Source organism: Mobula hypostoma, chromosome 4, assembly GCF_963921235.1.
Source record: "Mobula hypostoma chromosome 4, sMobHyp1.1, whole genome shotgun sequence".
Lineage (NCBI taxonomy): Eukaryota > Metazoa > Chordata > Chondrichthyes > Myliobatiformes > Myliobatidae > Mobula > Mobula hypostoma.
In genome coordinates, this window is record NC_086100.1 from 40,521,387 (window position 1) to 40,665,565 (window position 144,179).

At 39.4% G+C, this 144,179-nt stretch overlaps 1 protein-coding gene across 5 annotated transcripts; it reads left to right on the forward strand.

Annotated features, from left to right (window-relative positions):
- The first annotated feature begins 20,535 nt into the window (after positions 1-20,535).
- On the forward strand, positions 20,536-117,124 carry eif4g1a (eukaryotic translation initiation factor 4 gamma, 1a). 5 transcript variants are annotated; one of them, XM_063045684.1, is made up of 35 exons: positions 20,536-20,698; positions 20,837-20,893; positions 37,773-37,826; positions 41,478-41,578; positions 42,512-42,625; positions 42,715-42,804; positions 47,459-47,641; positions 48,783-48,876; positions 58,875-58,990; positions 64,746-64,838; positions 65,946-66,027; positions 66,884-67,648; positions 70,691-70,782; positions 73,544-73,736; positions 77,240-77,373; positions 84,035-84,148; positions 85,989-86,162; positions 87,347-87,544; positions 91,048-91,194; positions 101,319-101,555; positions 101,666-101,770; positions 102,281-102,443; positions 102,996-103,099; positions 103,199-103,304; positions 104,613-104,715; positions 105,628-105,956; positions 106,624-106,742; positions 108,222-108,394; positions 108,798-108,923; positions 109,928-110,009; positions 110,100-110,198; positions 113,433-113,576; positions 113,891-113,972; positions 114,071-114,214; positions 115,281-117,124. In XM_063045684.1, exons 5-35 carry the CDS (start codon positions 42,554-42,556, stop codon positions 115,460-115,462), a joined length of 4,845 nt encoding a protein of 1,614 aa, XP_062901754.1. In that variant the 5' UTR covers positions 20,536-20,698; positions 20,837-20,893; positions 37,773-37,826; positions 41,478-41,578; positions 42,512-42,553; the 3' UTR covers positions 115,463-117,124. The 5 variants fall into 5 exon arrangements, with proteins under 5 accessions (XP_062901754.1, XP_062901758.1, XP_062901757.1 ...); XM_063045685.1 differs by lacking the exon at positions 20,536-20,698 and adding an exon at positions 20,725-20,743; XM_063045688.1 differs by lacking the exon at positions 41,478-41,578.
- The last annotated feature ends 27,055 nt before the right edge of the window (positions 117,125-144,179 follow it).

Genomic DNA, 144,179 nt, shown 5'->3' on the forward strand with positions numbered 1-144,179 from the left:
CACATATTTTCCTCATATGAACATATAAAATCATTGCAACACACCAATATCGCTGAATCAGTGGGAGTCCTGGGCTTGTTTCCCTGCAACAAGACATCGAGGGGTGATGGGAGACAGCGATACTCGAAGGGGGTTCCTTATGTCCAGTCTATTCCACAATATAGTTTTCGTTGCATTCATTGCAGAAAACTCTGCTTCGCAGAAATATGTTGGAAATGGAAGCAAGGTTTTCAGTGCTTTCGTGGCTGTCTCAGGATATTCAGCCTTGACTTTGATCCAGAATGCTGGCAGAGATGTTATGTCAAACATACTTTTCAGCCCGCCGTCATTTGCAAGCTCGAGGAGTTGATCTTTTTCCCACGCTGACGTGGATGATTCACCGGGGACATTCACAAATGGGTCACGGACCCATTCCTTTGCACGTCTTGGGTCACTGATGACCTCGCGTGCGTTAAGATTCAACAGTGCGTGACAGGGAATGAGGAAAGGTGCAGCTGACTCATATTGTTTCATATCACCAAATCACATTGTTTTCTTGTGGCCCGGTGGTTGGGGACCACTCTTAGCACAAAGAGAGACCAATCAGGATGCTCGCTCTCCCTCTCCCTCTCAAAAAAATTGATTTCCGGGATACTGTATATAATTTCCGGGCGTCAGGGAGCCACTATCAATATGCTGGAGTCTCCTGGAACTTCCAGGAGAGGTGGGATGTCTGTTATAGACCATAAGAAAGTTTTTTTCTGGTCTATCTTTCCTTCTACATATAAGTAAACTTAAAATGTATTAACATGTTATTTCTTTCAATATGGAATGCTCTTTTGTCCAAAGTGATTTCAGTGACGTCCAACCTAACAAATTATTGCATTAGCCAGGTAATTCATGTGAAATATTTTGATGTATTCCTGGGAGAGATAAACTGTAAGCCTCAATGTAAATATATGCCGTAAAATGTAAAGTCGGTTATATATTGCATTTTATTACATATTTATTGTCATATAACTTTAAGAAATCCATTTATGTTCAGAGAAAATTTACAAGGATGTTGCCAGTACTTGAGGACCTGAGTTATAGGGAAAGATTGAATGGGTTTGGACTTTATACACTAGAGCATAGGAGAATGAGAGATTTGATAGATGTATGACCTTCCCCCTCGGAAGTTTTCATGTTTTATTGTTTTACAGCATTGAATCACAGTGAATGTAATTCTGTTCTTTTTTGACACTGATCAACAGAAAGACTCTTTCATACCAAAGCGAAAACAAATCTCTATAAAGTGATCAAAATTAATTACAAATATAAGACACAAAATAATTGATGGCATAAGTATTCATGCTCTTTAATATGACACAGTAAATCATCACTGGTGCAGCCAATTGGTTTTAGAAGCCACATAATTAGTTAAATAGAGATCACCTGTGTGCAGTCCGGGTGTTTCAATTGATTGTAGTAAAAATACACCTGTATCTGGAAGGTCCAACTGCTGGGCTGGCTGGTGCTTGATCAGGCTGGCTGTGGGGTGTTGTGGGGGACATTCTGTGGGAATATTGTCTGACGGCCTGTATAGGTCTGGAACGATATTCGTACATGGTCCCTTGCAAACTCTGATAGGATGGCAGGGATGGAGACTGATGGCGACAGCAATAGCACGGAGTGTGAGTGGGAAGAGGTGGGGAGAGGGACTAAGTACAGGAAGGTGATGGGTTGGAAGAGAAAGAGAGGAGATGGGTCTAGTGTAGGTGGATCGGAAAGTGAGGGAAGAGAAGTTGAGAAGGACCTGAGGACAAAATTGCTAAATGTAGTGGTAAGATTTGAGGGGGAAGGGGGAGTAAAGAAAATTGATCTGCTTAAGCTAACAAAAATCATTAGAGGACAAGTAGGGGAAGTGAGCCATGGGAGAATTTTAGGAGATGGAAACCTGCTGATAGGATGTAAAACTGAAGAGCAGATGGAGAAGGTAATGAAGGTGACTATTGTTGGGAGAGTCAAAGTGTCCAGGGTTGTAAGAGTTGGAGCACAAAGGGTCAATGGTTGCAAGGGGGTGATATCCGGGGTTCCCCTCAGTGTTAATATGAAGGAGCTAGTGGAGAACTTGAGGGTGAGGAATAGTTCAGTGAAGAGTGTGAAAAGAATGACAAGGGGAGCAGAGAAAAGGGAGACTGAAACTGTTCTGGTAGAATTTGAGGATAAGGTGCCTCCAAAGGAGTTATATTTTGGATTTCTAAGATACAGTGTAAGAGAATATATACCAAAGCCTATGAGGTGTTTCAATTGCCAGGGGTTTGGACATGTGGCCAAAGTGTGCAGAGGAAAGAGAAGATGTGCAAGGTGTGGTGGGGAATATGAATACGGAAAATGTGAAGAGGGAGTGAGACCAAAGTGCTGTAATTGTGGAGGTAACCATAGTGTAGCGTACTGGAGATGTGAAGTGTTGAAAAAAGAGGTGGAGGTGCAGCAGATAAGGGTGAAGGAAAAAGTCTCATATGCTAAGGCAGTCAAGTTGGGAGGACAGAAGAAACTGAATGAGGGAGGGTGTAGCAAAGAGCAAGCGGCAGCTAAAGAAAGGCAAGATAAGAAGAATGCATGGATAGGGAAGAAGAAATTTATAGCAGGAGTGGTAAATGCAACTCATATCAAATCTAAAACTGAAAGGATTCAGATTATTGTGAAAGCTGCAGAGCACCACTTGGATATGATAGGATTAAAATGGGAAGAAGTAAACGATGAACTCAGGGTACAGTCAAGTCAAGAAACAGTATGTGTGGGTTGATATTACTAATAATGCTACTTCTTCAATGGAATGCAAGAAGCCTGATTGCTAACGGACAAGATTTGGAGCAGTTTATAGCAGGTAGGAGAGAAAAGCCAGATATTGTGTGTATCCAGGAGACCTGGTTAAAACCTAATTTAGATTTTGTTTTATATGGTTATGAGGCAGTAAGGCGAGACGGGGGAGTGGGGGGGGAAGGAGGAGGATGTGCAACTTATGTAAAGCAAGGTATTCCTTATAGAATACTAGGTATACGAAGTGAACAAGTGTATGTGGTAGTAAAAGCATGGGCTGAAAGGAAAGAGTTGGTGATTGTGAATTATTATAATCCATGCAAAAGATTAGAGTTAAACAAGCTTGAGGAGATAGAAGGGCAGAATAGTAGTAATGTTGTTAAGTGTGGTGATTTTAATGGACATAATGTATTATGGGGGAGTGACAGAACAGACATCAATGGCAAGTAATAGAGGAGTTGCTAGATGAGAAGTATTTAGTGTGCCTAAATGATGGCAGTAGTACTAGAATTGATGTTAATACAGGTAAAAAATCTGAGCTTGATCTTACATTAGTATCAAACTCCATTGCATCAGTGTGTGATTGGTTAGTGTACCAAGAAGGAACTGTAGGGAGTGATCATTACCCAGTCTGGTGCAAGATAAATATTTCTGCTTCATTGGTCACAGAGAATACAGGCGGGAAATGGATCCTTGAGAAAGCCAATTGGGAGAAATTTCTGGAAAAAAGTGATAGATATCTAAGTCAGGTCAGTGATGGAATGGACATAGAAACACTTGACAGCATATTAAAACAAGGTATAATATCAGCTGCATTAGAATCCATTCCTAAAAGTAAAGGAAGAATAAAGAAGAGAATAATACCATGGTGGGATGATAATTGTAAGGAAACAGTGAGAAATAGAAATAAGGCATTTAAACTAGTTAAAAGAACTCATAACTTCCAGCATATGATTCAGTACAAACAAGCTCAGGCAGTAGTAAGGAGGACAATAAGACGTGCTAAAAGGACACACTGGAGAAAGTATTGTGATTCAATCGGAAACACAACTCAAGCAGGAGAGGTGTGGGGGATGATGAAAAGGATGGGAGGGGACAGGAGAGAGTGGAGGTACCCAGTTCTGGTTGATGGAAATGTGACTGCAGTAACAAATAAGGAAAGGGTAGAGTTGTTGGCAAACACTTTTGTTATGGTAGATAGTTCCGATAATTTGTCTGAGAAGGGAAGAAGAGGTAGAGAGAGAACAAAAGCTGAAGATATGGAGGCTTTATGTAGGAAAACTAACCTTGACGGTATGCAAGATGTCCCTTTCAGCATGGGAGAATTAAGAAAGGCACTAGATAAAACAGAAAAGACTGCGCCAGGTAAAGATGAAATATGTTATACTATGATAAAACACTTGAATGAAGGAAGTCTGGAGAAACTACTGCTTCTGTATAACAAGGTCTGGGATGAAGGGAGAATACCAGGGAGCTGGAAAGAGGCAATAATTATTCCAATAAGGAAACCTGGGAAAGATGCCAGCAGGCCAGAAAACTACAGGCCAATTGCCTTGACGTCATATGTATGTAAACTTATGGAACATATGATAAATGAGAGGTTAGTGTACTTCTTGGAAAGTAGAGGTATGGTGGCTATGTATCAAAGCGGGTTCAGGAAAGGAAGGAATACTATGGATCCAGTGTTGTGTCCAGAGAATGAAATAAGAAAAGCTCAAGTAAATAAAGAGACAGTGGTTGCAGTTTTTTTTTGATGTTGAGAAAGCTTATGATATGTTATGAAAAGAGGGGCTCCTAATCAAGCTACATTTAATGGGAATCGGGGGGGGGGGGCAATGCTCAATTGGGTTAAGGACTTCCTAAACAGGAGAACTATTTAGGTGAAGATAGGATCAGAGCTATCAAGCCAGTATGTTGTAGAAAACGGGATGTCTCAGGGGAGTGGAGTGAGTCCAACTTCATTCTCCATTTTGATAAGTGATATATTCGTAAATATTCCAATGGAAGTGGGGAGGTCATTGTTTGCAGATGACAGGGCTTTGTGGAAAAGAGGGAGAAATATTGAACATATAGTTATGAAAATGCAAGATGGAATTAATCAAGTTGAAGAGTGGGGGACAAAGTGGGGTGTTAAATTTTCAGTGGAGAAAACAAAAGCCATGTTCTTTACAAGGAAAAAGTTCAGGGGACTTAATTTGAATCTGTATGGAAGTAACCTGGAGAGAGTTGAAAGTTTTCGATTTTTGGGCGTGCACTTTGACTTGAGATTAACATGGAGAGAACATGTTAGATACGTAGTTAGTAAATGTAAAAATGTGATAAATGTCCTGATGAAGGGTCTCGGCCTGAAACGTCAGCTGTACCTCTTCCTAGAGATGCTGCCTGGCCTGCTGCGTTCACCAGCAACTTTGATGTGTGTTGCTTAAATGTCATGAGGTGTCTTGCTGGATTGGAATGGGGTGCTGATTTTGCATCACTGAAGTATGTCTATGTAGCATTAATAAGATCAAGATTAGACTATGGAGGTATTGTATACGGGTCAGCAGCAAAACCTGTGCTGGCAGAACTGGATATCATGCAAGCTCGGGCTCTAAGGTTTTGCTTGGGAGCAGTTAGAACTTTTCCAGTGTGTGCACTCCAAGTTGAAGCAAATGAAATGCCATTGGGGCTGTGGCGTAAACAGCTGGAGGCCAATTACTGGATTAATTTAAGGGGGCATGGTGATAGTCATCCTACAAAAAGGGTGTTGCAGACATGCTGGGAGAAGGAGAGGGCACAAAAAGGAAGTTTTGGCTGGACAGGACAGCAAACAGCAAAAAATATGGGTGTATACGATAAAGAGTTTTGTCCAAGTGTGGTGTGGCCTGTCAGACCTTTCTGGGTATTAGAAAATCCCTCTGTAGATTTGGAATTGCTTGAGATTAAGCACAGTAATAAGACGGCTGATATACTCAGTGAATATCATAGTTATAGGGAATGTAAGTATAAAGGCATACAGATTTTTATGGATGGATCAAAGGATCCAGAAACAGGTGCAACACGGTCTGCAATTGTTGTACCAAGTTATCAAGTGGAAATTAGCAAGAGAACACCTGATTGCTTGAGTGTATATGCAGTTGAAATGTTTGCCATATTGTTAGCACTGGAATGGAGTGAGCAGGTTGATTGTAATAATATTGTGATATGTAGCGATTCTGTATCGGCCCTTGCAAGCATGAAGGTGGGTACAGCTAGAGGTCACCAGGATCTGCTTTACGAAATCCTGTTTGCAAATTCAAGGCTGGCTAGACAAGGCAAAAATATCGCATTCATGTGGGTTCCAGCACATTCGGGTATTATGGGAAATGAGACTGCAGATAAGCTGGCAAAAGCAGCAGTCAAAAAAGGATCTATAGAGGTCAACAGTAGACTATCAAAATCAGAGCGGAAGAGCATAGTGTGGAGAAGGATAAATCAACAGTGGCAGCAGCATTTGGATAGAGCAATAAAAGGAAGACATTTACATTCAATTCAGAACAGAGTAGATATGGGAAGAAGTAGGGGAGTAAAGCGGAAGGAGCAAGTAATTATAAGTAGACTTAGAATTGGGCACAGCAACCTTAATGGTACTCTGGCCATCATAAATAAGCATCCAACAGGTTCTTGCAATCTGTGTCAGAAGACTGAAACAGTAGAGCATATCCTTATTTCATGCAGGAAATTTGCACAGGAAAGGCAACAAATGTTACAACAATTATGCAAAATAGGACTGGTAGAGAACAGTGTTAAAGGTTTATTGGAATGTGGGGAGAGTGATCAGGAGAGGAAGTGGTTGTTTAGTTTTTTAAGGGCGACGGGACTGGAAAGACGGCTTTAAAGTGAATGGTCAGTGGGGGACAATAAATCCTGAAGATGGCAGGAATGCAACAGTGTGGATGCCAACTGCCGTAAAAACTCGAGGAAGAAGAAGATCATTCAACTGCTGGTGGGTTAGTGTCCTGACAAAAACTTCACCATGAAGACAAAAGAACACTCCAAGCAACTCTGTGAAAGGGTTATTGAAAAGCACAAGTCGGGAGATGGATACAAAAACATTTCCAAGTCAGTGAATATCCCTTGGAGTACAGATAAGACAATCATCAAAAAAAGAAAAGAATATGGCCTAGCTAGAAATCTGCCGAGACCAGGCTGTCTTCAAAATCTGAGTGACCGTGCAAGAAGGGGGCTAGTGAGGGAGACCACCAAGAGACCTATGACAACTCTAGAGGAGTTACAAGCTTTGGTGGCCGAGATGGGAGAGACTAAGCATACAATAACTGTTGCCTGGGTGCTTCACCAGTCGCAGCTTTATGGGAGAGTGGCAAAGAGAAAGCCACTGTTAAAACAAATCTCACATGAAATCTTGGCTAGAGCTTGCCAGAAGAGAGACTCTGAAGTCAGCTGGAAGATGGTTCTATGGTCTTAATAAACCAAAGTTGAGCTTTTTGGCCATCTGATTAAATGCTATATTTGGCATAAACCAAGCACCACTCATCATCAAAAACACACTATCCCTACTGCGAAGTATGGTGCTGGCTGCATCATGCTGTGGGGATGCTTCACTGCAGCAGATTCTGCAAGATAGAGAGTAAAATGAATGCAGCAAATACAGAGGAATCCTGGAGGAAAACCTCATGCAGTCTGCAAGAGAATTGTGACCTGGGAGAAGAACAGCTTTCCAGCAAGACAATGACCCCAAGCATAAAGCCAAAGCTACTCAGGAATGGCTTAAAAACAACAAAGTTGATGTTTTGGACTGGACAAGTCAGAGTCAAGACCTCGATCCAATTGAGAATTTGTGGCTGGACTTGAAAAGGGCTGTTCACTCACGATCCCAATGCAATCTGACTGAGCTTAAGCAGTTTTGTAAAGGAGAATGGGGGAAAATTGCAGTGTCCAGATATGTAAAGCTAATAGAGACCTATCCACATAGACTCAAGGCTGTAATTGCTGCCAAAGGTGCATCTACCAAATACTTTGAAGGGGGATATGCTGACTTCAGCAGCATATTTTTCTCCACCAGAGATTTTGTTCCATTAAATTCAATATTACTGTCATTAATCTTCATTAGCACTGATTGGGAATGAATGTTTAGGTAAAAGTCTCTTCATTCATTAACTTCAACCATATAGAGCGGTACTGGAGTTTACTTATTTGGAGTTAAAAGCAGGTAGTTGAGCTTTTGCCAATATAGATACTTCCTGTTGAAAATCCAAATATTACCAGATTTTTTAGATTCAGAATGGATTTTTTTAGAATAGATGCTCAGCTGGTTAAATTCCTGTTAAATTCCTAATTTTGAGTCAAAACCTACTGAGTATCACATCTTTCAAAGCTGAACACCGAAAATTACAGAATCAGAATGAGAATCAGGTTTATTATTGTTGGCATAAGTCAGTGAAATTTGTTTCTTTAGTGGCAGCAGTACAAAACAATACATGATAATGTAGAAATGGTTTGTAGAAAAATAAGTAAATCAATGACAGTAAGTATATATATTAAATAGTTAAATTAATAATAGTGCAAAAACAGAAACAATATAAAAAAGTGAGGTAGTGCTCATGTGTCCCAATGTCCATTTAGGAATCAGAATGCATAGGGGAAGAAGCTGTTCCTGAATTGCTGAGTGTGTGTCTTTGGGCTTCTGTACCTCCTTCCCGATGGTAACAATGAGAAGAGGGCATGTCCTGGGTGATGGGGGTTCTTAATAATGGGCACTGCCTTTCTGAGGCACCACTCGTTGAAGATGTCTTGGATACAGCATAGAAACAAGCCCTTTAGCCCAACATATTTGCACTGACCACGTTGCCAAATTAAACTCATTCCGTCTGCCTACACAGGATTCATTTCCCTCTGTTCCCTGCCTGTTTAAATATCTCTTGAGGTTTGATATCATTCCTGCTTCCTCTGACAGCACATTCCAGGCACCTACTACTCTCTGTCCAAAAGCAGAGAAAATGTTTAGCAGTGGAATGAAAAATTAGATTGTACTAATATTATTCAAGCTATGGTACATTCCATGACATATACTGGGGAAGAATTTGAATTACCTACACCATTTGACAAGCTCCCTCCTGAGTCTGATTAAGATGGTGACTTGGTTGGATCCAACACTGGTTTAGCCATAGATGACAGAGGGAAATGGTGGTGGTGTGTATGTATACAGACTTAGATAAAAATATGGATGATCTCATCAGAACATTTTTAGATGACACAAAAATTGGCAGAGTGGGGATAATGAGGAATGTTGTCAAAGGATTCAGCAGGGCATAGACCAATTCAAGTTATGGGCAGAAAAATGGCAGACCAAGTTTAATCTGGACAAATTGCACTTTTGGAGGTCAAATGGAAGAGGAAAGTACACAGTAAATGGCAGGACGCTTAGGAACGTTGAGGTACAGAGGAATTTTGGGGTGCAAGTTCATAGATTTACTGAAAGTGGCAACACAAGAAAGAAAGCATGAGATATATTTGCCTTCATCAGTTAGGGTGTGAAGCATCCAAAGTCAGGAAGTTGTGTTGCCGCTGTATAAAACTCTGGTCAGGATACATTTGGAGTATCGCATAGAGCTCTGGCTGCTCATTATAGGAGTGATCTGGAGGCTGCCAGAGAGGTTTGCCAAGATGTCATCTGGATTAGGAAGTACCAGCTATAAGGAGAGGTTGGACAAACTTGAATTGTTTTTTTTTTCCTGGAGTGTTGGAGGCTGAGGGATGATTGGACAGAAATATATAAAATTATGAGGGGTACAGATAGGTTAGACGTTAGAGTCTTTCTGCCTTGGTGAAAGTGTCCAATAATGGAGGACACAGTTGTAAACTGAGAGGGGGAAAGGTTAAAGGAGATTTACAAGGCAAGTTTTTTACACAGAGAGTGCTTGGTGCCTACAAGGTGCTTCCAGGGAAGTGGTGGAAACAAATGTAATAGCAACATTTAAAGGGTATTTAGGCAGGCAGGGAAAGGAGAGATATGGATAACATAGAGGAAGATGGGATTATTTTGGATTGGCATTATGGCTAGCACAGACATGACAACTAAGAGACCCTTTCCTGTGCCATACTTCTCTGTGATTTGTGACACTTCTTTCACAAATTTTATGCAAAATTAAAATAATCCTGTTCCTCACATAATAAAGTGAAATGTTAATGGAGAATGAAGAAATGGAATATTATTCTGCCCGAGACTTCTTGAGCTATTTTGATTATAGAAGACCTCGTTAATGTTTGGAATAGTCAGTTAAAATTATTATTTAAAGGGAAATGGTACTAATGCTGTTACTCAACAATTTATATTTGTTTGCAAAGAAGGAAGTTAGAGAAGAAACTATAGTGATCCAAAATGCCATTGAAAATAAAATTGTGGCAGAAGTACAGAAAGAGAGTCAGGAGTCAACAACAGAAATTGTAGGCCCGTGAGCCTTGAGTTGAGTTGATAATGAATTAGTAGAATGCTTCATAGCACATTAAATGATTAATATATTGTCAAAATATTGGGTAAATAGGACCGACCAATAGGGATTGCTAAATTCTTCTCATACGGACTAACCATGGAGAAATTTTAAGTAACATGAAAGATAAAGTAAACACATACTTTAGATATGCTTTATTTTGATATTGAAATGCATTAGAACTGTACTGATGAAAGGTCATTGATTTGAAATATTCACTCTGTTTCTCTTTGCACAGATGCTGCTGGACCTACTGAATATTTCCACCACTCCGTCTTTATTTTGGATTTCCAGTATCTACAGATTTATTGTATTCATTCATTTGAAATTATCTCATTAAGTCAATGATGACTGAATGTAGAGTTATATGAGTATAAGAAATATCTTAAACATTTGTTTAAGTGGTGTTAAAGAAATACAGGGCTGCAATGAAATGAAGGTGAGATAAGTTGTTTTCCACAGGGATGTATATTTAGTCCACTGTCATTTACAACATCCATAAATAGTGTTAGTTTAGGAATAGTTATTGATGGTGGTAGAACAATCTTATACCAATGATTCTGAAAAGCCCCAAGAGGTCATAGATACTCAATATACAATATATAAGTTGGGGACAGATGAAATTTCATGTCAAGAAGATACACTTACACCTGCATGCAGTAGATCATTTCTGTGTTCAGCAAAAAAAAAATCAACTAATACTTTATTTTAATATCCACTGTATTGAAAACAACTTATTGCATTAGTACTCCACAAAACATCTGATCAATATGATATGTCCAGGTCTCTGAAGTGGCTAGATAGATCCTACAATCAGAGTAAGTCACACGTTTTAAGCAGAGGGAACAGGTTGTGTGAGCTTAAAGCAGTGGGTAAAGGCTCCTCGAGTTTACAAGAGATGTAGAGGTACAGAGTGATAAAGAGTGGGGTTGCTGATTGGGAAGTCGGATCAGATGAATATTTCTACCACTCAGTAGCTAAAGGTAAAAATGAAAGTAAATCTATAGTTAGAGGAAGTAATGTTTAGAGTAAAACATTTTGTAATTAATATCATTTGTTTTAGAAGGTTAAGAATGATTTTCAAAGTCAAAAAGACAAAGTTGAGTTTACAGTCAAATGCATAAGTATACCCATAAGAAATGTACTTGCAACAACATGACTGGCATCATAGGCACATAGATCTTCTACAGGGCCACCACTGAGGGCGTACTGACTGGCTGAATCACTGCCTGGTACGGGAACTGCACCAACTTTGATCTCTGGGCACTGCAGAGTGTGGTACGGACAGCCCAGAGCATGTGTGGATGTGGACTTCCCTCCATAGAGGATATTTGCAGCAGCAGGTGCAGAAAGAAGGCCAAGAAGATAATCATGGACACCAGTCACCCCAACCGGAAACTGTTGCAGCTGCTTCTGTCTGGCGAACGGTACCGCAGCATTAAAGTCAGTACCAACAGGCTATGGGACAGCTTCTTTCTACAAGCCATTAGACCTTTAAATTCACATGTCTGTACATTGCAACAGAGTCATAACACAGAGACTTTTACTCCATGTTGTGGGATGATGCAAGATTTAAATAAATTCAATACGATGGTAAGCAGCATTCACATGAAAAACATAAATTCACCATAAATTATCCCAATTTTTACAAGAAAGAACATGATTAGAATGAAAAAAAGCAGTTTATTTTAGTGCATAATGATCAGAGTAGTCATAGCGTTGTGCTGAGGGTTGTGGCAGTTGGTTCTGGACAGCTCAGCTACACAGTATGCTTCTTTGCAAAATGTGGAAAAGCAAGGAGTGTCACACAGTGTCTCCAGCTGTGGGAATCTGCGTTTGGGAGCTATAGTTGTAGCTGAAGTTACTGTGGCATATTGTGAACCTGACATCTTTCTGGCTAACTCATTTAGAGAGATGGTCATATCTCAGGCAGGGAGGGAATGGCTGACAACCATTCAAGTAATCCAGGGTCACCTTGGCCATCCCTCTCTCAAACAGACAAACCATTTTGGATACTGTCGGGAGATGGCATGACTCTAGGATGCCATGTTGCCTCTCAGTTCTTAGTTCAAGGAAGTCACAAAGCAGCTGTAGGACATTCTGGAAGGGGTCATGGCCATGGTACATAGAGGTACTAACAACACTGGTGAATAAAGGGGAATGACTATAGAGATAAAAGATAAACTGGTAGACAATACCAGGGTAACAATTTTAGATTTCCCACAGGGCAGATGTTGGTAAGAGCAGAAGGATAGATATTCCACAGAGCAGGATTCAGATTCCTGAGTATTGGTACCAGTTTTTGGGAAGATGTAATCTACATAAGTTGGATGGGTTATTCGCTGGAAGGACCTGATCCAATATCATTACAGGGTACAGAAAACCTGAGCTGCTGGAGGAACTTAATGGGTCGGGCAGCATCTGTGGAGGGACATGGATGGTTGTTGCTTTGGGCCAAAACACTTCATTATTACAAGGATGCTTGCTACTGTAGATGGCGAGGGTTAAAAACTCTTAGAGGGAGGAGGGAGAGGAGCGAGAGGAAAAAGAATAAGCGACAAAATGAAAGAGAAGAATAGAAAGTGAATGAGGAAGGCAAGCCTCTGTGTGGCCAGATTCAGCTCCAATTCCATCTGGAAAGCAAGAGGGTGACAGAACCTAGACCAGGAGAGTAAAGAGTTCGGGAGTTGTGGGGTTACCTGAATTGGAAGATTCAATGTTCTTGCCATTGGGTTGTAGACTACACAGGCAGAATATTCTGAGTTTGGCTTCACCCTGGCAGCGGAGAAGGCCGAGGATGGACAGGCCGATGCGGGAAAGGGAAAGGGAATTGAAATGGCACGCCACTCAAGATCTCCTCCTAAGCTGGTTCCATCTGCCCATCATCCATCTCTTATCCAGTTCTACTGTAACTTTCCTCACCAGATTCCGGAATCTGCTACTCTTTGTTCCTTCTCATCACCTGCCAGCCTCTCACTCTACCTTCACCCTCCCCTCCTCCTACCTGGTTCCATCTGCCCTCCGTTCTGTTCCTCGCCTGGTTCCACCTATCACCTTGCAGCTCCTGCCTTACCCTTGCCCTCACCTCTTTTACGCTGGCTTTCTTCCCTCTATATGGTCTGTATTGGTCTGAAATGTCGGTTATTGCTTTGCCTTCTCAGATGCTGCCTGACCACTGAATTCTTCCATCACCTTATTGTTCACTAATAAATTATTTAGTGATTTAAACGTTATTTGATTAAAGCATTAAATAATTTAATTAAACTATTTTTCAAATATCTTACTTTCTCCTGGCTAGGAATCCCTATTGAACCGAACAGGGAGCTTCCCCACTCTAGCAAATCTGACTTATGTGGTATTATTATTGGGTGATTTCCAGCATGACATGAGGAATGATCAAGTGGAGCATCATATGTGGCATCCGTCACTCAGACAATCTGCACACATCTAGCTCTAGGTAGTGGGGACCCGGCTATTTGCTTTGGACTCTAGCTGCAGCCAGCATGATTCAGTAAGTCACTTTCGGGGACGCGGCTGGTGAGCTGGAGTCATTCAAAAAAAAAATGAGGAGCAGGGATCTTGTCAAATTTTGCTGTGAAACATTGAGGCTAATAACAACTTCCTCCATTGTCTCTACCTGCTTGAATCAGTCAATTCAGCACAACGGGATGATTGCATTCCTTACTTTCAGTTCATTAAGATTCAGGTAGTCATCAGCTAAATTTGACAGACACTGCAGAGTCCTAACAAACAGATGTATCGTAAATATGCTTGTTTACTGAAACATCTGTTGAAAGAAACCATTTACATTGGTATTAAATTACAACAGAAGTGTAATATAACAACTTTATTTAAATTGTTCTGGGTTTTTCAGGGATATAACTTTAAGGTTATTTGAGAAAAGTACGGGGGGGGGATGTCAGAGGTAAATATTTTAAACAGAGTAGTGGGTGCGTGGAATGCCCTGCTGTGGGGGTGGTGGAAGAGACCGAAACACTGGGGACATTTAAGAGACTCCTAGATGGGCACATGGATGATAGAAAAATGGAGGGTTATGTTTGAGGAAAGGATTAGATTGATTTTAGAGTAGGTCAGCACACCATCATGGGCCAAAGGGCCTGTACTCAATGTTCAACATTCTACAGTATGTTCTTTTTCAGAGGGAACACTCAATTAGCAATTGCTAATTATTAAAACTGATTTGTTTAGGTGAAAGAAAACCTAAATATCAAAATAAAATTTGGTCGTGCTAACTAATGAAGCAGATTTTATTCTTTTGACTGATAAGCAGCAATGAATGCAATGCATTTACAACGAACCTTACAATGCACCAAGATACTTCAAAATAATATTATGAAACTGAATATGACCAAACTTAAAAAATGCTGTGATATTTATTAATGTTGTTGCTTGCTGACATACTTTCCATTCAAGAATGAAAGACTTGCACTTCTCATGCCTTCTCAAAGTACTTTGCTGTCATTGGAATTGCTGTCAACGGGATCCCACCACTAAGCACATCTTTCCCTCCCCACCCCCCGCTTTCCGCAGGGATCGCTCCCTACGCGACTCCCTTGTCCATTTGTCCCCACTGATCTCCCTCCTGGCACTTATCCTTGTAAGCAGAAAAAGTGCTACACATGCCCTTACACTTCCTCCCTTACCACCATTCAGGGCCCCAAACAGTCCTTCCAGGTGAGGCGAAACTTCACCTGTGAGTCGGCTGGGGTGATATACTGCGTCCAGTGCTCCCGATGTGGCCTTCTATATATTGGCGAGACCCGACGCTGACTGGGAGACCGCTTTGCTGAACACCTGCCCTCTGTCCACCAGAGAAAGCAGGATCTCCCAGTGGCCACACATTTTAATTCCACATCCCATTCCCATTCTGACATGTCTATCAACGGCCTCCTCTACTGTACAGATGAAGCCACACTCAGGTTGGAGGAACAACACCTTATATTCCATCTGGGTAGCCTCCAACCTGATGGCATGAACATCGACTTCTCTAACTTCTGCTAATGCCCCACCTCCCCCTTGTACCCCATCCGTTATTTATTTTTATACACACATTCTTTCTCTCACTCTCCTTTTCCCTCTGTCCCTCTGACTATACCCCTCGCCCATCCTCTGGTTTCTGCCCCCCCTTGTCTTTCTCCCCGGACCTCCTGTCCCATGATCCTCTCATATCCCCTTTGCCAATCACCTGTCCAGCTCTTGGCTCCATCCGTCCCCCTCCTGTCTTCTCCTATCATTTTGGATCTCCCCCTCCCCCTCCCACTTTCAAATCTCTTACTAACTCTTCCTTCAGTTAGTCCTGACGAAGGGTCTGGGCCTGAAACGTCGACTGTACCTCTTCCTAGAGATGCTGCTTGGCCTGCTGCGTTCACCAGCAACTTTGATGTGTGTTGCTTGAATTTCCAGCATCTGCAGTATTCCTGTTGTTTGCTGTCATTGATGTAGTTTTGAAGTGTTGTTTCTCTTGCAAAGCAGCAAAAAGCATCTGAAAACATGCAATTTCTTACAAACAGAAATGATAAAATGTCCAGGTAATCTCCCGTTTTTTAACAATATTTTGATGAGGGTTAAATATTTGGCAGGATAATTCCAACAGCTCATTTATCAAATATTGGAAAGTAAATTTTACCATATTCCTGAAGGAGTAGATGAGGCATTGGTTTGATAATTCAATTGAAAAGCTTTTCAACTATTCTGTCCTGACAAGACAGCCTAGACCTTGACAGGGAATCTCGGCTAAAGCAGCCTCTGCCATTAGAATACCTACTGATCCCAAAGACATTTACATGGCAAAAAAAATAGATGTAGAGCTTTACTTTATTGTGTTGGCATCAGAATATGAAATTACATCACTAAACAAAAAATTTTAGTTGAAAATATTCTACAATTGTTATACAGTAGAGCACACAATAGGCAGCAGTGTGTAATAAGCTGAAAACAATGCATCAGATCACAGCCCTTTGTAAGCTATGGATGGAGAGTAACATCACCTGCGCTGTAACATGCCTTTTCATAGTCATAGTCATAGTCATACTTTATTGATCCCGGGGGAAATTGGTTTTCGTTACAGTTGCACCATAAATAATAAATAGTAATAAAACCATAAATAGTTAAATAGTAATATGTAAATTATGCCAGGAAATAAGTCCAGGACCAGCCTATTGGCTCAGGGTGTCTGACCCACCAAGGGAGGAGTTGTAAAGTTCGATGGCCACAGGCAGGAATGACTTCCTATGACACTCTGTGTTGCATCTCGGTGGAATGAGTCTCTGGCTGAATGTACTTCTGTGCCCAACCAGTACATTATGTAGTGGATGGGAGACCTTGTCCAAGATGGCATGCAACTCAAACAGCATCCTCTTTTCAGACACCACCGTCAGAGAGTCCAGTTCCATCCCCACAACATCACTGGCCTTATGAATGAGTTTGTTGATTCTGTTGGTGTCTGCTACCCTCAGCCTGCTGCCCTAGCACACAACAGCAAACATGATTGCACTGGCCACCACAGACTCGTAGAACATCCTCAGCATCGTCCGGCAGATGTTAAAGGACCTCAGTCTCCTCAGGAAATAGAGATGGCTCTGACCCTTCTTGTAGACAGCCTCAGTGTTCTTTGACCAGTCCAGTTTATTGTCAACTCGTATCCCCATGTATTTGTAATCCTCCACCATGTCCACACTGACCCCTGGATGGAAACAGGCATCACCGGTACCTTAGCTCTCCTCAGGTCTACCACCAGCTCCTTAGTCTTTTTCACATTAAGCTGCAGATAATTCTGCTCACACCATGTGACAAAGTTTCCTACCGTAGCCCTGTACTCAGCCTCATCTCCCTTGCTGATGCATCCAACTATGGCAGAGTCATCAGAAAACTTCTGAAGATGACAAGACTCTGTGCAGTAGTTGAAGTCCGAGGTGTAAATGGTGAAGAGAAAGGGAGACAAGACAGTCCCCTGTGGAGCCCTAGTGCTGCTGATCACTCTGTCGGACACACAGTGTTGCAAGCACACGTACTGTGGTCTGCCAGTCAGGTAATCAAGAATCCATGACACCAGGGAAGCATCCACCTGCATCGCTGTCAGCTTCTCCCCCAGCAGAGCAGGGCGCATGGTGTTGAATGCACTGGAGAAGACAAAAAACATGACCCTCACAGTGCTCGCTGGCTTGTCCAGGTGGGCGTAGACACGGTTCAGCAGGTAGACAATGGCATCCTCAACTCCTAGTCGGGGCTGGTAGGCGAACTGGAGGGGATCTAAGTGTGGCCTGACCATAGGCCGCAGCAGCTCCAGAACAAGTCTCTCCAGGGTCTTCATGACGTGGGAGGTCAATGCCACCGGTCTGTAGTCATTGAGGCCGCTGGGGCGCAGCGTCTTCGGCACAGGGACGAGGCAGGACGTCTTCCACAGCACAGGAACCCTCCGGAGCCTCAGGCTCAGGTTGAATACATGGCGAAGTACTCCATATAGCTGAGGGGCACAGGCTTTTGTTGGAGGGTGGAAGAGTCTCCAGTTCCCTCAATCCTGTGTGTTGGGGGAAGAAAAGGAATAAACTCTTCACTGCCTCCGTAAAGCACAAGGCTGATTATATCCCACTAATGGAGTTTCTCACAACTGATTGACTTGTGGTGATATTCACCATGCTGTGTTTATAAATACTTTCTGCTCCATCCATAATCTTTACCTCAGAATTAAATCAGTACTTGTCATATTAGAGGTGGGTTGTGTTGATTCTAAAGTGTATTTTGAATTTTAGTTACATATTATTTGAACATAAATGTACATAATTTGCAAACCATTAACCATTTAAAATTTAAACTCTGAAGGCAGTTAGGCTGCTTTATGATGTCACGGCAAAGCTATTGACATCAAGTCAGTATATTGTGACATAATTAAAATATCTTCACTTTGGGGGATAAGGAAACTTGTAAATAATGTAAATATGTAAATATTCCCAATTCAGTTAATGAGACCCAAGTCTTGTTAAGAACAAACCATTCCTCTTTTCAGGAAGACCTCTTCAGATCCAAAATACAGACTGTGATGGAAAAGGGTGAGATATCAGGCGCCTAATTAACCTGTACGATTTAGATGGTGCGTTCTGTTGAGTTTCATTGTGAATATCCTTTAGAAGTACGATAAACTGATGCATCAATTGTGGGTTCATGCAATGAAGGTTAAAACACAAATTTCTGTTAAGAACAATTCCTAAAACCAGTGTGTTTTTTTTTCTTGGCAATTTTTACTTGTTCAGAATCAGAACCAGGTTTAATATCACCGACACACAGTATGTGGTGAAAATTGTTAACTTAATGGCAGCAGTACAATGCAATACATGATAATATAGAAAAAAATAAATAAGTAAACCAGTCACATTAAGTATATGTATGTATGTTCAATAGTTAAATTAAAAATAGTGCCAAAACAGAAATAATTTTTAAAAAGTGAGGTAGTATTCATAGGTTCAATGTCCATTTAGGAATCGGATGGCGGAGGGGAAGAAGCTGTCCCTGAATTACTGAAGGTGTATCTTTAGGCTTCTGTACCTGTAACAATAAGAAGAGGGCATGTCCTGGGTGATGGGGGTCCTTAATGATGGACACCGCCTTTCTGAGACACCATTCCTTGAAGATGCCTTGGATACTACAGAGACTAGTAACCACCTTGGAGCTGAATAATTTTACAACACTCTGTAGCTCCTTTTGATCCAGTGTAGTAGCCCCCCTCCCCATACTACAGTACAACTGTAGAAGTTTTCGAGTGTTTTAGCTGACAAATCAAATCACCTCAAACTCCCAAAGAAAAATAGTCGCTGTCTTGCCTTCTCTATAGCTGCATCAATATGTTGCGACCAGGTTAGATCCTCAGAGATCTTGACACCCAATAACTTGAAATTGCTCATTCTCTCCACTTCTGATCGAATGAGGATTGGTTCGTGTTCCTTCATCCCAACCTTTCTGAAGCCCACAATTGGCTCTTTGGTCTTAATAACACTGAGTGCAAGGTTGTTGCTGCGACACCACTTAACTAGCTGGTATATTTTGCTCCTGTATGTCTTATTGAATAAACTGACTGCACGCTGTGAATAGGGATGGTTGCTACTTGGTATAGTAGCTGTATATTGTACAATGATCACGGTCCGTTCAAAGAGATATTAATAATAAATTACTAGATTTTGATATCTTTATACATTGTCACTGCTTGTATGATATTACTTCATGTCCAGTAATGACCATATAGTGACATGCAGGCTTTGCTACAGATTTTACTAAGTTGTCTCAAATATAGAATTGTAAAAGAAAATACATTTGTAAAAGATAATATGCTATCTTCTACATTACTATATAGTACAATGTAATGCAAGTCTACTAAGAAATGTTGTTTTATAGAACATGAGGAAATAGATTCACATCTACAAATAAATCCTTCCATGTCCACGTCCTATTTTCATCTGTATCATTAGGGAAGGTAAATTTTCCTTCCATGGGGAAAGAAAGAGAAATCAAAACATTTCTGATCCGAACAATTCCAAGCAATATAGCTCATAAATAGTACATGACCCCAAAACAATGGAAGAACATGAGGTTCGGACATGTATATGGTATTTTATCTTCATTTAGGTTCTGTGCTTTGGCATACCACAAACCTAATCAAAAGTGGAGATACTAGAAATTGGAAATCAAAGTAGAAAATTGTGGAAACATTCAGGTTGGTCAGCATGTGTGGAAAGAAACACAATTGAACTTTAGGTCTGTGACCCTTTGTTGGAACATTCTGACAAAGCATCTCATTTTTGAAATGTTAACTCTGTTACTCTTTCTACACCTGACCTGCTGAATATTTTCAGTGTTTTCTGTTGACATTTTTGATCAATCTGTTTAACTCAGCTTGTTTGTGAACACTTCCATCTGTGGATTCACAACTTACAGCAGTTAACCTAGGATGGCATTTGGATGAGTTATTTAACTCTGGTGAGTTAATGGAAAAGCAGATGTTCTGTTCTTCATTTTGTTACTCGCTTTGGGACGGTGTCCAGGCGCTGATGCTACTCTCCTGGTGACAGGCCAATGATCTGGAATTTTTGATGTTTCTCTTCTCAGATGTTGCCTGCACTTGATAAGCGTTTTCTTCTGTTTTTTTTTCGCTGCTGTTACATTGCAAAAGTAATTGCTGCTGTCCGATGCAAAACACACACACACACACACACACACAAATCTGGTGCAGGTTTACAGGACTGTTATTGGCAGAGGCTTATTATTGTTTGTAAAGTGCCGAACAGTCGCATTATTGTAACGAGGATAACCATTTGTTGGCAGAAGCAAGCGGCGGCTCCGCTGGCCCAGGCGCTGTCACGTGCCCCTGCCTTCCTTTCCGGAGCGCTAGAAGCGGAAATCCCCGAAAGTAGCCGATCGTCCGGCTTTGCGGACTGAGGAGGAAGGTACGCCATTATTGCCCCGTGTTCCACGATCCGCCTCCATCCTCGGTGTGAATACTTCCATATTGCGCTGCTGTGTCCGCTGCCGGCTGCCCCGCCCTCCGAGCTATGGCCTGACTCTGTTATTTTTATGATTCGCAGGGCAGAAGAAGGGAAAATCAAACGCCTTCAAGCAGAAGAGCAGCGAGTACTTCCCGGGTAAGGACGCCCTGACGTGCTTGTGATTCCCGGAGCGGCGAGCCGTGGCCTGGCGGTGGGAGGCCGCTGCATAGGGATCCTGCTCCCGGATCCTTTTGTACCCGAGCTCGGTCATTCAGCTGCCGGGTTCGGGCGCTGCCTGTTCCCGGTCCTCGACCCTCACGCCGGGAGAAGGTGCCTTTAAACGCCGGCTGGCTTCATGCCTACCGGTAGGGGCCGCGTGTGGCTGCCGGCCTTTCCACGCGAGCCTGCCGAAGCAGCTGGGTGCCGGCCCAGGGCCTGCTTGCACACCCGGGCCGGGCCAGGCCAGACAGGCGTGACTGAGAGCAGGCCGCTTGGGTTGGGGCCCCTTCCCTCCCCTGTTCTAGGGCGGGGGGAAATGGTGATATGGAAGGGGGTGTCTTCGGTTTTCTGAAAATTGCCTGTCGCAGAGTTTATTTGCGGCGATAGGGTCGGACCCACGATTCCAGCAGATAGGTCGGAGGCTTGCGCCGAGGCCCTTGCTACCATATGGGAGTTGGTTACAGTGGAATGTAACTCACACGGTCTGAGGGAGGGGGAGTGCAATAAATTTTTTTTCCCACTTTGACACTAATGGGAAAAACCTTAATGTTTCATCACCCCGATGTTGTCTGTGGGGGAAAAGGGAAAACTACTGTCGGGTGGTATTGTTGTATGAGCCTGAACTGACACGTTAGTGCTGGAAGGGGAAGAAACGCCGGTAAGAACCATGTGCGACTGGTGGTTGGGTCCGAGTATGGCGCAGCTCACTCGGTGAGTCAGTGTCACCTCCCCACAAACACACAGCTGCAGACTCACGCTGCAGAAAACCCGGCACACTCAACTGCTGATATTAAATGAGAGACTCTGACTTCGTCTTTATCTATATATAGAAATGGATGCAGCACCAAATGAAAAGCTAACCATGTGATCATTTTTTGGGGGGGCTTGGTTTTAAAACGGAAGTCTAATAAAGTTTTGACCATCTTTGGGAAATATGTTTAGCGAGCAATGGGGCAAGTAGTGGCAACCTTGAGCAGTGGCGCAATGCTGCATTGCTTGGAACACATTCGAGTAATTTGTTGGTAGAGTTTATATTAAATCCTTGAACATTGTGAACTTGTTTTCTTTTAAACAAAACAGATTTATGGTTCATTTTTCAAGTTATAATGGGGACCTGGGGAGGTAGTGAAGTGAGAAGATGTTGAAACTTCACATTGAAGTAATTATTGTCCATAAATATCATGATAGTAATATACTGCTCTCAAAATTATTTTGCTTAATTACTACTTTGCAGTAGCATCACATTGTGATTTGAAATAATGTGAAGGTAACCACCCCCACCCCTAGTCAGTGACAAATGTCTGGGCTAATTCTGTCTGAATTTGGCTTGACGAATTATAAGTATATTTGGTGTCAATTTGACACTGGCACAACGTTAAATTTACTGGAATATAGTTAAAGTGAGAGTCATAAGAACGAAGTTGATGTTATGGCTGTCAATGTTGAAGGAATACTCACTTCATTTTTCACAAAAGTAATGTTTTTCTTGGTTTGATGCATAATCTTGCATAAGGAAATAATGCCTGTATGTTGGTAGGCCCAAAGTGCAGTTCTTGTATTGTAAAATGGAATGAATGGAAGTGTGGTAAATCACTCTGCATGTGTATAGGAAGCCTGCTACCTTTATCAGCAAGTTCTACATGGGCTTATGGTGCTGTTTCCTGGTTGTGGGTGTGGTTTTGGTGTCATTACAATTTTGGGCCTCTGCACTGCAGTAACAGGCTAAGTAAGGTCTAATGTTTGAGCACCATATGTGAGCAATGATACAGTTTTAGTATATTATTGACATTTTCCTGTGTGTAATCTGCATTGTTTTTGAAGATGATATTAGTAATTTTGAGGATGGTTGTTTTGAAAAGTAGCCTAGGTACTCTGAAATGGTCTCAGTGATGAAACAATGTCTGAAATTTGTAGGGAAATGATTTAATGTGGCCTTATTTTGTCAGAAATAATCTGTGTATTTAAATGATTTAAAGATTACAGTATTAAATACTCTGCAGTGAGGTAAACTCTGAAATGATTGACACCTGCATTTTCTTAATGTGGCAATCTAAAAATACAGATGGGTGACTAAGTATTACTAAATGCGTGCAGTGCTTTATTTAAAAAGGTTAGGTGCATCTGTACAGCTGTTATTGATTACTTTGGTCTGGTACGCAGTGAATTTTTGGAAAGATGGCAAGATTGAAACAAGCCATCTGTAAAACACATCTTGATTTGTTGGCTAGCATTACAGTAGCATAAGTTTTCACACTGGCCAAAGTTTCAACAAATATTTATCTTGATGTTTTACATTTGACACTTCATTTCTTTCATGGGGTTATTAAGAAATGTATTTAATGTCTATAATAAGTAATAGTTGAGTTTCTTTGATTTGCCAGTCAGCTATTTGGGCTAATGTAAAAGGTCTGTCGTTTGCTAACAGGTTATGTGATACAATCATGGTTGGCAAGATGTAGTTAGTGTTTAAAAGTAAACTTTATGAAGTTCTAATATTAGCAGCACGGTTGCTAAGTTTCTTCGTTAAATTTAGTCAAAGTGCCAAAGAACAAGTTTAATTTAGTCTATTACATGTTAATGAATATGAATTGGATGTAACCTACACACCCATGATTAATGTACAAGGTTTAGTTTTTGTCCAATAAACAAGTTCCCTTATTCAGCACTTTTTGAGTTAAAGGTCCAATAATATCTGAAGCTGAGTTGACAGCAAAGAACTAGCATTATGAAATTGATGTTCTCAAACTAAACATTGTTTCTGAACTAAGAATTGTTCTGAACTTTGAGCTAATGCTTTTAAAAGTGGGCTTTTTTAGGCTCTGAGATTTTATAAATGATAAGCAATACAAATCACTGATCTCAAGTCAGTTCATTCCCATATTACAGTATAGACTCTTGTAGAACTAGATATTTATTCTATCTTTGAAACAGTTGGCTAGTTTAGTTCCAAGCCCAGTTTTAATTTCCTCTTAGCTGTACAATGAATACTTTTAGTAAGTGTCCAGCTGCTCTTGAATGTTTTTCTGGAACCTCCTGTTAGCACTTCCTTGATGTTGCATTCTAGATAAATTACCTTTTGAGAACGCAAACATGAGGGTATCTGCAGATGCTGGAATTTCAAGCAACACACATAAAAATTGCTGGTGAATGCAGCAGGCCAGGCAGTATCTATAGGAAGAGGTACAGCTGACGTTTCGGGCCAAAACCCTTTGTTGAGTCCTGATGAAGGGTCTCGGCCCGAAATGTCAACTGTACCTTTTCCTATAGATGCTGCCTGGTCTGCTGCGTTCACCTGCAATTTTTATGTGTGTACCTTTTGAGAAGATTCCTTTAGATTCATTAGATTGCGCAAACCTGTATTAGTGATCTGCTTGAAGAGAAAATGTAACTGGCAAAAAAATCACCCCAATTCTGTGCAACTTTGAATATCTTAATTTCTGGCATCCGGTGACCATTGTAGTGATTAATTGTTTAATCTACTTTAACTTCTCTGTATTGTTGAAGTCTTTCGTGTAGTATTGTCTTAGTGAGTTTTGGTGCTGCCTTCCATAATTGTGACACATGCAACAAAATGGAGTACCCTTAATTATACAAGTACTACAGTTGGGCAACAGTGATTGTACAGCATCCACTGGGTAGTACAAAATTTGTTGAAAAATTGAGGATTTGCATATCTTCAAGCTTGAAAATGAGCTTGACTCTTTCAGTTTTGCTTATTAAAGGTATGAATGTGCTGGTTGCAATTTCAAACTTTTTCAAATGAGAAGTTGCATCTGATTTGAGGTGGATTGTCCTTAAATTTCATGTGGCAGAGAAGTTTTTCTTTTTGCAGCTATTTATTTTCTATATGAATGTGATTTAATTTGGGGTATGGGATGTCGTAAGTTGTACTCCAAATACCTGTTAGTAAACTGCCAACTCTTGCAAATTTTGTTATGGGTCTGTAAAGTGCTCCATCTAGTGGCTATAGTTGAAGCTTGTCTGAAATTTGTTTTAATTCTAATTCTAAAAATGACTACTGAAAGTCATCTTTGAAAAATGGGAAAGTTACTGGCATAATGTGTAGTGAAAGTGCAAATTTACTTTGATATTGAAGTTGCTGAACTTCAATAAAAAATGCTGGCATTCTTCCATTAACATTGTTTAATATACAAGCTCAGACAGTACCATTTAAGTGAGAATATCAGTTCTACTGAGCAGTATTGCTGATCTTTCCTTAATTTGCATCCAAATATGTTAACTTTATCATCTTGATCATTGGATGTGGGGAAATTGTTCCTTTTTACTGTATTTTCCAAAGGACATTTATGACAGTTTTAAGTCTACGCTATCCAAGGTAGTCACATCTGTTGTCACGTGACAGCACAGAAGTGAATTCACACATTAAGTAGTAGGAAGATCACTTTTAAACTCTTGGATTCCCAACTTCTGGCAGACTGTCTTCATATACAAAATATGGGGAAGTAGGGTGTACTTGCAATATGCCAGTGCAATCTGGGAATATTTGGTGCTGATATGAAATTATTCACAGTCTTAAGTAGCATATCGACTGTGATATCTTAGGGCCGGTTTTGTGGTATGTGATGATGATCGTTTTGAGTTTTTGCAGATTTAGATGAGTTACTGTATGAAATTTTAATATAGTGGATTGCTCAATCTCCCACTGTTGGCTGTGGTCTTCTATGTGCAGTAAGCAAGAATACAATTCTGATGGAATTGTTGATAGGAATGAGTACTGAGTGAGTGAGGCAGTTACTCAAGCTGGATAGTGAAGACTATATAGTTACAAATGTACAGTTGTCAGAAAAATTTTGTGAAACCTTTGCAATTACCTGGTTTTCTGCAGTAATTACTCAGAAGTGTGGTCTGATCTTCATCTTAAATCGCAATCTGCAAACACAAACGCAATCTGACTAAGCTAATTAACGCACAGACAATTGTACTCATCAATACTGAAAACGCTGAACAAGAATGATGTTCATGGAAGGACACCACGGAGGAAACAATTGCTTTCTTTTTTAAAAAAAAAATTACTGCATGTCTCAAATTTACAAAAGATCACCTGGATGTTCTACAACACTTCTGGAACAATGTTCTGTGGACAAATGAGACAAAAGTTGAACTTTTAGGCAGAAATGCACATTGCTATATTTGGAGGAAGAAGGGCACTGCAGACCAACACCAAAACCTCATCCCAACTGTGAAACATAGTGGAAGGAGCATCGTGGTTTTGGGCTGCTTTGTTGCCTAAGGGTGATAAAGTTTAAGGGAACGGGGGATTTTCAGATTCCTGTAAACAATGGATTCAGTACTATGTCTGTGACTGCAGCGTGTTTGAATAATGTCTCACAGCTGTCTTCTTTGGAGCAAGATGATTAAAGTTCGCCCAGAGCCACATAGATGTGTCTGGGCTTTTCATACCTTTTGATTTTGACAAAAAGCAGTACCTGATGGAAATTAGAGAGAACATTCCTTTCTTAATTAAAGCATAAACTTAATGGATGTTCTTATCTTTGTAATTAAGTTGTGGCTCCAGCAAACCAGGTAGGACATTGTTTTCTTTAATTAAGGTGGCTGGAGTGTCTAACAAATTGATTGTACTTTTGTATCAAGTCCATTGACTTGACGGGAATAGTTATCAAACTGATTGTTCTCTGTATCAATAGTCCATTGACCTGGCCGGAATGGTTATCAAACTGATTGTTCTTTTGTATCAGTGGCCTTATAACTTCTGACAATTCTGACATTGGGCAGGGAACTTGTACAACCACTGGGGAGATGAGAAAGAGTCTCTCCCTGATGTCGGGTCTAAGTTCACTCGCCGGCTGAGCTTGAAGAAATAAACGGGTGAAAAGATAAGTAACGATCTTTTTGTGCTGTCATTATTTGATCCAGCAAAGCTACGTTTACAAGGGCCTGGGCAGCTTGCAATCATTGAGGGAACAATTAATTCAAAATTTTATCAAGACATTTTACAGGAGAATATTAGGGTAGTGGTCTGTCACCTGAAGCGTAATAGAAGTTGGATAATGTAACAAGACAATGATCTAAAACACAAGAATAAATCAGCAACAGAATGGTTTAAAAAGTAGAAAATTTGAGTTTGGGAACGGCTAAGTCCAGACCTTAACCCAGTTGAGATGCTATGGCATGGCTTGAAGAGTGCTGTTCATGCAAGGTATCCCAGAAATATTGCTGAACTGAAAATTCTTCCTCCCCGTTGTGCAGCAACAGGAGATATATGGTGGAGGTTATTGCTGCTAAAGGAGGTTCTATCAGTTATTAAATACATACTTCTTTCCAGCCTGGATTGTGAATAATTAAACAATGTGTTCAATAAAGACTTGAAAAACGCAATTGTTTGTGTGTTATTAGTTTAGGCAGATTGTGTTTGTCTATTATTGTGACTTGAGTGAAGATCAAACCACATTTTATGAGTAATTAGTGCAGAAAACCAGGTAATTGCAAAGGGTTCACAAACTTTCTCTTGCTGCTGTAGGTTTCGACTGCACGTCATTGCTTCCCTCCCACCCTCTCTATTCTTTACCTGCAGGAGACCATCCTGGCTAACACTGTCTCAACCAAATGCTTCATTCATTAGCTCTATAAACCTTAAGTGTGAGTAAGTGTTTATAAAATCTCTTATAGCCCTGCTGATTTCAATCACATAGCCACATTCATTAGTCTCTTAAGATTGCTGCAACATGCAAAAAGCTAGTGAAGGGTCTTCTAGCCCGAAATGTTGACTGTTTACTCTTTTCCGTGGGTGCATTTTGTGTGAGTTGCTTGGATTTCCAGCATCTGCAGATTTTGTGTTAGTGGTTTTAAAATTGCTTTTAGTTTCTACCTTCGAACTTATTTTTTTTTAATTCATTCGCTGCCAGTAGTAGTACTTCGTTTCATGCAGAAAGAACTTGCTCTTGATCGTACACTGTGTACTGTCCCCTTTGTGGTAAACCATATTCTGTTAATTTGCTGAGAATGACTCGATAGATGGCAAATCATTTCATTGGTAAAGTTGGTAATGCATTCCTGATCTCTTGAATTGGACACTATGTCCACAGCTTGTCACTTGCAAAAGTGAGCATAAGCAATTTCAAAGTAGCAGATTTTACAGTACTTTAAATGTAATCAGCAATAAGAGGTCTTCAAGAAGACATTGGTTAGACATGGCAAATGAGATTTATTGCAAGCAAGTGTAAACTGATGCATTTTAGGAATAAGAATGAAGAGACAGTATGAACTGAGATATGAAGGTCAGGAGATAGAGCATAGAAATTTACAGCGCATTACAGTTGTGCCAACCATTAACCTACTCTAGAAACTGCCTAGAATTTCCTAGTGCATAGCCCTCTATTTTTCTAGGCACCACGTACCTATCTAAGAGGCTCTTAAAACAGTGGTCCCCAACCTCCAGGCTGCGGACCGATACATTGCTGCGAAATATGGAGGGGTGCAGTGGTAGCCAGGACGCACCCAGCACATCTTTAAGAAAAAAGCTGAAATAAACAAGCTAATTAATTAGGTGTTGCCCGGCATGTAAATGTCGGCTGATTGCTTCGCCTCTGATCTGGGCCGACATTTATGTGCCGAGCGGCACCTAATTAATTAGCTTGTTTATTTCAGCTTTTTTCTCAAAGATGTGTTGGGTGCATCTGGCCACCGTTGCATTCTTTGCAGCCTGGAGATTGGGGACCACTGTCTTAAAAGACTATTGTACCCAAATTTGTTTTTGAAGTTGGAGGATCCTTGGCTCCATTAGTAGATGAATGAGTTATGCCAGACCTTTATAAAACAGCAGTCCAGTTTGATATTTAAGTCTGGAATATGTTTTTAAAAAGTTGCTAAGGCTTTGAAAGGTGGAAAGATTGTCTAAAGTAGAATGATTTGACAATGTTTTCTGTTGTGCCTTAAAGTATAGAAGAATGGTTAAAATATGAGGAAAATTGTTAGTTTTTAAAAAGTGAATACAGTATAAATGTGGCATTTCTTGAACTGTTTGTAAAAACTGGAAGTTGATTCAATAATGTTCAACCTCTAGGTTTATATTATTGCATAAGAACCTAAAGAAGATGAATAATAATTGATAGAGGAATAAAATAGAATGAATATGAACTGACCAAGATAAAACAATAAGAGGATGTAAAGGTGGCATTGCAAAAATGAAAACACTAAAAGCATACCAAAATAATATAGCAAAGCGGTAAAAATGATGAGGTTAAAATAATTGATGGCACTAGAAAATAGGTAAAGATCAAGGGGTAACTAATCATCGAGAACTGGTAACTTGCACTTTAGGATTTTAGAAATAAGTGGTACACATTCCTTTATCCGAAATTCTGAAATCCAAAAAGCTCCGAAAACTGAAGTTTTTTTCGCCAACAGCTGACGTCACTCAGCTGTGATGTGGCAGCACTAGCAGAGGCCGCTAAGTCAGTTGTGGCTCAGCACTCGTACTGGTCATACATGCATTTGCTGCTCGCTGATATTTTGTGTTCGCTGTTGACTTTGTGTTTAATTTCACTGTGAAAATGTCAAAAAGAGCTGCAGATACCCCTATGGGTAACAATGAGAAAAAGAGAAGGAAGCATCTATCATTATCAATAATGCAGAAAGTGGAGTTATTGCAGAAACTTGATCGTGGTGTGTCTGTGCGGCGTCTTACTGAAGAAAATAGTGTTGGAACTACCACTGTGTATGATTTAAGTAAACAGACAAGTTACTGAAGTTTTATAGTGATAGTGACATTCTACATTTATTCCAATAAGCCATTTACCATGTGTTTGATTCGGTTCATTTGAAGCTTATATTTTCATGTTTTACTAAATGTTTTTGTTGGAAATAAAATTTCTTCTTGTCATTATTCCCTCAACAATACAGTATAACAATTATTTACATAGCATTTACACTGTATTAGGTATTATAAGTAAACTAGAGATGATTTAAAGTATACAGGAGGATGTGCTTAGGTTTGGTGGGCTGCCGGGTCCTAAAGTCCACTGCACTGAGGCAGGTTAAATAAGGGACTTGAGCATAAGTATTTTTTGGTATTGGGGGGGGGGGGTCTGAAATCCGAAAAATTCTGAATTCCAAAATGCAACTGGCCCCAAGGATTTCAGATAAGGGATTGTGGACCTGTATTTGTCATTACAGAGCACTCTAAGCATTACTGAAAACAAAGCTTAGGGGTCAGTGAGTCATTTTCATGTTGGTAAGGTGCACCTGTCCACGTGTGTGTTGCTGAAACCTCAGTCATTGGAACCTGTGTTAAGGAATTGGATATAAAAACCGAGTCTGCTGCTGATATAACTCTGGTACAGTAATTAAAATTCATACTTGCGTTAAATGAATGGGGCAAAAATTGGTAATAAGTTAACTATTTCAAAAAAAAATGTTCAGTTGGTGTAACATTATCTATTTTTTGGTGTTGAGTCTGTTCTTTGTGACCTTGTGTAAGAAATTACATGCAGCTACAGTAAATTGAGTAGTCAAGTGGAATGCATTCTTTATTGTGAGGTGACAGAGTTCATGAGTGAGATGTTGCTACAACTTGACAGGTTTCTAAGACCATACCCAAGACACAATTTTGATCTCCTTATTTAAGGAGGGTGCATCACTAGTACTTCACTACGTGGATTTGAGCTTGCTAGCATTGAGAAACGAGAGGTGATTTTATGGAAGCTGGTGATCCTGAGACGTGTGAGAACGTTTACCCATAGCAGTGGTTCTGTATGGTTGTACCAGTAAGATCTGGCCCAGAAAGGATTTCTCACCCAGAAACTTTTACTTCCAAAAAATACAAAATTTAGGGTGCATGGATGTTCTGGTCAATTTCATGTTACTTGTTGAACTTTCAAGTGAATTTAAACTCCAATCTGAATTGTTTTTCAGAAACAAGTGACTTGTGTAGTAAGTAAACAGATAATTTAACATTTTCTGATGAATATTCAATCTTGAAAACTAGATATTATGTTCAGAACAATAGAATCAAAACCTAAAATAACTGCAAGTTATTATAACATGTTATATTGTCATTGGCAGATTGGACCAGAATTCTGAAAGCATTGTTAATTGACTGTTGTGGTTTATGAATAAGCATGGTCATTTCAAAGGAGTTGAAAACAATGCTGGAGAAGTAGTAATGGGGGACAACGAAATGGCGGACAAACTAAATAAGTATTTTGCATCAGTCTTCATTGTGGAAGATACTACCGGTATGGTGGATGTTCCAGGTGTCAGGGGACATGAAGTACTGTATGTGACGTTATCGCAACTAGAGAGCAGGTTCTTGGGAAACTGAGAAGTCTGAAGGTACCATATGGTGTACCACCCAGAGTTCTGAAAGAGGTGGCTAAAGAGATCACAGAAGCATTAGTAATGATCTTTCAAGATTGGTCTTTAAAGAATCAGTAGATTCTGGCATGGTTCCAAAGGACTGCAAAATTGCAAAGTCACTCCACTCTTGAAGAAGGGAGGGGCAGAAAAAATAAACTATAGGCCAGTTAGTCTGACAGTGGTTGGGAAGATGTTGATTATTAATGATGAGATCTCATTATTAATGATGGAGGCACTCATAGTCAGCGTGGTTTCCTTAAGGGAATATCTTGCCTGCCAAATCTGTTTGAATTCTTTGAAGAAATAACAAGCAGAATAGATTAAAAAGAACTGGTTGATATTGTGTACTTGGAGTTTCAGAAGGCCTTTGACAAGGTGGCACACATGAGGCTGCGTAACCAGCTATGACCCCATGCTATTATAGGAAAGATTCTAGCATGTATAAAGCAGTGGCTGATTGACAGGAGGCAAAGAGTGGGAATAAAGGGAGCCTTTTCCAGCTGGCTGCTGGTGACTATTGGTGTTCTACAGGGGGTCTGCATTGGGACCGATTCTTTTTACGTTATATGTCAGTGATTTGGATGATGGAGTTAATGGCTTTGTTGCTAAGTTTGCAGAGATGAAGAAAGGTAGTTTTGAAGTAGAGAGGCTACAGAAGGATTTGGATTAGGGGAGTGGGTAAAGAAATGGCAAATGGAATACAGTTGGGAAGTGTGTGGTCATGAACTTTGGTAGAAGAAATGAGACTATTTTCTAAGTGGAGAAAAAATACAAAAGACTGAGGTGCAAAGGAATGTGGGAGTCCTTGTGCAGGATTCTCTAAAAGTTAATTTTTAGGTTGAATCAGTGGTGACGAAGCGAAATGCAATGCTAGCATTCATTTCAAGAGGACTAGAATTTAAAAGCAAGGATGTGATGTTGAGATGCTATAAAGTACTGGTGAGGCCTTACTTGGAGTATTGTGAGCAGGTTTGGGCCCCTTTATCTTAGAACAGATGTGCTGAAACGAGAGAGTTCAAAGGAGGTGCATGAAAATGATTCTAAGGTTGAATGGCTTGTCATATGAAGAGTGTTCGATGGCTCTGAGTCGACATTAAGTGGAGTTCAGAAAAATAGATTACCTCATTGAAAACTATCATATGGTGAGAGGCCTTGATACAGTGGATGTGGAGCGGATGGTTCCTATGTTGGGAGATGTGGAGAGGATGTTTCCTGTGTTGGGAGAGTCTAAGACCAAAGGGGACAGCCTCAGAAATTCGTGACAGGGCAATGAGGAAAGGTGCAGCTGACTCATATCGTTTCATATTGCCAAATCATATCGTTTACTTGTGGCCCGGTAGAACATGCTTTGCTGCCCGGTGGTTGGGGACCACTGTTATAGGCAACATGCTTGGCCCAGCTGATCCGTTTTTGAATTATCTGATGTAAGTCTTGGTTGTATCACTAAGAATTTAAATCTTGTTTATAAATATTATTTATTTAAATGTAATACATGTATATTTAATCAAAAATTTGACTCCAGTGCAGTGTGGGTAAATCCAACATTGCCTATAGTACACTCTTTTGTGCAGGTGCACTTACACGTGGAGTTTCTGAGTATTCATGTGTGGTAAATCTTTTTCATGCAGCCTGGGTGAAATGATTGTATGGAGGCATGTTTCTGACTAATCAGTCAGATGAAAGTATATTTTTTTTTCTAGGAATGACTTATTATCTTGAGTTGCAATCAATGGAGTATCAATGTAGTCACCACCTCAAGATAATTTGCTTTCGCCACTGAAAAGAATTCTGTCCCACAAGCTCCTCTTTGCTTTCCATAGTATAGTTTGTTCGTTTAACTTAATTTCTTAATCTGAGATCTGTTGTGCTCAGTGTCAGGTTCTTACTTGTAGTCTCCCATTCTACTTCAGGATCACTCCGAGGTATTCATCTACACGGTCCCATTTCAGGTAGAAAAGTTCCTGTTTTAATTCAAGAAATCAGTTAATTAATTGTTGCCTTTAGCAGCTTAGCACGCTAATACAGCTTTTAGTAGTAACAAATTAAAAATAAGCTGTAAATGTTGGAGACGGAAAGAAAAAAAAATGCATTAAGTACTTAGAAGGTCGGACAGCATCTGTGGAAAAGGAACCAGTTTCACCAGGCAATTTGCTGCAAATTCTATGCAGTAACAGTTGAACTCCACCCAACTTTAGACTTTTTCAATGGTAAATTATCTTGTCCGGGGAGTAGATTGCATATATGTTTTGTTTTACTTCCCACAAAACTTGGGAACTTTCAATTTGAGAATTTTCTCTCTTGTCACTTCAGCTTAATTTATTTTTGTAAATTGATATTGATATCCTTGTATCTGGGCCCTTGATTGATGATCTTAGGCTAGTGTTTAAGTTAAATGTCCCCATTGCTTTAATTATTTCTAGTTAGATGTTTTGAAGTTGCTGGCCTGTGATAATTTCTGGTTGCTGAACCATTTCGAGCTTCCTTGGGAAATGCTCTTATTAATTATAGATTGGAAAATATTTTACAGTGTAAAAAAAAAGGTGAATTGCCTTTAATTTGTTATTGCCATTGGAAAACATGGAAACAATCTCTTGGGGTACATGGTCATTTGATCACACCTCTCTTGGAGTTATCTATGATATGAATGAGGTAATCTTTTGTAAGTGCAGTGAATCCAAAAAAAATCTCAACATATTTTGGCATATTGCACTATTAGAGAGATTGGAAAACCTGTGGGAAACTTTGATTTTAGTTTTTTAAAATATTTCACTGCATGCACTAGGTTGTATGTTTCAAGTTTAAACTCTGGATTAGAGATAACATTGTATGAGTGCAGCTCTGTTGGAGATTCATTAAGTTGAGGCCCTAAAATAAATTTGTACCTCGCCCGCATAATTTGGAACAAGGAGCTGCGGCTAGCCTTAATCCAACTGAAAACAATGTTAAACAATGTTAATTATTCGTTCATTTATGGGGCCTTGTACTGTAAAATGGTTGGGATCTTGGAGCAAAATGTCAAATGTGTTTTAGAAAAGCAGGTTATTTCCTATGCATGAAGGTTTTGGTGGGTATAAACATCAAATTTATCCCAATAAACGCTTGTGTATCTTAATGATTTGTATTATAAAGTTTTTTTTCTTGTAGATTAGGGAAGGACACCTTGATGTGTAATTTGAAAAGGCCTTTAGGAGGGTGTAGAATGAAAGGGAAACTGAATAACTTAATAATAATCCCAGTTTAATTGGTTATTCATACTGATTTTCTTGAAGTTTGTCTGGGCTTGGGAAACAGATGGAGTTATAAACTAACCTTGGCCTTGTTTTTTGGCATTTCTCAAGTTGTGTAGAGATAAAAGTGAAACATCTTGAGAACTTATTGGAGCTTTTGTGCTGTAGTATATATTTTAAAATCTGGAAAAATAACTGGGATACTGTATGTGATACTGAGTCAAATTGCATCATTGGTGTCAGAGAGACGTATCTCTTGATGTTCCTGCTAGAGTCAGAGGGAATACACAATCAGGTGCTTTGATCTCGAGGCATTGTGACTAGTTGGGTCAGCAAAATTGAACAAAACCAATTAAATATTGTATAGTTGTAATTGATGAATTACTTTGCACACTTGACTGTGCCATCTAAATTCCATGTTTTTAATGTATTTGAAGTGATATGGGGTGGAAGTTACTATTGAAAGTTTCAAATTGTGCAGAAGCTCAACTTGTACAGGACTGTCACATTGCTGTTTTTAAATTAATTAATTTTAGCAAGCTAGTCTCATTTTCCAGTAAATTTAAGAGGTATACTTTTCATTGCAGTGTGCTCTAGGCTAGTTTCTGCCAACTTGTGGAAGGAGGTAAAAAAAACTAATTTGAAATAAGTTTTGATGCAGCAATTTTAGCTCAGAAATCAATCACCAGACCTGTTAGGATGGGGAGGTCTTAGAGATTTAATAACCCCTGGTTACCTTGCAAGATATTTCATTAGTATGTTGAAACAGTGTGAAAACAATATGACATAGGTATATCTTGTAAAATTTGGTAGTGGCAAATAGTTTCTTCAAATTTCCTTTAAAGATTTTAAAAAACAGATTAAAGGGTAAAGAAATTTTGCTTGATGTACTTGCCCAAGTCCAAAGCTTGCTGCCTGGCCTGCTGCATTCACCAGCAACTTTTATGTGTGTTGCTCCAAGCTTGCTGTCCACTTTGCTAAATAACGCAAGCTACTATAAAAATTCAGTTTTTAAAAATCATTTAGAGAATGTGTGTCAAACGCAAGGGCACCTTTATAGCCCATCTGAATTGCCCAAGCAGTTCATGAGCCACTGCAATGCACAAAACAAAGGTTTTCCCCCATTGACCTTAATTACTTTTGATCCAAACAAGTTGGTTGCCAAGCCATTATTTTGAAATATGCTTGAAAGCAAATCCTGAGTTGCATTTAGCTGTTTGGATTAACCAAACACATCCGGAATTCAATGTGGACCATTGGTTATAGTTTTTAAAATTATGTGAATTCAAATTCTTCAGAAACTGTGGGATTCGAATTCCTATTTTCTCAATATTCCCATAGGATTACAGTAATTCCTGAACCTTTGAAATCCAATTGCCCTTGTTTGAATTTTGAGCCATTCAACACATCATTGAACAGAAGGAACCTATTTAGCCCTGTGAGATCTGTTCTAGCAGAGTAATCATATTACTGTCATTATCCATCTTTTTCCTTGCAACCTGAAATTGTTCTTCCCTTGCTGTTTGTTTTATTTTGCCAGTGGTCTACATGATAGATAGTTTATAGTCTCAGATTAATCTACCAGCACATCTTTGTGATGTGGAAGGGAACTGGTGCACCTGATAAAAGCCTACACAATCTCAGCAGGGAATGTATACTTCCAAATGGATAGCACATGAGATCAAGATCAAGATAATGCTCTTGGTCCTGGACTCAGCAGTTTAGACTTTTTAAAAATAAAGTGACATCTTACTGTTGCACTGGCCTCCAGCAATGAAATTGTGATCTCTTCACAGATTTAATTTGTAGACTGAACCACTGAGGCAATGTACTGATATGCCATTGAGGGTTGTGATGCTAGGTGGGTTAAGATGTGTCGAGCAGCCACTTGCTGTTGAACTATGGGGTTTGGGTACAGCCTAGGCAAAACTGGCTGCTTGTTATCAGACCAACCCATGTTGGCCACTTGTTAGATGTTATGGAAGTTGCTGTCTCCTCCTTCTGGAATTTTTCTATGGCAGCAAGCTAGTTGGCCATTGAGTTCCTTCCATAGAGAGAAGTCTCCAGTCTAGGGAAAGCCATGCAGCCCAGAAAGGGAATAGATAGACACCAACTTTCATTACTTTTGATGGAAAGTGATGAGAGAGATTGTAAGATCTACGTAGTCTGCAAATCCATAGAGGAGTTGGTCCTAAGGCCAACAGTTGTGCTAGGCAGGATGCATCCCATCCTAACAATGTACTAATCCTTCATTCCACTGGTCCAGTGGCTATAACAGTTGTAAATCTGATCAACATTAGGTAATCTTCGTGCTGATACTATTCAAGGTTTTAAATAATGTTGAAAGTCATTTTTAGATAAATAGGAGAATAATTGTCGTACAGGCTCATGCTCACATTCAACACTCTCTCACCATTTGTTGGATTGAATAAAGTGCAAGTTGGAAGTAATTGCACTAGTGTCATTTTTGTCGACACCCCTCACAGGTTTTTAATCATGCATTTTCTGAATAGAGACTATGCCAAAGAAAAATAACTTGATGCTTAGTATTGAGTTGGACAACAAGACCCTATTAATTAAATGTAATCTGGCACAGACCTGAGTAGAATAAAGGATAACACTGGCTCAGCGAATGTATTTGCTGTGCTTGGTAGCAATTATGTATGGGTGAGAGAATTCTTAGAATATTAGTTAACATGGTGCATATGATGCAGTTCTGCCTAAAAGTTCCATTTTTTAAAAGTTCATCATATACAGTATTTTATGTGGAGCCTTGCACATTTGTGTCATTGAAGTACTTGTGAAGCACATTTAATATTCCAATGAGCCATAATCGTAATTTTTGATAGGAATAAATATTGACTGCACAGGGAATCAATAGCAAGAAGTGTGACAAAGGTTACGTATTCACATAGAGTTGCTCCAAATTGAGCTCTAATCTATGGACTGGTACTTGGAAACTTGGGACCAGAACTTAATGACTCCCAAGGTGCTACATTTCAGCCATGCACGTGCTGGGATTGTGGATGTCCTTGTGTAATTATACAGAGAATTCAGGCACCTTATAGCAAAAGCCTGTTGTAATGGGAAAAAATTATTACTTTAAAAGTACAAATTCTTGAAAGGGACATTAGCCCTATTATTGGTAATTTTATTATTCACAAATTAATAATGCACATTTACTACTATTCATAGTATATCTGATTCATTCATCTTGAAATGTGAGATTTTTCCTGTTATCATTGGCTTGACAGAATTGATAGAAGACCAGCGTCAAGCACAGTACAGCATCTGGACCTTTCAGCACAGTATGTACAGTTTTATGGTTTTCTGAGGTATTCTTTGAGAAGTTTTGTATCTTTTTGATTCTTGCAAGTCATATTTGTCATGTAAAATGATAGTTGTGTCTAGTGATAAACATGGCAACATATCAGTGGAGATGTTATAATCTGATTCTCTTATTTTTGATCTGTTAAAATATTGCTATAGGTATCTGATCAGAAGCTCTTGGCTTGTTGAAGATGAGAGCTGAGTCATCCACTATTCCCATTGTTTTAGGTTATACTAGAGGTCTAACAAGCCTTTAATTGCAAATGCCGATATTTTAGTTCCGTGGTTTCAGTGTGGACCATATGGCCTCCTAGTGGGCTATGATAGATTCCACAGGGGCCTCAAGTGGGGGGAAAAAAACAAGAAATTGGGGGCCACAGGAGTTTCTGAATCAGCCATGATTTTACTGCTTTAATGAAATACTATTAAAATACGTAAATAAACAGATTAATATGTAATTTAATTAGGACACAATGAAATAAAAGGGAAAATAGTAGCTTGGAGAACAAATTGTCGTTGCTCAGTCTGACATATTTTACCTGCCAGATAGATTTGGAAAAAAAAACTATTTAACAGTTACAAGGATAAAAAAAATTGAAGTCACATCATGCAAAGAAGCTATTACTGCTTTCCTTGGAAAATTCAAACTTCGCAACATTGGATATTGAGAGTTTATGCAATTTCCTGCACTGGCTACACTTAAAAAAGAGTTGCAAGATGATCTGACTGTGTATCTTGATCATTTGAAACAACTGTACACTGATAATGGAATTTTAGTTCAGAGACCTGCTGAAGATGCATATTCCAGATGGATGGTGGATCCATTTGGGGTGAATGTGAATGATGTTCACACCACATTGCAATAATGTCAGATTGAGCTGCAGAATGATATAACAGCTCAAGCAAATTTTCTGGTAACTAGTGAAATTCAAAATGAGTTTCCACAGCTCCGGGAGAAAGTAAATTCGTTTTTAATTGGATTTCCTACCTCCTATCTAGTTGAATGTGGTTTTAGTTAACCTCTTCACCTGCTATCAAAAGCTCATCTTGATGTTGTGAAAACAGGCGATCTTCTCTCTTTTCTTTATCTTTAAGTTGCAACCAGATATTCAAAAACTTGCTAGTTTGCGTCAGTCACAAGGATCTTACTAAATGCACAAAGTAACAATACTAAGCGCTTTTTTTTTGCTGGTTTGAAGAATACTTATATATTCTAAAACATATTAGTACAATATAGTTTATATATAATCTGTTAAAACATAAATATTCAAAATGCTGGAGGAACCCAGCAGGCCAGGCAGCATCTATGGAAAAGAGTATACTTGATGTTTCGGGCCGAGACTCTTCCGCAAGGACTGGAGGAAAAAGAGGTCTTTTTTATCTCCAGTCCTGCTGAAGGATCTTGGCCCAAAATGTTGACTATACTCTTTTCCCATTGATACTGCCTCGCCTATTGGGTTCCTCTCGCATTTTGTGTGTGTTTGGATTTCCAGCATCTGCAGATTTTCTCTTGTTTGTGAAAGCATAAATATTAACTATCGTCTTTGGTGCCCATTATGCCTAATTGGCATGTAGGGCAGCTGGGAAGGTCCTCCACTTCTGTTTGTTCTGGGCTAACTTCTGGATGATACCCCAGGTATAGTTCAGGGTCTTCAGCTCTCCCTCTGCAGTTGGACACTAGATATTCTTGGGTCTTTCTCTTTTCCCGTTTCCTTCTGGTATCCAGTGGAGGGCTATACGTGTGATGTTGTCAGGTCCCTTTCTAAGCACGTGCCCGATCCAGCTCCATCACCTTATGAGGATGGTTTCAATGCTGTCTTGATGGCATTGGGCAAGTAGTTCGGCATTTGAGATGGTGTTTGGTCAGAATATAAGATTCTTAGGTTCTTTGTGTGGAAGACTGGCAACTTAGTGAGGTCGCTTCCTGTCATTCTCCAGCATTCTGATCCGTAGAGGAGGGTAGAAACAACACAACTCTGATACAATTTTAGCTTGGTCTTGATGTCGTACTGTTGGGACCTCCATACATTGCTGAGCATTCCGAAGGCATTTCTGGCCTTGCTTAGACAGTTCTTGATGTCGCTGCCTGCTCCTCCATCGTGTCTGACAGTGCTGCCCAGGTAGGTGAACTCCTCAGTTATAGAAAGCTCTTCTCCATTCACGTGGATTGTTGAGATGAAAGCATAAATATTAACTATATATTAGAATAATTAGTACAGCTTACAAAAAAGTTTTAGCAGCTAATTGAGAATATTGGAAGTTGGGAACCACATAGGTAAATAAAAGTTATAAGTAATCCACAAGCAGGAAAAGATTGAGACCCACTGTTTTAGTTATCACTTGGCAGAAATAATACAACAATATATGCAGCCTAAAGAAGCAAAAGCAAGATGTTAAAGTTTTAATATTAAAGTACTAATCCTTTTATGGAATGTTTTGATTTCCTCATAACTGCACTAGTCTTCCAAAAAACTCCTGTATTTGCAGTTGCAGTACAGAACTGTGCAAAGGTTTTATGCATCACAGCTATATATGTATATATTATATGCCTTAGACTTTTGCACAGTACATTATTTTAGGAAATATTGTATTTAACTGTTATTTACCTCTTATTTTAGGAGTGAATGAATTCCATAATTTAGTTAATAAACTAATTGTCAATAAACTGCAGTTCCACTCTAACAACTAATCAAGGCATAACTTGTCCACATTGTTGAGCAGTGCCCTCTTACAAGAACACAAGATAGGAGCATGAAACTAGGCCCGTCCAGTCTGCCCCACCATTCAATATGATAAAGGCTGATTCCTGTTCTGCAATTTCCTCATTGACCTCAGTTATTAGTCAGAGGCAGTAAAACTAAATGTTGCATGCAGAGAAATGCTGATGAACTGTCTTTCAGTATTATCCTTTGAAGGTAATAAATATTTAAATTTAACGTCCACAGTTTTCAAGAAAATGTATTTGCTCAATGTAAAATCCATGTTCCGGTATATGTAAACACGAGGAAATCTGCAGATGCTGGAAATTCAAGCAACACACACAAAAAAGCTAGGCCTGCTGCGTTCACCAGCATTTTTTGTGTGTGTTCCGGTGTATGTGTCAGTATTATTTATTTTTGATACATTTTAAGTAGGCTTGATGATAGACTTCACTGCGGGTTTAGTTAATTTTAATAATAACTCTTGATTATCCTACTTCGGCATTGTGTAGAAGAAGGGTTTTACATAAGTAAAAGGACCCAGAGCTAGGAGAGAAGAGATTTACAGCAATATTGAGCTGAGTTCGCCATGGATGTTTGTGTTTGCACACTGCTTGTACTGCAGAAAGCCAAAAAATCTTCCATGGATATAGGTTGTCCTCCATGCCTTCCCCGGTGGTATTATTCACAAATGAGCTTTAATGGTGTTTTCAGTTTATTCCTGGATATTACAATTGAGATCATTTCTTTCCTAGCTTAAGGTCCTTGTGCATCATCTAGGAATTTAAAGAGTATTAGTAAGTTACTATATGATAACTGGTTGAAACAGAGTTTGTCTTCGGCATGTATTTTCTATCAGTGGTCACTAGACAGTAATTGAGAACAGGAGTTTTAGCTGATTTCTTTTTTTCTCTCTCTCGACTTCCCTAGTCCAGGAGTCCTGAGGCCATTTGTAGCATTTCATCTACCACCTCAGTTGACGTCAGCTAACTTGAGTACAGATCAGGGATGGGAACTTTTGGTCTGTGTGGGTAAGTTCCACACTGAACAGTGCATTCACTTCCATTTTGAATGGATTAAGGTTAAGGTTTTGGATATTGATTGCTCTAAAATGCTTTTAGTTCCTGGAGTATTGAATAGTAATGATTGTGGGAGTGGGGTGGGTGGTGATAAAAAGTTTAAATTGTGATTTTAGCCTTTGAATCCGATTTGAGTTGAATGACGATATTTCAGTGCACTTAGTTGTCATGTAGCAGTACATACTGGATATTAGTTTTTTCTTTACTTGTTCCTACCCCAACCCTGACTTGCCCTCCTTGTCATTTTACCTTTTTTTGCTCCAGTAGCTCCCTGATTTCTTTTAGTATATGTTAGATTTCTTTGATAGATATTGCTGAAGTTAACGTGGAATGGTTGTCACTTTTGGAATAACTTCCATAAAAATGCCATTAGCTGTTTTAGTAACTATTGTCTATGTCAAGCAAAATTGAGTTTAAGTTTGAAGAGTAATGTTAGACAGCAATGTTATCCAACCCTTTTGAGATGAACAAATTTGTTTTTTTTAAAATAAGATTGTCATCAAATTGAATGTGCTTCATTAGTCTGAAAAATGCCTTTTATTCTCTCTGGTATTAGCTTTGCCTATTGTGTTATTACTTTCATTAATCACAAGTACAAAATGGGATCGTTGTGGGGATTTCTTTAGTGTCAGGTCACTATGAGACATTGATTTCCTGATTGTCTTTGAATTTTTCCCTTTCACTTTGTTCTATGAAAATGAGAGAAATCTGAAACTCAAGCCTTGAATACTATTGAAGAAGTGTATTTTCAGTAATTTTTATCAGCAGGATTTTGAATATTTGTAATTTAAGCTATTTGCTAGAATTAATCAAATTCTTCTGTTCTAAATTAAAACCAACTAGATGGTTATCTATATGACAGTTCTGGTTTGTCATTAACTGCAGATTTCACGACAAATAGGGGGTCCACATGCTGTGCCACATGAAATGAACAAAGGACCCCAACCTATTGGAGGACCTCCATCTGCCCCACATCCCCCCCCTTCTGGAATAGCCCAGGTAATTTAACACTAATATGGTTTTGATTTCTAAATGTGTGATTTTGTTATGCTGTCAACCACTTTAAAAAAACATTTCATTGTTTTTAGACTGCCTATCCCTCTGGCCAGACAACTGCTCCAGTAGTTTTTGCACCACAGCAATCTCCACAAATGAACACTCAACCACAGCCACGCCAGGTAAGAAACTTCTGAATGGAAAGTTAGTAGAACTGTTTATAAACAATTGTACCACCTTTTGAAGTTGATAATTCTGATGTATTATATAATAATTACTACATTTCTGTAGCTGACAATATTTCACCATCTTACTGTACAGGTGTATGTAACATTAACCACATAATACCACAATGTGATATTGTTAGGGCTGAAGTTGTGAATCCCGCCTTTCTAAATTGTGTCGTCAATAAAAGAACATGCTAAGAGGCTTGCATATTATTGGGAGATCTGTACCATTTGAATTACTGCATTAGATTGCTTGTCATCTTACCAGCTTGGTATTTGAAGCGTTGATTAGAAGAGCAATATGAAGTGGTTTGATATTACACTTCCTCAATGGCAAAATTGCATCTTTTCCTTGAAGCACATGGTACAATAACTGGAGGTTATGAATACCAAGACAAGCACCAATGGGCTTTTGAAATTGCTGATTAATATTTTAAAAAGAAGTGTTATGTACTGAAGTGAAATTGTTTTGTTGGAACTACCAAAATTAATTCTGTTACAGCATACTACATCATTATGACACTACTTAGCTGTTTATTGCTTTCCATGTTTGAGAACGGACCTAACTATTAAGTCCATATTAGTTACTTTATCTCCTGAGATTGAATTCTCTACTTGTAACCTTGATAGCTTACATAACAAGGTAGCTTTTATTGCCAATACTCAATACTCAATTTGGCAAAAATGCAGCAATCAGTCTTCCTCCTATTTAGTTTGTTTTAATTCTCTACCTATTTTGAAGGCAATATCTAGTAACGTGAGGAAACGAAGTCCTAATGATTTGGGCATTTTGTGAGGTTCACTTGCAATTTATTCTGTTTAACGTGTTTATTTTTTAAAAAGTGAATTGTGTTAAACTATTAATAGAATGACATCTGATAGATGCGAAAGTATGTTGGTGTGACACAATTCCTGAGCTTATTATCTTGACGATCTTGAACTTTTTCCAAACTTTGATGCAGGGGTTCCCAGTATGGGATCCACAGACCCCTCGGTTAACAAGGTCCAATGCATTTAAAAAAAAAAGTTTGGAATCGTTGCTCGAGAGAACATAGGCCAATTTAAATCTCTGTCCATTGGGAAATCCCATTACCATCCCAGCATTCTTGAACTTTGCACTGCATAGTGTTTCTTGAAGGAACTGACTGCTGTGGAGTTTCAATTTTCCTAAATCCAGTATTTTACTCTTCGAATAAAGGCTGCTATATTGCTTTTGTCTCTAGCAGTTTACTTTGCCAGCAGACCTGGCACCCAGATACTAGATTTAATTTCCATAAAACCTTGTACTTTCCTTGCATATGCATGACCTGGTACCACTTGCTTTCTCACTTGCCCTTTGCGGAACCAGCAACATTACCGTAGCCTCCCTATGTATGTATTATTGCAGATGGCCTTTCATCTTAGCTATGATTGAAGTAGCAGAGGTAAGAGTGTGCTAGCCTGAGAACCTCTGGTTTAGTCAGCTGATCTTATTTTTATTTTCACTAAAGCATTCCTCCTCATTTGCCTGCTCCTGATTTTGCTACTACTAAACTATGAAGATTCATGCAATTGTTTAATCACTTTCTCAGTCTTGTTATTTCAGTGGATTTCTATATTTCATGTTGTCTTTATAGATTCCAGTGTTTCCTCAGAGGCTTTTTTTCCCTCTACTTTCTATCCTTCTTGAAATGAAATGTACTTTTGATACTTTCCAATACATTCAAATTGTTCCACTCTAGGGAAAAGCAGTCTTTTTACCAATTTGCCTTGTTATTTCTTGAACAACCTCTTGTAATGCACGAATGCAACTCATCAGGCCTAGATGATTTGTTCACTGCATTTCATCAGTACATTCTCTTTATTACTACTACTACTACCACCACCACCACCACTACCCCTCCCCCCATTCCATGTTATTGGTCCTTTCGGCTTCCACTACTTCCACACTAGATCGGATAATTTTGAAAACGCTGGTTTCGTGTAAAAACGATGGGCGTCCATACCAGGCATTTTTGAAAATACCTCCGGCCACATTAAAACGAGTATTTGGGCGAATCTCCTCCTACTGGGCACGTGCAAGACGCATCTACAGAAAACAAGCGAAGAGGAAACAGTATACTATTTCTGTTTCTGCGACAGCGTTGCGCTATTTCCATTGGTCAAAAACTAGAGTACCTACAACAACAGTGAAAGAAAGTTTTCAACAATGTTTTTGAGGAATACAAAGAAAACCTCTGCTGGAAAAAGCAGACTGGACCTCTTCGTTTGGACAGACGATGAAGTCGAGCTGCTTCTGTGAGTTACAGACAACTACAAAGTCAGCAAATCCGTAGAGAACGTGGACTGGGAGTCGTGCCAAACCAAATACAACGACATCCTCGACCACTATAAAGAACAGTACCTTGCGGCAGAGCGGTCAGAATCTCTGGGTAAGGACTACCTGCACAAATTGGACGATATTACCAAGACAATTATTGTAACCAAACTTAAGGCTATTTGCCACAAATACTGGCAGGCAGTGAATGTGGGACGAAAAAGTGGACACGGTAGAGTAGTTCTACTGTACTTTGAGTTGTGTGAGCAGATCTGGGGGGGCTCACCAGCCACAATGGCAATTCAAGGTGGCATTGAAACCTGTGATGTGGAGGATAGGATCAATGCACATCACAGCGACCGATGTACAACCTCTTCACCCACGTGAAGCCGTCGCCATTGTTGTTGTTGTTGTGTTGGAGGTTGCGTTCAAGAAAACAATGAAATGCTGCGCTGCCACCACCATCTGTTCCAGCACGTCATGTCAGCATTTTTAAAAAGCTCCGGTTACCCCGTACACACTACACTGCCCAAATGGCGTTTTCAGATTTACACACTGTGGAGAGCGTTTTAGAAAAGCTCAGTTTTTGGGGGAGGAAAACACACTTTCAATGTGGACGGAGGGTCAAAACGAAGAGAAAAAAGCTCTGGTTACGGATTTATCCGGTCTAGTGTGGACATAGCCTTTAAGTTTGTGTTACCCCATGAAGACAGATCAACATATCTAACAGTCAAACTAATTTTTCATCATCATATATATTGTCAGAATCTCTGGACTCTCAAATACAATGGTTATTCTTTTAGGTGCTTGCAGAAATTATTGTTCTTTTACATTTTCTGCCAATATGTTTTCAATTTCTTTTCCTTTATTTTCTCAATGACCATTTGTTAACTTGGTTGCTTCTCCAATTATATATGCATTTTTTCCTAAAATTAGGTTTGAGTAATATTTAAATGATTAATACATAATAAAGCATTATTAGCTTTATTCAGGTCATTAATAAATTCTGACTCTGCAAAAAAAAAAGGCCAAGCTGGAATTATTCCTAGTTTTCAGCAATCTCTTGGAAGTGCTTTCTATGAACTTGCTCTCAAACTTTTGCCAATTTGATCAGACATTCTGTGAAGATAGACTTGAGCAGACAGTAGTTAATACTTTCTTACAATCATACTACAGCTAACATTTAGTTTCTCCTATCTTCCTATGTTGATCCTACTTGCTGTTGAGATGTTTCCTTCCTAGACGTTGCATTTAATTATTCAGATAATTCTGCACCCTTTTCTATTACCTTGAAGCCTGTTTGAAATATCATTTCCCTTGTATGGTCAGGTCTTTATAATGCATTACGCTTGGCTTTTAAGATCAAACTGATTTATTTTGGATTTATTCACCCACCTCACGTGTTACAAATATTTGTATTCAAATAAAATACCATTTCATTTTAACTTTCTTTTTGATTTCAACGTAAGTATTGACTGTTAGATATGCTCTTTTCTTTCTGATTGCACTCTGCATGAATATGCAGTTTTGATGATGCCCAATCCATTTGTTCATTTTAACAAAATTAGGCTAGAATTTCTTCCTAACAGTATCTGCTATTTTCAGAAAAAATTATCTTGTGTCAGGGAAACAGTGCAAAAATAAGTGTATGGAGGACAAATTTTGTATGCAGATTGGGAATATCTGCTTTCATTTGAACTAGTTCAAGAAGAATGAGAAATAGATCTCATCAATTGGTTACATTTGCAAATAAAAATTGTAACTTTTGGTGTAATCACCTAAATGTACTCTTGTTTAGTACTGAGAGAAGGCTCTGTAAAACTTTATATTTATGTAGAACATTGTGTATGGCATTGTAACTGCTAAATGGTTCTATAGTTTTGAATGATGCACATGTATATAACATTGGGTTTGTTGCAGGAAATGGGGTTGAAAGGAACTAAACTCATTTTAATAAACTGTTTCTGCACTTAAATCATGTACTATTTTAATGTAAACTTCCACAGAACAAAATAGTCCATATTTTGTTTTTTGAAGATTTTTATGTTGCCAAGTCTTGTATTCAAATTGTTTCCAAATCCAGTGCAGTTTTTGTACACAAAAGCAGAGATTCTATGTTGTCAAAGTGGCAGAAGTTGGCATAAAGTTTGGAACTTTTACATTGCAGTCTTTTTCTGAAATTGTATGCAAGTGATAACTCAATAGTATAAAATGGATTTTACCTCATTGAAATGCCTATACACCACCTGAATGGAACCGAGCAATTGTACTGTTGGATCTAAAATGCATGCTACTCTTGTTTATTTTCTGTAGCAATACTACCCAAGCAGAGCCCAGCAGCAGAGTAATGCTTCCAGGGTTCAGAGTAGTGCAACGACTCGACCTGTGGCCTCTGCTACTCATGTCTACCAACCTGGCTCTCAGGCTATTATGATGATGACAACGCAACAGATACCTGCATATCAGTCACAAGGACCTTATTATGTTCCAAGCCAGGCAAGAACCTTCTCTAAATGAGGATTTTTTTTTTCAATGTTCTGGTTTAGTTTAGAATACAGCTAATTTTCAAAGCTTTTAATTTGGCTGTCATCTAATTAAGGTTCATAGCCAAAAAGCTTGCAATCCTAGTTGACTACTTTGTTTTTGGAAAACAAAATTTCATTATACATTTGAATTAAGAATGCATTTCTTAATCAGTCTTGTTCAGTGCTAAGGTAAATGTACAAATTAAAGACATTTTACAATTGGCTTCTAGCTTTCCCCAGACAAGTCTTTGTTAATTCCATTAACCAGTATCCTGAACTGAATAAAACTGCTGCAACTGTTCATTATATTTTTATTTTTTCTTTGTCGTCCTAATTCTGAAGTGTTGCAATACAGCTGTTTTTCATGGATCATTGTATTTCTAATTATGCCTGATTTGTCTTTGGACTATTGCATTTTACTACTTTTTCATTATTCATCAGTGGAAATCTTTTCAGTGTTTCTTCTCAAACTAACTCATAATTACAAATGTATCTTGCAAGAATGCCTTCATTTGTTCTTTTGAATCAAGCTATAGTGTCCTTTGTCAACTCACTGAATATGCATTATAATTTTCTATGGTTCTAATGTTCTTTAAGAGGGAGTCCTAATGTATTGCTGACGCTTTAGAAATTACCTAAAGTGAGTCGCACCAAATCAGCATAGCTGTCTTGCTTTTTTTTTCCAAGGCCTGTACTTCAGTTTTCCATACAGTATTTTCAGTAGTAGTTCTTTATCAAAGGCTCTAAGTTATCTTCTACATATTTTAACAGTGTTGGTATGCTTGTATTAATTTCTGGTGTTCACTGCATATCTTCTATTTCTTAGGTATCTACTCATTCCCCAATTCTAATTTCTTAGTTTGCAGTTTTGTATCCACATCAGGATAAGTTGAGTAAGTGTAGAATTTTAAGCCCTAATTGGATTGTCAGGATATTCCACTATATATTTTGTTGAAAGAAGAAAGTGTTTTAAACTCTTTGAAATGAATACAGACAGCTATACTTTTAGCCAAGAATGCCTGTACAAAGGGCTACATTTACCAAGTTAATTCTAGATGGTCAATTTGCAGCTAAAAGTTAATGCTAACATTAACTTTGTTTTTGTTTTCCAGTTTCGTTCTTCATTTGTACAGCCGACTCAGCAGTATCCTGTTCCACCTGGAACTGGATTTTATTCAAATCCAAATCCTGGAGAGTATCCTTATGGTAAGGCATTTGTATTGTCTAGTGGACTCACTTGTATGCTGTTCAGGACATTGCTTGAATTAAGGAAAAAGATGTTGAACCACCAATAACAGATTCCTGTTTGTTAATGTGTCTGTAAGGGAGCCAGCTGATATAACATTATTATCTTTTCATTGTAATATTAATACAAATTGAGCCCTGCTCTAGAAATGTGGTAGTTCTGATGGTCTTGAATCCATAAAATTCACAATGATTTGGCTCTGTCCTTCTCTGTCATATACCTTGATTGCATGTATATCTTTAATATGAAGATCACAATCTGGATGCAAAATAACTAGAGAACAATATATTTGGAACACCATGCATCTAGTCTTATCTTCATTCTCTTGTAACAAAGGCCACTGTTTGTCTTAATTGTTTGCTTTATCTGCATGTTAACTTAGTTGTTTATTCTGACTGTGTTCATCTTCAAGTTGCTTAATTTGTGAAATATTCACTACCTCCAATTTTCACATCTGCCAAGGTCTTGCTGATTGGCTAACCTATGCCACCATGATGCCTCCTGACCACATTGCCATTTGCATTAGCATAATTGGCAAACTATGTTATAGTTTATTCCCTTATTCAAATCATAAGCAGCTAAACCTTGTGGTATTCCACTTGTCATAGATATTGACGCAAAAATTGACTAGTGTATTCCTACTGTCACCTTTTCTCCACTCCCTAATCTACACTTGTGATACCTTCTCAAAGGCCTAACTTCCAAGTACATCAGCTGGACTGTCTTTATCTATTTAACTAGCTACAGTCTTAACACTCCTTTCATCAGTCTATATTGACTGCCTATTCCTTGCTTTAAAAGTTCCCTGTTACCACTTATAAATTTTGTTGTATATTCTATTTTCTAACTGCTATATAATTCCTTGATTGATGCTCCTTAAACCACTAGAGTTACATTTGCAACTTCCCATCTCTAAGAGCCATTCTAGGACAATGGCAGCCAGTACATTTATTGTATTTAAACCCTAAGAATGTAGCCCTTGTGAATATTTTGCCCTACTGTCTCATGTATAAATTTCAATGTTTCCTTGCCTTTTCTGTTGAACTTTCTAAATTTTCCCTCAATAGGAACCTTCAACCAACTTACCATTTGTTTAAAGCTTTATACCGAGCCCTAATCAATCAGTTGGCCATGTCATAGAGAGGTGCAGCACAAAACAAGCCTTTTAGCACCGTGTCCCCACTAGCAAGTACTGTACATTAATCCCATATCGTATCCTCCCCACATCTCAATTCCCCCCTTCAACCTCACTGGATCTAGCATTGGCAGACAGTAGGGGTAATCTACAGTGGCCATTTAACTTGTCAACTAAAATGATATGTGGGAGGAATTCAGAGCACTCGGAAAACATGCAAGTTCCAAGTGAAACTATCAAAATTGGACTGAAGCTGTGGGTTAGTGGCTCTATTAGTTGCATCACACTGCTGTGATTTGTTTGAATGCTGGTCCCAGTCTGATTCAAGTAAGGCCAACACAACAGAAAAAGCTTGCACTTTGCCCCATGTATTCATACCCATTTCTACCACATCAGATACACTTAATTTTCTGATTAATGCTGTAGCTAATTTTTGTTTAGAGGTATAGCACAGTTACAGACCCTTCCAGCTCAATAAGCCCATGCCATCCAGTTCTACATATGTTAACAAATAAAGTAATAACCTGTATGTCTTTGGAATGTGGGAGGAAACAGCAATAGCCAGATGAAACCCATGGAGAGAGCATACAACTCCTTACAGTGAGGGAATTGAATGTGGGTCACTGACATTGTGATAGTGTTAGGTGCTAACTGCTACACTACCATGTTACTGATGATCCTTTGCATAATTGCTCTGTATTTTGCTGTATCATTGGTTCCAACATGATTTAAATCTGAGGCTAGCTAACTTGTGCCAAATTCTGTTGTATGTAATGGTGAACCTACAATGAGTAGTTTCACTCTCTGCAATGTGGAATGATGCTACATGATGCTCTGTTGTTGTTTAATGGGTCCATCCGTGGCATTCTTCAGCATTCTAATTATCTAGCAGCTTTTTAAATGTACTAACACTCAGACTTTTTAGACAGCTAGAATCTAATTAAATCTATTAAGGAGAGGGTAGTAACAAGGTTCATTTCCAAATCACAGGATTAGGTTAATAGATTCTGCTACAGACCAGTAAATGGCATATTTACACTTGATTACTTCAGTGGGGTTATTGTAATACTGATGCAAAAATCAGTTGTGCATTTTGCTTCTAGTAAAACAAATGTTGTTTTCAGATGCCAGGCCTCATGCATGGTTTAGTGTCAGCTAAGTTTAGTGTCATGCAGTTTGTCATAATGGTGCAACTGTTCTGCTAAGGTGAATATATTATACAAGGTATGAAAATTAGGATTGCCATTTGGCCTAATGCCTACAATTTTCAAATAGAAAATTTTGTATTTTAAAAACACACTGCCAATGTGCTAAGGAAAAGAGTGGTTTTCCAGTCTCCTGCACCATGGAATAGAACACAGATTTGTGTTCAATTTCATAACATGGTATGTTCCTTCTAGTTTCTGTCAAGGTTGTAGATGTGCTCACCTAGTAGAGGTAACACGTAAGGGTTTTTAATGTATATCAAATCAACTATGCTGTTTTTTCATAGACAGCACCAATACAATCAGGCCTACCTTCCCTGTAAATTTATGAACGATCAATTTTCATATTCCTCCAGCAATATGAACTTTACCAAAATGTTAAAGTATTAACATAATTGTCTGGTTCTATTTTTATTAAAAGTAGGACTTGCAATTGTAAGTTATCTTTATTTATTTAGAGATACAGTGTGGAATAGGCCCTTCCAGCCCTTTGAGCTGCACCAGCAAGCAGCCCCCGATTGATTATAACCCATCACGGGACAATTTGTAGTGACCATTCAGCCTACTATGCTTTGCACTGTGGGAGGAAACTGGAGGACTCAGAGAAAACACACACATTTCACAGGGTGGACGTGTAGACCTTACAAATGACATTGGAATTGAACACAACTTTGCCCTGATGTTGCACTAACCACCACACTACCGTGGCACCCTTGGATGAACTGGTTTAAATTTATATTTTTTTTTACCAAGTAGGCAGTGCAGTTTAAGTAAGGAGTTTGCTGGGTAATAACTTTTTGGCTCGTTCTGGGTATCTTTTATTATTAAAATTGAACATTTGTTTGGCTTGTAAGAAATACATGGTTTCTTTATATTGTAATTGGTTTGAAAAGATAAAACTCATTTTGTGTACACAACTGATTTTAATTACACACTGCTTATAATTATAGCCTGGAAATATGTTGTCTTTGCTTTGTAAATGGAACGAAGCTATGACACATTGCAGATAGGCTATTAACAATTGCAGCTTGGTTTGAAATGAGTTGCGTATTTGGTTCCTGGTTTGGCTGAACTTCCTTTTATCTCCCTGCTTGGAATTATTGAAGAATGACAGCTAAAGATACAACATTAACATTACTGCCTAGTGAGCAGAACATAAGGAAGAAAACTTCCTATCAAAATGTTCTTTATTGATAAATCTGAATACTTTTTATGAAGTGCTTGCAGCCTGAATTGCAAGAAATGAATATTGTTCTGAGGGACTCTGCAAGTTGGGCAGCATCTGTGGAGGGGAATAATCAGTGGATGTTTTGAGTTGAGGCCCTTCATCAGGCCTAAAGGTGGGGAAGGGGAAGGAGTACAAGCTTAGAAGGTTGTGAAGGCAGGGTTAGGGTTCGGGGGGGGGAAGGTGAAGTGAGAAACTGGGAGGTTTATAGATGAAAAAAAGGAAAGGACTGAAGGAGGATTCTAATGATAGATAGGAGTGGACTATGGCAGAAATTGGAGGAGGAGAGGCAGCAGAGAGAGTTGATAGGCAGGTGAGAAAAGGGGCAAGAGGGGAGCTAGAATGGGGAATGGAAAAAGGGAGAGGAAAAATGACCAGAAATTAAAAAAAATGATGTTCATGTCGTTAGGCTACCCAGATGGAATACAAGGAGTTGCTTTAACCTGAGAGAGAGAGTCCTTATCAAGCAGTAGAAGAGGCCATGGACTGACATATTGGATTGGGAATGAGCAGTAGAATTTAAATGTCTGGCCACTGAAAAATCCTCCTTGTTGCAGACAGAGCAAAGCTGGTCAACAAAGGGGTCCCCTAATATATCGGTGAGACTGACATAGACTGGCAACTACACCAGATAGACCACAATAGACTCGCAGGTTAAGTGTTGCCTCACCTGGAAGGACTGTTTGGGACACGTTGTGGGGTAGGAGGTGAATGGGCAGGTCTGGCACCACTCTCGTTTCCAGAAACAAGTACCAGGTAGAAGATCAGTGAGTTCAGATGAATGGGTGAGGGAATCATTGAGAGAGTGATCTCTGTGGAAAGTGGGGCAGGGGGTTAAGATGTGCTTGGTGGTAGGATCCCGTGGAAGATGACTGAAGTTGAGAAGATGATGTGCTAGATGTGGAGGCTTATGGGGAGGTAGGTAAGGACAAAAATTCTACCAAACATCCAGTCTTACTGTTGCGTGAAGTTGGTAATTGTTTATTTCTAGAAACTATAATTGTATTTCAAAATTCTTCTGGTTTTGATGTCTGGTTCTGGAGGGATGACAAGTGGGAGGAGCCTAATTGGAGTAAAAATATAAAACATTAGTTTGTGTGCAGTGAATGTATTGGAAAGTGCATGTTATTACTTGTGTTATAAATAGCTGTATGCTCATTGTCTTCATTTGTAATGTATCATAATTTGTTGATGAGTAAAGCATTCATAATTATATTGCAATCAATTGCAGTAGTTTGAAATCAGTGAGTTTGTAATTTGCAATAAATTCAATGCTTTTGGACACTTTAAATGTTAGCAGAAACCCTGAATAAAGTGCCCTGAATTTTTGACCCAATGTGCATGGGTTCAAGGAAGGAAATGTTTTTCTGTCTTTTGTATAAATGTCTACTTTATTGAAAATGGATAGATAAATGCAAGCTGTCCAGTGCATGTATATTGAAGAGTTGGCATATCCTAATGTCGAACTAGCAGGAGCTTTTACTGATCTGTTAGATGTTTTTAAATGACTTGAAAAAGGCTTGCGTGTTTAGTTGGAATTTGTTTTAGAAACCTGGTCTGATGCTGTCCTGAATATCTCAGCCACAGTGACTCCTACTTGGGAAAAGTTAACTTTTCTGGTTGCTATCTAGCAGTACTTGTAGAAAAGTTTGGGGCAGTGTATTGGCTTAAGAGTAGTGACCTGAACAAAATCAAATGGTCCTACATGAGAGTATCTTTTCAAAGTGAGAGTGCAAAGTAAATGAAAAGCTTTGATTATTACCCACAGGCAAGCTTTTGGTTTTTTTGCTCTTGTCCTTTTGAGGTGTACTGCAAAACTCAAGATAACTTAATTTCAGATCTATTGTTTTAAAAGCTTTGCAAATGATGCTGGCATAATTCAGCTGAGAAATACTTGTAGTAAAAAGGCAATAAACATCAAAAAGCAGCATTTTGCGACCTTATGACTAGAAGTGGTTGTCAAAATGTTTAAAAGCAAATAGTCAGCTGTAAGAACCCTTGAATTCTGCCATTCGGTAACGTTAAGGCTGATTTTTGTCACCAGTTCATTTTGCTTGTGTGGATTATTTTCTGTTTTCCTTAGTATCCCAAGAAAATCATGTAGTCTTACAACAGAGAAATCCCAACTATTTTGCACAAAGTATTTACTGCTTGTTTTATTCCAAAAGGGTAAACTCAAAAATGGCAACAACCCCATGAAAGCCTCTTTCAGAAAGATAATTTCTATTTCCTCCACGTGTAACTAATTTAAATCTTGCCCTCTCCAAAATTTCTTCCTAGTAATTCCTAGTAATTCTCTGCCTTAATTGCTGTCAAACCAGTTGTGCTGTAGATGAGGTTTTGCCAGTCCCCATATAACGTCGTTGAGACTTGTATACCTGCAGCAGCAAAGGCTACCAAACAATTTACTTTCCTTAACCAGTGGCCACACATTTTAATTCCACATCCCATTCCCATTCTGACATGTCTATCCACGGCCTCCTCTACTGTAAAGATGAAGCCACACTCAGGTTGGAGGAACAACACCTTATATTCCGTCTGGGTAGCCTCCAACCTGATGGCATGAACATTGACTTCTTTAACTTCCGCTAGGCCCCACCTCCCCCTCGTACCCCAGCTGTTACTCATTTTTATGCACATATTCTTTCTCTCACTCTCCTTTTTCTCCCTCTGTCCCTCTGAATATACCTCTTGCCCATCCTCTGGGTCACCCCCCCCCCCCGTCTTTCTCCCTAGGCCTCCTGTCCCATGATCCTCTCGTACCCCCTTTGCCTATCACCTGTCCAGCTCTCGGCTCTATCCCTCCCCCTCCTGTCTTCTCCTATCATTTTGCATCTCCCCCTCCCCCTCCAGCATTCAAATCCCTTACTCACTCTTCCTTCAGTTAGTCCTGACGAAGGGTCTCGGCCTGAAACGTCGACTGCACCTCTTCCTATAGATGCTGCCTGGCCTGCTGCGTTCACCAGCAACTTTGATGTATGTTGCTTGAATTTCCAGCATCTGCAGAATTCCTGTTGTTTACTTTCCTTATTGCTTGCTTTGTGCTTAGTTGCTTTCAGTGCACATGACTCAGCACTCATGGCATTGTATGTTAAATTTAAAATCAGAGTGCGATGTATTCTGGACAACTGCGTAGTTGGAAGTGCAGTGTTGATCCTCAGGCGGAGCTGGTGTATTCCCGTTATTTTCCGTCCTCTAAACAACATTTTAAATGCTTCCCTCCTTTAAAACCCTCTGCTACCATCAGAATAAGCTGTATTTAACAGCTTTTTGTGTGGTATCTTAAGTTTTGAGGATTTACAAAACAACTTAAAAGGCTACAGAAAAAATTTTTTTTTACAATAAATTGGAGTTTGCATCATTACTTTATGAAGTATGATCTCATATATATAATGTCTGTTGGCTGTGTATTTCTCTCAGTGAATTGGAAGTGCATACTACTGCTTTTTAAGTTGGATTGAACAGAATATTTCACATTGTTTACAAAGCTCTCCATATCTTACTATTGTTCGTATATTTCTGCATGTATTGCACATTTAGAATCAGTAGCTAATCCTTAACAAGGACAACCTGAAATAATACAGACTTTATACTATGCCCTTTGTACATTTTTAAATCACAAAACTAAGTGCACTTGCCTTAGCTAATTTGAAGGGTGCATAGATTTTTGGGAGGTGTTAATGCTAAATTGGGTAATTTGCAGTTGGATCTTTTTATTTTGTGGCTGTTCTTGAAGTTGGGAGTCTAAATATACTCTGTGATCCTGTAAAGCCACTAATGTAGTTAGTAATCTGAGTGCAACATCTTTATTTCTTGTTTCAATAACCAAATGCAACTTTAAAGCAGAAAGTGGAATTGCACATTTTCCAGTATGACAGCTTGATCTGTTTTGAAGTATTTAACTTGTGTTTGAATTTTTGGCCAAATGCTTCCTTGTACTTAAATAGACATGTAAACACTACAACATGAAGTATAGAAAAGGAGGAACAGCCAATTTCATTTCCCAAATATTTGCTTTCGGTATCTGTGTTGAGATTGTTTGAAAGTGCCAGTATCGTCTTTTAGTGTAGTATGGCTGAATTGCAGTAAGCTTCAACAGTTGTGAAGGTTTTAAAAGGCCTAGGTTCCCTTTTGTATTTATTTGGAAAGGTAGTTGATGGATTTCCTAGCTGTAAACTTGTTAGATCAGTGTAAGTTATTGGCATTGGTAGTTTTTTTTCAGTGATTGGATTTAATGTTCAGTTTGAAATATTTTGCTTCTACGTTAGTCTAATAGATAAAATGTATGCATTGACATTCAACACGCATGTACAAAGTTGAAAGCAAATTTATTTTTTTATCTTGTAAGATGGATACAAGGTACAATTCACAGTTTAGCTGCAATGGCTACTTGACATTGTGACAAATGAGTGAATAATGTACTTTTACCTAATTTTCTTTGAACATCTGAGTAGTCTCTATTTCTAGATTGAGCTTTTACTTGTGATGCCCCATCAGAAGTTTGTATATACACGATCATATGTTTTTAAGTTATTTTTTCCCACTTTGAAATCCTTGTGCTTGTGTAAGAACTTGGATAGCATTTGCTTTTGAGCAGTAGGAGTACATTTAACATGTTTTACTATGTACCATTACTGCCTTTGTCTTCCATGATTTAAGATGCTAAACTTTTGAATTTTAGGTCTTCACTTGTTTGAAAATAAAATGTTTTTGGTCTTGTGTGTAGTGGTATTTTTTTGAGTTCCTGTGAAATGCCTTTGAAAAATTAATGTCATTGAAGAACTAATACCTATTGAAAAATGGAGATTTGCACACTTCACTATAAGCCTTTGTGCTTAGAAACGTGTCGTTAACAACCGACACAACCCAAGTATCCTCTGGGGGCAGCCCTCAGGAGTTGCCATACATTCTAGTGTGCTTGATTAGGTGTTTTTTCTTGGTGAGTAAGTTCCAGAGTGGGTGAAAACACTTTCTCTTATACATCCCTTCTAACCCTCTTACTCCTTGACTTAAACCTATGCTCCTCCATTTTTGATGACTCTGTTGTGTCGAACAGTTTCACTATCCACCTATTTATGCTTCCCAGAATTTTGCTGCATCCTGTTAGGGCTCCTTGGCCTTCTCCATCGTAATTGAAACATTCCAGTTCTAGCGGTGTTCTGATAAAGATTCAAGATGGCAAAGAACAGCGATATCCATTGAGGTCATGCCTCGGACTTGGGTTCGTAGGGATGGTTGTGGAGACAACTTGTGAAGTTAGGATTCAGGTACAGGAATGAGAAATTAGAAGTTGGGCAGTAAATAGAGTTTGGGTCAGGAGAGGATTGTCAGAGTTCTCAGCAATCCCTGGGAGGTGGATTGTGTCAAAGACTGAAGTCAGCAAATCTGGATTGGAGGCCCAAAAGTTGAAGCTCCTAGGTTGGCATATTCAGAAGCCGGAGGTCCGATGTCTTGAAACCAGAGTTTAGGACTCCGTAGGTGGCCTGTCCTTGAATTGGAGGCCAGTGTGAGTGGGTGGGAAAGGAGCTTGTTTTGTTGTTGTTTGTGCTGTTGCTTGTTTTGTTTTGCTGAACATTGTAGATATGCTATGTTGGTGGCATTTGTGATGGTACTTGAAAGCTGCCCTCATCAGATCCTTAGATTATTTTGGTTGTTACGCAGATAACTTATTTCGTTGTAAGTTTTGATGTATGTGCGACAGATAAAATCTGAATCTGAAATCTCTGTAATCTCCAGTGTATTCATGTCTTGCTTCAGCTACTGGGTATTGTTGCACATTTCTTGCTAGTTTACTGCTTAATAAATCAAAGATACGACAGTGAGTTGTGAAAATTGGAGGAGAAAGCACTCAATTTTTAGGGCTCATGGTGCAACTGGAATTTTAACATTTGACTATGTAAGCTAATAAAGGTGATGGGTTAATGAAGCAATGAATTTGTTCAAAGTGCAAAAGCAATTAATATAATATACTGTGGGAGAAATATAGTCCATCCATCTAACATTTAGTTCCTCAGTTTGAAAAATAGTTTGTATTGTCACTCTTAAAGTACTTTTCAACTGCTGCCACGAAAGCCTTCAACTAATAGGCATTTGTATCTGGATGTCAGATTGTTGAGAAGAGGGACCTTGAGACTACATTTGTAGGTTTGACTATTACAGTATTTGTTTATTCTAATAAATATACTTGAGTTTGGATCCTAAGCAGTTAGTGATTAAAGTTTTATCTTTCTGTATTTTCTTAGGTGAGAGGAGCCAATAATTTCTGTACATTTGTTCCTAGCATTTATTTGGTTTCCTACAAATTTCATTTTAGGATTATTATGAAACATCAGAGCCTGACGTGTAAAAGATGGACTATTTGTCCTTAAAGTTGTTGAAACTTTGTCTCTTCAGGAACCTATTATCCAGCAACACAGGGAGTGCAACCATATTCTGCACCAGTGGCACCTGCCACTGTTATGATAAATCCTGCACAGCCACAAATGCCTCCAAAAAGAGAACGGAAGCAGGTATGTCTTTGATAACTGTCATTCTCTTGGGTTGGTTATTACAACTTCTACGATATTGCATTATTCTCATGAAACTTAAGTTATAGGCAAATTTCATTATCAGTGAAGATTCTTCTACTGAAAATTGACTGCCTTTCATGCTTCTAAATTGGCTGCTGTCATTTTCTATATTTGATGCTGGGATTGATGTGAAAGTCCTTGCTCTAGTGCCCTCTACTTCCTGACAAAAATATAGTTTACGATGCCAATTTTATTTTGGCAGTAGAATTTTTAAAACCCTTCGGACTTGGAAAGCATTTTCAAGCAAACATTAATGTTTATTAACAATATTACCTCAAGGATACTCATTATCTTTAGCATACTCAATGAAAAATGTAAATTATTCAACATGTTAATTTAAAATAAAGTGGGTCATTTAACTATTGTTTTAAGAAGCAATGCAATTCTAGGATTTGTAGCCTGCAGTCTGACACAAGCAATGGGGTTGGATAGAGCAAGCGGTCTGTCTTTGTGTGTTGCATTAGAATGGAAGTTTGGGATTTGCACAGAACCCAAATGCTGATTCTTTATTTTCGCTGAAAGCAGTCTGCCAGCAACATCCCACTTACTTGTTGACTTGGTTGTCCCCTTGCCTGCAATGCTCTCCATGTTGCACCTGAAGTGAAGTAATACCTAGAATAGCAGCAGCAATTATAGTTTGTGAATGAAGACCACTGTATGGTCACCCTCCTACAGGAGGTGCTTGTCCAACAGCGAACTCTGCGTTTAATAAGTGCTTGTAGGGGCCAAGAGATTTTTATCTTGCTGTCATTGAGATTTTTACAGATCTGGCCTAATCTGTACACTGGCTCCTTTTATAGTGCCATCTTGTGTTTTCCACTCCATTCACTAGAACTTTAAAATTGCACTGTTGATTTCGGATCAGCGTTAAGCTCTTCCCCGTGGATCTGCTGTGCCTGGTACATCTGCAGAATTCTCATTTTGTGTTCATGTAGTCATGTTGCCTATCCCCTCCCGTAATTGTTCAGTGTCATGTTCTAACTTATTCCAAAGTAGTTCTTGTGCAAGGGGAATAACCAAACTAATAATTCATTGACTGTTCCAGATGGAAGGGATGAACGACATTAAAGGTATGGAAAAGCATAGAATTGGAGGAACAAGGATCTGAAAGATTTGTAGGATGGGAAGAGGTTACAAGGAAAATGGAGAGGCTAATCTATGGAGGGATGTAGAACTTAAAAGTGCAGTTCGAAAATTATTGCCATTACTCGCAATAAATTTAATAATTTGACACGGTTTAAATAGTTTATTTTGCAAACTTCAAGCAGTCAACTTAAAATAGTAAAGAGCAGTAATTTTTGAGCATTTTTCATGACTGTGGAACTTTGCAAAAGACTTGAGATTGGATTGGTGAGAGCAAGAAAGAAAAATCATTTGAAACATATTTTATAAAAAGAACTAGAAACAATTTTTTGCTGCAGATTAAGATTTACCCATTTTCTTTGAGCCTGGAAGATTAAGAAACATTACAAAAGTGTGATTCCAGTCCTTTGAAAGGATTCTTACATTTTTACCTAGTAAACACCAGTCTGCCTTTTTGCAGTAACTTTGACCTTTGAAGAGAAGGTGGGAAAAATGTAAATTTAATGATTTGTTTGACTGTGAGCTCTGCCTATTTTAGTCAAATGGCAGACAATACACACATTCACGTGGCATTTCTATTCATTTCTATGAATTGTTTAGTTTTGCAAAGCAAAACTTCATTTAATTTGCCCAGCTTGCTCTTAATCAATGTATTTCTTTGAAGAACTGGCAGATAACATAGTTGTAGTTCCTTGTAACACCTGCTTGAACAGATAGGGACTCTGGTTAACGGCTTGATCGAAATCTACCTCATCAGTTGCTCACTTGTTGATCCACTCCTCAGTGTTGTACTGAAGTATCTATTTCAATTTTCCTGTAATGAGTTTTGACCTAGTGATTTGTGATTTTGTTCCCAATTAGTCATCCTCTTGTTTTTCAAGTTAAGTAATGGCATGTGGTTGTTAGATTTGTTGGGGCCAATGAAAGAATCTGGTTTAATATCTCCGGTGTATGTATGTTGTGAAATGTGATGTGCGGCTGCAGTACATTGCAATAGATAACAATAAGTAATAAACTATACTAAGTATTTCTTAAAAAAATTAAATAAGCTGTGCAAAAAGAGAGTTTAAAAAAAATACTAAAGTAGTGTTCATGGGTACATTGTCCATTCAGTAATCTGAGGATGGAGGGCAAGAAGTTGTTTCTGAAATATTGAGTGTATGTCTTCTTGTACCACCTCTGAAGGGAGCAATGAGAAGAGGGCCTGTCTTGGTGTTGGGGCTCCTTAATGATGGCTGCTGCCTTTTTGAGGTATCACCTTTTGAAGGTGTCCTTGATGTTGAGGAGGCTGATGCCCATGATGGTGCTTCCATACCAGATGGTGGTGCAACCATCCTAATGAAATATAGCTGCTGCTTTACCATTGTAATTGCATCAATATGTTGGGTGCTCAGATGTCACACCCAGTAACTTGAAACTGCTGATCCTCTCCATTTCTGATCCCTTGATGAGAATTGTGTGTTTCCTTGACTTCCCCTTCCTGAAGCTTACAACTAGTTCCTTGGTTATACTGCCCTTTGCAAGGTTGTATGCTGCAACACCACTCAACTAGCTGATCTATCTCACTTCTGTATGCTGCCTCATCACTATCTGAAATTCTGCTGACAATAGTTGTAACTCATCTATAAATTTGCCAACGTTTGAACTGTGACTAACCACACAATCGTGAGTATAGAAAGAGTAAGACAGCATGCTTAACCCACTGTTCTACACTTCTACACCTAGCAAGGTCCAGATCCTTAGGCAGGAGTTGATTCTAGCCATGACCAGTACTTCATTACAGTAGATGTGAATGTCACTGGTTGATGGTCATTGAGGCAGCTCACCTTGCTCTTGGGCACTGGTATGACTGTTGTCCTTTTGAAGCAGCTGGAAACCTCTGTACCAGTGAAGATGTCCTTGAACAGTCCCACCAGTTGACTGGCATAAGTTTTCAGAACCCAGTCAGGTACAGCTGGGCCTGACAGCTTACGAGGGTTCACCTTTTTGAAAGATGTTCTAACATCGGTTTCCGAGACAGAGATCACAGGGTCACCAGATGCTGCAGGGATTCGCACAGGTGTTAGTTTATTCTGCCTTTCAAAGCGTGCGTAAGAGGTGTTGAGTTCATCTGGGAGTGAAGCATCGCACCCCTTCATGATAGGTTTTGCTTTGTAGGAAGCAGTGGCCTGCCAGAGCTGATATACATCCTATTCCGACTCCATCTTCAACTGAAAACCCTTAAAATAGTCTTCTGTCAGTTGTATCTGGATTTTTTTTGTATAATTCTGGATCACCGGTCTTGAGTGCCACAGATCTAGCCCCTGGCAGATTACGAATCTTCTGGTTCATCCACAGTTTTTGGTTTGGGTACGTCCAGTATGTTCTTAAAGGCACATTCATCCACACGGGTCTTGAAGTTCATGACAACTGTTGAGTACTCATTCAGACTTGAAGATGAATCCCTGAATGTTACCTAGTCCACTGATTCAAAGCGGTCTGGTAAGAGCTTTTGGGCCTCCCTTGACCATATCTTCTTGGTCCTCACTACTGGTGCTGCAGTCTTTAGTCCCTGTCTACATGCTGGGAGTAGAAATACAGCCAGATGATCGCACTTTCCAAAGTGCGGGTGTGGGATGGCATGATAAGAATGATCATTAGGGTGTGCCGTTTCATGCCTGCTGATTACAGTGCTCAGTTCCTCCATTCACTTCCTGACATTGCCTGAGATGGAATGTACACCACCACCAGGATGATGGGAAGCTCTTGACAGTTAAAATGGAATGATATTTGACTGTGTGTGTGCATTACGATGAGTTAATCATAAAGCAACCTCCACGTCCTCTGCAGTTAAAAATACTGTGCTGTCTTGTGTTTACCGTCGTGAAACCATCGAGCAGCAGTGTTGCGATCAAAATGGGTAGGGGATAGCCACATTTCTATGAACCAAAATTCACAGCAGTCCCTGATGTACCTCTGTTACTGCAACCTTCCTCTGAGGTCTTCACTTTTATTTTTCAGAGACTGTACATTCGCCAGCAGGATAGTTGGGAGTGGAGGTCTAAAGCCTCTGCACTTTAATTGTACTTGCAGACTGGCATGGGGTCCCAGGTTCCGTTTTCTTAAAGAGGAACTACACTAATGACCTGAGTCTGTCATCTGAAGTTCATCAACAGATTTAAAAAAAAAACATTTTAAAATGTTGCTGCCCACTGAAGTACATGGCTGTGATTCTGGATTTCAGCTGTAGTAGTTCTGAGCAGGAATATTTGATAATTCGCATCGGAGCTGCACGTGAACAGTTGCACCTTAATGGTGCCATCTTGCTCAACATGGATCCTGTATTTGGCCCATTTCAAGCAACACACACAAAATGCTGGAGGAACTCAACAGGCCAGGGAGCAGCAATGGAAAAGAGTACAGTCAATGCATTGCCCAAAATATATACTGATCTCTTTTCCATAGATGCTGCCTGGTCTGGTGAGTTCCTCCAGCATTTTGTGTGTGTTTCTTGGATTTCCAGCATCTGCAGATTTTCTCTTGTTTGTGCTTAGCCCATTTCCCATCTTCTTCCATGGACTTCAATTTTTTTTTAAATGCTTTTTATTTGTGGAGCAGGGCACACTACTATTTATGTTTAAGGTGATGAAGATTGTTGGCCTTTGTACCAGAATGCTTAATGTCATGTTGATCTAATCTCTGTTGAACTAAAGAGCGCAGAGTTGATGTTCGGACTTGCTCCCTTGGTTTATTGTTTGTGGGATATCTAGTATTTTGTCCAGTAATCTGCCTTTGTTTCCATTTCTTTTACTCAGTGGATTTTCATTGTGATTGAACATAAAAATAGGCCAGCAACACAGTAAGATAATTTTACCTCTTGCACTATCACATCTCTTAATTTTCTCAAATTGTAAAAGTCTTCTATCCACCTGCCTTGGTTAAACTCAGCAAATGAGCTTCCAGAACTGTTGGGTAGAGAATTCCATAGGCTCACTGCCTTCTGAACAAAGAAGTAGAGTTTTAAATCCATAAATGATTGTGGAAATACAGTGCCTATAAAAAGTATTCTTCTCCACCCTCCCCCCCCCCCCCCACCCACCAACCCTGGACGTTTTTGGTCTTTTAGAACTGTGGAACAGATGGAAACATGGAACACTTAAGTTTTGCCTTATTCTCCTGTGTAAAATAGTTTTTCAGCTTGGACATCTTGAGTTGACTTAAAGGTAGCCACATGAAGTAATATCCATTGAGTTCTTAATATGTGGAAGCATTTACTACAAAATTGCTTTTTTTAAAACTGACTGTCATTTCTTGTACAGTATCTGATGTTTTATTGGCCTTTTGGGTGGAATAAATGAGAATAATTATGTCATAGTTTTCATACTTTGAAAAGTTCACTGTAGAATCTCCTCAATTTTATTTCAATTTGTGATGCAGAGAAGTTAAGTTTTCACTTTTTGCTCCTATTCTTTATTGCCAAAGTTGGTGGTCTTCACTAATGTGAAGCCAACTTTTATAGAGGATAGATCAAGCAAAGTGAAGTGTCAAATTAATAGATTTCTTCCTCGTTGACAACTTTCGTAAGCAGGAAGGTCCCTTGATGCATCTATTTTCTGAATATTTTGCTTATTAGATCCGGATTCGGGATCCAAACCAGGGTGGAAAAGATATCACAGAAGAGATTATGTCCGGAGGAAGATCCGGTTCTACTCCAACACCGCCACAGGTAAGTGATATATGTTGGCTGCTGGATCCTACTGTTGTTCTTGTAGAAACTGGGTTTGGCTCATGTCTTTTACTTTCCTGATATGGCATTGCCTATTTTTAGTTTTATAATTGAAAGAGGCATTAGAAGCATTTTACATAATTAGCAATATTTGTGTACCATTAAGTACACCGTATTAGATCGTATAAGAAATAGACAGACCATGAATCAAATGTTATTTTTGTAAATCTTTACCTTTTGTGTTGCAGTTTTTTTTGTGCATACTGCTGATCATTCTCGAGGCTTGCTTTCTATAGTTTCACTTGATTTTGCTATATTTGCAGAGTTACAGCAGCTTTTCTTAGATTGTCAGTTTGAAATTTAATCTGTCATCTGTCACCCATTCAGACTGTAGATAGAAATATATATATACTTAATGCTTACTGCACTCTTCTAAGATACTCCAAATTAAAAATAGAAAATGCTGGGAATAGTATTCTCAACATTTGTGAAGAAAAATGTTTAACATTTTAGGGCAATGACCTGATCAGGACTGGGAGAGTTAGAAATGAAATGGAGGGCTATGTTGGAGGGAAAGATTAGATTGATCTTGAAGGTTAAAAGGTCAGCACAACATATTGGCCCAAAGGGCCCTTAACTATGCTTGTTGTGCTCTGTTCTATGGAAGGCAGGGAGTGAATATCTTTTTCAAGCATTGGAAAGATCTGGGAATGCTGTATAATATAAACTGTTAAAGTATCCATATGAAATGTGTGAGTATATAGAGTCAGAGATCTTATATAGGGACAGTCTTGGACCCACTGAGATGCTGATTGTCAACCACTCATTAGCATCAGATCCTACATTATCCACTATCCCACCAACACTTCTGCTGTCAAAAGTAATAAAATTTAAAATGGTATTGCTGATGTTTCTAGTAGTTTCTGTTGGGTTGACACTGATTCTTATTTGGGTATTTTTTGTGCTCTATATCTGCTTCCTATCTCCTAAGGAAAGCTATAAACTTTGATTGAAATTTTAAATCGATGACAAGTTATTTCAAGGGAATATAAACAATTGATATTAAGTGAAGTTTATATCAGTCTTCTGTCCTTTCTCACTTACCAGTCTGCAGGAAGTTTAGAAGGAGGTGGTGCTGTACAGGCAAATGGGGAAAGTCCTCATCCGGTAGCAGTCGTCATCCGGCCAGGTGAGTTGAAAAGCTCAGCTGTTCAGTCCAACATTGGAATGAGGTAGCAGTTTGATTATATCGACAAAATGATGGTACATTTTCAGTTTGGGTAGTCATTAACCAAACTGCCAAATGTGTTGAGATTTGGCTCCTAGTATATTCCTGTAATTGATTTTTAAATTCAAGCTTTGGGGAGCTTTTCCGAGTAACTGTATCCAAATAATTTAGTGTCTTATACTGCTGAACTTCAAGTTTCCATTGCTGGGAGCTTGATTAATTTATCTGTACTAAGTTTACTTATTTTATCATTTTGATGCCTGTGCCAATTTTCTTCAGTTATGTAGAGCACAAGTGCACTGCAAGCAACTGCATTTGGGCTAGCCACCACAGGAGTGATAAAATTCAATTAAAAAAAATTCATAGTAAACTGCAAGTTATTTCCTTGCATGGGCGCTGATTGTCTTTTGAATTGCAAAGTTTGTTTAAATTTTGGTAAATGTTTATTTACTGGATTGTGTTAGATGTTCTTCAGTGGCACAAGGTGACTGCTGAACTGTTAAAGTCATAAATTCACATACTCAATGTTATACAATTGGATGCAATCTGCCTTAACTTTTGCACATTGGTTGTTTGTCAGCCTTTGTTTAAAATTCTATTATATTTAACTTCCTTTAAATGCTTGCAAGAAATTAATTTTAAGGTAGTATATGGTAACGAATATGTGCTTCAATAATAAGTTTTACTTTGACTTTACCTAGGGCTTATCTAGACAATATATCATCTTCACCATGATGTCTCTCCTCACAACTCATGATCAGTTTCGAGTTTTATGTGATGTTTCTAATATTAATTGATTTTTTTTTCATTTTCATAGATAAGCCAAAGTCTCCTGTTGTGATATCTAAACCATTAGAAGAGCTGAACCAACTTGAGAAATCTGTTTCGCCTGAAATTGTAGGAGACAAATCTGAAAATAACACTAAACAAACAGACTCTGAAGAAGTGCAAGAAACTCCAATCACAGAGCCGGAGGACACTACAAACATTGCAATATCTTGTGATGTGACAGTAACAGATTCTACGCCACTTGATGGCGGTGATGATGAAATGAACCCTTTGGCAGAACCTCCTACTTTGCCACATGTAGCTAAAGAACTGCAGAAAAGTGAAACAGAGGTACAAGAGCTACAGAAAGAAGAAGTGATTCCAGATGAATCTTGCACGAAAGTCTTGACAGTTGAAAGTAATGGTTTTACGCCAACACAGGAAGTTGAGCCTAATCAAGAATCTGAGCCTTCACTTGAACCCTCACTTGAACCTGTAATGGATTCACCCATTGCACAACCTGAAGAACCAAAATTGACTAATGGCCTAGAGCCTTCAAAAGAGCAAGAATCAGAAGTTTCAGATGCTCAGCAGGAATCTCATATTAGTCCCATTTCTGAGCCTGAAACATCAAAATCTAAAGAGAATGAAGAAGTCTTGGTATGTCCCAAGGAGAAAGAGGAGAAGGAGAAAGAGAAAGAAGAGAAGGAGAAAGAAAAGGAAGAGGAGGAGGAGGACTCTGTAGAAAACCAAACGCAAGATCCCTTGCCATCAGCAGCTGTGTTATCACAGACTAATGACAATTCTATGCAAGGTATTAGTAATAAATATTGAGAGAATTGTATAGCATTACAAGGAAAGTTTAGTGTTAAGTATGTGTTGATGCCTTGCATTCTGAAAGGATTTGCGTGGAAACACGAACTGAAGTTAAATTCTATTGCCTTTAAATTCCTTAACTTCTCTAATGTGACATGGAATGAAAACGAAGCTTTATGTCTTTACATAAGACCATAAAATATAGGAGCAGAGTTAGGACATTTGACCCATCGAGTCTGCTCAGCCATTTCATCATGGCTGATCTATTTTCTCCTCTTAGCCCCAATTTCCTGTCTCTCTCCTCCGTATCCCTTCATACCCTGACTAGTCAAGAGTCTATCAACCTCTGCTGTAAGTATACATAAGGACTGGGCCTCCACAGCTGCCTTTGACAACAAATTCCACTGATTCATCACTCTCTGGCTAAAGAAATTCCTCCTCATCCCTGTTCTAAAAGAGCACCGCTCTATTCTGAGGCTGTGTCCTCTGGTCTTAGACTGTCCCACCATAAGAAACATCCTCTCCACATCCACTCTTATCAATGAGGTCATCCCTCATTCTTCTGAATTCTAGTGAATATAGGCCCAGAGCCATCAAATGCTCTTCATAGGACAAACCATTCAATCCTGGAATTGTTTTCGTGAACTTCCTTTAAACCCTCTACAGTGTCAGCACATAATTTCAAAGAGAAGGACCCAAAATTGCACACAATACTCCCAAGTGAGGTCTTACCAGTGCTTTATAAAGCCTCAACATTACATCCTTCCTTTTAAATTTTAGTCCTCTTGAAATTAATGCTAACATCGCATTTGCCTTCCTCACTACAGACTTTACCTGCAAATTAACCTTTAGGAAATCCTTCACAAGGACTCCCAAGTTCCTTGAGCCTCAACTTTTTCTCACCATTTAGAAAGTAGTCAACCCTTTCATTTCTTCTACCAAAGTGCATGACCATACACTTCCCAACACTATTCCATTTGCCACTTCCTTGCTCATTCTCCTGATGTGTCCTGCAGCCTCTTTACTCCCTCTTATCTTTGCTATCGTCTGGAAACTTTGCAACAAAACCATCAATTCCATCATCCAAATCATTGACATATGATGTAAAAAGAATCTATTGTGACACAGACCCTTGTGGAACACCACTAGTCATCATGTGGTTTGATAGATAATGCTGTCTGCTTGTCCTTCATTGCTGGACATAAGCATTGGTATACTTTCTCCAGGTTTAAAAGTTTTTAAGGAAAACTACAGTTGTGAATATTATTCCTTTGTCATGGATGCAAAGCACATTTTAATTGCATTGAGTTTTGACTGGAGGGGGTGCAGGAGGTCAGAGTCAGTGGAATCAGCGTGAAATAGAGGCAAGGCTTTCAAGTGAAATGATGGCATATTATTCTAATATTGTCAGTCTTGTCCAGAGTGATATGGTAGCGATTATGCTATCAAAGTAATAATAGTGATATTAATGGTAGGTTGATGCAGTTCACCAACATTTCTCAGTGTAGAGTAGATGCAGAGTCTAGGCACTCTTCAAATGATCTACTCTTAACAATAATAATGAATTAACAGAACCTGTTTTGCAGCAGAGAAGGCCAAATGATAAGACCTAATGATAACAACTCAGGCATTTTCTTCCGTCTTAGCCATGAAGGGTCATTTTTATTTACATATCTAATTTGCTTTTTATTTCTATATGTTGCATTTGAATTACAATTCATTTTGGCAGATATTTATGTTGCAATTTCATAATGCTGAAGTTGAGATTAGTCACATTCAGAAAGATAAACCATCTTTTTGGTAAATCTTTTCAAGGTAAATATTAATTTAATTTAGTAAACAGAGTTAAAGCATACAAAGTAGTAACATCAGATGTCAGTTTAGAGGGCTACAGTATTTTCATGAGCTAAATAGCTAATAAAACGAGAATTAATTAAAAGCTAAATTGGCATTTCAAAACAAACAGCAAGAACTTGTACATATAAAAAGGAAGATGCTGGCTAAATTAAATATAGGAAACCTGTTGAGTGGAACTGGGGATTAATAATAAGGAAGCAAAGAATTAATTAAAGCCAGTACTTGGCATCAGTCTTCATGGTTAACATTTAAGCCCAGCAAGTAGTAAATTAGCCGTGTGGTTGAAATATAGAGAAGTATAGGCAGCTTCTGGGTTCCAGGAAGGAGTGCATTCTTTGAAGAAAGCCCAGATCATGATTTTTCATAACATCTTTTTCATTTATGCACGCATCTTGATATGTAAGTTGTACATTTCTTTTTTCACAAATCCTGTGTGAACAGATTTTATCTACTACAGAAATCAGTTCCCAATAATTTGAGAATTCTTTCAGGACAAATTGTTGCTACCAGAATAGCAGTCTTATCAATGTCGCCAGTATTTGTTACTCTAATATGGGATATTGATGATGCTGGGCCTAGAGTACTGTGCACAGTTCCCATAAGAAAAGGTATATTAGTATTGGAGGTAGTCTAATAAGCCAATTTCTGGGACAATAGGTTTGTCATATGGTAAGCAGTTAAAAATGTTACACTTGATTTCCTTGAAGTATGAGCGGTGGGTGATCTTACTGAAACATACAAAATCCTCGGTGTAACAGTAAATGTTGACAAGAGGGGCAATTGAGGAAACAGTAAGAATAGAAGTTATTTAAAACTTGAGTTGCACAGGAATTTATTTTGGAGGGTAGTGTGTCTTTGGAAACTAGATATATTTAAAGAGGGGATTGATACATTCTTGAACAATGAGAGGATTGAAAGCCATGTGTACTGGAACAGAAGAACAGTTGAGGGGGAAGATTATTTTGTATTGTTCTCGTGTACTGAGTTTTTAAACCAGTAGTTCATGATTCAACATTTAATTTTTCCAATGTGGAGTTAGTTCTCAGTTTGCAGTTAAATTTAAGATTATAGTCATGCTGATCCTTAATGGGCTTTACCTTTGCTAATTATTATAGAATGATCGCATTTCTCAACCATCGTTTATGTGTGTTGTCAGTTCACTGAAGACATTTTTCTTTTTCAGCTGCAGCTGTATCGGTGCCAAAGAAGAAGAGGAAAATGAAGGACTTAAACAAGAAAGAGGCAGTTGGAGATCTGCTTGATGCTTTCAAAGAGGTATTTGTGCTTAAACATAATGTACAAGTTAGAAATACTACTTAAATGCAGGATCCAGACTGTCAGTGTCTGTATCATACATCTGCTAAGATGTGCAATCATTAACTCATCACTGATTGTGGAATTACCTAGCTTTTGAACCCTCTGCTAAAAGTATATTATAATGTAGATGTTGCTCAGATCCTTTTGAATTTCAGACCTCTGGCAAGGTTGTTCTTGTTACCTGATGTAAATACTGATACTTGTTTTGAGAGTTGAAAGGGGATGGGATCGAAGGGAAGAGGCTTTAGGAAAAGAGGTCTCAAGGAAGGGGGTATCTGGAGGTGGGAGTCTTAGCAGGGGGTGGCAGAAATGAGTGAAAGAGCATGTGGTTTGTGTCTATGTATCTGGGCAGTGAGCATTTCTGGTCTGTGTTACCTTGGACCTCCTCGGCATTTCCTCACTCCAAACAAATGTGGTAACTGGTGTGCAATGGTCATAAAGTTTGTTAAAGTATAAAGCATATATTTCTTCCATATACAATATATATCTCAAAGTATTGTATATGCTGATGTGTTGTTTTTATGGTAACATGCTGAGAAGTTTAGACACTATTTTCTGCATCAAGACTTAAATTAAATGCCAATCTAGTTGGCCTCCTGAATGACCTATTAATTGTGGTCTTGGCTACCTGGGTAAAGACCATTAAGTGGTGGTCATCTGAATTTGATTGCAGTTATTGTCTCACTTCAGACACTCCGCAGTTTCATGGAATACTGATCCGTCTGAGGTTGACTTTGTGTATCAAGATTGCTGTGAGCAGATGGCTTTGATTCAATAACTGAATAAAAAAACAAAACTAAACCCCTATCCATCCCAAGAGTTTTCAATATATTCTGGCTTAAGAATAATGTGGGACACTGTTTAGTATCTATGATAGTGTCTGCAGATTGAGAATTGAGAATTGAGACTTCCTTGCTGGAGACTTGGAACCACTGATCTGTCAATTTGCTTACTATTGGGGAAAACACTGAAATTTGGAGTTTTAAGGGTGAATCTTGTTGACTGCATAAGGGGGCACCAGTGGATTTTTTTGCATTTGGATTTACAGAAGACTTTCTCTAAGACTTGATGAAAAGGATTGGAGTAGCAAAAGACTGGCTAACAGGAATGAAAGGGCGTGTTTTGGGTTGGCAGAAGTTGATACTTGCAATCCGCAAACTTGGAAATGTATTTCAGGTTCAGTTATGGATTTTTCTGAAGGAAAAATAAAATCCAAGTTTGATTGCACAAAAGTGGGATTGCATAGTCCAGAGGCTTTATGGTATTTTGAACAAGCTGAGACGGCAGGCAAAAGCATGGCAGTTTTTTCCCCTACATTGGCAAAGAAACAATATTGCTGGTACTTAAGGGCTGATACATCAGGAGATGACATTCAAAGGGATCAGTTCATATTACTTTATGCTAATATTCAGAAGCAGCTAGGAAGGCAAATTACGTAGAAACATAGAAAACCTGCAGCACAATACAGGCCTTCGGCCCACAACGCTGTGCCGAACATGTACTTACTTAGAAATTATCTAAGGTTACCCACAGCCCTCTATTTTTCTAAGCTCCATGTACCTATCCAGGAGTCTCTTAAAAGACCCTACCATATCCTCCTCCACCACTGTTCCAGGCAGCCCATTCCACACACTCACCACTCTCTGTGGGGGAGAAAAACTTAACCCGACATCTCCTCTGTACCTACTTTCAAGCACCTTAAAACTGTGCCTTCTTGTGATAGCCATTTCAGCCCTGGGAAAAAGCCTCTGACTATCCGCACGATTAATGCCTCTCATCATCTTATGAGACAGGTTGAGTGAACTCAGCCTTTTCTCCTTGGAGCGACGGAGGATGAGAGGTAACCTGTTAGAGATGTATTAGATGATGAGAGACGTTGATCATGTGGGTAGTCAAGAGGCTGTTTCCCAGGTCTGAAATGGCTGCCACAAGAGGACACAGGTTTAAGGTGCTGGAGAGTAGGTACAGAGATGTCGGGGGTTAAGTTCTTTACACAGAGTGATGAGTGCATGGAATGGGCTGCTGGCAACGGTGGTGGAGGCAGATATGATAGGGTCTTTTAAGAGACTTTTGGATAGTACATGGAGCTTAGAAAAATAGAGGGCTATGGTTAAGCCTAGTAATTTCTAAGGTAGGGACATGTTCAGCACAACTTTGTGGGTCGAATGTCCTGTATTGTGCTGTGTCCTATTCTCAAAAGGCATGCTCCCCAATCCAGGCAACATGCTTGTAAATCTCCTCTGCACCCTTTCTATAGTTTCCACATCCTTCCTGTAGCGAGGTGACCAGAACTGAGCACAGTACTCCAAGTGGGGTCTGACCAGGGTCCTATACAGCTGTAACATTACCTTTCAGCTCTTAAGCTCAATCCACAGTTGATGAAGGCCTGTTGGGTTTTATTACATTAAAATTTGAGTACAAGAACAAAGTCCTTCTATAGTGTATATGGCCTTGCTGAGAACACTTGGTTAGTGTGGACATACTGTATATTAAAAACAGGTTGGTCTTTTAGTCCTTTTAGGACTGAAAATAATTTGCTCAGAGTGATGCATCTTTGGAGTTCTTTATTCCATGGAATAGCAAAGGTTGAGCGTTTTCAGGATTGGGGGAGATGGCATAATGAAATCCAAGTTTGTGTTTAGGATATGCTTCTCAAATACTTAGCAGCCATTTATCTGAAACGCAACTTTCACACTGAAATTCTATTTTTTTTTTGCAGCCTCAATTCAAAGAGCCTGCTGCTGAGTCTGCTGCCCAGCCTGCTGCTGTACCGACTGAAGCGGCTGAACCAATTGCTCCGACTCGTGATGAACCAGAGGAAACCTGGGAGGAGAAGGAGGATAAGCAAGATGTAGAAAATGTCAAGCCAGATGGAATTAAGTTGTCGGATCAAAAATACCAATATAAAGAAGGTGAGTTATTATTTTTAAAAAACATTTAAAACGATGGATCTTGTTGATGGGACTGTATCTTGCTAAATGGAAAATTTCTAACTTGATAAAAGTGTTATTAAAAGCAAAATAGAAATGGGGGCTCAAAGTAATTGGCTATTGTTCTCAATTGACCCCTTTTTTCGCTACTTTTTAGTCCATTGTGTATCCATTGATTTGAGCACAATGAAAACTGCTGGACTCTGCTACTTATTGTTTTGAGCTATCTTGCCTTTTATCAAATTAAGTGGTTGTTTGCCACAAGGTGGAGATAAACTAATATAAATTTGTGTTTAGCTGAACACTAGGCAAAAATATTGCAAGTACTTAAGGTGCTGATCTGTATACTTGTTGTTCTCACCTCCCCCCCCCCCACATTGAAGATCAATGGGCTGAATATTGAGCCAAAACAAAATGCATGGTCGTTTAATTTATTTCCGTATACAACTAAGGATTTGGGAGGTGAGGGTAAACTGAGCGGAAAGTGGTTTTCCCTGTGAAAAGTAGCTATGACATTTATGCAATGAGACTGTTAGCTGTTAGGGCAATTTGCCCTATTCTATTATGCTGCGTATGTGCGAAATATTTAATTATGTTAATGCTTTGTTTATAGCTAAATTTTTATGTGCGGAACAATCTACTCTGAAGTTCTGATTTCAGTTTTGTAGCTTTGTCAACTTTTTCAAGGCAAATTGTTTTGGCTGAGTCAATTTGGGTATAGTACCAGTAAGAATTCTTGGTACTAGGTATGTAACATCTACATTTGGTAACCTCTACATAAAATGCATACTCTTATTGACTACTTTCATGAAAGCCAGAATGCTTTCTCATGAACTCTTGTGAAAAGGAGTGAGACGGTTTATGGTATATCTTGCATTTTGCACTCCTTGGATCAAATGACTGAATCTGCCCGTAATTGTCACTATTGATTCAGTAAATATGGAAAAAAAGACTGAAGAAGCAATATAAAATACTCAAGCCAGGCAACACCTTCGGATGGCAAAAGAATTGATGTTATAAATCAGCCGTCTTTATCAGTTGAGGTTTGAAAGTTTCAAGACGTAGATAAAATTGGCAAGGAAAGTCAAAACAGGTCAGTGGAAGGTAGAATATTGAAAGTATCAAAGTACAAACTTCAGAGTAAATTTATTATAGTGTATGTCACCATATACAACCCTGAAATTCATTATCTTTTGAGCATACTCAATCCATAATAGAATAATAACCATAATGGAATCAGTGAATGACTACACAAACTAGGGCGTTCAACCGGTATACAAAAGACAACAAACTGCAAAGAAAGAAAGAATACTAAAAAATAAATAACCAGTAAATATCAAGAATGTGATTATGAAGAGCCCTTGAAAGTGAGTCCATAGATATGGGAATATTTCAATGATGGGGCAAGTGAAGTTAACCCCCTTTGGTACAAAGGCCTGATAGTTGAGAGATAATTGTTCCTGAACCTGGTGGTGTGAGTCTTCAGGCTCCTGTACCACCTTGATGGCAGCAGTGAGAAGACAGCATGGCCTGGGTGGTGAGGGACTGCATTCCTGTGACAATGCTTCGTATAGATGTGTCAGTGGTGGGGAGGGATTTACTCATAATGGACTGGGCCATACCCGCTACTTTTTGTAGGATTTTCAATTCACAGGCATTGGTGTTTCCATACCAGGGTGTTATGCAGCCAGTCAATACACTTTCCATTATACTTCTATAGAAGTTTGTCAACTTTTGAGATGTCATGCAAATCTTCGCAAACTCATAAAGAAGTAGAGGCATTAACGTGCTTTCTTCGTAATTGCACTTCTGTGCTGGGTGTAGGACATGTCTTCCAAAATAGCACAGAATTTAAAGTTCCTGACCCTCACCACCTCTGATCCAATGAGGACTGGTTCATAGACTTCTGGCTTATCAGTCAAGATATGAAGATAGTTTCAGGATGAAAATATTGATTCTGCAATTGGTGTAAATGAAATAGAAGAATTTTTTCTCCAGAGGATAAAAATACGCATTGACACAATACTATTCCTTTCTCTTTCATGCCTCTTTACAGCCAATGAGGTCTTTAGAAGGTTGTTTGTGTTCCTGGAAATGTAGCAGCCAATTATGCATACAGCTGGCCTCCACAATCATGACCAGATTGTTTATAAATAATATCGTCAAGATAAATGGTGTGATTTTGAAATAGTGCTTGGCGTTCTTTTATACCCATTCAAAGGCAGTAGTTCTGGATATAGGATCTCTTCTGCTGTTGTTAGTGTTGGATAACGCTTAAATGTTGCTGGATCCGTATGTTCCTGATCTGGCTTGAGCAATGCAGTATATGTGATACCAAGGACAGCAAGTAATTGTAATTTTATTTTTGTCACTAATTTCACTTGATCTGTGTTGTATTCTCTGCAGCTCTGACTTGCAAGTCAGAGCCTTTACAGTCAAGCATTTGCATTTTTTTTTAACAGAATCACTGTAGCAACTCCACTTTTCACTTACATTCTCTTTGAATATGCTATTCTTCCCACCTTCTTTACTATTAAAACAAAATTGCTTTGGTCTTTCCCAGCTTTGTGAAGGATCTTTGACCTAAAATTTCAACCCTGGGTGCTGTCAGTCCTGCTGAGTGTTTCCAGTCTATTTGATTTTATTTCAAATTTTCTTCACTCGTTCTTTTGCTTTTCAATAAACTTCAACTTGTCTTCCATACTGGCTAGATTTTTGGTACCAAATTGAGGTTTAGTGAGAACCACTTTGCTTATGGTGTGTCATGTTCTGGTGATTCATCAGTTGTCCTATTCTGGGATTTTCAAATCTGTCAATAAGCATTATTCACTCCAGTGCAATTCTCTTGGTAAATGTTTTTATATTGTTAATATACACATCACTAGACCGATTTATTTTTAGTGCAGAATTCTTTTGGTGCTGTTGTAACTTGAGATGCTATATTGGCTCAACTCCTGAGAATCCAAATATAATATTTTAATATGCTTCAGTTTAATTTTATTTCCCAGTTTTTGACCTTCTAAAGCAATGTATACCATTCATTTATTATAAGTAACTTTTCAGCAAGACACTAAAAATCCCAGAAGCCCATGTAGTAAAAGAGCGAGTATAACACAATTTCAAATCATATCCAGGACCATGACAAGTTATAGTATGAAGTTATCTAATTAGGTTACTGCAGTTGCCAAATTTTTGTACTGTCTGTACTTCATGAAATAACTTAATTTAGTTACTATGGTTCTGATATGTGCTGGAGGTTTTTCTAGGCTTTCCATGTTCTTCAATTTGGCGAAGTTTACAAATGCTTATTGCTTTGTCTTGTGGAGTTAGAACTAAGGGAAGTGGACTAGATCGGTCATTTTGAAAGGGAAGTAGGCTGCTGCATGACTTTTGGGAATGGGGAGGAAGGAATGGAAGATGACTGCAATGTAATTTAATGCTGAAATAGTATTTCCAATTTTAACTATTGTAATTCACCCCATTAGAAAATTGGAAGCCACTTAATCCTGAGGATAAGAAGAAATATGACCGTGAATTTCTCTTGGGTTTCCAGTTCATCTTTGCTAGCATGCAGAAACCTGAAGGTCTGCCAGCAATTAGCGATGTTGTGTTGGATAAGGTATGCAGTTAACTTGATGAGTGTAGTTTCAGTGTTAAGCATTTTTAAATAACAGACTAAATGTAATTTTTCTGTAAATAGCCTTGACTTTGTAAATTTGTTACTCCTCATGCTGCTCTTTAACACTAACTATAATGGCCTATTTAACCCATTTTGGTCTTCGTTTTAGCATCTTGAGCTTAAAACATTTGAGTGAAAGGATGAGCGGGAGTGCAGCACAAAATATGTATGGCTGATGCATAAAAGTTGATTTTTTTTTCTGGTTCTGTGTAAGAATTTCAGTCTTACTCCCTTTTAATCTGCTTTCTTGATGTCATTGATGCTTGATACTCCATCGTCAGAGTTTTTGCATATGTGGTAAATTGAGGGGTTTTCTGTCATCTGGGATGTGATCAAAGGCAGTAATTCCTCCATATTAATGGTATTTAAACTAACCTGGAACACATTTTAATGCTGCATCACAATAAATGCCAATCCATGCCAGTTACCTGGTAACAGTATGAGAAACATCAGATGATTTCTACACTCAGTCAACAATCTCTGGAGGATTATCTCCACTTGATGCAGAGATAATTATAGTTTTTTTAAGAAACATTCTTTCAAACCAAAAAACTGGTAAAAATGGTTGAGAATTGTACTGATGATCAGTTCTGAAAGGAATACTACAACTTCTATTATGATAGGTACAATGACCTTAGATTGTAGTTCTGTGGCACGGTTCTCAAAATCATTCTGGAGCCAACTGCTGCTATTACTTAGTACAGTAAAGCTTGTTTTTTTCCAAAGTTTTGTAATGTTTTAAAAAGAGGTTTTAATTCAGTATATGCTAATTATGTGTTAATGGTACTTGAATCATGTCATTGCCATATGATCTAAACTAATGTGTAGAATAGACCCTTTAAGTTCTTTCATACAACATGAGTGTTTCCAATTATCTATTAGGTTTCTTGTAATTTCACCCCTCTGATCAGATGAGCAATAGTTGTGATGGGATGGCCACTCTATTCAGTTAAAATATCTGCGTCTGCTTTTCTTGAAATGGGTGATTTAGGCAGAAAGCTCGTTAGATGTGCATTGTCATTCTGGGTTTTTATCACTAAAGCTCCTTTGAATCCAGGTCTCCACCTACTCTTTCAGGATTATGCACAGTTTTTATGCAAAGTTTTTCAGCTTTAAGGAAAGGAATTCTGAAGTTGATTAAAACATTGAAGGGATGCTTTGAGTGAGATAGAATTTGCTGAACTCGTTATTTCTCTCCTGGAAAAAGCTGTGGGAGATGGGGACGTTCAGAGCGAGCTTCACCATCAGGGCTGTCTACTATATCTTCCCGTCTCCCATGAATCTCAGCCAGTGGTATGGTGAGGACCCTACACGTTCCCTCTGCCAGACTTCAGCAACAGTAAAACACATTCTGGTGGGCTGCAAGACCAGCCTTACTCAAGGCTGACACACCTGGTGGCACAACCAGGTGCTACGGTGTCTTGCAGCAGTGCTGGAAAGTCGGCGGATGAGCATCAATGCTCTCCCTCCCCCTCCATCCTGCTGGCCGTTTACAGCATTTATCCGGGAGGAAGGTGAGGGTCAAGCCAGACTCGATACATCAAGACCATCACGGGGTGGCTAGGCGGGGCACGTGATTGGAAGATGGTGGCAGACTTAGGCCAGAGGCTCTGCTTCCCAACTGAAATTGTGGAAACCAACCTCAGACCAGACCTTGTGCTATGGTCAGCCTCACTCCATCTCGTTTACATTATGGGAGGATGCAGTGGAGGAGGCCTACGAGCGCAAGGAGCTGAGGTACGCTGAGCTTACAGTGCCCTGGGAGGATGCAGTGGAGGCCTACGAGCGCAAGGAGCTGAGGTACGCTGAGCTTGCTGCTGATGTGCAACAACGTGGCTGGAAAACAAGGGTCTGACCGGTCGCAGTAGGCTGCAGAGGATTTGTAGCCACATCAACATCAAGTCTACTCCGGGAGTTGGGAGTGTGAGGGAAGACACACTGACAAGCAGTCAAAGATCTCTCCAGAGCTGCTAAAAAGGGTAGTCAGTGACTCTGGATGAAGAGAGAGGATTCCATCTGGGCTCCCAAGTGAGTGAGTGGCATCTAGGGGGTGAGACCGGGATGCCGGGATTCACTGCTGAACTTCCCGGAGGTGTCGCGGGCCTATCAGCGAACACTGAGGAAAGAGGGCACCCACTCAATAACCCAGAAGATGCCACCACTCACTTGGCCACCCCACAGAGTCTAGGCAGTATGTCTCAGGAGTGCAAATAAGTGATACTAACATCAAGTCTTGCATAAAATAACTTTTGGGTGATCCAAATCAGAGTGCTATACTAGAGTTAAGACTAAGAATAGTTGACCAGGCTTAGACTTACTTTTTCTCTTGTGGAGAGCATACTACTTAATAGTTGTCATCAGACTTAGTTTGATATGTTTCCAGAAGCCATTAAGTTAAGAGTGGTGGTTTGAATAGTTGGGCAGTGGTGAGCTTGTGATTTAATTTAATTATTGGATCTTGCTATACAGCCAGCTGCTTGATTAAACAATTCTATTTCCACCCACTCCACAGTTTTTCTGAATAATCCATTGCATTACTTTTCAAACATACTTAGCAGTGTATCATAAGTTCCCATGGAATCAGAGTCTGCATTGTTTCTGTGTAGGCAATGCAGAGCATTGCATTTTCCAATGGGATTAGTGTTATAAATGATGACTTGTGTGGGTTAAGTGGGCCAAAGAACCTGCTGCCTTGCTGTGTAACAATAAGCAGACACATCAGACTTCTGCACTTGTCTTGATTTGAATGATATTAGGTAATCAGGCTTTATAGCCTTGTATCTAGCTTTCATTATTTATCAGTTTTTCCATTGTGATTTCATTCTTCATACCCATCATACTTCTGATAGACAGTGATTCTTTATTCACCTCTTCAAAACTCAATTTTTTCCTTCAGTTGCTTGTCCTTCCCCTTTAACACTGCCTTAACTTTTTCTACAAAAGTTCTGACAAAAGTCATTATCTGAAACATTAACTTCCTTCCTCCACAGATGTTGCCTGACCTGTTGCAAATTTTCAGCATTTTAATTTTGAATCTGAAGCTATAACTTGTTCAAGCATATTATGTCCATTGCATGAATTGATATCTTCTCTTCCATTATGCCATGGTAGTCAGTTCAATTCCAGTGTCCGCTGTATGGAGTTTGTACGCCCTCCTCTTGGATTTCTCTGGATGCTCCAGTTTCCTCCCACAGTCCAAAGACTGTGGTTGGTTAGTAGGTTAATTGGTCATCGTAAATTGCCCTGAGATTGGGCTAAGGTTAAATCAGGGGTTGTTGGACGGTGCAACTGAAAGGGCATATTTGCCGCTATATCTCAAGTAAAATAAAAATAAAAAATTAAAGCTCATTTGTCCATCTGCAGAATTCCTCTCATCCACTATTTTCGATACCTGCTTAGCTTTTAAGTAGAATAATTCAGATTTTCCCCATTTCTCAACATAACTAATTCCAGCTTAAGAAACAACTAGCATATCAAAGACCAATTTCTAAAATATCCAGATGGACTGTTGTGCACCATACTTTCATCCTCTGCCATTTTAAGAGTTTGTAAATATGTATCCAGGAAACCTTCTAATCTTGTGTCATCTCTGATATTGTATCATTTAACTATACCATCTAAGTTGTTCGAGCTCATCATAATTGGCTTTACCCAATTACTTTTACATTTGAAATGCTTCCTCCCATTTCACTAAATTATCTGTCCTTATTGTCTTACACTGTCCTGCCTGTGAACTATAGTGTGGCATTAAATAGTAATTTCAAATTTATGCTTCCTGTTTCCAAAATTGTAGAACATTGAATTATTTCTCTGATGTCAGTTCTTTTTTTGCTGACTACTGATTGATCTGGTCTGAATACCAGTGCACACAATTTTGCTTCCTAGAAAATGCCATTCCAAAGATTTTGAAATTTTTATATGTGCAATCTTACCCTAATGAACTATATTTTAATAAGCATTGGCTGCCTTTGACCATATTTTTTTCAAGTGACAATTAATTTTGTCCTTAAGTGTTTTCTAATCGTTTTACAACAAAAATAACAGTCTGCATTTACCAGGTTTATCCCTTCTGTTTTATGATGCAGTGTTTGCATTGTCTTTTATCCTGTAATAGCATTATTTAGTCATAGAACACTACAGCACAGATACAAGCCTTTAGCTCATTTAGTCTATGCCCAACTATTATTCTGCCCCGGACCATAGCCATCCATACCCCTCCCATCCATGGATTTATCCAACCCACATCTATTTCCACTGGCACCTCATTCCACACTCACCACCCTCTGAGTGAAGAAACTCTCCCTCATGTTCTCCTTAAACATTTCACCCTGCACCTTTAACCCATAACCTCTAGTACTCGTCTCACTCAACCTTAGTGGAAAAAGACTACTTGCATTTACCCTATATATACCCGTCATAATGTTGTATACCTCCATCAAATCTCCCCTCCTCTACAAGGAATAAAGTTCTAACCTATTCAACCTTTCAGTTTCCTTGATGGATTGAAGGTCAGTAGCAATTTTTGAGGTCCCCATTCTAGTTTCCAACAACAGCCTGTTTCAAATTGGAACCATGTTGTACTGTACTTTCTAATTTCAGTTCAATTCCAAGTAACTGGAGTCAGATGTGGTCTGCGATGTTTTTAATTGCTATTGTGCTTGTGTTTTGTTCAAGCTACACATTGTAATCTGATACTTATTTTTCTAAATAGTATTTCTTTATCCTATTCCTTTCTTCAACTTCAGCTTTCTTGAAGAAAGTACCTAAGAATCCATCAGTACTTATTGCTTGCTCTCCAAGATTATTTCACTTTTGGACCACTGTCCACAGTTATCAAATTTTTTTTATATTAAAAGGCAGTCTTTGAGAGTATTCTGATTGACAGACTAAATAGTACAGGAATGCATTTTATTACATTTACCTTGTGGAACAAATCATTTGATCTTGCTCTTGTTACTTTTTGTAAATTAATTTTTTATTGGATTCCTTTTTTCAAGGTTAGTTGACGTAATATAACATTTTAGCAAGGAAGGTATTATCAAACAAAATTAAAACAGTACAAATAATATGGTCCTAAACCACTCCAGGTCAGAATGAAAATGAGCAGTAGGCTGGAAAGGATCTTTGTATGTGGAGGTTGAGCTTCTCTCAAAGAATGAGGAATACTCTGCCTGTGGTGAGTAATGCCATTCCTCCATCTTTCCTTCAGCCTCCACATCCAAATAAGATGAGGATCTTTTGCCTTTGTCTAGGTCAATTTGAAATAGAGTATTGAGTTCATCCTGCATTTTTAAAATATAAAAACATTATTAGATTAGATTATGAGGATGCTCAGTTCTTTTTTATTGTCATTTAGTAATGCATGCATTAAGAAATGATATAATGTTCCTCCAGAGTGATATCACAGAAACACAAGACTGAAAAACTGACAAAAACCACATAATTATAACATATAGTTACAACAGAGCAAAGCAATACCATAATTTGATAAAGAAGACCATGGGCACGGTTTAAAAAAAAAGTCTCAAAGTCTCTCGAAAGTTCCATCATCTCACGCAGACGGTAGAAGAAAGAGAAACTCTCTTCCTGCCATGAGCTTCCCAGCGCCGCAAACTTGCCGATGCAGCACCCTGGAAGCACCCGACCATAGCTAACTCCTGAGTCCATCCGGAAACTTCGAGCCTCTGACAAGCCCTCTGACACGGAGCACGGAGCACCATCTTCATAACACTCTTTGAATGAATGAAATTTTTATTTCAGTCAGTACAAACATAACAAAAAACATCATTTTCAACGATGCTTTCATGAGACAAAATTAAATAATAAAAACCTTTAAAACAGACTGAAAGGGTGTAGGCTGAAGCTGCAGCTTATTATGCCTACCCCTCTTACTTATACAATAGCATATTTGGCATCAATCATCACATCAAAACAAAAAATTTCATAATCTTTTAACACAAAATTATAACACTTCAAAATGTAACTGCTCTATTCTCCAATCATTGGTTTATTCCTTGTCTAAAGAAAGCTAAAAGGGTAGCTCGTTCAGGGGCATCCAGCTCATGGTTAGAGACTAGAGATGAGGGCAGATACTTGGATAAGTAGGGATTGAGAGAGGTGTGAAACAAGCCATGTGATTACAGCTGGGGGACAGAGGGTATAGGTATAATCTGGAAGGAGCAAAAGGAGCAGGTAATCATTGAAGGTCGAAAGGAGAGGGGATGTGGTTTCTAAACCCCCCAGCAGCACATATTAGAATATTATTCATGTGAGGTCAAACAAGTGTTGTATGCCATTTTATGTAGCATGTATATAATCACATACCATGACAAATGTATATGAAAATGTTGGTAACAAGTTTTGCTAACAGCCTTCTGTCTTGACATGAAAAATGTTCTCCTTGAATCAAATTTGGGCATCTCCTGTGTAGTAAGTGTAAACTTCTCTTGTCTTTTGGTTTCTTGCGGTCAATGTGTGAAATAGCAAAACTTCTGATGTAAAACACAGGGTTATCTGCAGATGATTGAGCCTGGCTTTGCATGGGTGGCTTAAGCTGATTTCCACTTCGATAGAGTATTTATTTGGTGTTTTGATTATACAGGCAAACAAGACACCACTTCGTCCTCTTGAGCCAAGCCGACTTGCCGTGAACTGTGGACCAGACTTCACTCCATCCTTCGCACAAATAGGACGACAGCCGATTGGAAGAGGACCAGTAAGTTAAGCTTCTGAGACTATGATCAGTCAGTGTTAACATCAGATGTTTGAAGGTGGTAACATCCTGCAAAGGTTGCTAATATTTCAGTATTTAAGCTCAAGCACTTGTGACAAATTTGAAAAATTGCCATTTGGTATAACTAAAGAGAATTCTTCATAGTACTGAATATTTTACGAAACCAAATGGCTTGAAAGTACAGTAGTTAACCATTCAAAGCTTTATGGTGTTCCTATTAATGTCAGAGCTTCACTTTGAGAAGTTTTATGCTTTGAAGCTGATAACCTTTAGTAAAAATGTTACTATTACTAACTCGTGTTTAAATTTTTAAAAAACGATAAAGAGTGGAAGACTTAACCACTGGAAACGGAGATGGGAGTAAGCTGCACAATTCCTCTTATCCATTCAATGAGATCATGGTAAATCCTGAACTTTCATATCCCAATCTGGTCTTTTAAATTTGAATATACGAAGATTGGAATACTCTACAAATCACCTTGAGCATATAAAAATGTCTTCCTACTCCATCATAGTCCTAAAGTGCTGAGCTCTTATTTTTTAAACTCATAAGAAGAGAAAATTATGTTTATTGACAGTCTTAGTATCTTTAGTTTTGATCTAACAAAGTCACCAAAACTTCAGAGTGCATGGATGTAGAGATCTGAATTGTGCTCAGTACACATGCTTTGGTCTTGTCAAATCCCTGCACAATTACAAGAAGACATTGCTACAAGTAGGCCTTTACTGCAAAGGGAGGTTGGATGACATCCTGTTTGCTCTGTACTGTAAAGTTCTGTGTATGTTTTGTCTGTCAAATTTTGTGATTTTTAAGTTCCTTATTGCCCATTTAATATGAATTTGTGTGGTTTGGCAACTGAATTAGACCAACTATTTCTATTTTCTCTTTTTTGAATAGTTAGATTTGATGCTTTCAGATCTTTTCAGGCTAATCGAAAACCTAGGGAATTGTGGACAATCATCATTTGTAGTGACCTTTTGTAATCTTCTGTCAAGAAGCTTGGAAAGCAAATCATCAGCTTGTGGTGATTTGTTTACTTTTAGTTCCCTAAACGATCCCTTTACTAACTAATAATTTTTCTTGATTGTCAGGTATTATATCTTTATTATTATATGTTTATTATATCTTTAAAGCATAAAGATTCAATATAGTACCATATGAAGAATTGTACATAACACTTTTTAGTGAATGGCTACCAACTGTATCTCCAGATTCTCTATTTCTGTGTATTTAGAAGCTTGGTGGATGTAGCTCTGTTTTAGGGTTTCACATCGTTATTGCTTTCATAGAATGGTTATCAGTATCTTGACTGTCCTCCATTACTGGAGTTGAAAACTGAAGCAAGGAGAAATTTCATTTAACTCATCCTCAATAGTGTAACATTTTACACTATTATAAGTTGGAATTTCTTAATATTGTACTGTGAGCTTGAGGTATTTAGTTCTTTCTTGCATCATATCCTCCTGAACCAAGAGGCACTTGATGTAAGTTATTTCCAAAACACAAGGGCAAAATTGCTTATTTGTTCCCTTTCCTCATTTGGGCTGAATGCTGAATAAGCTGAATAAGCACTGTCAAGTACTGTGTGAGGTTAATCATAGTCCAACCTGCTGAGAAACCAAATATATTGGAACGTCTGCTATTTCACTTATTCTAAATTGCTCGTCTAAAATGATGTCTTAATTTTATTTGATCATTTTTTTCTTTAATTTTGTGCAGTTCAGAATTGCCTCTATTTGAATTAAATTAATAGTTCAGTGCGAACACATTGAAGCATTTTCCCTCAAAGACCAGTTGTGTGCATTTTCAATTTTTTTATAGCCTTCAGGTGTGGGCCCACGAAGATCTCAGCCAGGCCAGAGAAAGGAACCTCGTAAAATTATTGCAACTGTATCCCTAAATGATGACATACAACTTAAGAAAGCAGAACATGCTTGGAAACCTTCAGTGAAAAAGCAACCTGATGAGGATGACCCAGAGATGATAAAAACACAGGTAACCACTTCAAAAAATACTGACACCCTACTTCAGAATTTTTAGATTTTGTGTTAGATGTTGATATTCCCTCTGATCCTCAAGTTATTATCTGGTGAACATGAATTTTAATAATTACAAAAATCTTTTTAAAGCAGCCAAATGGCAGGCTTTGACTGTTTGATTACAGGAGATCAGTTGGGAGATGCTCTGAGTTGATCAGCTTTCTAATTCAACTCCCTGATTTTGGGGAGCATGATTATGTTGATTTGCGAAGCGGTGGGTGAATTTTGCTTGTTCTGCTGGTTGGATCTGTGACTGCTGCCAGATAATTGCGGCATTGATATTTTCTCTCATTTTGCCAAGCTGTTCTTACAAAAATAAACTCCATTTGTTTGATTGGATATTTGGCAATATTGTGCCTTTGTTCCATTTTGGTTACTGTAAGGAGTTAGAGGCAGCTCAGGGTCAGAGAATAGGGTGGGCCCTTGAAATATTAATGTGATCCTTACCACATAGGATTGCAATCTTGAAAATGGATTCAGGGTAAAACAGCATGTTGATTTCCAAGTTACTGCCATTAACCTTTGTTTTAAATTGTGTATGTGGCATTGAGGGAATCACATTATATTTTGTAAGCAAGATTTGGCATAGAAGTAGGATGTTCTGAATCTGTCGTTTGACTAATACTGCAGACCTGTAATTGACAGTTAAATGATATTCAAAGCAGGATGTGCTGTATTAAGCTTATGGGTGAAAATACCTATCTTGTGTATGACCTATCTTGTGTATGATGGGGTTTATTTTCTACCATAATTGAAATTCTCCTTGAACTTGCCTTAATGAAAGTAGATCCCTTTCTGATGAGCATTTTATCCCATTGAGTTGCTTTGTGACTTACTCTGGTCGCTTTCTTCCTGAAGTGCTACAAGAGTAGCTAGTGATGAATCACCTACCTCCTAGCCCTATTTCCTCACTTGAGAAACACCTTTTTTGCTAAGGTCCATAACATCAAGTGAAAAGTAAGTCTTCATCCTATTCTGAAGTTTTCCTTGGACTACAAGTTTCTGGCTGAATCACACCCCAGATCATTATTTATAGGTTGATTAATGAACGTAATTATAAAAATTGTATACACAAAAAGCGTGGCATTTATTCCTGTGATTGTTTAGCTAGAGAAGTCTAAAATTGTTTTTGTTGTTTAGGAGCTGTTCCGTAAGGTCCGCAGTATTTTGAATAAACTGACACCGCAGATGTTCCAGCAGTTGATGAAACAAGTTGCAGAATTGACAATTGATAATGAAGAAAGGCTAAAAGGTGTTATTGATCTGGTGTTTGAAAAAGCAATCTCAGAACCAAACTTCTCTGTTGCCTATGCCAACATGTGCCGCTGTCTTACTACTGTAAGTACCCTTTTAATAGTTAGGAATATAAGTGTAACCAGAGGAAATTTGAAAGCACCAATTTAATCTATGTAGTAGCTGAAACCTTTGCTGTGATTAATAAATATTATTCTTCAGCTGCGAAGTATTTACACTTGGGTTTTGGACACATCTTTAATGGATTCAAAAATTTCTTCAGTAGAATTTCAAGCAGTTTGTGTGAATCATTCTAAAAATGCAGAGTGAAGCTGCTTTTATTTATTTTAGATACAGCACATAATAGGCCCTTCTGGCCCACCGAGCCACGCCACCCCATCCAGCAACCCATCGATCTTAACCCTAGCTTAATCACAGGACAATTTGTAATGACCAATTAACCTCCTAACCGGTATGGATTTGGACTGTAGGAGGAAACTAGCGCACCCAGAGGAAAGCCACAGGCACATGGGAAGGAACGTATAAACTTGTTTACAGAGGACATTGGAATTGAGCTTGAAGCTCTAGTACCCCAAGCTGTAATGGCCTCGAGCTAACCATTATACTACCATATAACCATAACAGCACGGAAATAGGCCATCTTGGCCCTTGTAGTCCGTGCCGAACTCTTACTCCCACCTAGTCCCACCGACCTGTACTCAGCTCATAACCCTCCATTCCTTTCCTGTCCATATAGCTGTCCAGTTTAACTTTAAACAACAACATCGAACCTGCCTCAACCACTTCTGCTGGAAGCTCGTTCCACACAGCTACCACTCTCTGAGTAAAGAAGTTCCCCCTCATGTTACCCCTAAACTTTTGTCCTTTAACTCTCAACTCATGTCCTCTTGTTTGAATCTCCCCCACTCTCAATGGAAAAAGCCTATCCAGGTTAACTCTATCTATCCCCCTCATAATTTTAAACACCTCTATCAAGACCCCCCTCAACCTTCTACGTTCCAAAGAATGAAGACCCAACTTGTTCAACCTTTCTCTGTAACTTAGGTGATGAAACCCAGGTAACATTCTAGTAAATCTTCCCTGTACACTCGCTAATTTGTTAACATCTTTCCTATAATTCGGTGACCAAAACTGTATACAGTACTCCGAATTTGGCCTCACCAATGCCTTGTACAATTTCAACATTACATCCGAACTCTTGTACTCAATTCTCTGATTTATAAAGGCCAGCATACCAAAAGCTTTCTTCACCACCCTATCCACATGAGATTCCACCTTCAGGGAACTATGTGCCATTATTCCCAGATCCCTCTGTTCTACTTCATTCTTCAATGCCCTACCATTTACCATGTATGTCCTATTTTGATTAGTCCTACCAAAATGTCGCACCTCACATATATCAGCATTAAACTCCATCTGCCATCTTTCAGCCCACTCTTCTAACTGGCCTAAATCTCTCTGCAAGCTTTGAAAACCTACTTCATTATCCACAATGCCACCTATCTTAGTATCATCTGCATACTTACTCATCCAATTTACCACCCCATCATCCATATCATTAATGTATATGACAAACAACATTGGACCCAGTCAGATCCCTGAGACACACCACTAGTCACTGGCCTCCAATCTGACAAACAGTTATCCACCACCACTCTCTGACGTCTCCCATCCAGCCACTGCTGAATCCATTTTACTACTTCAATATTAATACCTAAGGATTGAACCTTCCTAACCAACCTTCCATGTGGGACCTTGTCAAAGGCCTTACTGAAGTCCATACAGACAACATCCATAGCTTTACCCTCGTCAACTTTCCTAGTAACCTCATGAAAAAATTCAGTAAGATTTGTCAAACATGACCTTCCTCATGTTGACTGTTCCTAATCAGATCCTGTCTATCTAGATAATTATATATATCATCTCTAAGAATACCTTCCATCAATTTACCCACCGCTGACGTCAAACTTACAGGCCGATAATTGCTAGGTTTAGTCTTAGAACCCTTTTTAAACAATGGAACCACGTGAGCAATACGCCAATCCTCCGGCACCATCCTCATTTCTAATGACATTTGAAATATTTCTGTCAGAGCCCTTGCTATTTCCACACTAACTTCCCTCAAGGTGCAAGGGAATATCCTGTCAGGACCCGGAGACTTATCCACCTTTATATTCTTTAAAAGCTCCAGTACTTCCTCTTCTTTAATCATCATAGTTTCCATAACATCCCTACCTGTTTCCCATATCTTACACAATTCAATATCCTTCTCCTTAGTGAATACCGAAGAAAAGAAATTGTTCAGAATGTCCCCCATCTCTTTTGGCTCCGCACATAGCTGTCCACTCTGATTCTCCAAGGGACCAATTTTATCCCTCACTATTGTTTTCCTATTAATATAACGGTAGAAACACTTGGGATTTATTTTCACCGTACTTACCAAAGCAACCTCATACTTTCATTTAGCTTTTCTAATTTCTTTCTTAAGATTCTTTTTACATTCTTTATATTCGTCGAGCACCTCATTTACTCCATGCTGCCTATATTGTAGATAACTCTCTCTTTCCGAACCAAGTTTCCAACAGCCCTTGAAAACCATGGCTCTCTCAAACTTTTAACCTTTCCTTTCAACCTAACAGGAACATAAAGATCCTGCACCCTCAAAATTTCACCTTTAAATGACCTCCATTTTTCTATTATATCCTTCCCATAAAACAAATTGTTCTAATCCACTCCTTCTAAATCCTTTTGCATCTCCTCACATTTAGCCTTTCTCCAATTAAAAATCTCAAATCCTAGGTCCAGTCCTATCCTTCTCCATAATTATATTGAAACTAATGGTGTTGTGATCACTGGACCCGAAGTGCTCCCCAACACGTACCTCCGTCACCTGCCCTACCTCATTCTCTAACAGGAGATCCAACACTGCCCCTTCTCTAGTTGGTACCTTTATGTATTGCTCCAAAAAGCTATCTTGCACACATTTGACAAATCCAAGCCATCCAGCCTTTTCACAGAATGGGCTTCCCAGTCAATGTGTGGGAAAATTAAAATCTCCCACAATCACAACCTTGTGCTTACTACAAATATCTGCTATCTCCTTACAAATTTGCTCCTCCAATTCTTGCTGCCCATTTGGTGGTCTATAATACACCCCCATAAGAGTTACTACACCTTTCCCATTCCTCAATTCCACCCAAATAGCCTCCCTAGACAAGCCCTCTAATCTATCCTGCCAGAGCACCGCTGTAATATTTTCTCTGACAAGCAATGCAACACCTGCCCCTCTTGTCCCTCTGATTCTATCAATTAAATCCAGGAATACCGTGGCACACAAATTTTGATCTGTAGAGCTGTTAATACATTTCCATTTATTGTTATATAACCATTATTGAAGTGCAAAAATAAACCCAATGATAGGTTAATATTTCAGTTCACTGGATGTTGTACTTTATGTAGGGGGTGATTTTTGTCATTTTCCAAAGGCCAGTTGTATTGAATGTGGAGTTTGCAAAGTTAAGAGTATATGGTGTGTAATTTAAAATGTTGCTTACTGGATTTTCTTTTCTAATTTGCACTTTCAACAGTTGAAAGTACCAATCCCTGACAAACCTGGTGCAACTGTAAATTTCCGTAAGTTGCTCTTGAACAGATGTCAGAAGGAGTTTGAAAAAGATAAAGATGATGATGCTGTAATAGACAAAAAACAGAAGGAAATTGATGCTGCAACAACGGTAATAAATTTTAAAAATTCAGATAAATGAATCTTTTTGGTTTGGATTGCGACCCATATTTTAAAAACAGTGCAATAGTAATTCTGTTTGCTTGTGTGGTACTTTGGATGCGTAATATGGTTTTGATCTAGTAGTGCTGTGTTAATAATATGTTCATAGAACAAAGTTAATTGCATAGCCTTGTAATTGTACATTTTATTAATCCCTTCAAAAGCTAAAATATCAATGTTTGCAGATAATAATGATTAATTTGCCCTTGATACTCATCTGGTTCCTAAGTTGCCAACTTTATTTTCATAAATTTCAATTCTCAGTTTTCCTTGTATCTGAATACATTGTCCTACAGGCAGTTTCTGTGATTTGTTACCTGTTCAGTTTTTGCAACTTTGAATTGTATGCATGTGTTCAAGCTTTGGGCAGAAGCAAAATCCTTGTAAAACCATTTGTTCATTCTATTGTGTATCTTGTCAACAACTATCTAGTAGTCTCAATCATTCCTACTTTACCAAGGCTAAAGGAATTCTGTCCCCAATTCCACTGTACAGTTTTTAACAGCTTACTGCATTAAAATGCAAGCTTTTGCTCAAACTTTTTGTTTTACAAATTGCTTGAAATCTGTCTTTGATTACAGATGTTTCTGCCAGGGTCTTTTTGTCAACTGGTTGCAACATTGTCATTTCTGTTCCTGCAGTTACGTACATTATGTCATGTCATCTGTTTTGCCCTTGCTTACTTGCACGTTTACATTCTGCTGTGAATCCACCTGTGCTTCTTCATAGTTTGGATTTCTTCTTTTTTGCTAAGTCTTCATTAGTGCTTTGAAGACTTAAACATGGTTTCCTTGCTTTTATTTCCATGTTTGCTGCTTACCAAATGCAATTTGGAAACAAAAGATTATCTTAACTGCTTTTCTCCATTGGTCTCTACAGCAACATCACATTTGTATTTCATCCTTTGTACATAATGCTCCTCCTTTATTACCCTCTTTCCTAATGACCCAATCACTCACTTGTGGATATGCCCCTTCTCTCACCCCAACCCTGAACATGCAGTCTCATGTCAAGATTAGTGTGTTGTAATGCTGCAATGACAGGATTCCCTTTCCTCTTGATCCCACCTGTTCTCTTTACTTATGGTTGTAGAAATGGCTGTTCCCAGTTGAACATTTTCCTTTGTTACAAAATCACAAGTTTAAAGTGACTTTTTGACAATATATTTCTCCAGCTGCCAGTCTGCTTGATTGTATACTTCTGTGTATATGGCCCCTTCCTTACACTTTTCACTTTGCCCAGTTGTGCTGGTAATAGCATTGTATTGAAATGAGACAAACTTGAGTGGATGTGAAATACAACTGATAAAGCTACTTCATTTGAAATTATTTCTTTTCATTCATTTTCAAGCTTCCAGTTTTTTTTATATAGCTTAGTTGTACTCGCTGAGCTAAGAATAACCAAAATTTCACCATTTATTCAGAAGTATCATGCAAACTCAGTGAATATTATTTGAATAAGTTGAGCATTAGTCTGTTGTTCAAGCATAAAGTAAACAAGATAGTTCTGATGGCTTTGCTTTGCACTAATGAAATAGGATAGCGTAAGCCATATTAAGGATCTGATTCATTTCACCCAAGCTATCTAGTGTGATCAATGATCATGTGACGAATCGGGAACTGTGACACCAACAAGGCTTTTGCATTAGCCATCTGCATTTACGTAGCAACATGCAGTCATATGATATCATGATTCTTGACTGCTGTGTTAAAGCTGAGAGTCACTTCACATTATGGGGGATGCAGTTCAGACAAGAATGCCATCTCAGCAGTCCTCACACTGGTGTATTTTGATAGTAACCTTCAAAATCCAAGAACAGAATGCTGCATTTATTCTACGGTTCTTAATTGTTTTGCATGGACAATATATATAAACTGGAGGAAATATTGTAGTCAATAGGGTATTATGACTGTTAATATTGCTTCTTTGGGTGATTTGGTTTAAGGTGCCACAAAACTTGCAGAGAAATGAACTATACTTTCTAGCAATGATTTGTTTCCTTCTATTTTCAAATTTATTAGGGAATTGACAGCTTCTAATCCCTTTCTTAAAATGTAATTATTTCATGTGAGCTTTGAGGGAACTGGAGGTAGTAGTTGTCACTGATCCTGTTGTTAGCGTTACTACTACTACTTGTAAGATGGTTTCATAGGTAGTGCATGGCTTTTTCTGTCGGTTATAAATAGTGCTGCATTCCTGTCGTTGCATTTTTAATTATAGCTGTCTTCTGGTTATCTTGGAGCTTATCAACTCTAAATATGGTTGAAATGCAGGCTTGATGTCTGAGTTATTAGAGTTTTACTTACACCTTTTACTGTTTGAGAGGTCTTTGACTAGTATCTAGGTAATTTAATTCTTAACACTATTTCAGATGTAACTGAAGTTCATTGTGTCTTTCATTTCTTTGGTTGATGCAAGAAAGTAAAGTATCATTTAACATTGGCGACACTTGATCAAAAATGTTCGCACTTTTTGCTCTGCTGATGAAGATATTTTTTAAACTGAATGGTTTTAAAGAGTGATTTTTACATGTGTTTGTTCACCGTGACATTATCCGCCATTAAGTTCAAATAAAGTATTTACGTGCTTGTGACCTCCAGGTATCCCAGAATAGCCCAGTGAATTGAATACTTGAGGTAAACACAAAATAATCTGCAGATGCTGTTGTCAAAGGAACACTCACAATGCGCTGGAGGAACTCAGCAGGTCAGTCAACATCAGTTGAAAAGATTAGTCGACGTTTCGGGCTGAAACCCTTCGTCAGGCCTGAAGGAAGAACTTTGGGGAGGGTTTGAAGAATGCTGGTAGTTGGGAAAAAAAACAGTAATTTGAAAGACAAAGGGGTGGGGGAGGGGAAGCAGGGAGGTGATTGGCAGGAGAACAATGCGCAGTAGTAGAAGGAGGCGGAACTATGAGGGAGGTGATGTGAAATAGGGATAGAGGAAGGGAGGCGGAGGGAATTACCGGAAGTTGGAGAATTCTATATTCATACCAAGGGGCTGGAGACTACCTAGACGGTATATGATCTCCCGGTAGCCACCCACTTCAACTCTGCTTCCCATTCCCATTCAGGTATGTCCATACATGGCCTCCTCTACTGCCATGATGAGGCTAAACTCGGGTTGGAGGAGCAACACCTCGTATACCGTCTAGGTAGTCTCCAGCCCCTTGGTATGAACATAGAATTCTCCAACTTCCAGTAATTCCCTCCCCCTCCCTTCCTCTATCCCTATTTCACATCACCTCCTTCATAGTTCTGCCTCCTCCTACTACTGCGCATTGTTCTCCTGCCAATCACCTCCCTGCTTCCCCTCCCCCACCCCTTTGTCTTTCAAATTACTGTTTTTTTCAACTACCAGCATTCTTCAAACCCTCCCCAAAGTTCTTCCTTCAGTCCTGATGAAGGGTTTCGGCCCGAAACGTCGACTAATCTTTTCAACTGATGCTGACTGACCTGCTGAGTTCCTCCAGTGCATTGTGAGTGTTCCTCTGAATACTTGAGGTATTGTGAGACATAAAACAGTGGAACAAAGAGCACTCCAGCACAGTACAAGCCCTTCAGCCCAAGTTGTGCAACTTTTTAACTTCAAGATCCATCTAACTCTTCCCTTCCATATAACCACCTATTTTTCTTTCATCTATGTGCATATTTAAGAGTCTCTTAAATGTCACTGCAGAGCACCACTGGTCAGTGACTATCTACTACCAAACTTTATCTTTGAGTAAACCAATTCTAAATCCACACAGCCAAATTTCCCTGGATCCCATACCTCCTGACTTTATAAATGACCCTACCATTTGGAATCTCGTCACATGTGGCTAAGGAGATGGTGCTGGAGGGAGGGCCTCAGATGTTTGGATCATTGGGCGCTCTTCCAGTGAAGGTGGGACCTGTACAGAAGGGATGGTTTGCATCTGAACTGGAGGATAATTAGTATCTTTGTGGGGTTGCAGGGGGCTGGGAACCAGAGCCCCAGAGCAGATAGTGGAGGGCTGTAGGGCCTACATGATGTTGTTAAGCCTACATGCAGTCTGCAATTGAAAGATTAAGCATGGTTCAAAGTTTAAATTCATTTATTACATATGTCACCATCTACAACCTTGAAATTTGAATAGTGGTCTGAGTTAGATGTGTATTTCAATGCAAGGAGTATTTTTAGGAAAGGCATGTGAGCTTTGGGCTACACCCCAGGGTTCTGAAAAAAGTAGCTTTAGATGCTGTGGAGGCATTGGTATTGATCTTTCAGGAATTACTAGGTTCTGGAATGGTTTCAGAGAACTAGAAAATTGCAAATGTCACACCACTCTTTCAAGGGAGGGAGAAGAAAGTAAATTAAAGGTCAGGTAGCCTGACTTCAATAGTTGGGAGCTGTTGGAGTCTTATTATTACGGATCAGATTTCAGGGTACTTGGAGGTGCATGATAAAGTAATCAAAAGTAAACATGGTTTTGTTAAGGAGAAATCTTGTCTGACATCTGTTGGAACTCTGCGAAAATAACAGGCAGGATAGACTAAAGAGTCGGTGGATGTTGTTTTCTGGATTTTCAGAAGGCATTTGACAATATGCTGTACATGAGGCTGCTTAACGAGCCCATGATATTACAGAATACATACCAGCATGGGTAGAGGATGGGCAGGAAGCAAAGAGATGGAATAAAGGTGGCCTATTTTGGTTGACTGCCAGTGACTAGTGCTCTGCAAGGGTCAGTATAAAGACTGCTTCTTATCATGTTCTATGCCAATGATTTGAGATGATGGAATTGTCAACTTCCTGGCTATTTGCAGACAAAATAAAGATGGGTAGAGAGGCAGGTGACATTGAGGAAGCAGAGAGTCTGTAAAGGGACTTGGACAATGGTTAATGAAGTATATGGTCATGCACTTTGATAGAAAGAATAAAGGCAAAGACTATTTTCTAAATGGGGAGAAAATTCAGGAATCAGAGGTGCAGAGGGATTTTGGAGCCCTTGTGCAGGATTACTTGAAAGTTAACTTACAGGTTGAGTCAGTGGTGAGGAAGGCAAATGCAATGTTAGCACTCATTTCAAGAGGATTAGAATATAAGAGCAAGGATGTGATGCTGAGGCTTTATAAGACATTGGTCAGACTGCACTTGGAGTATTGTGAGCAGTTTTGGGCCCCTTATTTCTGAAAATATGTGTGGGCATTGGAGAGGATCCAGAGGGCATTCACAAGATCACAAGACAAAGGAGCAGAAGAAGGCCATTCGGCCCATCGAGTCTGCTCCACAGCTCCCCCATGAGCTAAACTATTCACCCATCTAGTTCCAATTTCCAGCTTTTTCCCTATATCCCTTGATACCCTGACTAATTAGATACCTGTCAATCTCCTTAAACATCCTCAGTTGATCGGGCCTCCACAGTTGTATGTGGCAACGAATTCCACAAATCCACAACTCTCTGGCTAAAAAAATTTCTCCTCATCTCTGTTTTAACTGGGTACTCTCTAATTCTAAGACTATGGCCTCTTGTCCTGGACTCACCCACCAAGGGAAACAACCTTTCCACATCTACTCTGTCCAACCCTTTCAACATTCAAAATGTTTCTATGAGATCCCCTCTCATTCTTCTATACTGTAATGAATACAATCCAAGAGCCGACAAACACTCCTCATATGTTAGCCCCTGCATTCCAGGAATCATCCTCGTAAATCTTCTTTGAACTCTCTCCAACATCAGTACATCTTTTCTAAGATAGGGGGCCCAAAACTGCACACAGTATTCCAAATGAGGTCTCACTAATGCCCCATAGAGCCTCATCAACACCTGCTTACTCTTATACACTATTCCTCTTGAAATGAATGCCAACATAGCATTCGCTTTCTTTACCGCCGATCCAACTTAATGGTTAACCTTCAGGGTATCCTGCACGAGGACCCCCAAGTCCCCTTGCACTTCGATTTTTGAATTTTCTCCCCATCCAAATAATAATCTGCCCAATTGTTTCTTCTTCCGAAATGTACAACCGTACATTTGTCAACGTTGTATCTCATCTGCTATTTCTTTGCCCACTCTCCTAAACTGACTAAGTCTCTCTGCAACCTTGGCGTTTCTTCAACATTTCCTGCTCCTCCACCTATCTTGGTGTCATCCGCAAACTTAGCCCCAAAACCATTTAATCCATAATCCAAATCATCAATATACATTGTAAAAAGAAGTGCCCCCAACACCGACCCCTGTGGAACACCACTAGTAACCGGCAACCAATCAGAATAGGATCCCTTTATTCCCACCCTTTGCTTTCTGCCTATCAGCCAATGCTCCACCCATTTCAATATCTTTCCTATAATTCCATGGGCTCTCATCTTATTTAGCAGCCTCATATGCGGCACCTTATCAAAGGCCTTTTGAAAATCCAAATACACAACATCCACAGCCTCTCCCTTGTCAATCTTATTCGAGATTACCTCAAAAAATTCCAATAAGTTGGTGAGGCAGGATCTTCCCTTCATGAAACCATGCTGGCTTCGGCCTACCTTGTCATGCACCTCGAGGTATTTCATAACCTCGTCCTTGAGGATTGACTCCAATATCTTTCCAACTACCGATGTCAGACTAATAGGTCTGTAATTTTCTTTTTGCTGCCTCCTTCCTTTCTTAAATAGCGGAACTACATTTGCGACCTTCCAGTCCTCCGGAACCATGCCAGAGTCTATTGATTCCTGGAAGATCATTTCCAATGCTTCCACAGTCTCCAAAGCCACCTCCTTCAGAACCCTTGGGTGCACCTCATCCGGACTGGGAGACATATCTATTTTTTAGTCCACTTAGCTTCCCAAGCACTTTCTCTCTAGTAATCTTGACTGTACCTAATTCTATTCCCTGATATCTCTAGCTATCAGGTATATTGTTCATGTCTTCACTGTGAAGACTGATGCAAAATACTCATTCAGTTCCTCCGCCATCTCTTTGTTATCCATTATAATTTCTCCAGCATCATTTTCAATCGGTCCCATATCTACTCTTGCCACTCTTTTACTCTTCATATATTTAAAAAACCGCTTAGTATCCTTTTTTATGTTAATCGCCAACTTCCTTTCATAATTCATCTTTTCTTTCCTAATGACTTCCTGAGTTTCCTTCTGTAAGTTTTTAAAAGTCTTCCAGTCCTCATTTTCCCCACTAATTTTTGCTTCCTTGTATGCCGTTTCTTTTGCTTTTATTTTTGCCCTAACCTCTCTCGTTAGCTACATTTGTGCCATTTTTCCATTCATGATTTTCTTTTTTCTTGGAATATATTTTTCCTGCATTTTCCTTATTTCTTGTAGGAATTTCATCCCATTTTGCTCTGCTGTCCCTCCATTTAGCTTACTTTTACAATCGACTTGGGCCAGTTCCTCTCTCATACCACTGTAATTTCCCCTGTTCCACTGAAATATCGATACACCTGATCGATACACCTGTTCCACTGAAATATCGATACGCCAGCTTCTCCCTGTCAAATTTGAAACTGATCTCAATCATATTATGATCACTACTTCCAAGGGGTTCCTTTACCTCCAGCTCCCTAATCGCCTCAGGTTCATTACACAGCACCCAATCCAAAACAGCCGGTCCCCTGGTGGGCTTCTGGACAAGCTGCTCCAAAAAGCCATCCTGTAGGCATTCTACAAACTCCCTCTCCTGAGATCCATTACCTTCCTGACTTTCCCGATCCACTTTCATATTAAAATCCCCCATAATTATCTTGACATTTTCCTTCTGACACGCTTTTTCTATTTCCAGCTGCAACTTGTAGTCCACATCCCGGCTGCTGTTTGGAGGCTTGTATATAACTGCTATTAGTGTCTTTTTACCCTTGCCATTTCTTGATTCTACCCATAAGGATTCTACCTCTTCTGATCCTATGTCCCTTCTTTCTATTGATTTGATATCGTTACTTACCATCAGGGCCACGCCACCCCCTTTACCTACCTTCCTATCTTTCCTATACACTGTGTATCCTTGGATATTCAGCTCCCAATCACATCCATCATTTAGCCATGACTCGGTGATGGCCACAATGTCATATCTTTTAACCTGCAGCTGTGTAGCAAGGTCATCCACTTTATTTCTAATGCTGCGTGCATTTAAGTACAGTACATTTAGATCAGTATCTGTTGTTGATTTTGCTATATTTCTATTTTGCAGCAAATTATCCTGTATACTCACTGGCCTGTCCTTCTTGCCATCTTTGCTGCACAGTATTTTTGACTTATTTCTATTTTCCTCTTCCTCGACCCTAACACCTTGGTTTCCTTCCCCTTGCCAACTTAGTTTAAACCCTCCCTAACAGCTATATTAAACAATCCCACCAGGACATTAGTACCTTTTGAGTTCAGGTGTAATCCATCTTTTTTGTATAAGTCATACCTTCCCCAAAATAGATCCCAATGATTCAAGAATTTGAAGCCCTGCCTCCTGCACCAGTTACTTAGCCACACATTCATCTGCTTAATTCTGCTATTCTTACCATCATTAGCGCGCAGCTTAGGCAGCAATCCTGATGTTATTACTCTGGAGGTCCGGCTTTTCAATTTTCTTCCTAGCTCCCAGTAATCTTTCTTCAGGACCTTCTCTCTTTTTCTGTCTATGTCATTGGTACCAACATGTACCAAGACTTCCGGCTGCTCGCCCTCTCTCCTCAGAATACTCTGGACTTGATTTAAGACATCCTGTACCTGGGCACCAGGGAGGCAACACACCATCCGGGTATCCTTGTCTGACTCGCAGAATCTCTTGTCCGTCACCCTTACGATGGAATCCCCTATAACTACCGCATTTCTTCTTGCTCTCTTGATTTCAGCACTGGGCAGAATGCCAGAACCTCGTTCACTGTGGTCCTCCTCTGTCAGGTCTGCCTCTTCAACAGTATCCAAAACGATATATCGATTTCTGAGGGGGACTGCCACAGGGGTGCTATCTACTACCTCTCTATAGGTAGTATCTATCACCTCCTCACTTTCCCTAATTAGCCGAAGGTCATCAATTTCCATCTCCAGCTCCTTAACACGGTCCTTCAGGAGCCTCATCTCAGTGCACCCGGTGCAGATGTAATCCTTGGGGAGGCTGGGAGTCTCCCAGGGTCCCCACATCTGGCACTCCAAGCACAACACTAATCCTAGATGCATATCTCTAATGCTGTTGTTTGTACTAAATATCAAAAAACTGTAATTTACTCCATTACTATGAGACTCAACAGTCGCAGGAAGCCTCTTCCCGTCTCCGCCGAAGCCCGTTGAGCCAAAGCCCTTTCACTCAGCACCCTCTCATTCGCGGCCCGCTCCAACGAATGATTCTGAAAATAAAGGGGTTAATGTACGAGGAGTATTTGGCTCTGGGTCTACTCGCTGGTTTCTAAAAAATGAGGGTGGGGGTTCTCATTGAAACCAATCGAATATAGAATGGCCTGGATGGAGTGGGTGTGCAGAGGATGTTTCCTATACTGGAGGAGTCTAGGATCAGAGGGCACAGGCTCAGAATAGAGTGATGTCCATTTAGAACAGGAATGAAAAGGTATTTTTTAACCAGAGGGTAGTGAATCCATGGAATTCATTGCCACAAACAACAGAGGAGGTCAAGTAATTGGGTATGCTAAAGTGGTGGCTGATCGGATCTTGGTTAGTCAGGGCGGCAAAGGTTACGGGGAGAAGGCAGGAGGATGGTGTGGAGAGGAATAATCAGCCATGATGGAATGGCTAAGCAGATGAAGGGGCCAAGTGGCTTAAATCTGCTCCCATGTCTTATGGTCTTGGATGTTGGTCCCAAGGGGTGCGGCTAAATCAGCTAAGATGTAAAAAAACAAGCAATCCAGTTGTTCAGCCATGACTTATTACTTCATTGCTTTAATATCACTGTTTTTGTTTAATTTATTGTATTTCAATTTACTAGATCCTTTAAATCTCTGGATTAACAATTTAGTAATTAATTACTGTGCCACTACAGTTGTGTGGTTCTCTTAGTTCCTTCCTTCTATCCAATTTCAGTGATATATTTTCATGGGCACTGACAGTCTTCTGTTTCTATGCCGAGTTACTATTGTCCTCTAAAATTGCCTTTAATTCTCCATTTCAGTCTGAAGAGAAAACTCGTCTCCAAGAGGAGTTAAAGGATGCCAGAGATAAAGCCAGGCGACGATCACTAGGCAATATCAAGTTTATTGGTGAACTCTTCAAACTAAAAATGTTGACAGAACCTATTATGCATGACTGTATAGTGAAGCTGCTAAAGAATCACGATGAGGAATCACTAGAGTGCCTATGTAGGTTGTTAACTACGATAGGCAAAGATTTGGATTTTGAAAAAGCCAAAGTAAGTTTAAGAAATTTTACTTAAATATATGGTGGAAAAGGCATGAATGATTTGGTCTAGATGTATTTGGTTGTTTTATGCAGAAAATATTACCTTTTTGTATTTTATAGCCTAGGATGGATCAATATTTTAACCAAATGGAAAAAATTATCAAAGAAAGGAAAACTTCATCTAGAATTCGCTTTATGGTACAAGATGTAATTGATCTGCGACAAGTGAGTTAAATTTTTTTTAAAAAGCTGGTGAATGATCTTTATCTATTATGTAAACAAAAACCTCCATTCTGATTTTTTTTCCTGCAGCATTTCATAAGGCAGTAGATTGGGAAATGTTAACTTTATTGACAAAGACAATATATAGTCTGAGCTAGCAAAGTATTTTTCAAAATTCAACATTTAAATTACTCTGTTTTATCTGGCAGATCGGTGCTATATTAAACCTATTCAGAGTCTGTCTATGGTTATGAAAACTTTTCTAATCTAGTTAGTGTCAGCTTCTCAATGTCTGCAATTATTTGGTTTTGGACAACACAGCCAACAAAAAGCCATTGAGCCTATAACATTTCTGTACGGTAGTATTTCCAACGCATAATTGAATCGACATGTTTCCTCTGATGCTAGATTGCATTGGTTGAAATTATTGATTATAGATGTTTTGGGTACTGCAGTGGAAAATAATGTTATTTATGGAAGGAAATGTCTAGTTATTGAATTGTTTATTTGCAGAATAACTGGGTGCCTCGAAGAGGTGATCAGGGACCCAAGACATTAGAACAGATACACAGAGAAGCTCAGATAGAAGAGCATCAACAGCATTTAAGAGTACAACAGCAGCTGCTGTCTAAGCAAGATAAAAGGAGAGGTGGTGGAGGTAGTAGTGGTAGTACAGGTGAGTTCAATACTGTTGCTGATATGCACTCTCTCTTCATTTCTATGTGTAGTCATTATTCTGGAACTATTTTATTCCATTAGTTTGGAACATTTCACATCAAGAAAACTGAATTGAATTGTGGATGACTGGTTTAATTCTAAAGTAGGCTGTTAGAATCTGTTGGATATTTTACTGCAGTCATTTCCCCTTTTCACAAATCTTGCTTCTGAATATTTGACTTTGGTTCCAATACCTGTATGCCTTTAACTGGTACCTTCCTAGTAATCAGGTGACTGTTATGGTCCAACCTTTGCAAATCACTGTCCATCATGCATATTGTGTCTGCTGAAAAAGGACATTTTTCAACTCTTGAATGAATCTGCTGAACTTGTATGCATTGGTCTATGATAAAAACAACTTGTCAGTTTAAATGGTATTCTTGATCACCTGTTTAAACTGCACACAGACCTAAGACTGTTGCTTATTCTAACAACATGTAAACCAGTTTTGTGTGTGATCTGACGGGTTTTATACAATTGTTTTTTAATTATAAAATATTGCTGTGTGTAGGTGGTAGAGGAAGTCAAGGAACTGATGAAGCAGGCTGGAATACTGTACCGATTGCCAAAAGCAGCAGGCCTATTGATACCAGTAGATTAAGTAAGATCAGTAAGGTAAGGCATTTGTTTCCTGAAATGTAACTTGCATTTAAAAATAACCATCATTAATTGTATTTAATAACTTGAGTTCTTTACCTTGTCCATACAAAACAGGCTGGGGTTATGGATTACAACAATCAAGTGCTAGCACCTGCAGGTCGACTTGGTGGTTGGGTTAAAGGGAGCAGTGGTGGATCTGGAAGCAAACCTAGTGATGCAGGTAACGTCAAGATTAAATATTGTAAGAAAGTGACTATGGCCAATATAGAAACAGTTTGAACTTTCCCCTTTCTCAATGCTGGAGTTATTGGAAGAATTGCCTTTGATGTGTGTAATTAAATGCTGTTACAGCTGCACTAGTCTTTCAGTAATTAAGCTCCTGAATTAAGAGTAAGCAAGTTGCAAACATTAACCTAAATACTCAAAATGATTGAAAAGTCAATTGACTAATGCAAAAACTATTTCTTGTCAGCCAATTTTGTCTTCTGGTTTTAAATTTTAAATTACTCCATTTCCTGTAATTCATATGTTCCAGAGGCACTTTTAGATTTGGCACAAGCACACCAGCAATGCCTCTATTTTAGTGTGTGGTCTAAAATGATGTTTCAGTATCATCGTAAAAGAAAATGCTTTGTGCCGGTAAAGGCACTGCAGCTGATGCCACATTGCTTCAAGGACCTGAGTTGATCCTGATGGCTACTGTCTTGTGCATTTTGCACAATCTTCCTGTGACTGCATGGAGTTCCATTGGAAGCTCTGTTTTCCTCCTTTCCAGGGATATATTTGTAGGTTAATTGGTTATCATAAATGACCCCATAGTGTAGCTCGGCGCAATAAAATCAAAGGAGAATTGATAGCCTGTGAAAGAGCCAAGTTGCCGGCTGTAAGGAGACGTTAAAAAGTAACTGCTCTGGGGGCTCGCATGCCTCAAGAAAAATGCCTTTTGCCTTGTAATAAGTAAATGTTCACCACATCTATCATAAAGATGAGTAAATTCAGCCTCTTTTCAGATTAACTTGCTACTTGCTGTATTTCATGAAAATTTGTTATTTCTACTTTTAAACCAAGATCCAAACTACCAGTTTATCTGCATAGTTTATTGTATCAGTTTGGTGAGCAATAACTATTATAGGTGCTTAATTTGATTGTAGCATAAAATTTGAAAAGGGCAGTATATTGAACCAAGAAGATTTATAAACTGCTTTTGGCCAGCTCACTCATGATGACTACCTTATTTAATAATTTATTATTTGAATGTGTATCCTATATTTCATAAATATAAACAGATGTCTTGAATTTGTATTTCTATTGGAGTGTATTCTGTTTTTCCAGACTTTGTGGGTTGAGTGCTATTTGTGAGGGTGGACTATTTCAAGTTATTTTAAGAATTATTCCCTCCTCTTGAGGTAAGGGGGGGGGAAGAATCTCTGTATCAGTCATACTGAACATCTTAATTAGGTTATTTCTCATTCAATCAACTGCAGTGGATGCACATTGATTTATAATAGTACCGAATTCGTACATTTAGGTGTGGATTCAGGACGGCCAGCCACAGCCACATTGAATAGATTTTCGGCTCTCCAGCAGTCATCGTCCACAGATAATGTTGATGCACGAAGAGTTGTATCCAGGCAAGTCACGAGAATTGATCACTGGAAAATTAACCTTTTAAAATCTGTTGCACATTTTGCATGTTTTGTTGCAGGACTTCCACTGAGATAGAAATACATAATGAATGTCTTTTGACTGTGCTACTGTGAGATTACTTAACTTGGAAATCCTTTAAGGAACATGAAGCATTCAGGCAGCTTTTTTTATGGAGAGTTGTATTATTACATGCCTTACCAAGATTTTTATACGTGCATCAAAAAAAATGCACTATTTTAAATGCTGAGATCTCCAGCAGGTTTTGTTAGTCTTTTGAAAGACTCTTCTTGCACATATTCCCTAAGTAATTTTATTTCATATCTCAAATTTGTTATGATTTATGAATTCTGTAAGGGTGAAGTTCCATAACCCAAATGATTGTAATGGGATAATGGGAGAGACAACTTGTATATTAAATTTTACCGAAAGTGTGCTCTTAATATGAAACACAAGCAGCACAGAAACAACAAAATATCTTTTGAAACAGTCATTGTTAGTGTGAAGGATTGTACCTGACAAAACTCCCTCAAAATGTGATAACGAACTGATCTATTTTTGTTGAGTGAAAGATAGCACAGGGCAATGGAAGTAACTTGGAATGGAAGTGCTTGGGTACAATTCCTTGCAATGTACTTAAAATATTAAGTGGCTTGTTCAGTATCCTTGTGTGTGATATACAGAAAGAAAATAGCTACCTTGCTCCATACTCCACTTTAGTGTAAGATTTTGATTTTGTCTTTTTCCCCTGTTCAACTCTGTGGTGTGGGACGGTCTGACTTAGTAACACACAATGCTGGAGAAACTCAGCATCTATGGAGAGGAATAGAGATGTGTAGATGCGTAGAAGTATGGAGTTCTTACAGATCTTTATTTTTTTTGGGGGGGGTATTCAACAGGAGTAGTTCAAGTCGTGAAAGAAGTGAAAAAGGTGATCGTGAACGAGGAGACCGGTTTGAAAGAAGTGAACGTTACGAGAAAAGTGAGAGGAGTGATCGGCTTGAACGAATTGAACGCAGTGAAAAGGGTGACAAAAGTGATCGGATTGAGAAATCTGAGAAGAGTGATCGCAACAGACCTTCACTTACCAAGAGAAGCTATAGCAAAGAAGTTGATGACCGAAGCAGGGAAAGAGAACGACGAAACTCTCAAGAGCCAGTAAGACGTGTAGCCAGCATGACCGAAGAGAGAGATAGAGGACATGCCAGAGATCGAAGTAAAGAGCCTGGTAAATTGTCAGCTTTTTGATGCCCTCAACAGGAATATTGCCAAGGTTGCCTTTGCAGATAATTTTAAAAAACTATATACAATATTATGTATTCATTTGCTGTTTACTCGCTGTGGGATTACTCTACTATGAAGTGGTTTCGGTTCTTAAATTCTAATGGTTAATGAAGGATTAATTTGCTCCTTTCCTAAATGATTTTAGACCTTTTCCCAGGACATTAGCACAGCACAAGTCCTTTCCTGATACAAGTGAATTGGTGTGCCAACAATGCTTTCAGGTTGCAGGCAGTGTAGAAGACCCGGAAAGCTGTTCTACAATTTCCCAAAATCACTGTTTAAAAATGTCATTTACTGATCTCAGTTGAAGAATTGACCCGGTTAATTCACAAGTGTTTGATTATTCCTGTGCTGTATGGGGTTTGCAGTGCATGGATACTATTAGCTGTATTCAAAACTGTGGTCTTCTGGCATTATCCCCAACAACAAAATTCACCTGTTTACAATTGACTGAAGCATTTCACCTTGTGCACAGTGAACAGTATGTCAGGTGCATGCATGTCTGTACCTGAAAAATATAAAATGGAAATTGAACGTTAGTGATCTAAATTGTGGAGAAGCTGTACTGATTCAAATAATTAAATTTATTCCAATTATTTTTAATTTACCAGTTAAGCTTGAACCAGTCTCGCTATCTACAACATCTGATAAACTTGCTCTCTCTGAGGAAGAACTTGAAAAGAAATCCAAGGCCATCATTGAAGAATATTTACACATTAATGATATGAAGGTAAGCACAGATATTTACTAGTTCATTATTTGCGAACTGTATGAATTTTGTTTAAATGGCAGTCCCACAGAATCAGTGAACTGAAAATGAGCTGGTTCTGTGATGTGGAAAATTATTCCAGGCAGAATCCACATCAATGGAGCTGAAGATGATGGGGTTGGAAATCAATGAAGTCAATAGGTAATACATGCACTACCACTCATTTCAGAGAGATTACCAGAACCTTAGTGTCTGCAGCCTTCTAAATGATCAGTAAACTTGCCTATTGTTTAACAAGAGTTTTTTTAAAGTACTGCAATAATCATGCGAGATTTTAATCACTGTGTAAAGCACAATGTGTAGGGCTACAAGTATAAATTATGCGTAATTTGGAGCTTGTAGTGAATAATCCTCAAAATTACGTTGCTGAAATTCAAATTTCATTTGAGGATGAGAAATTTGTATTCTCACCTTTAAAGGGAACCACTTTGTTTATAAATTGGATTGGCTAAAGAGAACTGAGAAAATAAAAGGTAATATATCTGACATTCAAAGAAATTCTTCATAAATATCAATAGGTGAGAAAAGTGCATATTGTAGATATCTAACTAAGTTATGGTGGGTATTAGATAAACTAATGGGGTTAAAAGGCCATAAGACTCCAGAACCTGATGGCTTGCATTCTAGTGCCTATAGGAAAGTCGTTGCAGGAATTGTGAATTTGTTGGTTATAATCTTAACAGAATTCTGTAGGTCCTGGAGAGATGCCAGAGAAATTTATAGCCATTATTCAGTATAGGAAGGAGACAAGCCCAGGCTCTTTTGGCCTGTTAACCTCGTGTCTATTAGTGGGGAAATTGCTGACATTAATTATTAAGGAGGCAATAATATTTAGAAAATCTTAAGGCAGTTGAGTGTCATCAACATAGTTATATGAAAAGGAATTGTATGAAGCATTTTCAAGCAGTTCACTGGAGTATAGAAAAATGAAAGTTACTGTAATCACTTAAGACTATCTGGAAGGATGAAGCATTGTTTTAAAATAAGAGGATACCTATTTAAGGTGGATGGGAAAGAATTATCTTCTGAGGGATGGTGAATCTTGTAATTCTTGACTCCAGAAATCTTTGGATAGTATAATCAAGGAGAATGATGGATATTTTATATTAGAACCGAGTCAAGGTGTATAGGGTGTGAGAAGGGAGAAAGTGGAAATTTAGTATTGAGGTTAAGATTACATCATCGATTTCTTGCCTGAATGACAAGGTGTTCAAGGGTACATTTGGGGCTGCTTAAATGATCTTCACTCTAAAGGTTCTATAACAATATGTTGCCAACACCGAGTTTTATTTTGAGGTTCATTATCATAACAGTATATCTTCTAATATGCTACAGATGATTTTTTAAAAATATTGTACACTTGGAAATTTTGCCATATTGCTATAACAATATTCTGTGAAATTTAAGAAAGGAAATTGAAATCTCAATTTACTTTCTTAGGAAGCATTGCAATGTGTGCAGGAACTTGAGTCACCCAAGACATTGCACATCTTCGTTCGAAGTGGGGTCGAGTCAACTTTGGAACGAAGTGCAATAGCAAGAGAACACATGGGAATGCTTTTGTATCAACTTGTAAAAACTGATACCCTATCAAAGCAACAGTATTACAAAGGGTAAGAACGGAACCACGTGTACACCATGGATCTGCAAGATTCAAATGCTCTATGAAGTTTAACCCAAATATTCTGTTAACTATATCATTTTAAGAAGTTGATAGCTTTTAATTCTGAGAGTTTGATCAAAGGTTCCTCAATTATTTTGTTTTTCCTTTCCATTCCACTTCATCCTCTGTATTACGGGCACTTAATGGGCTTGATTTTTTTTAAAAAGTTGACTGTAAATAGCTTTTGGGGAAGAGTGTGATGTGCATTGGGTGTGGCAGGAAAAGTTATAGAACAAGATGAATGTCAGATTAAGCTAGGTAGATATGGACAGTGGGGTGGTATTCTGCTGTGTTTGAGTTACATATTTTTATTTCCGCACTGAGGGCTCTTATGATTTGTTTGTGTACCACAGGCTAAGTGAAATCCTTGAAATAGCTGAAGATATGGAAATTGATATTCCACATATATGGCAGTATCTTGCAGAACTAATTGTTCATATGCTACATGATGGAGGTATACCAATGGCAGAACTTTTCAGGTAACATTTCATTTTGCAGTGTTAATACAATCTGCAGCTGGTTAAAAATGAAATCCATTGTTTATAGAGGGAATCGATGAGATATTAACTTTGGGAGCAAATTACGTTACAGTGGAGTTTGCAGCCAGTTTAATAAGTGCATCCATGTTAAGTCAGCAGATATAGCTGCATTTATTGGCATAACGAGGTCTCACTAACTAATCAAGTGATGAGTTGATGTGTTTTGTGATGGTGGTTGTGAGGTAAATTTGAATTGGGACATTAACCACCTTATACCTCTTCAAATACCATCAGGATTTTTAAAAGCTGAATAATGTAGCACTTCCATTAAGTAAGCATTCCATTCCTATTTGGAGTTGCATTGCACCATTGAGATCAATGATCTGGCTTGTACTGCTATCACCAGATGAAGATGCTGGGCAATTTGTTTGTTCGAGGCAATGACCACCTTTAACTAAAGAGTGTAGTGACATCCAGATAGCATTTGGTGGCATTGGTCTGCTGAATCTCTTCCAGTTATCAATGTTCAAGGATTCACCATTTGTTAAGAAAATATAATAGAAAAAACTACGATGTTCTTCGGCTGAAATGGCTGGTCAAATTAAGTATTTTGAAATAGCTTTAGAGTCTGGATGGGATTCTGTTCAACGCTCAACTCTGCACCCAAATGAGACCAGCTACATCAATGTCAGTAGTGTCAATTACCAAATATTGTTGTTCCTAATCTTGTCTAACCACTTGAGTTTCCCACCCTATAGAACTGTAAACTACATTCACTCAGTTAAACCTCTTAAGGAGCAGCTCACCTTTACTCTCAAGGGCAGTTATGTATGGGAAATAAATGTTTTATTTTGCCAGTGATCTTCTTTAAAGATTTTTTAAAAGCTTGTCTCCCAGTGTTGTAATTGACATAAGTTTTCAAAATATTCAGATAATGTTGATGCAACTTCTCCAGATTTTTTTTGTGAAATTAATGTGTGTTTTTTTAAATTTCCTCCTGACAGGGAAGTGGCCAAGCCTCTTGTCACCATTGGGAAAGCTGGGCTTCTGCTTGCTGATCTTTTATGTTTACTTTGCAAAGGAATGGTAATTTAAAAAAAATTATTGTCTGAATGTACTTTCTTACCCATGTAATTTCAAGTTTCAAAACCCTAAATACTTTATCTAACTGCACAGAGCCGAAAGAAGGCAGGTTCTTTGTGGAGAGATGGAGGACTGAGTTGGAAGGAATTCCTTTCTGAGGAAGAGGATATTAACAAATTTGTCACTGAGAAGGTATTTCCTAATTGAGCTATACACGCTTTGCATTTCAAGTAAGAGAATAATAATGTTAGTGTAAGTGGTTTGATATTGATATGATCTTTTCTGTTCATATGATCATCTTTGCTGCTAATTGCACTTCATGAGCATATTGCTAATTTTCATGTTTGACTTTGTCCAAATCTCATCACAGTATCTAAGCCTAAAAAAAGAGTTTGAAATATTCCTTCATAAAGATCTCAGTGATGCTGTTTGGTGCTGTTCACCATGATTGACAATAAAGATTAATTTCCACCACCATTAATGGCACTGTCTTAAGAGTGTCATCTCCAAAATACTTACTCTAGAAGTAACTCCTGAAAAGGGATTGCAGCAAAGTACAACTGGACAGTTGGCGGTGAACCTTTGGATTTTTCTGTGGGCTATGAAGGCTCGTCAGTGTTCTCATTCAGAACAGTTAATAGATTTTCAAGGGACTAGTGCGATATGGAGGTAGTGCTGCAAAAAGACAATGAGGTGGGACAGCAGTCATGAATGTTGAAGCAGGCTTATGGGACCACATAGCTTATTCCACTGCTTGTGTCCTTAATATATTACCTGTCTTTGCCAGGTAAATGAATGAATAAGAATTTTGTAACTGGGAGAATTTTGTCCCTTAAGCCTAATCATTACAGCCATGGTTAATCTGAGAATTCAACACTCCTATTTTATCACTGTAATTTGGTAATTCCATACAGTTTTAAAATCTGTCATGATCAGCCTTGAATTACTGCTTTTATTTGAGATTAGAGGTTCCATGGATTCACATTCAGAAATAAGTTACTAATGCTCCTTTTTATTATGAGACTGATGTTTTGGAATGGACTCCCTCATCAGAGACATATCTACATACTTGTAAGTCTTGTGAAGTATTTTCAGAATGTTTCATAGAACATAGAACAGTACAGGCCCTTCGTCCCACAATGTTGTGCTGGCCCTTAAACCCTGCCTCCCATATAACCCCCCCACCTTAAATTCCTCCATATACCTGTCTAGTACTGACTCAGGCAGTGCATTCCATGCACTAACTACTCTCTGAGTAAAAAAAACCTTCCTGTAATATCCGCCTTGAACTTCCCACCCCTTATCTTAAAGCCATGTCCTCTTGTATTGAGCAGTGATGCCCTGGGGAAGAGGTGCTGGCTGTCCACTCTATCTATTCCTCTTAATATCTTGTATACCTCTATCATGTCTCCACATTCTCCTTCTCTCCAGAGAGTAAAGCCCTAGCTCCCTTAATCTCTGATCATAATGCATACTCTCTAAACCAGGCAGCATCCTGGCTACTCTCCCCTGTACCCTTTCCAATGCTTCTACATCCTTCCTATAGTGAGATGATCAGAACTGGACACAGTACTCCCAAGTGTGGCCTAACCAGAGTTTTATAGAGCTGCATCATTACCCCGCGACTCTTAAACTCTATCCCTCGACTTATGAAAGCTAACACCCCATAAGCTTTCTTACCTACCCTATCTACCTATGAGGCAACTTTCAGGGATCTGTGGACATGTGCCCCCAGATCCCTCTGCTCCTCCACACTACCAAGTATCCTGCCATTTACTTTGTACTCTGTCTTGGAGTTTGTCCTTCCAAAGTGTACCACCTCACACTTCTCTGGGTTGAACTCCATCTGCCACTTCCCAGCCCACTTCTGCATCCTATCAATGTCCCTCTGCAATCTGCGACAATCCTCTACACTATCCTCAACACCACCAACTTTTGTGTCGTCTGCAAACTTGCCAGCCCACCCTTCTACCCCCCACATCGAGGTCATTAATAAAAATCACGAAAAGTAGAGGTCCCAGAACCGATCCTTGTGGGACACCACTAGTCACAACCCTCCAATCTGAATGTACTCCCTCCACCACGATGCTCTGCTTTCTGCAGGCAAGCCAATCCTGAATCCACCTGGCCAAACTTCCCTGGATCCCATGCCTTCTGACTTTCTGAATAAGCCTACCGTGTGGAACCTTGTCAAATGCCTTACTAAAATCCATGTAGACTGGTCACTTCCTCAAAGAACTCTTATTGGGCTTGTTAGACACGATCTGCCATACACAAAGCCGTGCTGACTGCCCCTGATCAGACCATGATTCTCTAAATGCCCATAGATCCTATCTCTAAGAATCTTTTCCAACAGCTTTCCCACCACAGACGTAAGGCTCACTGTCTCCCAGGTGCTCACCCACTGAGAGATCTGTGACCTGACCCGGTTTGTTACCTAATACTAGATCTAGTATGGCATTCCCCCTAGTCAGCCTGTCAACATATTGTGACAAGAATCCATCCTGGACACACTTAACAAACTCTGCCCCATCTAAACAATTGGAACAAATCAGGTGCCAATCAATATTAGGGAAGTGATAACACCCTGTTATCTTTGCACCTTTCCAAAATCTGCCTTCCAATCTATTCCTCGGTATCTCTGCTGCTACCAGGGGGCCTGAGTAACTGCTCCCTTCCTGTTCCTGTCTTCTACCCATTCTGATTCAAAAGAGGATCCTGCTACATTACCCACCCTTTCTGTAGCTGTAATAGTACCTCTGATCAGAAATGCCACCCCTCCTCCCCCCCCCCCCCCCCCCATCCCCTTTAAAGCACTGAAATCCAGGAGTATTGAGAATGAGGCCCTGGCATTCTTATCTCTAGAAAGATAGACTGGACCTTCATTCTATGAAAGACTAACAGCGTTGTACAATGTGACAAAGCTTCTCTGGTCATTACTGCAAAGGGAATGAATTATCAGTGTTCTGTGCTAACGATTTATTACATGAGGACATTCTAATTATTTGGAACTTACAAAACATGTTTAATAATTTTGCATTTTTAAAGTAATTTTTCTGCCAGACTGGATATTCATATTATTGTTGCCTGCTTGCTCATCAGTGTATCTTTTTGCAACTGGCATTGCCACTTAATCAGCAAGCTTGGATGCATTGCACTCCTTCAAGCACCTAGCAGGTTCAAACAAGGATTAACTGTGTCATGACAACAAATTGATCCCCTTGTTATTACTTCCTGCTGACAATTGATAATAGGCTAACTGGTTATATTCTTCCCTGTTCTCTAAAAAGTTTTGGCGTTTCTCAATGTATTAGGTCTTCTCCAGAAACTGAGCAAAGTAATGAATGCATACACCTGATATACCAGCTGCAGACAAATCAAATAACAAGAATTAAAATGGCTAATTTCAATTTGATCTGCTTACAGAAAGTAGAATTTACTCTGGGAAATGAATCTTGTCACGAGGGAACACCAAGCAAAATGGAAATGTCCTTTGATGAACTCTGTGAACAGTTTGATAAACTGATTAAGGAGAAAGCTGAGAACCAAAGAATATTTGACTGGATTGAAGTAAGCTTACTTCAGTATCTTAATTTTATTATTTATTCTGCCGGGGGGAAGAAAATCCATTTTATGTGAGTGAATGTTTTAAAAATTGGGTATCATAAGCTTATAACTTGGCTGTCTGTAGTATGCACAGGTTTCTAAGTGGAATTAGTGACCTGTAAGTTGCATATTGAATCAAACTGAAAACTAGTGTTGCATATTTTGGAGGGTGAGAGTGTAATTATCTTTAGTCTCAGAAGTGTGGAGTATCTAATCATGTAATGCAAATATAATGTGAATAGTGTATGTTATTAACTCCAAGTAAAACTCTGTTCTAGGCCAATCTAGATGAAAAGCAATTGATTTCTCCACTCTTCATCAGAGCATTAATGAAGTCTATTTGTCATTCGGCTGTTGTATGTAAGTATACCTTTTTTTTTAAATCTTTAAACTCATGTGCAGTAAAATATCCACTGTAATTTGTTAATTCTTTTCCCTTTCTTTCTTGCCCATTTTAGTTGAAAACCCTGTTCGTGTAGATACGGATATCATCCAAAATAGAGTAAAAGTCCTGACAAAATATCTGAATTCTGATCCCCAGCGTGAGCTACAAGCACTATATGCCCTCCAGGCCTTAATGGCCATATTAGAACAACCAGCAAGTAAGTACAATATTTGCAGCTTTTGAATATACCTACAGTGTTTCTGTCATCTGAGGACAGACCTTAAAACAAATATGTACCCTTCTATCCTGATGGTTTATTGGCATCTGGATGGTATTTGGAAAATCAAGTATCAGACTCTTGTATTTTCTCTATGACACAGACGCTCATTAGGTTATTCTGACATTTACTGCAGCACAACATGAAATCCAAGAAAAAATAACCGGGGCACATGGATCTTAATTCATTCCATGCTTATTAAAGTTTAGGTCTTTGCTAAACAAAATAGTTCAGATTTCTCAATGTCATAAATTTGCTTTAGCAATAGCAGGAATGAGGTTACTTGCTCCTTGTAGTGATTGATATCACAGGTCCTATTTGAGTGATTGTTGCAAATGGATGGGAGCAATATTTTGTTTCCACCATTTCTCCCAACTCCCATGAAAAACTTGCATTTCATTTTTTAAATTACTTGCAAAAGAAATTTGCAGTCACAGAAGTCCATAAATATTCAATTTTAATGTTATAAAATGACTATTTTATTCACTGGATATTTTTAAAGGTTTTTCCATGACCAGTTTTTAATCTGACTTCTGAAATAATGTTTTGTTTCTTCTGACTCATAATCGGAGGATGCCACATAATTGTTAAAAAGCGGATCTCTATATTCACAGTAAAGTAGACATAATGCGCAATGCAAATATATGGTCATGTATGTTGCAGTTTGCACTCGTTGCCCATATCTGCAGTTGGAAGTTCTAACCATGTCTAATGCAAACCAAGTCCTCGACAGAGTAATTGCATTTTTCTTCCAGAGCCAAACCGCTCCATCGATTACCATAAATATGTCATTCATACGCTGGTAGTATTGAGCAAATTGTTAAGTAAAATTGAGTAATTAAGTAAAAGTAAGTATTGAGCTTGGTCTGCACAGTGCAGCCTGGCATGATTCCAGTTTACCGTAAGATCAGGCAGAATGGTGATCAAGTTTGAATGTGGTAATTTACAGGTGTTCCTTTGGGTACTTTGAAAACTGTACACTTATTTTTCTAAATTTTCTTTGCAGATTTACTAAGGACATTTTTTGATGTTTTGTATGATGAGGATGTTATATCTGAAGAAGCCTTTTACAAATGGGAGTCCAGTAAAGACCCAGCAGAACAACAAGGAAAAGGAGTAGCTTTGAAATCTGTGACAGCTTTCTTCACTTGGTTAAGAGAAGCTGAAGAAGAATCAGAAGGCAATTAGAAGTAATTATTGACAGATATCAGTCATATGATGAATCGCATTAGACAGACGAGGACTGTCCTTTGAATTTTTGCACAATCAAGTGCTTGGTTCTGAGAACATCTATTCAATAAACCCTTGATACTGCAAGGTTTTATCTATTTTTTAACATCAACAGTTCATGTCTAACAAATATAACAATTTAGAAAAAAAAATAGGGCTATTGAGATGGTCCTGAAAATTAGGTGGAGTCATGGGCATAGGAAAGTGGCGGGAATTTTTGATTTTTAAACTAGAATGGTGGATACCTTGGTGTTAAATCACCAACGATGCAAACAAATTTGGGAATCCCAGGATATATCAACTTGGCTTCCCTATGCTAGATTTTTTTTGAAGGGTAGGGTACACAGGCCATTGGACTCCTGTTCTTATGCCTATGAGTTGTATAAAAAGCCTTGAACAAGCCTGTAGTGGATTTTAAAAATCAGTAAGAGTTTAACAGTTTAATTAGACAAAAAGTAAAACAGTACAGTTCCTAGATGATTCTACTTAATGTAGAACAGTTTTAGGACAGTTCTGTAAATAAATGTTTTGCAATATTGCTAATGTAATGCCATGTTATTTCTGCTGTCTTTGATAAAGTGCAGCAGTGTCTCTTGTATTTATAGAATTCCTGAGTTCATAAGGTGCTTGTAATTATCAACAAAAAAGAATCCTTCATTGATTACAGTTTAAATGAATGTGTAAATACTTTTGCTTTATTAAGTATTTAATTAAAAATTAATGCCTCTTTTCACACCCGGAACTGGAAAATAAAGAACATATTGCAAAGTCTCCTACTTTTGTTTGTAGCAGGATAACTTTCTCAGCAGAAGCCTTCGCCTTTGGAATGGTTCTGTGGCTCCACAATATGAAAATGGGTGTTCCTAGTGGTTGGTTGGGATCGAAACTACCCTGCAGATTATTCAAAAATTGTGATTGGTTTCAAATTCACCTTTAGCAAAATGATGTTTTTACTTCCCAAAGCTATAAAATAATGCAGATATTTTCCTTTGCATATTAGTAATGGGATGCAGTGTGTTGATCTGAGAAATTATAAAAGATTGCTTATATTAGCATTTTGTTTTGGTTGAAGCTGGGGAAAGATGCTGGAATTTATATAGCTATCTGAGTCATTTATTGATATTAGAGCAAGGAGCCTCAATGGAAGAAAGTAACTATCTGCGCAAATTACTTTTTGTTTCTCAGATCATTATAGTAGCTGTATTGAACCTAGTTGCTGGCAAGAAATGCTTGCACTATAAGTCGGCTGAGCATTCTGTTTAAATTACTCCTGATTATAAAGTCTGAAAAGGCAAATTACCTTCTAATGTGTATGCTGTTAATTGTTTTCTTAAATCTCTTCGAAATGAAAATATTGCCCAGCAACCTTGTTATATCAAGAATATAGGGTTCAAAGTCTTGCCCAATGGTCCTCTAACTGTAGAAGTCCTAGAAAAGCAATGGCCCTTTTTGTTTGTGAATTTTAAATAGAGATGGTTCAATACTTGTGTGATTGAATTTGCATGAGAAATACCTGGTTTTTCATCCTCATTTTCTATTTTCTGCTCATAAGCTCCTTGCAGTGGCCTCAGCTGTTTAAAGCTTAGTGTTCCAATAGGAAACAATAAATCTAATAAATATAACTTCTTATTCAGGACAGCTGATTCTAGTTGCTTGTAATTCACACTACATTTTGGTTGCTTCATTTGTTGCTTTCATCTCAATTCAAGTGACAATAGTGAATATCTTAACTTTTCTCACGTGTCCTAAATTAGACTCATTAGTGAACATTAATATAATTGCGGTATATGCAGTTGCATATTAAAGGATGAAATCTTAACCAGAAGGGAATTGTGTTACTCAAAAGATCGATGAAGATTTTCTCTGGCAAGGCATATGATAAGGTAGAGGCAAACTGGTTCATTGGATCCGGAATGATGGGAGTGGAAAGGTACTTTCCTGACCAGTGATCTGTGCAGAGATCTTTGTGACCTTGGGGTACAACATAACAGTTCTATTAAAGTGGTAACACTGGTAGGTGAAGAAGACATTTACCTTCATGGATCGGAGCACAGAATATGAGTTGGAGGAAGGTTGTGATTGCACTGCAAGGTTTGCAGGGGAGATTCTCAAGGATGTTGCCCGGATTGACCATAAGACATAGGAGCAGAATTAGGCCATTCAGCCCATCGAGTCTGCTCCACCATTCTTCCATGGCTGATCGCTGATCCCACTCAACCCCCATACACCTGCCTTCTCGCCATATCCTTTGCTGCCCTGATTGATCAGGAAACAATCAACTTCTGTCTTGAATACAAGCACGGACTTGGCCTCCACTACACTCTGTGGCAGAGCATTCCACAGATTTGCTACCGTCTGGCTAAAAAAAATTCCTTGCCTCTGTTCTAAAGGGTCGCCCTATTTTGAGGTTGGGGCCTCTAGTTCTAGAAGCCCCCACCTTAGGAAACAGCTACCCTATCTAGTCCTTTCAACTTCTGGTAAGTTTCAATGAGACCTCCACTCCACGCATTTTTTCTAAATCCCAGTGAATGCAGGCCCAAAGCTGCCAAACACTCCTCATATGTTAACCCCGGAATCATCCTCATGAACCTCACCTGGATTCTCTCCAATGACAGAATGCTTTAGTTTTGGAGAGAGTAGATAGATGGGTGTGACTTACTGGGAATTTCAAACTGTACACTCAGTTGCCACTTTATTAGGCTCATTAATGCAAATATCTAATTGGCCAATCGTGGCAGCATCTCAATGGGTAAAAGCATGCCGACATTGTCTAGAGGTTCCATTGTTAAGACCTAACATCAGAAAGGGGTAAGAAATGTAATCCAAGTGACTGACCATGGAAGAATTGTTGGTGCCGGTTTGGGGTGGTTTAAGCTCTCAGAAAACTGCTGATTTGGACTTTACACAACCCTTTTTATGCAATGGACCCCTACCATTAACCCGAGGGACCTGGGAACCCCTGCTCAAGAGTTCGGAGAATTGTGCGAGAAACATCCAATGAGTGGCAGTTCTGTGGGCAAAAATGCATTATTAATGAGCGAGGTCAGAGGATAATGGACAGACTGGTTCAATGTGACAGCAACTTATAACCATGTTGCAACAGTGATCTGCACAGCACGTTGACGTGGATAGTCCACAGCAGCAGAAGACCATGACTATTTGATACGGGAGGCACCTAATAAAATGACCACTGAGAGTAAGAGTTATTATTAGGGTAGGTAGAATCTTTTCACCAAGGTAGGGCTATTTAAAACATGAGGACATAGGTTTAAGGTGAAAGGAGATTTTCTTCCGCAATCTTATATCTGGGAAACAGCCAAATGAAGTTGTGGAGTTGGGTACAATCACTACATTGAAGGGACATTTAGACAAACCATCAACTAGGCAAGGCATATTGCATACAGGCAAATGAATTAATGTAGAAAGAAGGTAAAAATGTCAACATGGACGTGTTGTTTCTGTGCTGTACAACTCAATGACTCTGGAACAGCTGCTTCATGATTAATTCATTAGATTTTTTGACCTAATTTAGGTTCTGATGGACTGTTCTACCCATTTTAAATGTGAGAATTGCTGTGTCTGTTTGTCAGCAAACCAAAAACTTGAGTAATCCATATCCTGTGTCCATTGCGTGCATGTGCTGGCCTATCCTAGAGCGAACACCATTTCTTCCCCGCTGGAGATATCTACAGTGCCTTTTCTAATCTGGTAAACAATTCTGTCCTTTACTCCCTCCTTTGATAAATTACTTCCCACTATCACAACCACTTTTCTGTTCAACTGTAACTACCACTAACTTGAATCTTTGCATCTGCCCTACTGCCTTTTCTGATGTGTTTTGTATGGCTCTTCAAGGCATCTTTCATGACTTTTGGTAGTAACTCCTATATAACATGTCTGGGTGTTAATTACCCAGCTACATGCATCTAATGCAGTAATGAAGGTCAGCAGATTATCAGTTATCCCACACTTCTAGCACATCTATTCACCTACAATTGAAGCTTTCACAGTCTTGCCATGGGTCATTACAGTGACTTGATTTTGACGGAAACTTGGCTTGTGTAGCGGTGACATCTTGCACTTTTCAGAAGCCCTTCTATTACTTCTACCCAAATGACTAAGTGACAGAATACCTTGATTTTGCCATGTGACTCAACCTGATTTACCCACGCCAGCAACTTTGCTTTTTCTTCTCTCTGCCATTGGTCAAAGTTTTTCATCTTCGCATTGACTTTCTCATTGTTGGTGATTTCAGCTGGCTCCCTTCATTCTATTGCATTTGCTGAGCTGCTGCCTGTAAAGGATTCCTTATTTATTGATCCGTTGTAACAAAAACCCACCCTCAGCCTCTTCCAACCACCCATATCTGTCACTAGAAAGAGCTCCTAGAGTCACAGAGTGATGCACCAAGGAAACAGGCCTGTTGGCCCAGTTTATGCCAACCTAGGTGCCCACCTAAGCAAGAACTATTTGCCTGCTTTTTGGCCATATCCCTCCGATTCTTTTCCCCTATATGTGTTCTTAGTGAAATATATTTTTAATATTGTTGTCCCTACCTCAACTATTACTACCTCAACTATTACTTCTGGCAGCTTGTTCCATGTCTTAAAAGGACAGTGTGTATATCTTTTGGGTCTCTTAAATCTTTCTGCCTGTTGGTTTAAACCTCTGCTAGTTTTTAGTTCCCTTTTCCAGTGGGGGGGGGGAGTGTTCACCTTTATAAAATCACCCACCTCCTCCACATTCCAATAAATAAAGTCCCAGAATGCCCAAGGTCTCCCTATAATTCAGGCCCCGGAGGCCTGGGAACATTCTCATAAATCATTGGTGAATGTAGCAGGCCAGATAGCATCTATAGGAACAGGTACAGTCGACGTTTCGGGCTTGAATTTCCAGCATCTGCAGATTTCCTCGTGTTTGTGCTCATAAATCATTATTCACTCTTGCCATCATAACGATATCGGGGTGATTAAAACTACATGGAGTACGCGCAGCCTCATTTATATCTTGTACGATTGCAATATAACATCAAAACTCCTAAAGTCAATGCCTTTACTAATGTAGGCTGCATGTGAAATGCCTTTTCACCACCATTCTGTCTATTTGTGATGCCACTTTCAGCAAACCAGGGTCATTCTGTTCAACAATATTTCTGGGGTCCTACCATTTCCTGTATAAGTTCTAACCAGCTTTGTCTTCCCAAAATGCAGCACCTTCTTATCTGAACTGAAAGCCCTTGTCACTCTTCAGCTTGCTAACCTAGTTGGTCAGGATCTTTTTGATAATTTATTTCACTTTAACACCTATTTTGGTATCAAGTGCAAACTAACTAATCATAGTCTGAATTCTTCAACATTCCTGTTTTAAATCCAGTGTGTCTTCACTCATTACTTAATTACACATTTCTTAGTACCCATCTTTGATGTTATTGTTGTACTCTTAATGAAGTTAAACACTGCTTGCTCCCTGAATCTAGTAAACAACTAGTTCATCCATCCTTTGCTGAATCTGTTGGAGCAGATTTGAAATTAATGAGCCTTTGAAAGAATAAGCCTTGACCAAAATTGCTTACAAATTGAGGATCCTGGTTAACTTTACCATCCTCTGGTATCTTCACTACCAATCATTTGAAGTATTCTCCCCTCTTCACCTGTTCCCCTGATTAAGAAAAAAATGCATGGTCTTTTTCGCAGAGATTGAAACTTGCCCAATTGCCTTGTACATCAAGTTAACCTAATAAATCCTCATTATGACAAAGCTCCACAATTCACCTTTTTAAAGAAAAAAAATCAATCCAACATAGTACATAACCAGCTGACTCCAACCCCCCCCCCCAGTTAATCTTTCCTGAGGTCATCGATAATCATTGATAATGCTGCTATGCAAACATCTCATGCAAAATAATATTAATTTTGATGCTAATTGGGACTTTGTCTCCTGTCATTCCAGTCTGGTGTTATTTTCTGCCATGTTTTATCATTCTTCATCTATCTATCTTTCACATAATCTCACTCGACAGTGAATCTCCGGTAGTGCTGTTTTTTATTCTTGCTCTTCTCCTCCTCTCCCTTGTTGTCAATGTCTGGTATTTAAATTAACAAGCAACAGCACAGTCCAGACACAGCTACATTACTAGATTGTTTCAATTTTGACTTTTTTTTTCTCTCCAGTAATTGCCAAGTCTGGCATCACTGTCATTAAACACTGCTAGAATTACTGTAGCCTAGCTGTAATTTTTTTCCTTTTTTTTGTTATAATTAGGTTATTGTATGCTATTGACCAGTATAATCTCCATCCTTCAGGTTTGTTCCAAAAATCCAAAGTGCAGCTAATACTTTTGGATGTAATTGAATTGACTTCTTACATTCTTCATATACACAAGGAATAAACAAATCTTTATGTTACGTCTTTGAATGTGCAATTTATAGTAATTTGTAATAAATAGTATGTACAACAAGACAGTATCAGTGTGAATCAATCAGTCTGATGGCCTGGTGAAAGAAGCTGTCCTGGAGCCTGTTGGTCCTGTCTTTAATGCTGTTGTACCATTTCCCGGATTGTAGCAGCTGGACCAGTTTGCATTTGGGATGACTTGGGTCCCCAAAGATCCTTTGGTCCCTTTTTACGTACCTGTCTCTGTAATTGTCCTGAATCATGGGAAGTTCACATCTACAGATGTGCTGGGCTGTCCGCATCACTCTCTGCAGAGTCCTGCGATTAAGGGAGGTACAGTTCCCATACCAGGCAGTGATGTAGCCAGTCAGGATGCTCTTAATTGTGCCCCTGTAGAAAGTCCTTAGGATTTGGGGACTCATGCCAAACTTCTTCAACTGTCTGAGGTGAAAGAGGCGCTATGTGCTTTTTTCACCACAGAGACCATGTTAGATCCTCGGTGATGAGTATGCCGAGGAACTTAAAGCTGTACACCTTTTCAGCCCCAGATCCATTGATGTCAATAGGGGTTAGCCTGTCTCCATTCCTCCTTGTAGTCCACAACCAGCTCCTTTGTTTTTGCAACATTGAGGGAGAAGTTGTTTTCTTGACACCACTGTGTCAGGGTGACTTCTTCTCTGTAGGCAACAGATTAGCAAATCAGTCAGTTTTTCTGATTGAGTTACTACTTCCAGCCAATTGCATTTTTAAGTAGTTATATTACCCATCAAGTTGTTCAACTAAGTGTTTGTTTCCCAGTTGCAAGTTATGAATCATTTCCTCATTGATGAATAGTTTTGTACTTTTCTGTCACTGGATGGAATTGAACAATTTAACTATTCTTATCCACAGTTATCCATTCCCATCCCACTTATTTTCAGCTTTGCTACATAATGCATTTATCCAAATTTGAGTGATTGCCATGTCTGGTAAAATAAATCTTCGAAGTGTTTAATCATTTGATTGTATAGGAAGATGCTCGCAAATGTCGGAGTGCCTTTCTGCCCTGAGTTCTACGTGCTCAATTGTAATAAATTTTGCAATTCTTTTTCCACTTAATAAATTGTTTTGAAAATTGAGGCCTAACTTCTCATACTATTGAATATGCAGAACTAGATTTTCCATTTGTTTCCATTGCAATACGTTTTTAATCTTTAAACAACTGTTTAATTTTAATAACTTGTGTTGAAGAACTCCGGATTTCTGCCTGTATCTGCCAGTTTTAAGAATGCATTCAAAGCAAGGCATAGTGCCTAACTTTTCACCTTTCACCCTTAAGCCATGACCTCTGGTTGTAGTCCCACCAAACCTCAGTGGCAAAAGCCTGCTGACATTTATTCCTCATAATTTTGTATATTTCTATCAAATCTCCTTTCAAACTTCTATGTTCGAAAGAACACAGTCCTAACCTATTCCACCTTTCCTTATAACTCAAGCCCTCCAGACCCGGCAACATCCTTGTAAATTTTCTCCGCACTCTTGTTTACATCTTTACTGTAGGTGACCAAAACTGCACACAATACTCCAAATTAGGCCTCACCAAAGACTCATACACCTTCAACATAACATCCCATCTCCTGTATTCAGTACATTGATTTATGAAGAATGAATGTGCCAAAAGCTTTATTTATGACCCTATCTACTTGCGACGCCACTTTCAATAAATTATGTATTCCCAGATCCCCTTGTCTACCACACTCCTCAGTGTAAGAGCTACCCTGTAAGTACCCTGTTTCACTGTAAGACCTACCCTGGTTGATCCTACCAAAGTGTAAAACCTTGTACTTGTCTGCATCAAATTCCACCTGCCATTTTCAGCCCATTTTTTCAGCTGATGCAGATCCCTCTCCAAGCCATGATAGCCTTCCTCACTGTCCACTACACCCTCAATCTTGGTGTCATCCACAAATTTGCTGATCCAGTTAACCGTATTATCATCCAGACCATTGATGTAGATGACAAATAACGAAGGACCCAGCACCGATCCCTGCAGCACACCACTAGTCACAGGCCTCCAGTCAGAGAGTCGACCATCTACCACTCTCTGGCCTTTCCCACAAAGCCAATGTCTAATCCAGTTTACTACCTCATCCTGAATGCTGAGCGAATGAATCTTCTTGACCAGCCTCCAATGCAGGACCTTGTTCAACTAAAGCCCATGTAGACGACATCCACTGCCTTGCCTTGATCCACTTTTCGGGAAACTTTCTTGAAAAACTCTGATTGGTCAGACATGACCAACCACCCATGAAGCCATGCTGACTATCCTTAATCAGACCATGTCTATCCTAATACTTATACATCCATCCAGTCCCTTAGAAAACCTTCCAATAACTTTCTTACAACTGGTGTCAGACTCTTCGGTCTATAATTTCTTGGTTTCTGTTTGGAGCTTTTTTTAAACAGCGGAACAGCATTGTCTATCCTCCAATCCTCTGATACCTATCCTGTTGCTAAGGATATTTTAAATATCTCTGCTAGGACCCTGGCAATTCCTGCACTTGCTTCCTGTAGGGTCCAAAGGAATACCTCGTCAGGCCTGGGGATCGATTCACCCTGATTTACCTCAGAGTAGTGAACACCTCCTCTGTAATCTCTACAGGGTCCATGAAATTGATGATGCTTTGTCTCACTTCTATAAACTCTGTATCAATCTCCCAAGTAAATACAGATGCAAAGAATGCAATTTTAAGACCCTCCTCATCTGTTTTGGCTCCACACTTGGATTACCATTCTGGTCTTCCAGAGGACCAATTTTGTCTCTTGCAATCCTTTTGGTCTTAACATATCTGTGGAATCCCCTGAAATTCTGCTTCACCTTGTCTGCTAGAGCAACTTCATGCCTTCTTTTAGTCTTCCTGATTTCTTTCTTAAGTGTTCTCTTGCATTTCAGGTACTCCATAAGCACCTCATTTGTTCCTAATTGTCCTAATTCCTGCACTTCCTTTTTTTCCCTCTTAACCAGGGCCACAATCTCTCTTGAAAACCAAAGTCCCCTACTTTTGTTATCTTTACCTTTTATTCTGGCAGGTACATACAAGCTTTGTACACTCAAAATTTCATTTTTGAAGGCCTCTCACTTTCCACACCTTTGCCAGAAAACAGCCTGTCTTAATCCTCACTTGCCAGATCATTTCTGGTACCATCAAAATTGACTTTTCTTCAATTCTGAGTCTCAACCCGTGGAATAGACCTATCTCTTTGCATATTTACTTTGAAACTAATGGCAGTGCGATCTCTGGAAGCAACGTGTTCCCCTGCACAAACTTTTGTCACCTGCCCTGTCTCATTCCCTGCTAACAGATCAAATATCGCATACTCTCTCGTTGATGAAGGAAACTTTCCTGAATTCATTTGACAAACTCTTTCCTGTCTAATCCTTTTACAGTATGGGACTCCTAGTCAATATGTGGAAAGTTAAAATCACCTACTGTAACAAACTTATGTATCTTGTAATAGTTTGTGATCTCTTTACAAATTTTTTCCTCTAAATCCCTCGGACTGTTGGGTGGTCTGTAATATAGCCCCATTAATGTGGTCATACCTTTCTTATTTCTCAGTTCCACCCATAACACCTCACTAGTCAAGTTTTTGAGTCTGACCTGATGGAGCACTGTTGTGACGTTTTCCCTGACTAATAACACCACCCTCCTCCTTTGATCCCTTCCACTCTGTCATGTCTAAAACAATGGAACTCCGGAATATTGAGCTGCCAGTCCTGCCCGTCCTGGCTACATCATAACTCCAGGTGTTGATCCATGCCCTGAGTTTACCTGCCTTCCCTACGATACTTCATGCATTGAAATATAAGCAGCTGAGGACACTAGTCACAGCATGCCTGCATTTTAAAATTTGTAAGTCCAATGTATGCGAGCTCAAAGGCCGGGTACTGTACAGTATTGCGCTTTGTAGCTGGACCTCCTATAAAGTCCAGCAGGGGGCCCTGTCTCACTGGGTTTCTCAACATCTGTTTGGGAATTGGCTTGCCGACCTGTGTAGAAACGCTACTGATTTCAATTGTGATTTTAAGTCTGTGTGTTAGTAGGCAAAAGGGAAGTAATTGTTTAAGATATTTTGCTTTTATTTCACGTTTCTAATTATCTCAGAGAATTGTCATTTATAGTTTCTACTTTTGGAAATATTTATTAAAAACATTTCAGTTGTAATAGTACTGAAATACCACTAGTTGACAGGGGCTTTCCAGCGGTAAGAGTACTTTAATGCCCGAAGTCTACTTTTCGTCATCGGTCTCTAGCACTTGGAGGGCCAGTGAGATTGGCCTTCCACATCCGTCACCGGCAAGCGTGGGGACTTTGGCTGGTACAGAATGATCGTGTCTAAGGTATTTAGATATTTTGCTAAGCTACTATTCTGAAAAAAAACTGACTTTAGTTGATAATTAGAATCTTGCAAACAAGAATGCAATCTCTTCATGTTCTCTTCAAAGTGCCTCCAGTAGATGTACTTCTTTGTTTATTTCCATTCCATTCCTCCCCTTGTCTCTCAGATGTATTAATCCCAGTGGGGATGAAAATTATAGTTTCATGTATGTTAGTCTCTTTTGCTGGCATGATGATACAGCAGTTAGAGTTATTGGTCCACAGTACCTGAGATCCTGGCCCATTCCTAACCTCAATTTCCATGTGCTCCCTGTGATCACGTGCCCCCCCCCCGCGGCTGTTCCTACTTCCCCCACAAAGAGCAGCTTGATAGATTAGCCACTGTAAACTACCCCAAGTGGGCGTGGGTACAATTGAGAGGGGTTGATTGGCTTCTGAGAGGGAATTAGTAGAGAAATGGGATTATTCTGAGAGCCAACAGACTTGGTGATTTGAATTGCCTCTATGTTATGAGAAATATGAAACAACAGCCATTCTTCATGCGCCACTATTAATAGCAAGTGACGGTAGGAGTTCTGGCTAAAAAGAATTTTACCCGATCTTTTCAACGATTGTATTTTATTCCTACCACACTTTACTAGTCAATGGGTCAGACTCCACTTTTATTCTTTGTCAAGCAATGTAACGTATTAAAATCTACATATCTATTATCACAAGTATCATTGTTGGAAAATAGAGGGAAATTTTCAGCTAGATAAAGTCTGTACATAATTTGAAGAAAATGATACATGCAAACTTTTACCAGTGATATACAGGATTAGTTTCCCTTCAGAACTATGATTTAATTTGGAAGTCTGACTAATCTGATATGCCAGTGGTAAAAGTTTTCATGTATCATTCTCTTCAAGTTACTAAACTAGAAAGTTTGGTTATGAAATTGAAGTACCAAATGTCACTGAACTTCATTTCAGGGCAATGGTCTTTTTTGCATTAAATTACATTTTTAGATCTTTGGTCTGAAGACATACCTACCTACCTAAAAAGTTAAAAGTGAAAATTTTGTCATTTATCAGCTTCCAAGTGAATTGGGAAAAAAAAAAGAGAAAGGTTTGAGTTGTGATGAGATTTGACATTAAAAAAAAATTAAGTTGCATGGCCAGTAAAATCAGGCGGGAGCAAATTGATAGATATGATAGGACGAATTGTCATCAGGCGGTGGCTGGGAACGGACCCAAGTGCAAGACACAGACACTGAAGTACTAGGGACAGGACTAGGACACAGGGCGATGGCAGGGACATGGACAGGTAAACCAGGAACCTGGAACAGGACTGGACAAGAGAGCTAGGACCCTGGGCTTGGACTCTGAGCCAGAGACTGGACAAGGACCCAGAACCTGGGTCTTGGCTCTGGCTCGGACCCCAGAACCAGGCAAGGACGAGGCTTGGCTGGCAGGCAGGATGAGACTGGAGTCTTAGAGACTTGAGGCGAGGCTTGGCAGGAGGCAGGAGACGAGGCAAGGCTTGGCAGGAGGCTGCAGTCTTCAGGCTTGAGGCTAGGCAGGAGGCTGGAGGCCAGAGTCTTGAGGTGAGGCTAGGGGTTAGGCAGGAGGCTGCAGTCTTCAGGCTTGAGGCTAGGCCGGAGGCTGGAGGCCAGAGTCTTGAGGTGAGGCTAGGGGTTAGGCAGGAGGCTGCAGTCTTCAGGGTTGAGGCTAGGCAGGCTCCTCTGGGGCAGGACACGGTACTCCTGGGCAGGGCGCGGATCACCTGGGCAGGGCGCGGATCACCACCCGACGGAGGCATGGGACAGGAAGGGACAGAACCAACCGCAGGTAACGGCAAGACAGCCTGGCTTACCCGACGGAGGTAAGGGACAGGAAGGGACAGAACCAACCGCAGGTAACGGCAAGACAGCCTGGCTTACCGGGGCGGAGGCAAGGGACAGGAAGGGAGCTAGGGACAGGGCAGCTCCAGGACAAGACTGCAGGCGAGACGAGGCAAGCATTACCAGCAAGACAAGGCAAGGCTTCTGGCAATGCAAGGCGAGACGAGAACTTCAGGTGAGGCGAGAGTTACCGGCAAGACAAGGCAAGGCTTCTGGCAAAGCAAGGCGAGACGAGAACTTCAGGTGAGGCGAGAGTTACCGGCAAGACAAGGCAAGGCTTCTGGCAAAGCAAGGCGAGACGAGAACTTCAGGTGAGGCGAGAGTTACCGGCAAGACAAGGCAAGGCTTCAGGCAAAGCAAGGGGAGACGAGAACTTCAGGCGAGGTGAGAGTTACCGGCAAGACAAGGCAAGGCTTCTGGCAATGCAAGGTGAGACGAGAACTTCAGGTGAGGTGAGAGTTACTGGCAAGACAAGGCAGGGCTTCTGGCAATGCAAGGTGAGACGAGAACTTCAGGCGAGGTGAGAGTTACTGGCAAGACAAGGCAGGGCTTCAGGCGAGGAAACAGAAAGCAGAGGAAGAGACACAAGGAGTAAGGACAAGAACAATCCAGCAATCACGCCCTGGTCTCTGAAGGTATTTATGCAGCCAGCCCCAACAAGCATCAGCTGCCTCAATTAGAACTCAACAAGAACAGACACAGGATAGACAGGAAAACCTGGAGCAAGGGTCGATGGACCGGACCGTGAACTGGAATATGGACTCCATGGACCAGAGCATGACACGAATAGTTTGAAGTGTGTTTACTTTAATGCTAGGAGTATTATAGATAAAGGCGATAAACTTAGAGCATGGATCGGTACATGGTACTATGATGTTGTGGCCATTTCAGAGACTTGGTTGAGTGAGGGACAGGAATGGGTCCTTATTGTCCCAGGATTTTGATGTTTTAGAAAAGATAGAGAAGTAAAGGGTGGGAGGGGGCAGTTGGAGGAAAGAGTTGCACTACTGATCCGGGACAATATCACAGTTTCTCTCAGAGGCGACGTAATGGAAGGCTTGTCCATTGAGTTGATTATGGGTAGAATTCAAAAATAGGAAGGGTCCAATTACTCTGATAGGATTATACTGAAGACTCCACCCCCACCCTCCCCAATAGCCACCGGGACATTGAGGATAGAATATGCAGGCAAATTAAGGAAAAGTGTAAAAACAATGGGGATGTTGTCATGGGGGACTTCAACTTTCCTGATACAAACTGGGACCTTCTTGGTGCAAGTCATTCAGATGGGGCAGACTTTATTAGGTACATCCAGGAGGGTTTCTTAAATCAATATGTAGATAATCCAACAAGAGGAGGGGTTGTACAGGACCTGGTGTTGGGTAATGAGCCCGGCCAGGTGACTGACCTTTCAGTGGGTGAGCAGTTAGGGAATAGTGACCACAACTCCTTAAGTTTTAAGATGGCTATAGATAAGGATAAGATGGACCTTGCGAGAGAGTATTAAACTGGAACAGGAAAAATTATGAGAGCATTAGGCAGGAGCTAGGCAGAGTTAATTGGGAACACCTGTTTTTGGGCAAGTCCACATCCGATATATTGAGGTGTTTGAAGACATAGTGTACAGCACAGGTTTGTTCCAATAAGAAGGAAGGACAAGAGTGGCAAGGTAAAAGAACCGTGGATGTCAAGGGAGGTGATGAATTTACTCAAGAATATAAAAGGAAAAGTTTGTAAAGCTTAGGAAGCTAGAATCAAACTGAGCCCCTGAGAATTATAAAGAACCCAGGAAATAACTCGAGAAGGAATTTAGGAAAGCTAGTAGGGGCCATGAAATCTCCTTGGCAAGTAGTATTAAAGAGAACCCAAGGCATTCTATACGTACATCAGGAACAAGAAGATAAATAGGGAGAGGATGGGACCATGCAAAGTTAAAGGGGGGGGGGGAGCAACATTTGCTTGGATGCAGAAGACATGGGTGAGGTCCTTAAAGAGTACTTTACGTCAGTACTTACCAAGGAGAAGGATATGGAGGATGGAGAGATCAGTGCCAAGAGTGTTAATGTGCTGGGGCATTTTGAAGTAAAGGAGGAGGTAGTGTTGGTAGTGGCACCGGGACCTGATGGGATATACCCCAGGTTATTGAGAGAGGTAAGATAAGAGATTGCTGGGGCCTTGACCAATGTCTTCTCTAGCCACAGGGCAAAGGCCTGGAGGACTGGTGAGAAGCTAATGCTGTTCCATTATTCACGAAAGAAACCAAAGATAATCCTGGAAACTATAGACCAGTGAATCTCACATCAGTAGTATGGAAGTTACTGGAGAAAATTCTTAGGGATAGGATTTGTGAGCTTTTAGGAAACCATGGCCAAATTAGGGAGAGCCAGCATAGCTTTGTGTAGGGCAAGTCATATCTTACTAACTTGACTGATTTTTTTAATGAGGTGACGAGGGTGATTGATGAAGGTAGAGCTGTTGATGTTGTCTACATGGATTTTAGTAAGGTGTTTGACAAGGTCCCTCATGAGAAGCTCATCCAGAAGATTAAGATGCATGGGATCCATGGTGAATCGACTGTTTGGACTCGGAACTGGCTTGCCCATGGACAACGGAGGATGGTCGTCAAAGGGACTTATTCTACCTGGAGGTCTGGTTAGTGATGTTACGCAGGGATCTGTGTTGAGACTTCTGCTGTTTGTGATGTATATAAATGACCTGCAGTTTGTATATGTTATGAAGATTGGTGGTTTTGTTGATAGCATGGTGATTGTCAAAGAACACAGTGGGATATACAGTAGATCAATTGCAGCTGTCAGCGGAGAAAAGGCAGATTGAGCTAAAGCCAGCCAAGTGTGAAATATTGCACCTTGATAGATTAAATGTAAAGAGACAATACACTGTTAAGAGCAAGATCTCGGGGTCCAAGATCATAGATCCCTGAAAGTGGCTGCACAGGTTGATAGGATGGTTGAGAAGGCGTATTGCAAGCTTACCTTTATTAGTTGAGGCAATGAGTTCAAAGTCGGGAAGTTGTGTTGCAGCTTTATAAAATTTTAGTTAGGCCACATCTGGGGAATTACATACATTCTGGAAGCACTATTATAGGAAGGATGTCAATGCTTTGGAGAGGGTGCAGAAGAGCTTTACAAGGATGCTGCCTGGATTAGAGGGCATGTGCAACAGGTTGGATAAACATGGGCTGTTTTCTCTGGAGCGGCAGATGCTGAGGGGAGATCTGATAGAAGTTTATAAGATTATGAGAGGCAAACATTGAGTGAACAGAGAGTATCTTTCTCCCAGGGTTGAAATGCCTAATACCAAAAGGCATGCATTTAAGGCGAGAGGCAGTAATTTCAAAGGAGATGTAAAAGGCAAGTATTTTTTACACAGAGTGGTGGGTGCCTGGAATGTGCTGCCTGGGGTGGTGGTAGAGACAGTTATATTAGGGACTTTTAAGAGAGGTATAGATAGGTGCATGAATGTGAAGGAGATGGAAGGATATGGACATTGTGTAGGCAGAAGGGACTAGTTTAGTCGGCCATTTGATTACTAATTTATTTGATTCGAGGCAACATTGTGGGGCGAGTGGCCTGTCCTGTGCTGTACTGTTCCATGTTCTAAGAAGACCATTACCAGCACTTATTAGGAGGAGGAGAAGATGGCGGCACGACGCAGTTTGCGCAGCCACAACGGTGAATGATATCTGTTATCTGTCAGGTAGGGTGCTGTGCACAATCCTGATTTGTGAGAGAACGGAGGAACATCTGGTGAAACTTCTGAAATTCCTTTTTCACTGCCGCTGTTACTGTGTGATCCAGAATCTCCGGAGGGGAAGGCCCCGAATCCTCGGCTTTGCTTGTTGCTCGGCGGCCGGGACGGGATTGAAGCGCTCGGCAGAGATGGTGCTCGGTGCTCAGTGTCGAAGGGCTGGTTGGAGGCTCGAAGTTTTCGAATGGACTCAGTGTCGGCTGTGGTCAGGTGCTTCCAATGCATCAACAGTTGTCGGTGCCTGGAGATTTATGGCAGAGAGAGTTTCTCCCTTCTGCCGCCTACTATCGGGGACTATTGGGAGTCGATCGGAACTTTGAGACTTTTTTTTTACCATTCCCATGGTCTGCTCTTTATCAAATTATGGTATTGTTTTGCACTGCTGTAACTATATGTTATGATTATGTGGTCATGTCAGTGTTAGTCTTTGGTTTGTCCTTTTTTTTGTGATATCACTCTGGAGGAACATTGTATCATTTCTTAATGCATGCATGCATTTCTAAATGACAATAAACGAGGACTGAGTGTCCTCATAATCTAAATTACTGTCTGCCATTGTATTGTAATCACAAGCCATTTTCTGGGTGAGATAGAGGGAGCGTTAAAATTTCCTTAATTGGTGTCTGAGATTGGAGGAGGGGCTAGTGGTGGTAGAAGAGGTAACATGCCCCCAGGCTGCACTGGAACACAACTCAACCATTTTCAACTCTGCAGTCCCCTTGGGGAAATAGTGAATGCAGGAGGGCAGGGAGTGGAAGAACCTTGGTTTAAGGAAGGGGAAACAGGGAGATTAGGAGAATGGAGAAGGGAAAAATAAATTGAGGATAATATTGTTTAAAATAGGATTGAAACAGACATACTGACTTCCTGTGTCAAGTTTATTGTGAAGCATAGAATCGATGTGTCATAGATGAAGGTCATATAGCACACTGGGTCTGCTCTTTGCAGGATAATTCAGTCAGTCTCAATCCCTCATTCTTTCCTCAAATTCATGCATTTTGTTACCTTAAAATCTTTCTGCACAGAATAATTTTGTACTCGCATCTCCTGTGCAAGTATAGAAACTTCACTACGTTCGGTGCCTGTGATTAGTTGGAGTCACGTGCCATTTTCTATCTGGCAGTATGGTACACCATGGAAGAGCAAAAGCTGGGCTTTTTTGTTTAACCATTGGCTATTCGGTGAGGATGGCCGGCTGGTGGCGTAGTGGCATCAGCGCTGGGCTTTGGAGCAAAGGCTCCCGAGTTCGAATCCAGCTGGCTCCCTTGCACGCTTTCCATCCGTGCTGGGTTGAACATCGAGCTAGCAACTCGGCCTTGTAAAAATAAGAAAGCCTGCGGGAAAAAAAACGCCGTCATGATGGCGTCCCGATGACTCCACTCGGAGTTAAGGGCTTTCTTCTTCTTCATTCAGTGAAGATGCTCCTAGCCTTGCACGTGAGTAGATTCATTTGATAGTAAGTGACAACCCACTCGATTTTTTTTTAAAATAAATTTTATCCCCACTGCTACCACCACTATGGATTATCATTAGACTTTTTCCATCATGGGATTTTCTGGTGAAGAATAATATTTATTTCCACGAGTTAAAATATTGCTCATACTGTTTTTTTTACTGTATTACTGATGTGAATTCAATCGAGATTGTAATACATGTTTAGAGATGCAGTGAGGTAACGGGCCCCTGTGACCCAACAAACCCGCATCACCCAATTGTATCCATGCAACCAATTAACCTAATTCTCCATGCGTCTTTGGAATGTGGGAGGAAACCCCCACAGTCACAGGGAGGACGTAGGAACTCTTACAAAGACAGTGGTGGGAGTTGAACCTGAGACGCTCGTGCTGTTACAGCGTTACACAGACCGCTACACTATCGTGCTGCTCATTGGCTCTGAAACCACGCCTAATGACCCGAGCAATAGTTGGAAAGGGATTGGCCAGGACTGGCCCTGACAACTTAGCTGATTTTCTGTTACTGTGAAGTGTTCCATCTGCTGGGATGGTGATCTGTTAAATGTTTGGCACATGAGTGGGAAGTGACTGTTTGTGCTGAGATTGTATTGCTTTTATCCTGTTGGAGTGGAGTTCCCTTTGTTGCCATCACAGGATCAAAGTCAGCTTCCATATGTATCACTGCTGTAAGTTCATGGCCATCATGTCAAATATACCTGTTATTTATTACAAAAGGATACTGTTAACCAAATCTGGCTCAGCACTCATCTCTGAAGCTCATGAAGTCTTTCCTTTGTTGCCTCTAAAACAGAACATTGCAGAAAACGGTTCACAAGTCTCTCATTTTTACATGCCAGGTAGTTAGCTCATCAAAACCTATATGAAAGTTAAAATTGCTGTTAAATTCACACTGCCTTTGTAGTGTGCTTACTTAACTCCCGCTGTGATGCATTTTTTAGTTTCATAGCTTCTACCATTGTTTCATTCATAATTTCCAACAGAGTTTTCAATGTATTTCTATTCCTTAACAGCCCCCATAAATGATCAACTGCCTGCTGATTTCCATTGACACTCAGTGGCTACTTTATGAGGTAGACTTGTACACTTGCTTGTTAATGCAAGTATCTAATCAGCCACCATGTGGCAGCTACTCAGTGCATAAAAGCACGCAGATATGGTCAAGAGGTTCAGGTGTTGATCTGACCAAACGTTAGAATGAGGAAGAAATGTGACCAAAGTGACTTTGACTTTGGAATGATTATAGGTGCCAGACAGGGTGGTTTGAGCATCTCTGAAACTGCAGGTCTCCTGAGATTTTCACACACAGCAGTGTCTAGAGTTTACAGAGAATATTGTGAGAAACAAAGCATCCAGTGAGTGGTAGTTCTGTAGGTGCAAGGGCTTTGTTCATGAGAGAGGTCAGAGGAAAATAGTCAGACTGGTTCAAGTTGACAGGAAGACAATATTAACTCAGATAACCATGAGTTACAATAGTGGTGTGCTCTACTGTCTCTACTCCCACAACTGTGTCGTTAGACACAGCACAAACACCATCTATACATTTTCCCAAGATACAACAGTTGTTGGCAGAATTTCAAATGGTGATGGATTTGAGTGGTGTCACAACAACAACCTTGCACTCAACATCAGTAAAAGTCAAGGAATTGATTGTGGACTTCAGGAAGGGAAAGTCAAAGAAAGCCACACCAGTCCTCATTGAGGGATCGGAAATGGAAAGGGTGAGCCATCTCAAGTTCCCGGGTGTCAACATTTCTGAAGATCTATCCTGGGCCCAACGTATTGATGCATTTACAAAGAAGGCAGCTAAATTTCATTAGGAATTTGAGGAGACTTGGTAAGTCACCAAAAACTCTTGTAAATTTCTACATACATACCATAGGGAGTATTCTGTATGGAGCAGCCACTGCACAGGACCTGGAAAAAAGCTGCAGAAAGTTGCAAACTCTGTCTGCTCCATCATGGGCATTAGACCCCCCCAGCATCAAGGACATCTTCAAAAGGCAATGCCTCAAAAAGGCAGCATCCATCTTTAAGTATCTCCAGGACCTGCCCACTTCTCACTGCTACTGTCAAGGAGGCTGTACAGGAACCTGGAGACACACACTCAACGTTTTAGGACCAGCTTCTTCCCCACCGCCATCAGTTTCTGAATGGACAATGGACCCATATACACGACCTTACTCACTTTCCTTCTTTTTTTGCTCTACTTATTTCATTTTTTATATATACTGTTGAATCCGGTTAATTGGGACACATCGGGACCGGTATATTTTGTCCCAATTAAGTGGCTGCCCCAATTAGCAGAAGTTTCATGGAAATAATTTAAAAGGTATAAGAAGACAGACAAATGTTTAACTGAGTAACAAATTATGTGATTTGAATTAAATACAGAACAAATTAGAACACTACCACTGTTACTACAGTACAGTATCAATGGAGGAATTCATCTGGTGTTCACTGCTGTGTTCTTTTGATTCCCTGTAAATAAAATAAATGCAGACACTTGGTGCAGATAATGAGCTGCCTTCATATAATGCTTTTGATGATTGCATCCTTCAAATCTTCATTTTCATTTAATATTCAAGACGATTGTCAATGCCTTCAAATTCTTTGTAGTCCCTAACTCGTTAAAGTAGTGAAATAGTTTCACTGTCACTCCCGGCTGTACCTGGCATTTCCAAGTTTGAATGTTGAAGCCGCAGTGAGCAAAACAGTTCTGAATTGTCCTACTGCTTATTTCTCACCAACTTTCAGTGACAAAAATCACTGCTTTTTGAACACAAACACAGACAACTGACGCTATCTTTAAAACTGCCTCAATTAACTGGAATCCACTGTATTATTTCTTATTGTAATTTATAATTGTGTATTGCACTCTACTGCTACTGCAAAAGAATATATTTCATGACATATGCCAGTAATATTAAACCTGATTCTGATTCTTATTCTGATTAATTGTTTGATGTAAATTACCCCTCTTGTAAGTGGGTGGTATACAAATCAGAGAGAGTTGATGGACAACTGAGAGAGGATTGATGGGAGCTAATAGGAGAAATGGGATCCCTGGCTTTGACTCAATGGACTGAATAGCCTACTTCAAGTCAAAGGGAAAATATGATTACTATGTCACTCCCCACAAGTTGAATTCAGGTCGGCAGTTCATTTAACATTTCATATTACTTTACATGTTCGCATGTTTTTAAAACTATTTCAGTCTCATACATTTCTTATTTCTTGTTCTGACTTCAGTTACCCTTTGGCTATCTTTTTAGTAATCATACTAGACTACTAGAACAAGGGGACATAGCCTCAAGATTCGGGGGAGTAGATTTAGGATGGAGATGAGAATGAACTGCTTTTCCCAGAGAGTGGTGAATCTGTGGAATTCTCTGCCCAATGAAGCAATGGAGGCTACCTCAGTAGATATATTTAAGACAAGGCTGGATAGATTTTTGCATTGTAGGGGAATTAAGGGTTATGGGGAAAAGGCAGGTAGGTGGAGATGACTCCATGGCCAGATCAGCCATGATCTTATTGAATGGCGGAGCAGGATCAACGGGCCAGATGGCCTACTCCTGCTCCTATTTCTTATGTTCTTATTACTCCAATACCCTTCCCTTCACTGGGTCCAAGTTCTCTTATCCCTGCAGCCCCAAGTATTCCCTCTATGAAGCACTGCCTCAACAAAACATCATCTATCATGAAAGATCCCACTATATGACTGTGCCATCTTCTCACAGCTATCATTGGGAAGGAGAACTGGAGCCTTAAGTCCCACACCATCAGGTTCAAAAATAGTTAATCTCTTTCAATCAAATGATTCTTAAACCAACTAGTACAGTAGAGTACAGTAACACTATGACCAATTTTACCACTTTACACTACAAATGGACCTCATAATCATTGGTTCTAATGGTGCTCAGTTTGTAAAAACCGTGTATAATTTGTATTTTTCTTGTGAATTTCTGCTTGTATGATATCATGCTGCTGCAGGCAAGTTTTTCATTGCATAAATTTACTCGTGCACAAACTTTGATTTTCATAATGGGAAGCGCTGGTCCACGAGGTGCTGCTAATTAGTCAAAGGTTGGCTCCTGAGTAGCCATTCCATGGACTGAACAATATCAGATGGCAAAAGATGGCAGATAATTATAGGCAAAATATTGGTTCCTTTGAAAGAAAACTATCGAAGTTGACATGTTATAAATTGACTATTTGTCAGAGCAGCTGGTTGAGCGTAGGTTGTAACATTTACACTCGGAGGGTTAGATTCTTATTGTACATTATATAAAACATCAACGAGGAAGTGTAGTTCTGATGTGGTGGTCTCTGCTATGGTGCCCCAGAATTGTTCTCCATATAGCACCTGCATTCCTACTTCCTTGGTAATTCGAGATAATTAAAAGCAGTATCAAAATATTTACATTTATCTTAAAAACTAAGGACTTATAAAAAAATTGTAAAGCACATTTAATTGATAAAGATAAGACACATTAAGTTAAAGAGACTCCTACTTGCTTGGCCTCCCATTTCCATCTTGGTTGCTGAAAAGATTCTCTTACATTCTTCAATACTCCAGTTGAGTATAGGCCTGAGCAACCAGCTCTCTACTTGCACGTCAGTCTTGTCATTTCCAGGACCCAATTTCTGCAAGAACATCTTTCCTCAAACAAGAAAACCAAAACTACACATCTACTGTAATTCCATTAGGAGGCCTGTACAGATGCTGCATCATCCTTGATCCTGTTCACAAATCCTCTTGCAATACAGGCTGCAGTGCCATTTGCTAGCCTTAATTGCTTGATACACCTGGATGTTTGTTTTCAGTAACTGTTGATTTAAGGGCATACAGGTCTCACTGCATCTTTTGTTTTCTCAGTCTATCATCATTCAGATGCTATTCTGTTTTTTTTGTTTTATGAAACAAAAGTGAATAACATCACATTTATGCCTATAAAACTGCATCTGCCATTCACTAGCCCTTCACTGCACTCGTCTAAATCACATTGGATCCTCCTCAGAGCTCACATTTTTCCTCCAGCTTCATGTCCCAACTAGAGAGTAACAAAGCCTCAGGCACAGATGCTATCCCTGCTGAATCCCTAAAACTCAGTGGGCGTTGACTGCTTAGAGTTTATGGCAGCATGGTTTCCTCCAGGTGCTGTCCTCAAAAGACATGCTGTCTATTCCAGGCATCAAGATGGTAAATCTCCTGTGCACTCTCTCATTACATCCTGCCTGTAATGAAGCAATCAGAACTGAACACAACATTCCGAATATGGTCTAACCAGTGTTTTTTAGAGCTGCAACATTACTGCAACATAGATCTTGAATTCAATCCCCTAACTAATGAAGGCCAACATACCATAAGCCTTCTCAAAAACCCTATCAATGTGGATGGCAACTTTGAGGGATCTATGGACTTAGACCCCAAGATCCCTCTGATCCTCCACACTGCTAAGAACCCTGCCATTAGCCCTGTAATCTGCTTTCAAATTTGACCTTCCAAACTGAATCACTTCCCACTTTTCTCTTCCCTCACTTCCCATAGTAAACTGGGATATATCCTGCCTGGCCCTGGGGACTTAACTACCCTAATACTTTTCAAAGTTTCAGCACATCCTTTCTTAACATCACCATGTTCTAGCATATCAGTCTGGTAAACACTGTCCTCAGAAACACCAATGTCCTTCTCACTAGTAAATACTGAAGGAAAGTGTTCATGCCACTAGGCAAAGTGAGTGTTACAATGTGGGGGCTCGTACGGGATTTGATTCAGTAGGGTGCTGTGTGATCGCCCTGTGCTGGTGATCCCATACGGAACCTCCTTTGACTCCACACACACGTTTCCACTCTTATCCCTGACTGGTCCTATCTTCACTCTAGATGTCCTTCTGTTCTTCATGAGGGGGAGAACGCCTTGGGGAGGGGCGGTTCATTAATCCTACTTGCCAAATGTTTCCTCCTACACTTGAAAGACAGGAAGGTTGGTAGGTTTATTGACTGTTGTTGATTCCTGCTCACGTGTAGGTGAGTGTGAGAATCTGGGTGGACTTGATGGAAATATGGGGAGAATAAAATGGAATTAGTGTACCAGGATACTCAAGTTTGAAATAATACTAAAATCTTATTTTAGTTTTGTTTATAACTTCCAAAATGTTATCTGTGAAAGCTAGAATGTAAAAACATAGGAACTGGTTAAGCCATCGGCCCTTTGACCCTGCTCTTCTGGTCTTTACAATTTTGGCTGATCTTTTACTTCTGTGCCCTTTTCCTACCTTATCTCCATTCCTTGATTCCCTTAATGTCCAGAAGTCTATTGATGAGTGTTTTAAATGAACACTGCAAATAAGCCTCCACAGATGTCTAAGTTAGAGATTTCCAAAGGTTCACCATCTTCTGGATGAAGAGATTTCTCCTCGTCTGTGCAAGTCCTAAATGACCTACCCCTTTCTCTGAAATTGTCCTAGACTTCTGAACCAGGGAAATTCTGAACCTAACCTACTAAAAATTGTGTACATCTTGATGAGACTGCTGCTTTTTCATCGTGGAATTGGCTTGCATACTGCAGCTGTGGTTAAGATTTGCACCCATGCACTTACTTGACATTACAACCTAGTTGAATATTTTGATTGCTGATTTTCTTATGTAGTAATCTATTTTCCAAATTAAACTTTAAATAACAGATTAACACTAGACAAAAATAATACCTTTCTTTAAATTTATCAGATGTGTTATCTCCAGTGCTGAAATGATCCAATTAATTCCTTTAATTGGAAATGATCTTAATTAACAAAAATCTAACAAGTTGACATTGTTATTTATATGTTTCAGAGGAAATGCTAGGAGAAATAGACAGTTGGTTAAGAGAGTGTGCAGAAATCCTCCAGCAAGATCTCTATATACTTTGTCACTAAAGTACTGTATTTAATATTTCAGGCTGGAAACAGACAAATCAATTATTCTTCAAAAAACCATTAAATCTACCCATTTACTCCTGCTCGCAACCTATGCCCTTTTATATTTTATTTTTAAAATGTAATTTATCTTCATATGTAGAGCTTTCTGTAACAATCTCTTTCACTTCTTTCGGCAATTAATTATCTTGCGTTAGCCACTCACCAGTCAACAGATAAATGCTTGTTGCACCTTCTCAGTAGCTTTCATATCCTTCTTACAATGGGGTGCCCATTATTAACTGAATTAGGTTTCTTTCAGCCTGCATTAGGTTCTGAAAAGTTTTATTTCACTATTATTACACCCAAACACTCCATTCCCATCTTCCCCACAGCCCCTTGCTGGTGCCTATGAAATTTTGTCACCAACATCTTCATTGCTGTTATTTCTATTGTTCATGATCATACACTAATCTAGTTCAATTAATTTTCACCTAGCGTTAGTATGGTTGATATTAAACAGATGGTGAGCAAGTCACCACTGATCTGACCTTCTCTAGGCATGCTGAGAATGAAGGAAATGGCCGCCCTGCAATATCTCATTTGTACTGCTTTACCCCAGTGAAAAATTGGATTATGGCTAACTAGAAACTTGTTCACTTCAATAAGAGAAAACAATATTATATATTAAAATGTTTCAGAAAATATCAGAATCTAGATTAAGCCAGGCGGCTCTTCGAAGGACTTCTGCGACTTTCACAACATTACCAGGACCTCAGTATTTATACTGTATGTCATAGCTTTATGTTGACAGCAGTCTTACAACTCAGTTTTTGTTCTGGAATGTTTACATGTTACCAATATTTTATAGTTATCTTATTCATTGTAGTTGTCTGCAGTTCCTGTAGCGCTACACTTTTTTGTTGCTGTTTTGCATTATTTGATTTAAAGAGTTTATTTAGTTTGTTTGAACTGGACATGACGCTAGTGGATAGTTTGAAAAAAGAAACAAATGAAGAAACAGTAACCAGAGGTTTGGGAGTATTGCACAGAAATTCAACCTGTGAAAAGTGAAAATGAGCATAGTTAAATCAACATGCAGGAATTAAGCAAAATTAAGATTAATGGGGTTATAATCTGGAGTCTACAGCGGAATAAAAATCTTGAAGCTGCCAAAACGTTCCGAATTTGAATGTGTTTGGAAAGACCTTCTTAAAATATCCTGGGTTCATTAGCTGGGTGGGGAGTTAATAATGAGACAGAATAGGGTGGTGGAACAGCTGGGGAAACACTGCCTCACAGAGCCAAAGATGTGGGTTCGATCCCAGCTCCCGACGCTGCCGCTGTCGAGCTTGCATGTTTTCTGTGTGTCTGCATGTCTCTCCTCCCACATCTCTACGATGTGTGAGTCATTAGGCTAATTGGACATCATAAATAGCCCCTTGTGTGCGGGGGGGAGTGGATAAAATGTAGGGAGTGTGGATGAATGTAGGACTAGAGTGACTGGGTGTTTGATGGTCGGTGCTGACTTGGTGGGCCAATCTACTTATTTCCATGCAGACTCATTCTATAACTCTGTAGATTACAGGGGTTAATAGGGTTGCTATAGAGAGATGACATCGACTCAATGGCTGAACTTCCAGAGCAGCGTTCTGCAAGTTGTTCTGAACCTAAGCCAATTTGACAGACTTTAACTGTTATCATATCTTCAGTGAGAGTAAATAGAAAATACATGGTGGTGGTGGTGGGATCCAAAAATAAAACTGCATATGTTGGAGATCAAAATAAAGCAAAATACTAAAAAAAACTCAGCAGGTCAGCTAGCATCTGTGGGGAGAGAAGCTGGCACTGTAGCATGTGAATAAACTTACACGAGGTTTCTGGAGGCTTCAGAGAGGGTACAGCCTGGATTAGAGGGCACGAACTATAAGGAGAGGTTGGATCAATTTGGGTTGTTTACTCTGGAGCAACTGAGGCCAAGGGGAAGCATAATAGAAAATCGTAAGATTATGAGAGGCACGAGTAGCGTAGACAGCTGATATCTTTCTCTCACCGTTGAAATGTCTAATACCAGACGGCATACATTTAAGGTGAGAAAGGGTAAATTCAAAGGAGATGTGTGGGGCAGGTTGTTTTTTTCAGAGACAATGCTATGTGTCCGGAATGTGCATCAGTTGGTAGTGCAGACAAATAATAGAGAGGTTCAAGAAGCTCTTAAACTGGTTCATGCATGTGAAAAGAAGGGGAAAATATGGACACTGCGTAAGCTGAAGGGATTAATTTAGTTAGGCATTTAATTACTGCAGTATGGCAGAACATTGTAGTCCAAGGGCTGTTCCTGTGTTGTACTGCTTGGTGTTCTAGACTGAAAGGTGACTTGCGTTACTGCTGCTTGTTGAAAACTTTGAGACAAGTTCCACACAGTAGTGCACAAGAAGACCGAGAGAAGTGATCCAGTGACAGAAGTTTTAATTACTCTAGGTGTAAGGTACAAAATCTGATCATGGTTAAATGAGACACATGGGGACCAGTACATTTTGGCCCAATTAAGTGGATTTCCCAATTAGCTGAAGTTTCAGGGAAATAGTTAAAATGGTATAAAAAAAGACTAACTACCATTTAACTGAGTAACAAATTATGTATTTATATGAAATACAGAACAAATGAGAACATTACCAATCGTATTGGTGGTTGTCCGTCGTATCCGACGACGACAGGAAACCTGTTCAGGAGAGTTTTTAAAGTGGTAAGGCCGTTGCACCAGGCAGTTCCACTCTCTTGACCTTGGAAGTCCGGGTCCAGTCGGATGAGTAGATGTTGGATCTGGGGTCTTCCCTGGTTGTGGTAGATGATGCTGACTACTTCTGTCCCTTTGCTGTTGACACAGCCTGGCAGAACTGCCTTCCTAGCCTTTGGATCTCACTGTAGATTTCATCCAACCAGACCGCTGGAGGTGATCGCATGCTAGGACAGGCATGCCCCCAGCTCACCAGGATACAAGACCCTCACCTGGTTTAGCCCGCCTGTTAAAGTGTACTGGTGTGTGGGCACTGTTGCATGCAAACAGCCACTCGGAGCGAATGGTGAGAGGTGAGCGTCCAGTCGGGACGAAAGGTAACATTCGAAATGATTGTCAATACCTTCAAATTGTTTAAAGTTCCTAATTTGTTTTAGTAGTGAAATCATTTTATTTTCACTCCAGGCCATTTCTGACATTTCCAAGTCTGAATAATTGAAACTGCAGTGAGCAAAATATTCCTGATTAGTCTCACTGCTTATTTCTTGCCCACTATCAGTGACAGAAATCACTTTCTGAACACAAACTCACTGAACTGCTGCTACTTATAAACTATTCGCCTCAGGCATGGTGTAGTGTCTAACGCCCATACAAACGCACGCGATTGATGCTAGTTAGAAACTGTTTGGCAACTGTCTCCTATCCCAATTAAGCAGCATAGTGTCCCAAATAAATGAAAGGAATCCCAGCTATTTTCTCAAATAGTTTTTTTTAAAGTTGTCCCAAATAAGTGGCTGCCCCGATAAACTGATGGGCCAACTAACTGGAATCCTCTGTATTGCAATGAAATGAATTTTCCATGGCAGCAAACACGGCTACAAAGTACAGTTTCCAAGTAGAACTTACTAGACAATATTTCAGATGTAAATGTATGTAACAAACAAAACTCTGAATTTTACCAAAACATTACCTTAAAGTTATTAATATGGTCGGGGAATGACAGAGCATTTTGGAAATAAATGACCGTCTACATGGTATTAAAAGGAATTGTAAATTGTATTTTATACCCCTTATTAATCTGTTTTCAGAGTTATAGATGGAAGGCAGCTGTTTAACTTCACCAAAGCACGACACGTACGTTGCTC

Bases quoted from the DNA above. Each gene is read 5' to 3' on its own strand.
- eif4g1a (XM_063045684.1), top strand. From the start codon at position 42,554: ATGAACAAAGGACCCCAACCTATTGGAGGACCTCCATCTGCCCCACAT. The intron at 67,649-70,690 runs GTATTAGTAATA...TTTCTTTTTCAG, and splicing joins TAATGACAATTCTATGCAAG to CTGCAGCTGTATCGGTGCCA. The intron at 114,215-115,280 runs GTAAGTACAATA...TTTTCTTTGCAG, and splicing joins CATATTAGAACAACCAGCAA to ATTTACTAAGGACATTTTTT.